This window comes from Limanda limanda, chromosome 7 (genome assembly GCF_963576545.1).
Source record: "Limanda limanda chromosome 7, fLimLim1.1, whole genome shotgun sequence".
NCBI classification, from domain to species: domain Eukaryota; kingdom Metazoa; phylum Chordata; class Actinopteri; order Pleuronectiformes; family Pleuronectidae; genus Limanda; species Limanda limanda.
Genome location: NC_083642.1, coordinates 15,731,755 through 15,850,127, shown reverse-complemented (window position 1 = coordinate 15,850,127; position 118,373 = coordinate 15,731,755). Strand labels below are relative to the sequence as shown.

Sequence of the window (118,373 nt, the reverse complement as noted above, 5' to 3'; positions counted from 1 at the left end):
AAAGTTGATTTTTTTGATAACTTTAATACTCCATATTGTTGTGACGACAGTCATCTAAATTTTAAGGTGATCCGATGAAAGCTCTACGACAAGTATATCAAAGTAAAAACGTGAAATATGGCCAAAATGGCCACTAAATCCAAAATGGCGGACTTCCTGTTGCTTTTTTCATAATGCTCCTTGAGGCTTTTTTGTATGATTAGTAACGATACACCTTTCCCCCGATTTTGGTGAAGATCGGCCATGGGGAAACCTAGGGGCTGCGTTCCAGGTGGCGCTGTTGAGCCACTTTGCCACGCCCATTTCCAAATACTCCAGAATACGTAAATTTCCACCACATTCTAATTTACTGCAAAGTTTTAAACATTTTTGAGCATTGGAAAGCCCTCAAAAAGCCCATTCATTTGGATGAATAAGAATAATAATAATAATCATTTCAATTTCAATAGGGCCTCCCACCGGAGGTGCTCGGGCCCTAATAACACCAGCTTAATAAAAGGTAAAGCTAAATCTCTTTTCCTAAAACATTTTGAGATTCTTTTCTTTTTCCAGAGATCCATGGACAAGAACACTGAATTGCTTTTGTAGTATATCGCTGGTGGTGCAGTGGAGAGAGACGTCCTTGGTGGAGTCACAGAGGCCTAGAGGGGCTTTGCTGCTCTGAACTGCATCATGACACGACCTTTGTTCGAAAAACACGCAGTTCTAAAACTTTATCAGACATTCAGGATTATTCTCCACTGGTGCCTGGGCCTCAGGAGATAGAGAGGGTCGTCCATTAATCACAAGGTCAATGGCCCTACACCGCCACATTCTGAAGTGTCCTCCTTGGGCAAGGTACCAAACCCTAAATTGCTCCTGATGATGTGCTGTGTGAATGTGTGTGTGTGGGTGAATGTGACTTGTAGTGTAAAGCCCTTTTAAAGGGTTGAGAGGACTGGAAAAGTGCTTTAAAAGTCAAGTCCATTTACTGTTAAAGCGTTTTAGATTGCAATACAGTGTTCATGTTTATATGTCCAACCCCCACATATTTATACTAATAAATGCTTGTTAAATATGAATAAATAACCTACTTTTTTGGCATACTATTAAACAAAATCCTAAACTGGTGTTGTCAACGGATTTGATGTTTTAATTATATTTGAAAGGAAAGAAGTCTCAGGCTCAATCTTTGAGAGTAGTGATGGGAATGTTGCTTCTTTGAAGGATCCAGATCTTAAGACTTTGTTCTTCTCTGAGAGATGTTTGTTCTTTTTGCTTTGTGCCTTAAAATGTGAACGTGTGTCCCTGACTAACTAACTGACCGAGAAACGGACTGATGCTGTGGATCAGCCGATTGTTAGAGATTTCTCATTGGCCTCTGTGGTCTAGTTTAGGCAACAAATCCCTTTGCTTAAGGTTTGGGAAAGATCACAAATATAAATAAACATGTTGTGTATGAAGTCACTAAACTCTCTGTGGAACCAGACCCTAACCTGAATGCCTATGAATATAAAAATGTGGTTCTCACTACTGATAGATTTTTTGCTGCAATATTAGTGAAACGTGGGCCCGAAAATTTTATTATTCCATTTGCTTTCAGTGTACTTACCTAAATAAATAATTAACATAATGTCATCAGAAGAACAGAAGATGCAATTCAGCTGGAGTTATATCTCCTGCAGTGAAATGGTTAATACCACATGACACATCTTCATGCAGTGGCACAAGTTCAGTGTTTAGCTGTTGGCTCTATATAACAACCCCCTTGTGAGAGAACGACAACATATTATAAAAAAATATATATGATGAATTCAAAGGATTTCCTATAGCGGCAGTGTGATTTTCTCATAAACCAAAGAGGGCAGTCAGTCAGTTGATGAATGGCTGTATCATCAGGCAGAAACAAGGCCAAGGCCGCCACATCCCTGCACCTTCGTTTGCCGGGTTACACATCATACATCATAAGTCTGCTCTCTGCTAACAAGGATGATATATTAACCTTTTCATCCTGCCCCATCTTTCCATTTCTTGCTCACATCAGCAAACTCCACCGTCACAGTATTAGATGCCGCGTCGATACACACCATAAATATGAGCATTCAGAGCCTCGTCGTGGAAATGTATTTCTTCTCGGTGAGCATCTGCTCGACATGATGGCTCAGCTCAGCCAAGACACATTTACTTACTCAGCCCACCTGTCACTTTCTGCTTTAACCATTTAGATGTTAGGTGGGGTGGGTGTAATTCATATCTTTTACTTTTCATAAAGAGAAAAGGTATTCTTATATCATATTGGATCATTCTTTAAAACTAAAGGTGGCAGTCATACCAGGATTCATTAGTTAATTTTAAAATGTCTAAAAGGCCAAAATAATGTTGTTTGGTGAAATTAAAAGTTTCTATGTCATATCACACTGGCTCACACTACACAACCCATTCTCTGTGGTTTGACAGCTGGTGAAAAGGCATTACTCATTCGAACTGCCCAAATGAACACTGGGTGACAGGAATAGTTATGACATAAATATGTATGAGAACGTCACAAATGCCAGAGGTCTGTTAAAGTGAAACACTGATGCAGAAACCTATCGTTTCTTCAGTGTAGTTTGTTCTCACTTGGATACGTCAGGTTCTGTGTCAGTGGCTCGGGACATAAAGAGCTGATGGTGGCCTGTAAACCAGCTCCGATGAGAGAACTGACATCAGAGTAGCTTTTATGTTCTTACTCTTACTTTATACTTTTTTCCCCCATCTTGCACATCTTCTGTCCTCATTAGAGAGCCGAGTCCTGCAGGCGGGATGGGGAGGAGGCTGGAGGAGGAGGGGATGATGTTGTGAATCTAGACAGATGCTGCTCAGTTAATAATGCAAGCCAGCCGTCAGCATTCAGTGAGGGTGAGAAACTGAAAATCAGCCAGGCAGCCTTCAAGCTAGTCGAGCACTCAGACATGGTGGTTCAACAAACTAAAACACAGTTTGACTTCTGCTACCTCAGCACACGTTCACATATTAATAACCTCTCTCACTCAGGGTCAAACTTTTATATTTACCTGATACAACACAAATAATGGAAACAAGGAACAGTTTTATGTCTGAAAGCATATTTGTCTATAAGCTTCATCGCAGAGAGTCCGATCAATACCACTCTTGTGTCTGTCTTGATATCCGGGAAGTGGTATTGATCTTCTCATCAAACTCTCATGTGCATTCCTCTAAAATGTAGAGTATTCCTTTAGCCCAGTGCAGTTTATTTATGTGAAGAATTCATCAGGAGGCACAGGTTCAATATTTGTAGCCTCTAGTCCATATGATAATAAATATCTCTGCACACACGTTTTCTCCTTACAAACTCTTCCACTTTTCTTTTATTCTGCATAATATAATAAGTCCTTCACAGAAAAGGACAGATAAAGAAGACAATCAAAACCATAATGGAACTCAGTAGGAGGGCCAACCTGTGCCGAAGCCCAACAGTTCCCTTATATCCACTCAAGCTTCACCAGTGCACACACAGTCCCCTGAATATGCCTGATTTTGAAATGAAAATTCCTAGATCTGCATCAAATTGAATGGGTTCTTATCTGGCACATAACGAATCCCCCCACCAAATGTTGTGGTAATCCAATTGTAGTTTTGCGTAACCTTGCTAAACAAACAAACACATGGGCAGGGCTAAAAACACCTGCCGGACGTACTCAAGCAACGTCAAGCTTTTCATTGACTCATTTTATACAACCAGCAAATGTTCCTGCACCTATTATTTGAAAACAGGCCACCAAGCATCATGTATTAATAAAAGGGAAGAAAGTAATTGAGAAAGGTTTTCTTCATGGTTCTGGCTGTAATCCTTCCTTAATATCCTGGAACAAGTGACATGTGTCACCTGTGTAAATACATCTGCTTCCTTATGGCTCTGTTATTGGCCTTTATTGGACTCGATCAATAACATTATCTCTTCTCTGTTAAATGTAGTGACTGAGCTTTGACTTATAAACAGCCTATGGTGTTTTTTAATTGGTCAGTTATATCCCTCAGGGACTGCATGTGTATTCTACTAAATTTTTTTTTTTTTAAAGAACTAAGGAGCTTATGCCAAAGCCTTTCAAATGTGAGTCAAGTGTGGGCACTGATTAGATAATCATTAGAAAGTAATACAGTATTTATGGACTGGAACATAAATACTGTGCATGTGCATGAAGAAGGCAGATTAGACAAAAGGAGAAATGTTGAAATTAAAGGATTTCTATTTCTGACACACTAATGCTTCTTTCTCGCTGTGCACTGTTTGTTCAGGGAGAAGAGTCTTACTTACATTTGATGCTGAGCTCCCAGCTCTGTGACACTGACGGCAGAAACAGGATGGAGTTGTTAAAATTACCCTGTATTAAACCCTGTTTCCCAGAAAATGTCCACACACTAGAGACAGCAGAGGGATGTGATTAACGCAGGCAACAGCAAGACAAGTCGAGCCTTTTAAATCCCTCAAAGCCACGAGGCTGTTCCCAAAGCTGACGATTATTAGAGACTGACACGGCCACCAAACAAATCTGTTTAATTTACAGTAGCGCTCTCCCTCCCGGGAACCGCAGGGCGCCGGGGATTTTTCCCTTGATTGCGATTATTTTTCAGCGTGTAGGACGCCCCCTGGACCCCTTGATAGCCATTTTATGATAGGGAGGACGGGCACCAGATCTAATACCACCAGGGTGAATGAGTCATCCGGTGAATCACAAAACGGAAGAAAACTAAGTTTAATTAGTGAGAAAAGGAATAGGAGAACAGGAAAAGTGTAAAAGAGGATGAAAAGGAACTGACCGTGATGAAATCTGAGATAAAGGAAGCTCTACCACAGTGTGAATATGTTCTGTTCAAGTACAGGTCAAGTAAATGCTGTCCTAATCAATATGTTAATAGTAACAATGAATCTGATGACTACGTGGAAACTCTCAAATCCCTGTGGTAAATCCACAGAGAATAATGACTGTGCCGTTTCTCTCAGCGTTTTGTTGAATTGTAACATTGAATGTGAACCGCTTGCATCGAATAGCACACAGACAAAATAAGCTGCTAGTTGGTGAACATGGTGGAGAACTGAAGAGTTGGTGGAGACTAAAACAGAGCAAAAAGATATGAAATAATGTACTTATGTTCATCAAGTGACCAGATACACTAAATCAATACCGATGCTGATCCATATACGCTGGATACATAAAGAGGCAGCTGTTTTCTAAATGAGCCTGTGTATACTCTGTTCAAACTGCTTGTTGGGTGTTTGGATAGAAACTTCCTCCCTAACCACCTTTTCTATGTTGCCCCGTGGTGGGGGGGGGGGGGGGGGTCAGAGTGCTACTATTTCTGTAACTGTCTGAAACTGAATTTTTTTTGTTTGGTTTGTAAAGATCCATTCGAATGGGTCTTTAGATCAAGGTAATGGATAGATACACCGGTGTAAGTATTAAAATTAATTCCACTTAGCCGATTCAGTTTTCAGAGTCATGGAGGTACTGGGACACTTAATAAAACAGATGCATACTTAACACTGGTGCTGTATTCCGACTGTGGTATATCTTTTGATAAATTTGTCACAACAAAACTTCCTTAATTTGTGGTTGTTTTTGTCCATAGAAACCGTTTCTTCTTCCTGAACCTGAAATGTGATGCACATTCGGAGGTTGTGTCTTGGCACCTTCTCAGTGAAAGTCCAGGCTCAGCTGAAAGATGTGCACGCAGCACCTAAGGGCGAACCCGCACCTGAATAATTGATACACCCTCCAGCACCAAAGACGCAGAGTCATTCACTCCCTTATCTTACACTGCCTTCAGCATCAGCAGCCATTATATAACAACCGCAAAGGACATTTCCAGCTTAACTCAGGGCTGGGTCTGTCTGTCTCATGCACTGGCTTTTGGGGCCGATTCCCACTAGTGCATTGTGGTTCTGAGCAGACCACATGCTGGCAGGAGAGGGCTGAGAATGAGGATTTATTAGATAGGCGGAAGTCTTGAACCTGTTTATAAAATCCACTTATTGGAGTCCCTACAGTGCGTTCCTACGTGAGGCGTGTGTCTTATGCAACCAGGGGCAGGCCGGTTGGTTTTTGCTGGCGCCGTGAAGCCCAGAGTTCAGGGGGCAATGAGAAGAAGCGGCGCCAGAGGGACTTCATCATGGCATCTGATTATATTAAACCAGCTAATGATGGCTCTAATTGAAGAGGTGCACACTCAATCACAGAGGTGAGCGAGCTCTCTGGCAAGTGTACACACACACACACACACACACAAACACACAAGGGGAATCATGGGGAATTGATTTCTCTCGGCTGGCTACATGTGTTTTCTCCTCCTGCAGATGAGGAACCTCCGTGTGTGCGCTCCATTATTCACAGCCCAGAGCTGAATAAATGAAGGCACACAGTGAACACCTCTGATCTAATGATGCAACAGGACACTCGTCTCAGGGAAGCCAAAGGACACTCAGTCCAACCCTTTCTCTCGCTCTGACACCCTCTCATCTCCTTCCAGCCCTGCGTCCCCTCTCCTCTCTTCTCCTCCTTCCTAACAAACACTGCCGTCCATCCTGCTCGTGATCCTTGTTTCAATTTATCAGCACTTTAAGAAAAGGTGCAGCAGATTTATCTTAACAGGCACCCTCAATATCTCTGAGGTATAAATACAAGAACCATACAAGGTACTGTAGCTCTAGCCTTCCTCTGGGGTTAAGAGAACAATACTCCTAAATATTCCTAAATAATATCCATATAAAACCTGGCACCAATATCTCCTGATGTCAAAAGATATACAGGATTGTACCCTGGTATTTCCATCCGTGCTTTTCTCTTTCTCTCTCTCATCACAGTGCTCGGCTCCAAAACACAGATGCAATTTTCTGTCTCCCCTGGAGCACACTCATTGACGTTTGACTGGAGAGCTGTGGAGTGGTCCTCATCATCCTGGCTTGATTTGCCGCTAGTGGCCACCGACACAGGCAGAGAGAAATTAAAAGTGAGGAAAGAGCTCAGCAAACAAGCCCGGCAGGTCAGTGTTCTGACCCCGACCACTTTGGCTTGATGGGCTCTCAGCAAAGATAACAAGAGGGTGTCCAGGTTGTGCAGAGGAACAGGAAGTCCTCTTTGCACAAGTAATGGGCTTTGTGATGACTGATGCTGCCTGGCCGTCTGCACCTCTTAGTTATAGGAGAAGCAGAGTCAAAAAACAACTATGAGGAGAAAACACGGCGGCACATGGTGCTGAGTGCCGACATCATGTCCTGGAGGCCTTAAGTGATGCTGTACTTAGCGTCAGCGCTTCTATCCTCATCACGGTTTTTTTCCTGCCTTCTCCAGGGGACCTCATCTTATTGGCTGAGTGCAGGTGCACAGCTCTTATTGCAAAGACAGAGGATTATTGTTGTTTTCCCACATAATTAATTAGGAGAGAATCATCCGCTTCCTTTGGGAATTGCCAGCATGCATCAACTCCTTTATCTTTTCCCTGAGGAACGGATTAATAGGTATTAGAGATACAGACTGGAAAATGCCTTGTCTTCCAGTGTCAGGCTCTCTCCCTCTCCCCTTCCCTCACTATTAATATCAACAACACACAATTGTATCCCCTTCTGTCGCCTGTGTTCATTGAACATTTGATTGCAGATTTAATATTTCCCAGTTACGGCTTTAAATAGATCTGTGACGGGTCCTCGGCTTGACAGTTTCACCTGACAGAGTTAATTATACCCGTTTATTACAGCAAAGCTTGTAACTCCATTAGTGACAGCTTTAATTAGGGATAGAAAACAATGTGTGCCCTGCCTCCTGATTGCATCCATTGTTAGTGCTTACTGTGGCTGACACCTGCAGCCCTTTCTCCGTGATTTAGAGAAGGGGTCTCTGCCATCACAGTGCACATGGCTGAAGCAAGGCCTGTTGCTAGGCGATGGGAGAATAAGACGTGGTAGGATTACAAAGGGCTTTGCTTTTATCGAAGCATGTGCTCTCCATGAGGGGTTTTCCTTTCTCTCTGAGATTATTATAATGTTGAGTGACCTTGTTTCATCCCTGCACTTCTCATCAAACAGAAAACTGAATTCGTTGCCATGGGAACCCAGTGCAGACCAGACTACACAGATTACAGTTACCTTTTTTTTAAACTCTGTCCTCTTTAGATTTTTCCAACATCCCCATGTTTCAGATTTATCTTGTTATATCCTTTTAGTGTTTTATCATTTCAAGTGTTTTTAGGGCAGGTGCAATATTCAACTCACTTTTATTCTGCATTATTATTCTAGGTCTTGCGTATATGTGTGTACTGTTTTTTGTTTAATATTCTGCAGCTGCTGTAGCACTAAGGCCCAGGATAAATTCCCCTATGGGACCATAAAGAATATTTGATTTGATTTGATTAACCTGCATGATCAACACTTCATTAACACATTTAACTGAGAAAAGAAGCCATGATTTCAGCTGGAAGGATAAAAACAGCTGGAGATTCATTATCATGTACAAGCCATTCAATGTTTTACTTTCCAGTTCCTTTATAGCAGCCATAATCAATGTTTGAGTTAGGGTCATGGTTCAGTCAGACTGATGAACACAGCTCATCGTTTTTTAGCTTCACTTGTTTGGTATGTACAAATGTATGTCCAAGTGTTGGGGTAAGTTTGGTTTTAATTATTTAATGCTATAAAAACAGGATGAAACGTCATGATTGACAGCTGAGGCTGACTCACTGATTGGTCAAGCACATGTTTTAGAGGAACCTCGCTGCTGCACAGACTCTGGATCCAAATATGCAAGATGGCTGTATTTATATGCAGGGTTTTTTGGCTTCATTTGGGGACAGTGGGATGAAGTGGAGACAAGTCGTCAATCTTTATGTTAATAGCTACATAGCAAACATATAAGAACATTTAAATACTAAAGAGACAAATATATCTAAGGAGTCGGCACAGATAAAGCATACTTGAAAGTAGACTTCATGGTGGCTCCTAATGAATGTATGTGTAAATAAGCCAATGTTTGCTGTCACGTTTGCCATATTAACCTAAAATGTGTGTGTTCACAACATCAATTGCCTGAAATTGGCCCAAAGAAATGTTCAGGTTCAAAATAAGCCAATCAGGCAAAAATAAAGCTTGTAAAGTGTCATGCTGGGGACTCAGCTGCAGATCTAATGCGCACCCCCGGGCACGTGGAGTGCAGTTGCATACAGCTGTGTATGTTGTGCAAACCAAATGTTATAGGTGGAGCACAGAAAGAAGCTGCTGTATGTAAACACCACTTACATTGGTGCGATCAGGATTAAGATAACACAAAGAGCTCACTGATTACCCTCACAGAGGCCGAGGGAGGTAAGAGTGTGTTGTTACTCCAAACGTTATCACTTGTTAAAAACAATTTGGTCATCTGAGGAGAAGAAATGGCATCTGTCTTCTTAAGTGCTGCTTACAAGAGCTGTACTCACTGTTTTAATTGACAGATTTTGCATTCTCTGTCACATTTCACACATTCATTATTTAGTCGATGTAAAGATAAAACAAACTTAATCACTGGTGTTTGTCTGTCAGTTTGTGTTTTCATAGAGAATCATCGATCGGACGCCGATCTGTGGTGGAAAGTCTGTCTGAGCAGGTGCACAGAGAAGAGCAAGGGAAAGCAAGGCCACCTCACATTCACCACACAGACAAAACAGTCAAGGAAAGGCCGCAGGCAGTTGCCAGGCAACACTATCCCTATCTCAGCAGGAAGCAGAGTCGAACAGCACATTAATCACTTTCGGCTTCATCTCGCCAGAGTCAACGTGCTGCAATTCTCCGGTCAGACAGAGGTTTCACACTATGCTCAGTCACATGGGCTCATACCTTGTTTTTCTGGTGTATTACTCAAAACTTACTGAGACACAAAATAACTGCAGGTAAACATTTATGGAAATGAATATCATATTAGTCCATTAATGTCCCATTTTATGTGTCAACTTAAGTTTTTTTTTAGGTTTGACTTGTTTCAAACGTTTGATCTTACTTGCTGCTGAATATCATTGCCGTTCTCTTTCCAATCTGTTTGTTGCACCTTCCAAAGCATTAGGCAACACCAGCTCCAAAAGAGTTTATGCAGGTTCATACTGTGCTGTGCTTGTCATGCTCAATGACTCCGAATGGGTGGGATCCAAGTGACATTTAAAGTGCAGTAAGTCATCAAAGGTTAAACTTTTCCCATGGGGTGGACATGGATAACATTGCTCATGGTCAAACAAGTTTAAATTTGGGAATCGACTAGAGAAAAGACAGAGATTCAATTAGAAAAAAAAAGAATTTCAAGGTCCCATTAATATAAAAAAGAATTCCCTTCTCAGGCTGCCACAAAGCTGATCACATCATCCTGATATATCTCGTCCAATCTAATTTATCAAAAAATGTCTGCATCCATTCTTACACCATGTCATACTGAGGTAATTAAAATGATCCATGTCAGGTTCCTTGTTGCTATAATCCTCATTTATTAAAGGATTTATGGTGACACCCTGAGAAGGAGGCTGCATTGGTGTAGCATCTTATTGGCAATGCATAGGCTCTCACAGCGTTACCAGAGCTGCAGCAGATCTGTGAATTAAGGAAAACTTGGAGAAGAAATTCATAAAGCAGCACGTGGGAGGATTCCCTCGAGTTAAAAAAATGACAAGGTTTTCCCCGCTCGGTTGTTTGCACTCACAAAGAGGCGGAATCCAATTCTGCCCAGTGAGCGAGATCGGCGAGCTATGGGGGGAATCACTGCTGGCAGCCAGCAGTTTTGATAGGTCAAAACCTGTAACTATTTGACCTAATATCATTTAAGGAATAGTTTGTCTCTTCACCTTGTGAAAATACACCATGACAGTGTGTCATCGAGATGTTAAAACATTTTTATATTCCATATTAGTCTTAGTCTGAGTTACAAGGTCTAAATACAGAATGCCTCATATAAACTGACAATTCAGCACACGTGTTACTCACTGTATCAACCAAATATTCAAATATTGCCCAGTTTAATAAACAGGGAGCCCACGTGCAGGCTTGGAAAATAAAAATAGTGGCACTCGTCAGAACACCAAGCTACTGTTAACATATTCAGTCGTCATATGGTAAGTGATGAGTATGGGCACATTCGTATGGCCACATTCAGCCGCATGACTTATTTAGCCAGTCCATACCCTCCAGCAACCTGGGAGCACCTCATTATGTCAGATGTAGGCAGCACACATCCATAAATAATAAAACAGGAAAATATAAAAAAAACTTTCACACTCCAGACTGGGCAATACAACAATTTCATCTATAGCGATATAACAAAGGTCCAATATATATTGATAGCTAATGCGCTGATGTTATGTTGCTTTTTCTTGGTAAAACTCCTGATTAACTCTATATTGGGTTGTAATAACCTCTGAACAGAAGGGAAAGAAACCGTATTTAGATTTGCAGCAGGTGCACAGGAGATGTATTTGAGGGGTCAGGATATGAGGATTTATATTTCCCTGCACAGTATAGATGACATTTGAGGAAAGGTCAAAGATAACATCAACAGCTTGTATGGTTTTTTTTTCACTTCTTGGGAGAATGAATGTCCATAACAAAACTTGTATCAGTATATCAGCACCTAAAGTGCCCCTGCCCTATTAGTAATTTATTAACTAGTCCCTTAATGAAATTACTAACAATAAATATGACAATTTATTAGGAATTTAATTAAGAAATAAACTAATGCCATACATGTAGAAGACATCTAAAAAGATGTTTAGATAGCTCTTGGTGATATGGGCTGACTCTGTTTACAGTTTTTGATGTAAACAAAAACACACCTGATCCCTTCAGCGGAATTCACTTGTTACATCCTGCCTCTGTCTGCTACACCATCCCTCATCTGAATCCTCCGGAGATAAGGATGCATTGTTGTGAACACCAATCATGTGTGAAAGGCCTCATCTTTAGAAAGTCCGGACCAAATTCTGCATTCATCCTTAGGGGGTTCATGTCTGAAAAAGGCTTTACAATATCAGCAATCCTGCACAGACGAAGGAAATATAATTGGCCAATTTGTGTCAATGTGGCCCCTCTAGGGCCCCTGATATGTAAAAATCCTACATCCGCCACTGCTTTAATAGAAGATGTTGGAGTGAATAAACCACATGGCCACTGTCATCATGATGATGATGTGAGGCTTCAATTTGGGCTACTTTACCCTGCAGCAGCACATATATTATAAATCTTTTATACTCTCTCCTGGGCTTTTCTGTGGTGCGTCTCCGCAGCGCATCTCCCGGTAAACACGTTGACCAGCTCACTGCAGCAGGGCACGGACACAGCATCCGGCCTGTGAGCAGCAAAATGCAGTCAGCTGCTCATGCTCAATGATCTCCATGACTGCTGCTGCTGCTGCTGCTGCTGAGCAGGACCCGCTCCTAACGCAGTCTGAGACGGACGCGGCGCCACCGTCTGCACACGGAGCCACACGATCCACTGAAACCACACAGAGCTGATTCAGGAGTCAGCAGTACGTAGAGTCGTCTGCTTTTGCGTGATCTTTTTTTTCTCTTGCGTAATTTTGCACCGGGTATTGGATGCTGCGTCCGCGTGGACCGGGATTATTTTGGTTTACTCTCTCTCTCTCTCTCTCTCTCTCTCTCTCTCTCTCTCTCTCTCTCTCTCTCTCTGTCGCCCTCTCCCTCTGTCGCCCTCTCCCTCTGTCGCCCTCTCCCTCTCTTTCTGTAGCGCGCTCTCCTCCACCCTGCATCCAGACACGGACCGAGCCAGACGGGAACCATCTGTGTGCAGCGACACTGTAAACAGACGCGGAGCAGTTTTCATGAAAGACAACATCTCTGCTGCTGCTGCTGCTGCTGCTCGCTGGAGGAAGGTAGGTGGCTCCCAGTCGGTGTCCGTCTCCATCCCTCCATCGGCTCACGTTTCCACGGTGGGCTCGTTTTGTTTTCCTCAGCAGAATGGTGCAATGCAACGTTTTGCATATAGCTCGTCCTTCCACAGATGGATGAGGTTGTGGCAGAATAAGACATTTCATGTTTGCACGTGTTTTTTGGTTCCTTCTGTGTCATTGTGCACAACAGTACGGTGTCTGTGTGTGTGTTTTTGTCTGAGAAAAAAGAGAGTAAGGGAGGGAGAGGAGGAAGACAACAAATGCGTGTTTTCCAGACGTGTGAATGCACATGGGTTAGCGTGAGTAGGGGTTGTGTGCGTGTTATTTGTTTTGTAGGAAGACTCGCGTTGGGCATAGCAGCAGAGGAAAGTTTGTGCAGACCACAGTATATCCCTGAGGAAGCTGAGAGCAAGTCTGAGGCCACTGTGCATGTCACACTATGCACATGGCTGCAGAGGTGGCAAGTAACCAAGGACATTTACTCATATGGAGCAACATTCACAATGAAAATTGTCAGGGGTGTTGTTATTATTTAAAATCGAGAGACGGTAAATAAATATTCAGGTCAATCTCAGTGTAAGGTTATAATGTAATAACGCTGTAATGCCTCTGTTTCTGCCTTCTTCCAGCCTTCACTCAGCGATGCCTGGGAACCCACCAGCTGCTCCTCCATGCTGTTTTCTGAGAATGGAATTGTAGTAGACCTCCCCAGGATTTAGATCAACTGCTAGCATGTGGCAGCCATCCACCAGAGCAGGTGACAGCCTGTTGGAAACGTTACCTCACTGGAGTAAGCGAGCGAAATGGGTCCCCTTCCTCACCCTCTGCATGGCTTTTCTCTGGCCTCCAGGGGCAGAGGGGTCAACCCTAAACTGCCATAAGACGTGCATCTGTGCCTCCAACATAGTCAGCTGCTCCAAGATGAATTTGACCACTGTCCCCATTGTCATACCGCACTACACTGGCGTACTGGATCTCAGCTACAATGAGATCGCACGGCTGCGTTCCGAGTGGACCCCAGTCAAGCTCCCGAAGCTCCACAACCTCCTCCTCAGCCACAATGGCCTCGAATTCTTGTCTTCAGAGGCGTTCGTGAATGTGAAGAACCTGCACTACTTGGACCTGTCCTCCAACCACTTGCGTCAGCTGGAGGAGTTCATCTTTGAGCCCTTGGTCAACCTGGAGGTCCTGCTGCTGTACCATAACCAAATTTCCCAGATTGACCGCACAGCCTTTACTGGCATGATCAACCTTCAGAAGCTCTACCTTAGCCAGAACCAAATCTCCCGCTTCCCCCTGGAGCTAGTGAAGGAGAAGTCCCGCCTGGAGAAGCTTAGCCTCCTGGACGTGTCCTCCAACAAGATCAAGATGTTTCCCATTGATGAGCTCCAGGTGCTGCCTGCTTGGATTAGAAATGGCCTCTATTTCCACAATAACCCTCTGCTGTGTCACTGTGATCTGTACACACTCCTAGCACATTGGTACCTTCGAAAACTCAACTCCGCTGTGGACTTCAAAGATGACTACACGTGTATTCTCCCTGGCCTGCCAAAAACACAAGTAGGTGTTTTTGACCTCAGCGGCGACTATATGAACTGCAGCACATTCAAGGAGGCGGATGAAGAAGGTTTCCTCGAGCAAAAGCTGATCCTGGGATGTGACACCAAACACAGGGACATGATAAAGACCTGGAAAATGCCTGGCAATGTGCCGGTGTCACCTGAAAGCAACCAGACAGCCAAAGTCTTGGAGGATGGACGTCTACAGATTAGTTCGGTGAGGTCTGAGGACTCTGGGACCTACACATGCTTTGCGACGAGCGAGGCCTACAATGAGACGATCTATGTGGTGCTGAAGGTTCACAACTTCACCATGCATGGGGGCGGGGAGTCCATGAACACAGCATATACCACCTTGGTGGGCTGCCTGGCCAGCGTAGTGCTGGTGCTTATGTACCTTTACCTGACGCCGTGTCGCTGCTTCTGCTGCCCCAACAAGGGTAAGACTCGTGGTGAGGACAGCATCCACTCCTCCATGCTCAGTGTGTCACCGTCCCACGAGGACCCAGAACTCAAAGCTGAGCTGAACAGGCACGTGGCGTTCATAGGCTCAAAGGACTTGCAGGGCCAGAACGGGAAGCTGAACCCAAACGGGAAGGAGGAGGACGACGATCTGGATGCAGAGGCTGGTTCTCTAATGAAGGGCAAGAGGAAGAAGTCGGTAGCAGAGTCCATTAGCTCCGTCTTTTCAGACACTCCCATGGTGGTCTGAGACGCAGTGGCGGATTCCACATGACTGGATGTATATGGTACAACATGAGCCATGTTTTAGCTATTGTAAACTGTGACTGACCTTGTGGGAGAAAACAGACCATGGGTGTTATTCTGTGGTTGCTGACAAGTGGAAATGAGGATCTCAAAGGGAGTAAAAAACAAACTGTCCTGTTGTTGACAGTGAGGACAATAAGCGGGACTTTTCCAGCATTTCAATCTGTAGCACTTAATATTCATACTGTGAAGGAACGGCAGTGTGCACGGTAACGTCAACTACTGAAGTCTTATGATAATTGTTTATCAGCACTCAGGAAGTGATACATTAAATTGCTATAGTGAAGGGAATGCATCTGATACATGCACAGATTGAAATTAGCTCACATATCGTATAAATATTGAAACCATGGCTGGCTCATAATCATATTTATTACTAGAATAGATCATCTTACGTAAACATTAGGACATAGGCTCATTTACCCTTTCTGGATCGAACGCAAGGACACAGACTTAGATAGACGGCTGTCACCAGGCTATGAAAGCGTGTTTAATTAACCCTGAGACACCTATAGAGAAACAGCATGCCATACATCTACATTATATGAGACCCAACAAACGTTTATCTTTTACCAAGAAAGCAGTGGCACAATGGTATTATTAGGCCGTCTTAGGTCGTTGTCATCTTAGTTGTATAGTTCATCAGACTGATCTGTATTCATAGTCATATAGTGATAGAGGAGATAACTCTTTTTTCCTTTGCTATACTAAAGAGATTAATTCATAAATATGATGTGCCATACAATTCTTAAATTAATTGTGTATCAAAATAAAAGCCTCTTAGCCACCTGCATTACTACAGTATAACCCAAAATAAACTACTGAAGCCTTACACAGTTGAAATAGATGGAACGCCGCCAGAAGACACACGTTGGGTGCAGGGATGTAGTTAATCTAGACTGATTATCAACATATTGTCTCAACTCTGTACACAGACATGCACCATGGTCCTTACAAGGACACATAGACGTTTTGTTTGTTGTGAAATGAGGTGCCCCTGACTCTACTGCAGAGTTGAACTCCAAGTTGCAGCGTTTGTCTCTCTGTGTCACACTCGCAGGAAGTTACGCTCGTGCTAAAAGCTGCCGGCTCATTTAATTATTTTCTGTATGTTCACCATGCACAAGATAGGGATATAAATTTTAAAGTTACATTCTTCAAAAACAAAAGGCAAACATTGGTGAACTCATTCATTGTGTCATTATGTGAGATGTGAGTTCTTGCTGAGATGGGACGCTCACTCTGATCTAAAATGTAGCTGTTTCGCTCTGTGGTTGGTAGAAAACAATGTGCGTCGTATAAGCAGGCAAACATTAGAGACACATAAAATCAACAGGGTTCCTTTTGAAGAGGGAACAAAGATTTTACTGTTTGTAGCTGCTGACAGTAAACCTCGTTACACAGGGGACTCAGTGGCTTTATCCCTCGGAGGAGTCCCCTCATCTCAACAATGATTGAATCTATTGTGAATTGAATTTAGCAGACACATTGTATGCTATGCATACTTCATTCAAATATAGGGAGACTGTGTCTTGGCATAAAGACGAAAAGAGTGAATTCATGAGTGTTTGGCATTTGTTTCAGGGTAGAACAAGGCAAGCCACCGTGTAGATGCTAATTGCATCTTTTGATGGGATGCAGCTTCCCTCTGCTTTACACGTTTCTGTCTCTGAGCATGAGAGGAAAAGGTGTGTTATTATGAGTCACAGCAGCACAAAGCCATTCTCTGTGGCTCCCTGTGCGCTGACAGCCTCCATTCAGAACAGATAGGTTTTCTCTTTTGTTTGTGCACCCCTCTCATTATGAGGCCGCCCTTACAGAAGTTCAAAAGCAATCATCCAGCCGGGCCATGAATTCGATGCCTTTTAAGTAGTTTGTAGTTTGTTAAACAACTGAATTTTCCGCTTTATACTGTACATGAACGGATAATGAAATAAATAACATACATCGTTTGCATTGGAATATCAATTTAGGTCTCAAAATGTTGGGATGCACACATTTCTTGGAGCAATATTGTTGGAATATTTACATTTGCCGTGTTCACCGCAGCATCTCCTTGTGTGGGTGAGAAAAGGAAGTCACACTCGGAGTGGTGTGTGAATCATTCCACGCTCTCACACATAAGAGTACCAGGTGGAGAATTATAAAGCAGCAAAAATACCACAAGTCAACACACTTTAAAAACACACACACACACACGCAGACTGGCTGCAGTTGCTAAACAAGCTGCCCAATGTTAAGGGATCTTCTCTGTATGTTTTGCCCTCTGGATTTTTATATGTGTGTCGTTCCCTGCTCGTCCATGGTGCAATCACGACTGAGGAGTCCGTCAGTAAGACTGGAATTGCTAAAAGAAAAACTGAACTTACACTCAGATATTTTGGCTGTCGAATAGCAAACATCAAAGTGCCAGACCATGAAGGAATCATGTGTTCGCCCTGCAGTAACCCAGCGCCAGTCCAGTCCAATCTGCCGTGGCTAATGGTTGGTCTTCTGTGGGTTGTCAGTAAAATTACAAGTTGCAGTTTTGTACAGAGAAAAACAAAGTGCTGCTGCTCGTGAAGATCCTAATGTAGAGGAGGAGAGTGGTTTGTTCCCTCCAAAGCAAATCTGCCTTTCCTATATATATCTATATATACAGTATATATACATGTATTAAAACTCACCTCTCTGTGTTCAGTATTGATAAGCTGTGTACTGCTATGTTCTACCAGTGTACTGACTGTATTCTTGTGTAATCCAATGTTGTTGATCATTTTGCATTTTGTCTGCCACTGTGCTACTGTTAGTTGTTTCAGATTTCAAGTCTTGACCTAAATGTTTATTTTTTAAGCAGGGGTGGGGGTTAGTTTTTTATTGAAAGATAATTATTTTACACTGAACTCTGCTGAAGAAAATGGTTAAACTGTAAAAACAAACTGCATAGGAAGCCGGCTGTGAAATCATGATTCAAAGCCATAAGGAGTTTGAGGAGAACGCATGGGGCTTTATAGAAAGGTGACGTAGGGGGTTATAGGTGGGGAAGTGAGTTCTCCGTCAGATACTTCATGACGATTAAAGCAACTACTGTGAGAAAAGTCAAAGAATTTAAAATCAAGCAACAAGTCAGGGATTTTAATTAACATTTCAAATGACAGATCAGAGGGTAAATCAATCTCAGGAATATCCCAGTTTAAAGTTCTAATGTAATATGATGTGAAAACGCCCTTTCAAAGGTTTTCACATTTGCAGCAACACTAAGACAAAATGTTAGATATTTAGAGCAGATCACATGCCCTTTGCTATTTGTAGCAACGGCACTTAAACCGTTCCTTGAAATCATCAGTCCTGAAGAAGGGAGCGGCCTCTCCCTGCCTGACACACTTCTATCTCCATTCATCTCACTATTTAGTAGCAATTACTGTAACATCCTTGAGATGGTGGAGCTGAAAGCTCTCTGCTTCTACAATGTGATACTTTGAGTGTCAGCGGGACTAGAACGGAGCTTTTAACAGCCTTATCAGCCTTTAGAGTTTATTGACCACTGCTTCAAACACAAGCCAGTTGGTCACTGCCATAAAATCTTCATAGGTCTTTGCAGCTAATGGAATGGCTTTGCATGGTAAGAGCGTCTCTGACTGCAGGATAGGTGCAACCTTGTAGGAATTAAAGAATGCTGATATGTCATTTGACTCTAATAAAAGATCAAAAGAGAAACTTTGTGCTGCCTCCATTTTTACTGTTGTCTCATACGTTTACTGGAAATTATCATCTACTGGGAAATGTTAAGGTTAAATATGATGTAATAATATAAGACAAGATACAATATGATAAGGACAACATAAGAACATTTATTAGTGCTACTATGGGTGTATAAAATATACTTAAACAGAATGTAAAAATAGGAAATTGAAATAGCACCAAAAAAAGTATAAAATTTTGATTTGAATTAGTTGAAAACCTGATTGAGATACTGAACATAAGGTGCATGTTGTTTATAGGTTCCTGTAGCTTTCTGCTTCTACAGTTTTTTATGGCTGGTATCTGAAGGTTCCTCTTGAGAGGAAAGTAGTGTCCTCTTTTTTATTTACTATGCTAATATTATTAAATTAAATATATACTTTTTAGAATACCTGAAACAGAATACAGTGGCTAAAGGGCTTTTTTTCCAATACTTTTCCTGCAACATATAATTGTTGATAGTTATGATCAAGATTTTACATTTGATTCCCTGTCACATGACCAGCAGAGAGCAGCATATGCAGTTATATACAATATGTGCTTATGTAACTCGGTGGAAAAGACCAAAGGTTCCTGCTGCTTTTTCTATGGGGAAACATTAATGACCTACCACCATCTAGTGGTGACATGGTGTAGAGCACTACAATTTGTAAACAGATGTTACTTAGTCACCTATGAAGTATTTGTTTTGCATTTAAAAAATTCTATTGGATATCAAATGTACATAGGCGACTAAGCTTGAAAATAGAAAAACCTTATTATAGTTATTTTTATTTTCAAAAAAACCTTTACAGGCCTGAATGCACGTAAACTTGAAAATCATGAATACCTCATTTAAAAGTTGATCCAAAAAAATGAATCAAAAATATTCTATTTCATTATGGGAAATTAATGTAATGAGTAAACTCAACTGACCAATGCTGCAGTTGTACCATTTTCAACACCCTGTCAGTTCATAACCTTACCAAGTCAAATAACAGAAGAAAGGGCTACAAGAATTCAAGTTTTTTTTATTTGTTCACCGTGAAGAAACGTTTCACTTTAGCAGCATCATGAGAATACTGAGGTATTTTTAACCAAAACATTCAAGAAAAAATTATTTTACAAAAAATAAACAGTAATTTGCAGAAAAACACTAATTCCTGACATCTGTGCATAAAAATGTGACAACGTAAATAGATGTGTACACATACACACACTCATGCACTCACATCCAAGACAAATATAACACATACATGTCTTTTGAGGCTTACAGGGCTGGATTTGCATCATCATAAAAACACTACTGGTTTGCAGCCTACTGCATGAAGAGCAGGTGAGTGCACTGACTCTTTAGGAGTTGGAAGTTTTGTCCAGGCCCCAAGCAAGCCCATCCCCGATATTCTCCCGCTTCCAGGCAAGGAGGCTGGAGCGGGAGGGAGAGGACAAGCGTTTACACTTGGAGGCTTTGGATACTGAGGATGGTGGCGACTCATTGCTTCCTTTGCGCTTTTGCCCACGACCATTGCAATCGAAACCCAGCGCCTTCTGCTGAATTCCTGAGGCCCTCCCTCTGCCTCGGGGGGGACGGTCTGATTTTGCAGGTAAGGCTGAACGCTTCTCAGAAGCTGACAAGTGTCTCTCTGAGGGCTGCAGTGGCAGAGGAGGACATGGCTTCTTTCCCTGTGAGAAGTTACCACTGGCTGGTCCTTTGCAGGAAGGGGAGCGTGGCTGAGCCTTCTCATGGAGAGGGGGATCCCTGACATTTCTGGCGGATTTTTCCTTATTGCTCTGTGGCAGCCTGGTAGCTTTCTGTGCTGCGCTCGCATCTTGCATAAGCCCCACCTCCTTCTGCTGAACCTTGCTTTGTTGTCCAACAGGGTTGCTCCATCGGCCGGGCCCAAGGCTCGCGGGGGAGGTGGAAGAAGGCGGTTTGGTACTCTGAGAGTTGTGCTGAGTGGTTTTGTTTTCCAGTTGTCCGATCGAGGTAGAGTCAAGGCTATTGGAGCCCGCGGACTGGAAGGGTTTCCCTGTCGCTCTAACAGCTGGTGGTGTGACACGACAAGACCTGAGACCTGGTGATACTTGAGGCATTTTCCTGTAGGGTAAAGGAAGAGCATGAGGATGATTAGATTCCTGTATTGCATGTAAATCAAATACTGTCCCCGTGAGTTCAGCTCTTTCATCCTGGCCGGCGTGTACATCCCCCCGCAAGCGGACGTGCGCGAGGCACAACGACAACTCGCCGAGCAGGTACTGGGGGTGGAGAGGAGGAAAGAGAACACTTATTCCCCTGTTATTGTCCTCGGGGACCTTAATAAGGGGAACTTATCTCAGGAACTCCCCAAATATAAACAGTTGATCAAATGCCCGACCAGGGGGGAGAACACTCTCGATCACTGTTACAGCACCATCACCAAGGCGTATCATGCAGTTTCCCGCGCTGCTCTGGGCCTGTCCGACCACGCTCTCATTCACCTGATCCCAGCTTACAGGCAGAAACTCAAACTTTCTAAACCTGCTGTGCTGAGATCCAAGAACTGGAGCAACAGAGAAGCTGTGGAGGAGCTGCGTGACTGCCTGGACAACACTGACTGGGACATTTTTAGAAATGCTTCCAACAGCCTTGATGAATACACAGATGCTGTGACGTCATACATCAGCTTCTGTGAAGACAGATGTATTCCAACACGCACCAGGGTGAGCTATAACAACGACAAGCCCTGGTTCACTGCAAAACTCAAACAGCTTCGTTTGGAGAAGGAGGCAGCCTTCAAGAGTGGGGACATGGATAGTTTCAGACTGGCAAAATACTCGTTTGGCAAGGAGATTAAGGAGGCCAAACGCCAGTATTCAAAGAAGCTGGAACAACAGTTTGCAGCCAACGACTCCTCGTCAGTCTGGAAGGGGCTGCGGGTGATCACCGGCTGCAAAACCAAATCCCCCCACTCTGTGGAAGACCTGAAACTTGCAAACGAACTGAATGACTTTTACTGTAGATTTGAAAGACAATGGACCAGTTCTAACCCAGTCTCCCAGCCCCCCCACATAGCTATTACACCTCTTCACCCCAGCCTGGACAAAGACTCAACCCCCCTCCCCCCCATCACACCTCTCTCAATTCAGGAGAGAGATGTAAACAAGCTTCTAAAGAAACTGAACCCCCGCAAGGCACCTGGACCCGACGCTGTCTCCCCCTCCACACTGAGGCACTGTGCAGACCAGCTTTCGCCAGTGTTCACGGACATCTTCAACACCTCACTGGCTGAATGTGTTGTACCCGCCTGCCTCAAAACATCCACCATCATCCCCGTTCCCAAGAAGCAGAGGATTACAGATCTTAATGACTACAGACCTGTCGCCCTGACCTCTGTGGTAATGAAGATCTTTGAGCGCCTCGTGCTGACTCACCTCAAGTCCATAACCAACCACCTCCTCGACCCACTGCAGTTTGCCTACAGAGCCAACAGGTCCGTAGACGACGCAGTCAACATGGGACTCCACTTCATCCTCCAGCACCTCGACTCCCCCAGCACCTACGCCAGGATCCTGTTTGTGGACTTCAGCTCCGCATTCAACACCATCGCCCCAGCTCTTCTCCGTGACAAGCTGACACAGCTGAGCGTGCCTGAGCCCACCTGCAGGTGGATCTCTAACTTCCTGACTGACAGGAAGCAGCGCGTGAGGCTGGGCAAGCTTGTCTCTGAGTCCCGGACCATCAGCACTGGAGCCCCACAAGGTTGTGTGCTCTCCCCTCTTCTCTTCTCCCTCTACACCAACAACTGCACCTCCAGCCATCCCTCTGTCAAACTCCTGAAGTTTGCTGACGACACGACCCTCATCGGATTAATCACCAATGGGGACGAAGCCGTCTACAGAGAGGAAGTAAACAGCCTGGCTTCCTGGTGCAGCCAGAACCACCTGGAGCTGAACGCTTTAAAAACTGTAGAGATGGTAGCAGACTTCAGGAGAAGCCCAGCCCAAACCACCCCCCTCAGCCTGTGCGACTCCCCAGTTAAAACAGTGGAGTCCTTCAGATTCCTGGGGACCATCATTGCACAGGACTTGAGGTGGGCGGAGAACATCACCTCCATCGTCAAAAAGGCCCAGCAGAGGATGTTCTTCCTGCGGCAACTGAGGAAATTCAACATGCCGCGGAAAGTGATGGTTGAGTTTTACACAGCCATCATTGAGTCCATCCTCACCTCATCCATTACCGTCTGGTTCGCTGCCTCCACTGCCAAGGACAAGGGCAGACTGCAGCGGATCATAAGGTCAGCTGAGAAGGTCATCGGCTGTGACCTGCCGGCTCTCCTACATCTGTTCCACTCCAGGACCAGTAAGAGAGCAGGCAAGATCATTGCTGATCCTTCACATCCCGGTCACCACCTGTTCCAGAGACTTCCCTCCGGAAAAAGGTTTCCGGGCTATCAGGACCAAAACGTCTCGCCATCTGAACAGTTTTTTCCCCGTGGCAGTGGGGCTCACAAACAAGCCCCCTGAACCACACTGTCTCTACCCCACCAGCCCCCCCCCCCCCCCCCTGCACATAATTTATAATTTATAACTTATATATTACTGGCACTATCACCAATCTCTGCACCTTCGCACAGCACATGCCCATAACTCTTTTACTCTGTTACTGTATATATGTATATACTTTATTCTACTTTATTCTATTTTATTTTATATTATTCTATTTCTTATATATTGTTGTTTTTTCTTATATTGTTGTTTTTATGTTCAGTGCACCAACGACACCAAGTCAATTTCCTATATGTGCAAACATACCTGGCAAATAAAAGAATTCTGATTCTGATTCTGATTCTAAAATAAGTATTTTGGCTTTTCTTTAAAGTGGTCTGGGTGGATCAGCTGCAGCCACATTCTGTGATGAAATCTGTTATGAAGTGGTTTAAACTCACAAATGTTTGCTAACATCCCTTCAGTCAAGTCTGAATTGTAGAAATATGAATATAAAATGCAGAATTTCCCCTTTTACAATCACTTGAAGTTGGCAGCTACCCAAGTTTTTCTCAAGACAATGTGATATAGTGAAATCTGTTGACTTGGTGATGCCTTTAATCCTTCCATTGTCTTTGTTATATTTCTATAAGGGTATCAGAATTTTGTCCAGTCCTTCATTATATAATTAAAAAGTATAAAATCCAAGAAAGGCAACGCAAGTCAGTAAATCTATCATCTCCATACGTCCAAAGACAGCACCTAGCAAAACAAGAGATATTTATGGCGTCAAACCATTTACCACAGAGTAGGTTCAACCACAAATTAATGCATTTTCTAAGTAATAACTGGAGTGTGACTCTGAATGAAACCAGATTCAGCGGCAGAAAAACAACCTGCATTGAATTCAGTGTCTAGTTCAAAGACAGATACCGGATCATTAGCTGGATGTGTCCAAGCTCACTGAGCAGCTCTTATCTTCACCTTGCTGGAAACAAACAAGCACCATATCTGCTCTGTATGACGTGATGATACTCACTTCCACATGTGTGTGCTGACATGGTGCTCCAGCATGGTGTTGAGGGCAGACCGCAGGTGATGCAAGCGCCGGTCAAAGGTGAGGATGCTGCGACCCAATGTACGGCATCCGAAAGTGCAAAGCTACAGAACAGAGACAGGTTTATGAATACAGACACGCTCCTGTATTTGTTTTTTAAATCTGTACAATGGCAAAGTAAAATACAAACAGTTTTTCAAAGCAATTATACAAATTTTGTTTAAACATTCCTGCATTGGGCTTATGATACAAATTCCTATCCCATCTAATGGCCGCTCTGTGCATCCGTGTGCTTCTCCACTCACTCCGAGAGGTTTGGGGTGACATGGTGAGGCCGGCAGCTCCAGCAGCTCCGTGGCTTCCTCCTGCTCATCGTCTTCACTACCCTCACTTGACAGCAGACTCTGGTTGAGGGCATAGGGAAGCTGCACCTCCTCTTCCACAGTGCGGTCGCCTTCCTCTTCTGGAAAATCTTCTTCTGTATCCTTGGACCTGCAAGAAATAAAAAATAATGGAGAATTTAAAATGATGAACATCTTCTCAAAGAAAAGATTGTGATGCTTACTCAAAAGGTAATTTTAGTTAATCAAATTAACTTTGTTAATATGAAAGTATGTCATACCCGAGAATGTGGCAGTTGCTGCCGAGGTTGTGTCTGCTACCCTGAGTTAGTTTCTCTTCAAAAGCTTCTGAGTGTTGCTCTTTGTCTTTTAATTTGACAAGAAGCGGCTCCATATCTCGACCTGCAGAGGGGATTCTCTCTCTCTGCTCCACAGACAACTGATCAGACGTCTTAGTCCTTCCCTGCGCTTTCTGCTGCGTTGTATTAGCATGTGTGGAAAGAAAAGCATCATCTCATTCTAAACATATGTTAAAATCGTCCATGTTTCACCATCGGTGCTTGGGCCCTATGAAACACTCATATTACACAATAAAACAGATAGTGCTGCCAGCGTTGGGGGAAAGGAAAAGACACTGAGAGCTTACATTGCATATAAGCTCCCGGCTGCTCACCATCTTCCTCTCTGGATCCAGGATCTTGCAGTTTTTATTCAGGTCACGTTCTTTCTCTATGGGAAAAAAGAAAACACAGAGGTCAGTGAGTAACAGCAGGACACAGTCAACAGGATCCATGCAGGCGAAGAGATTACACACCAACATGTGGTCATTTCTCTCCTACAAAATAACACAATAATTCTGAAGACAATCTAATTACACACATACTATATGCCAGACTAATGTGCCAACACTCTCTACACTCTTGAGCCACTGCCTTGTGCACAATGGAGGATTTTAAAATCATAATGACAAATGTAACAAATTCTTAAATCTTTTGCTTGTGAAAACACACACACTTAACGATCCAGTTGGGAACTCGCGGCAACTTAAGTGATCAAACGTGACTTCAGAAGAAAAGAATACATTGATGCGGTTGGCAGGTGTCATCAGCTGCTTGTGCTTGTTTGTGCAATGTTTTGTTTGAACTGATATTGACGGTTTAGAGATGTGACCAAAAAGCAGCAGGGGAAGACAGAAGAGAAGTCGTGTAGAAAGACTTACTGGCTACGTTTTTATAAATCCGGCTGTAGGTTCTCGTTCCTCGCAGAGGAGTGCGAGACTCACTGGTCTGTCCAGCTGTGGACTTCTGCTCAGAGGGCTTCTCTGAGTTCGAAGCGGAGGAGGAAGAGAGGCCCGGGGGCAGGGATCCCGAGTGACATGGAGGAACCCGGGGACGAGGCATGGGCAGGGAGTGTTGTGGGATAGGGAGGTTCTCCCGAGAGGACTTAGCCACTGAAGGCAAACTGAAGAGGAGGATGGAGAGATGAACTTCAGAATGGACTCACGAGATTCAGACTTCAAATTCAAATAAAGAAGGTGACTAAAACATTCTAGATGGCATTAATGGAAACACAATAATTCACAATTCATGTGCTGTTACGATATGAAAGAGAACAATCTTAAACCGTACCTTGCTGCCTCCCTCTGGGCCTTATTGGGCCTGTGCGGGTGGGCGGGTAAAGCTGCTGAGGAGGGGGCGCCATCCTCATGAAGACTGCCGTCCTTCTGCCTTTCTCTAGGGTGGAGCAGATTGGAAGGAGGATGGCCAGGAAGCGGTCGCTGCAGTGGAGACAGAGCCGATGGCTGGCCAAGCATTTTTGTAAGCGCGCCATGGCGCCTCTCACAGTGCTTCTCGAACGCTGCAGGCTTCACCACCTGACCACAGTGACTGCACATCACCAAATAGAAATCATCAGATGCCGGGCAGCGGCCATATATGTGCATGTCTGTAGAAGAAATAGAAAACTGAGTTAGTTTATGTTAAATTCATCGATCTGGGGTGTTGCTGAATACTGTCAGTGTTACTGAGTCGCCACCTTCTTTCCTGAGGGTCATGATGTCAGATGGGTTCCTCCCGCAGTTGCTGTTGTCTTCAGCATTAGACCCGGCTGCAAGCAAAGCAAAAACACACCGTGTGAAATGTGGTGATGGGACATTTGTGCATCAGGTTCACTGATGATGCACGACTGTGGTAAAACCTGTTTCGTGCCAAAAGGCGATTAGTATTCAGTGGAAAACTGATTATTATGGGTTGTGTCGCAGCCATAAATATATATTAAACTGGTAAAAAGGATAATAGCAAAGAGATAAATGCTTTGATATATAAACTAAAATGATATCGGATAATATACAGTTTAATGGATTGCACATGAGCCATTGAATTGTTATTGCTATAACCAGGACCATAAAGTACAGTGTGTGTACAAGCTATGACTCTTTAATAAAACAACATAAACTGGGCGTTTAGGGTCAAGAGGCTGTGTATTCACTTTCTCACACAGGAACAGGTCTTTCACATGAGTCCATGTGTCAGCTCTGAATGTTTTGACCTTTTCTCATAAATCAGAATGAACCCAAACTTAAAGTCTCCCTCTTGGATGCCTCCCCTCCCTGATGTTTCCTGATGCTGCAGCGGGAGCTCCTGTCCGCTGCCCTCTCTGCTCGCAGACTCAAATCCCTGTTAAGTAGTTCTTGTTGTGAGTGAGACAGCGGCGGAGCGTCTCGCAGGGATCTGACCACACATGACACCATCGTGTGTTTATCACTCGACGGTTCATCGCGATCTTGGTGAAAAAAATAACTTAAGGGAGTGTTTAGCTTTGGGAACCCTCCCTGCACTAGGACCCAGCAGGTCTTTTGTTTGGGTCGCGCTTCATGCCGCTCTCCGGTTTAAAAGAGGAAATCAAGCCGCTCCACTGTGTCTGTCCCCTGATGGACACACGTCACCGAGGACAGGGGGACACACTCACCGTCCGGCGGGGACACATCCACCAGGTCCGCCCAGCGGCTCCAGTTTAATCCGACACAGTCGTCGAGGTTGGGATGTCGCCGACTCGAGGCGGCCATTGCTGCTCGAGCGCGGTCACGAGGGTGCGATCGCCGGTTCACGCGCAGCGCAATCCCGCGTCACCGGAGCTCGCGCCCCCGCTGAGGCGGGGAATCCTGATCACATCACACTTAAGCTATTATAGCTCTTTATAGTATTGTTAATCCTACATGTCCCTGATATTGTGATAATGTATCATTGGAATTATTTCCTCCCTAATTGTTTGTAATATATAGTATCTATAAGCCACAATCAATTGTTTTTTACAATAAAATCAAACAATATATTAAACCAATTCCACACTCCCCAAAAAAGGGAAGCAATCAAAACCCTACATGTTCCTAGTATTAGATTTGTGTGAGCGGCTATCAACTTTGTATGTTGTATGTACTGCGTCTGTCCCAACATGTTTTAATGAATTTGTTAATAAAAAGTTTTGGGAAAAAAGCTTATAGCATCCTGAGTCTGTTCTTCTGAGCACAATAGTAAAATGTAACTCCACATCCCTGGATGTTGCTCACTACCTTATTTTCATTATAATCTGGATCAATTTGCATGTATCCCTTTACTTCATTTGACTGCGCCAATGAGGGTGTGTGTGTGTTGGCAGTTGATGATGCCTTGCAGAGGTACAGTGTTTGCCAGCCACTCAGCAAGCCGGATGCCCAATCAGCACAAATTACCTCAACTCCCACATCATCTTTTCAGAGTGTGAGAAACAGAAGGTGTGGAGTGACTGATTACAGGGCACTTTGTGAACTCAGAGTGAGTGAGTGAGAGTGAGTGAGTGAGTGTGGTCAGGTCGGCTTCATCCGTCTGATCTACACATTCTGTACTGTACGTCTGCTAAAAAATAAATATATCAGTTATGCAAAAAAATCAGACACATGACAAATACAGTTCTTAATTTTTAATGATACACTGCATTAAATGTCCACGTGTCCAATCATGGATGTGTTAAGAACTCCCGTCTCTTCAATGTGACATTTTTATCAACACAGTGAAGGCGCACACTTGAACTGTTAAACAAACGAGGCTTTATCAGGGAAAACAGCTTGCCTTGCCTATAACAATGTGGAGGTAGAAGCCAGGCTAAAGCAAGATAGAAACAAAGTAAGCAGTTAGTTAGAAATCACTCAATTTTTTTATAAACTCTGCTAACAGTAACCAGCTAGTTAAGGGTGAAGAACAGTTGTATTCAAATTCTGTAAGACTTTCGGGAACCTCAGTTTTTTTTTTGATTTAAACATGATCAAAAAAAATAAATCAAATCCTGTCAGAAAAACTTTAAATGTAACTTTAAATGTAAATGTAACTTTAAATGTAAATAAACAAACGAAAGAAAGAAAGCAATCATGCTCTTAACAGTTATATGCACCACAAACATGACATTCAGCTGTTTGTCTAATTTCACAACAGTAAAATGACTAGGCCACAAAAGTGTTGAAATAAAACTGTGTGGACACATTATAAATAATCTCAAAATGGCAAATTAATCATAAAAAAAAAAAGGTTTTTAAAGTTTAATCATTGCTTCGACGATTCTTTGATGGCTATTTTAAGTTTGGGGATTAAACAGAAAGTGTGTCTCCAAGATTGTCTCCAGGCTATACTGTGTCAACAAAAAATGCACCTCAACTATTTTATATTTATTTGGTATTTTGTTATTCTGACACTCAAAACCCTGACTTTTTTGGTGTTTGGAAACAAAAATATGGTAGAGAAACCCTGTTGAAAGTTTAGATAATGACAAAGTGATATATATATATGCGTGTATTTATGAGAATAACAATTTTTTCCACTGGCACAACTTCCTGTGTAGCTTTCAGTCCAATAAGTCAAATTCTACTATCCCTTGAAATAACATTACACCGCCGTAAATATAAATGAATAACATGCAAAAAAAAAAGAAGCGGTTGGTTTTAGAAATGTGTATCTTACGTTCTACAGTATTATCCTAGCAATTAGTACCGAAATGACACATTGAATAAAACTACTTGGTAGACAGTTTTGAGATTTGGACGCTGTGCAGTTACGTTGGCCTACCAGCCCCCTCCACGTCTGCAGGCGGGTCGGCCGATTTGTGGAACGGAGTCTCCTTGTAAATGAACCAGCAGTTGCCGCTCCACAGGATGAGGTTAAGAAAACCAAAAATCTGCCGGAGAGTGACACATGAGTCAAATATCCTAGGCTGTGGTAGTGTCCAGAACTTTAAGCACTTTAAAACAAAACAATAACAAGTTGCATACAACTCACCACTGAAGCGTTGAGTCGGCCCATGTGAGGGATCATGCCCGGGGTGCAGGTGGCATTAGTGCAGACTTTGAGAAGAGCTACAATGGTTGAAGGGCTGGTGGCATTCTTGACATCGGTCAAGCCTTTAGCCCAAGCAGACGATGAGGCCAACCACAGGAAAGCAAAGGCCGCAGTCACCAACAGGTCCTAATTTAACATCAAAGAAAAGTTATCATCGGTAAGAAGGCGTAACTTTACTCAAGGAGCTTTCTTGGACACAGATTAGCTAGTGCAGTTTGTTAGCTGCTATGTTACCACACCCTTCTCCCGGTTTCATTTACACAGCTCTGTTAAATGAACTTTCCTTGACCTCCTGCTGGAATCCAGCATGAAGAGGAATCCTCCAAATCCTGCAGCTTGGGTCAGAGATAAAACCTAGATCCAAACATCTAAAAGGTTCATTGAGTAAGCTTTAGGTGGGGATCTATTGGTAGAAATTGAATATAAAATAATGCTAGTTGTGTTTTCACTATTGCGTTTCATCAAAATTGTACAAATTGTTGTTTTCTTTACTGTAAAATGGGCCCTTTAAAAAAAATACCTTATATTTACAATGGGAAAGGCTCCTCTCTATGGAGGCCACCATGTTTTTTACAGTAGCCTTAACTGAACAAACTAAACATCTTTTGAGTTTTTATGACAACTGAAGGCTACCACAGCTTATTTGTCATGTCTGGACGGGGAGGGTGAACTGAGGGTATTTATATGCAACATGCAACTTCACCAATAGATGTCACTATATTCTACACAATGAACCTTTAAGCATCAATTTCCTGTGAGAAATAAAACCTTGTAAATCACACAGTTACCTCTGGATGGGAGACGACCTGGATATACATTGTATGTAAAGTAATATGAACTACATTTCTTTTATGAAAAGGTGTTAGACAAAATACATAGCTTTTATTCTAACAAGTGAGAGACTTCAGACAAACTCACCACGAGGGGACCACGACTAGATTCTCTATACACGTGCTGGTAGCCCAAGTACATGACTAGGGTGGCAGTGCAGTAAAGAAAGGCCAATACTCCAATAGCGACGAAAAACTCTGCGGAGGATGAGTGGTCTCCTGTCAGGTAGTGAGGAGTGGTGGTGGTCGTATTGACTATACAGTCCGGAACATCATAGGGTTGCTGCATCAACCTGTGTACACAAAGATATATAAAAAAACACACACATTCTAGTATTCTAGTAAGGTGTGAGAGGATTTGTCTTTGCTACCACACATACATACACACACACACCTGAACGGGTAGTAAAAGTGCGCTTGTTCTTCAATACTCGCACTCCCTTTGCACGCGACGTTGATGCTGGTTGTGCCACTGTAACCTACAGTCGTAGCGAAGGCAAATATGGAGAACACCTGCAGCCACAGACAAGGACAGAAAGAGGAGAAACGTGTGCATGAGAAGATGTTCAGGACAGAAAACACATGCATACACATATTTCTTTCAAGCTAACTAACCATCCACTAGTTGACTAGCTGAGAGCGATTTGGGTTTTGGTGATTTTTATTCAGTTGCACCTCCGGTTGTGCGTGTTAGAGGCATTTTCACTGGGCATTAACATCCATAGACTTCACACGCATACCCCTTGATAATGAGAATTAAGGGCGTGGGATACGTGGACTAGTGGCGGCAAACATCAGACACAAAACAGGATATTTAACTGAAAAATATCAGAGGTCATTTAGGCTTAAAACGTGGAGTAAATAGATGACACCACATGAGCAGTATGGAGGCGTTTTGTGATTTTAAAGTTGTTCTGCGAAGTCATTACCATTTTTTTTAAGTTGTGTTTGTTTTGGCTACATCCCTGTTTGCACCTGAAACTCCAACTGTGCATATTTGCCTAGATGTTTAATCCTTGGCACACGTCAACCATCAGTCTGAGCCACGTAGAGCTAACTAGTGGTGCACAGCCGGACTTTATCATCGCCCTCTGAACTTCACATCTCTGGTCTGCATAACTCCTCAGGGCGTGCAGCGGATCACAAGACGAGCGACATAATCAATTTGAGAAGGATTTCCGCCGCCACGCATGGACGGCTCGTGTGAACACACCCCGCCGTAGGCCAATATGGTATAAAACAAATATAACCCGTCCTCACAGCGTCTCAGGGGGGGCACTTACCCACTGTAACAAACGGATAAACGCCAGCGGCTCCTTCAGGGGCCCCAAATCGAGAGAGAATCCGGAAGTCAGCACTTTCTGTTGGGAAATAAAAGAAAGTTACAGATTGAGAAAGGAGCCGTCGCACAGCTCGAGTGGCCGCACGCACATCGGTGCTCGCAACAAAGTGTCCGATCGGTCACTCTTCCTCTCCGTTACCTGGGCGACAGCTTCCATTGTTGCTCCGGAAACACAGGCCGTAAGTTTGGAGGAACGTGTGTCCGTCAGACTCTTTTGATCCCCGGATCTTCTGTGTCGACGCTCCTCGGGCTTGTCAAACTTTTGTCAAACTTCAGCAAATCGTAGTAGGAAACACGTGATCACTGACGATAGGGCGCCGACAGAGGGCGCTGATGGGCAATGAGAAAAAGAAAACACACAGCAACAAGACTTCCGGTTTATCATATTTATTTATAGTCTGCTCGTTACTTATGTTCTCTTAACAGATATAATATCATATTAAAGTTATTGGATATTTCTTCATTACGAATAGAAAAGTGGACTGTAAAATGTCCTACTTGTAATATAATTTCAGGGTTGGGAGTTTGACCCATCAAGATTCAAGAGTTTATACAAATGCACAACAATAACATTTAGCAGCGACTGGCAAGAAACGCTTGAGTCACAGGCTCTCTTCTAGCAATGCTCAAAGTAATTATTACAACAAAAAAAACACAATTGAATAAAATACTATAAAATAGTATATAAAATTTTTTAAAATAGAAAATAAAATATATATAGAACATCACCACAACTTAATTTAGTTAAAGTATATGTTATTCAATTGATAATACATGTTACAGAGGCAAAACAAAGTTCAGTAGCAAAACAAAAGAGTCCTTAAATTAAGGCTAAGGTTCCTACAAAACAAAAAAATACAGGAAACTAGAAAAGATTGCAAAAAGGCTAACTGAAAAAACTGAGAAAACACTAGAAAATGAATAAAATATTAAAAAAAAACATTAAATTAAATTAAATGAATCCTGCGCAGTCCACTTCCACGCAGGAGCTGCGCAGTCAACTTCTGCGCAGGAAGTAAATATGTATATTTTTTAAATATTAAATTAAAAACTATAAATTTATAAACACAAAAATAAAAAAATAGGGCCTCACTGTCTGTCAGTGCCTCTCAGTGCACGGTTCTTAATAATATAATATAGTAAAACATGGTGATACATACACATGTTACTTAATTTGCAACAAATGTCACAATGCACCTTTGATAGTCCAGGCAAAGTAGCCCATTTTGGAGCCAAAAATAGAAGTAATTGTAAAATAATTTTTTTCAGCATAGATTATTTATATGAGGTGTCCAGAACAACATACTAAAAGTCCTAAGAAATCCTAGTTGAGGAAATATGTTTAATTCTCATCAATGTGTGCATATAAGGCCCGGCAACAAGACACCCCAAAAAGACTATTTTTTTCCTTTACTCCTATCAAAATGAAACTTTACACAATGAAAGTAGCCATGAAACGTAACATTTTTTGTATTACAAGTTTCTCTGAAAATGAATTTATGTATGTATTTGTAATACATATGAATGGTGTTTGCCTATGCAAATTAGGACATATTCAATAAGTGTGGAGCTCATGTGCTTGTCAAATTCATTTCAAAAGAAACTTGTAATACAAAAAATGTTACGTTTCATGGTTACTTTCATTGTGTAAAGTTTTATTTTGATTGGAGTAAAGGAAAAAAATAGTCTTTTTGGGGTGTATTGTTGCTGGGCCTTATTGGCACACATTGATGAGAATTAAACATATTTCCTCAACTAGGATTTCTTAGGACTTTTAGTATGTTGTTCTGGACACCTCATACAAATGGTCTATGCTGAAAAAAATTCTTTTACAATTAGTCGGTCGTAAAACGTTACTTTGCCTGGCCTATGAATGTTGAGTTTTGTATTGAATTGAATTTGAATTTTTTTTATTAGGCTCTTTCTATATATTATTTTGATTTAACTATTGCACTGCTGAGCTGACCGGTTTCTTCTTGTCCAACACCTTTCATTGTGCTTTGACCCAACTTGCATATGACAAATAAAACTTGAAACTATAATACTAACAACAACTACACTTGTTAAAACAATGATTATTGCTATTATTATTAAAAAATATTAATTTAACTAGAATAACTTGTCTGTATTATTATTTTCTTTATTACTACATAATTTGTTTACATTATCATCACTTGTATCGTCGTAATATATTTATACCTCAAACTAGTGGCACCAATCAAACAACTTGATGTTGTATTTGCTGGTTTGACTAATATGATGTTAAGTTTGGTGGTTTGTTAAACATTCCACCCATGAAACCACATTTAAAGTCATTAGATCCGGGTTTTATATTCAGATCTGCACCAAATTGCACACACTCATAAATATCAGTCCCCTACAATTGTTTTCATCAAGATGCATAATATTTTCTCTGAGAAATTAAGGAAAATACTAAAAGGCGCCCTTCTTGTAATGTTAAATAAAGTGAAATCTGGATCTGCACCATAATCCAATGGGTTCTTCTCTGATCCATAACACATCCTCCAACCAAATGTCATTGTTATCCATCAAGTGGTCTTTGTGAAAGGATTCTTACTAGAAGTCTAGTGAACAAACCAATGCAGATTAATACATAACCTCCTTGGCAGAGGTAAATATCCCACATGCATTTCAGTTTGCCGAGTGGAAGATTTGAGTACAGAGTGAATACACAGCAATGCTATATACTTGTCACTAGAGGTCAGCTTTTCCACATAGACTAATTACTCATCAGGAAACTGATCTTTTACGGTTAAAAAAGGCCATGTGTTCTCTCATGAATCTCATCAGTTGGCTGAACTCATTCACACCCAGGCTGTCAAAGTAGTTGTCTCAGTTTAGTTCAGTGGAAAAGCCCATTTAATGAAAACGCTTGTTTTGGGGCTTAGTACTCAGGGACAGTCAGGGACACGAGGTGCCATCCTTTCATTGGTTTCGTTTTTCTCAGCACATTACACAGGGATTTTGGGTTCCTGTGGCACAGCTATAACAGGGCACATCTCAAAGGAATAAGAGTGTCTTTGTTCTCCACCTTTTAATAGTTGACAGGGCTGCTATGGGGGAGGGGCTGCTACGCCATTGTACAGTCTCTTTGTGAAGGAATGCTGCTGTAGAGATCAGATTGTTTGGGTTTCTCAGTGCATCTGAATCAAGAAATGCCCAAACAAAGAGGTAACACACACACAAATGATACTCCCAATGCTCCAAGGAAGACTGAGAGTGTCGCTAAGCTGTGCGTAATATGGTCTCAAGTACACAGTTTCAGGGTTTTTGAAACCAGTGAAACTTGGTTAACAGCTTTTATTTTAGGCCGTGTTAAGATGACACCTTATTTACTGTTGCACCCTCACAGAACCTGTCAGACAGGTTTTGCCAGAGCAAAAGCTCAACATGAGGACGATGTGATACTGACTCTCTGATCACGTCATATCATGTTTTACCAACAAATTCCCTTGGCCTGCCGGTAATAGGCATCAATGTCTCATCTCACACAGGTGGAGATGTACCCAAGAGATGAACTTGGCCCACAAGTGCGATCTGAAACTACATATTATTCGGATTTAAAGTTAGTTTGAAATGGTTCAGACCGACCAGTGGCAGCTCTGAGTGAAAGATATCTTTTTTTCTGCAATGCATGACCAATAGTCATGTGTTTGTAATGATCCACAGTCCAATCACATGCACAAATTGAATCAAGAATGCAATATGATTCATGGAAGCCAACAAACTTATTAAATATAATTTGAGAATGCAGTAGGTTGTTCAAAAGTATCCACTGTAATTCATTTACACAAGATCATATGATAGAAAGGATAATTTTCCTTGTTTGACCCCTGTCTTTTTGACGATGGTGAATGTGATCATGAGCTTTCAGAGCGGATCCGTCACTTAGCTTATTCAAATCTGTTGAGACCATGCAAGAAGTGAGACTGATGCAACAAGATCCAAATCAAACAGTGTATAAAAAAAACAGAGTTAATGTCAGTAATCAGAGAATTCTTCCATGTTTGCCATTATAAGGGTGTGTGGTATTTCTCTTAAACATCTTGTGATGTTTTTATTGATCCAGATGAACAAACACAACCAACCTTATTTTTGAAATAATTTTGAATTTACATCAACCGAGCATTTTAAATATTGTACGTTTCTCAGGGTTGCAATTCACCGATGCAAAGGATGGGCCACTGGTGGAGAGATTACTAAAATTCAGCTGATTTAATCTCTTGTTTGAGCTTCCCAACATCGCAACAGATCCAGATGTTTAATCCTGAACAAAGAAAAATGCGGGTACGCTAATGAGGGGACAACTGTTTTGTTTATGTTACACATTTTATTATTATGATTATATGTGTTCGTATAATCAGAAGTAGTATTATAGTCAGCATCATGTTTATAAACAACGGCTAGTAAAAACTAACCACTACTTTCAAAGCACACAGATTTGGGATCCTATATGTTGTTTAGTATTTTGACCCTGTGGAAGGTTAATGGTTTTTAAATGTAAATTGTGTTGCATTTCAAATTGAATGTATGTACTGTAATATCATCACATGGAAGGTGAAATCAAATTGTGTTGTGGTATCAAAGCATTTCATCCTTTAGAACTTGGGGAAATGGGGAAATTTTGCATACTTTATTTATTTGTGAAATTATCTAACTATCAGAATTATAAGGTTTAAAGTGACACAGGCTGGTGGCTGAACCCAATAGTAATAAAGTTGTACTAAAACATTAAAGTGATAGTTCACAGAAAAAAATCAAACTCGCTGAATTTAAATTGTTGGGTGAACCATCCGTTTAAGGTGCCATTCCATTGTGTATCAATTGTCAACCTTGAAGGTTATATATTTATATATTTAAATCAGCATGTTTCAGCCAGTCAATGATAATGGATTTGTCCTGCTTTCCATGAGGTTGAAACTGGATGGAGTTAATGATAGTATCACTCAACCTATCCTGACAGCCACTGACAGCTCATTATGCAGGATCCTCTGTTCAGGCACCGCCCTTCCAGAATGCACCCAATCAGAAAAGCGAATAGGTGGACCACGATGGAGGAGCAGCCAATCGCAGCGCCCGGTGGCCGCACCGAGCATCACGGATCTGCTCGGTGGTGACAGTGGATCATGTTGTCTGAGGAGCTGCAGCTCGATTAACTGGCTTCGAAACACCGCGTTTCATCCGCGGCGCTGGAGCTGTAGCGACCTTCACTTTCTCCCGGAAAAATAAACACCCGGTTTCTTGTGTTCTTCTTCTTCTTCGTCTTCTTCTCTTCCATCCCTGCCGTTGCCAACAGCCCGGAGGATGGGACTCCTTCTGCCGCTGCGCTGCGTCCTGCTCCTGTCGGTGTCTCTCCTCGCAGCCGGGTCAGATTTCCTGCCGGGATCCGAGCCCTCCGTACAGCCGCTGTTCGCCCGGCGTCAGGTCGCCGAGGAGGGAGCACCGCGGCAGGTTAAGCGGTCCCTGCCCGCCTGGCTGGCCGCCCGACCGCCTATCAGGAGGCTACGCCGGAGCACCGAGCAGGGCGACTCCTGTGAAGCTCTCCAAGGATACGACGCCAAGTTAGCGGACAACACCCACCGTGTAAGTTCACCCGCGGGTCCGGTTCCACTTCGCACGTCTGACACTTTAATGAGGCGAGAGGAGACGACGCGCAGGTGTCGGACCAGGTACAGGCCTCCAGGATCCTACAGCTACTGGTGATGGGCTGGTTTCCATTCAGCCCAGGAGCTCAGGATGATGGAGGATATTTCACTGTACATTTATGTTTCCCCTTGTAAGCCTGTCATTGTCAAGATCCTTAGCACAAGTCTAACTTCAGATGTTTCCTGACACCTTTCTCCAAAGCCCACTAAAGGACCCTTCTGGTCTTTCTGGTGATTGCCACATCAAGGCTGCCCAGATTCTGGTCTTGAATATTTGGTGCAGTGACACACAACAGAAGACTGTAACAACGCCTGATTCCTTCATACTTTAGGAACCATCGCACCGTAGCGCCACCAAACCCTATCAAGTGGCCATGACCTATATCTCATTGTTGTCAAGCCTGCAGCTCCCACTGTGTGTCTGAGGATCCCACTCTCCTCTGCCTGACTGGAGAGTGAAGCTGTCTGAGCGTTCATAGGAAAATTGGCCCAGGGGGGGAAGGATCCATGTGACTGGCTGTGCGGTGGTTATTTTCTAATTAAAAGCTGTGTTCGTGCGGTAGTGAGGGCAGTTAGCAAGCAGCCAGTCTATTAGGAAACAGAGGGTACAGTATATTTGGCTTTACTCGCACTTGGATCCTGCAGAGATGTCTGAACTTGGTTTCGCCTGATTCCACAGTTTTTAGCAAGGAAAAAGACCTATAGCTGTCCTTAAAGCAAACAGGAGGCCGACAGAGTCCTGTAGTGCACATTTTCCTAGCTCCTCGCAACCATGTGATCAACTTTGCATTGTTGACTTTGTATACTTGGCCTTAGTAATCTAAAGATGACAGAAGTCCTAGAGGCTCAGCCCTGTCATTCCCCCCAGGTTGCTGTTGCAGGTCCCATCGGCACCGGAGCTGCTTTCAGCCCGAGCTGCTGAAAGAGACCTGTCTGAAAACAGTGGGAGAGTTAGAGGCCACTGACTGGAATTTCAGGATTTGTGACTTTTATCTGTGGCAACAGGCCTCAATCTGAAAATGAAAGCATTGCCAAAGTGATAACATGATTCTTGACTTTAAGATTGTGTTCTGTAGTTGTGTTTCAATTTCAAAAAAGCATTTACACTTCCTCATCTATGCTTGTGTGATTAGAGGAAACACAATGTTAGTTTGCAGTTTGGAGGCCAAATACACGAATAGTGTTGTGCTATTTACAATGCTTTTTACACATACTCCTCAACGAGTACAGTGATTGTTGATGTGTGTTTTTAAATATATTATTCATACATGAACATATTTTGTCATTTCTCCCAGTATACCTTCAATGACCTGAGTGGTTCTGTGTCCCTGGCCTGGGTTGGAGATGGCACAGGGGTGAGTATCACACCTAACATGTTCCACTGTGAGATCAGTAGGAAAAACTTTCTTTCACAGATTTCTGAGTGCACCAGTTGAACCTTCTCTCTTTGCAGGTCATCCTGGCATTGACCACTTTTCAGGTGCCCTTCTTCATGATAAGACTCGGGCAGTCCAAACTCTATCGAAGGTAAGTCGCATGACATCACTGGTTTAAAAGAAGTCAATATTTGCATTGGGATTTGCATTTGATTTGACTATTTCCCTACTAGTGAGAACTATGGGAAGTCATTCCAGGATGTCACCCACCTCATCGACAACACCTTCATCAGATCAGAGTTTGGTATCGCTATCGGCCCTGAGAACTCAGGCAAAGTAAGTCATGTGCCGAGTGAGTCTGCAGCATATGAACCACTGTTAAGATTTACATGGGGCCTCATCAGTCTGAAATTCTGGACTCTGAATTACAGGTGATCCTGACAGGCGATGTGTCCGGAGGTCACGGGTCTCGAATCTTTACCTCTGATGACTTTGGGAAAAGTTTCACCCACAGGGACCTGCCATTCGTCCCCCTGATGCAGATCACATACAACCCTGAAAATTCCACCGTGCTGCTCGTCCTCAGCAAGAGCGTAAGTGAATGTTTAAAGATCTGCGTTTTGTTTAGAAGTCAACATGTTTGGATGAGAGAGTAGCGTACGAATAGTCTATATAAATTCCAGGTTTGTATGTGGGGATTTCAGAGTAGCAGTAGATTAGTAATTAGTCCTTAACTTAAAAGGGCAGGTGACCTTTTTAATGGCCTGTTGTAAAACCCGTAAGCGCCATCTCACTCCCTTGAAGCAAAAGGCCTCCCATTGGTCAACCATTCTCCCTGTGTGTTTGCACAAAGTACATTTATTAAAATGGCCATGATGTTTATCTAGAAAACCAAGTTCCTTCTAACCTGTGTAAACATTGGTTTTATTGCGCATGAACTCGAAAACTCTCTTTTTTTTTCATCCTCAGAATGAATTGTGGCTGTCTGAAGATTTTGGCAGCACCTGGAACAAGGTCCACAACACAGTGTGTCTGGTTAAATGGTGAGAGACAACCCAAACAGGTGCACCTTAGTCACCTTAGTGCGAACAAACACTTGTTATTCAATATCCTCAGGAGTCCGTGTCTCAGGGAAATATCTATCCAGTGAGCGTAGGGAGGAGTAGAGGTAGCCCATACAAAGGATTTCCAAAAATGTATATGATACCTAAGTCAGTGGTTTATTGTCTTTAGATTTAATTCCTTCAATAAGCTATAGACGGCTGGCAAATTAAAGATATATCAGCGGTAATTAAGTGTTGTCATAGGGTGTTGCCATGTTGGGCGACTGTATTCAGCTTGTGCCACTTCAGTGCACAGTGGCATTGTTCCTTCAAGTCTCTATGGGGACGTTCCCTCATGTGTTCATAATCTCCCATAGGTGTTGAATTGGGTTGAGATCTGGTGACTATTGATTCATGTGACTCCACTTATGTTTTATGTTTGTTTCAGTTGTCCCCTGTTTTATGATCATTACTGCAGCTTCATATGGACAAAGCAAAGTATATGTTTTGACTCAGTTCTGCTTTACTCTCCTTCCCTAATTTAAATTAATATTCATTTGCCAAAGACATGTTTACAAGGTTATTTCCAAGACTTTTATTCTTGCTACACCCTTGCAAAATATGTAATCATAAAACTGTGCGTGTTTGAAAAGCCAAGCCCTCAAAGCAATATTGTTTATTTTTTATTCTTTTATGCACTTCCTGGTATGTGTTGCCTAGTAACCTTTGGATCTCAAAATAACCTTAATTTCACTTTTAAAGCAGGTTTGAAGCTACCAGTGTATGATAAAACTGTTTGTGTGAAACCGACTTCCTCATACATAACCTTTTAATGCTGCCCCAAAAGAGGCTGAACAGGCTTTACTGTGTCATAATCAAGGCCCGAGTTTTCAGATGTGAAAACACAACACTGCAAAGAAAGAACATAGTAAAGAAGGATGTGTCTGCATGGTGGTTGTATTTGATTAGCCATGTCATGTGGTGCTTACTTGCACGACTTAGCAAAACTAACAACATTATAGGAGTAAACGGAAAATATGTAGAGAATCCTCGTGGCAGGAATGTTTCTCAGCCTGACTTTGTTGTTTATTGAAATGTGTGGACACTGACAACTGTCACATCCTCATCAACAAGGAAATCCACATCTATTTTGCTGTTAAATCCTTGACTCTGTCGACTGAAATTCTCCTTGCTTTCCACTCTGATTCTAGGGGAAGGAAAAACAGCATCTTCTTTACAGCCGGCCTCAACGGATCCTGCAGTAAGTGATTTAGTCTTTAAGCCAGACCTAATAATGACCATGTGACAGTTAAACCCAGGCCTTTTTTTGACTGCATAATTTGTATCTGTAGGTGTAGACCACATGAAATATAATGTATGACAAAATTTCCGAATACAGTTTAAAAGAAAATGTTCTACATGTTTGTATTAGCACCTATTTTTACTTTATTAACTGTGTTTGGATTTAAAGAATTTAAATGACATATGCTATTAATATAATAATTGATTCTAACCAGATAGTACACCAGACATTTACGGAAAATAACCTCCTTGGTAACAAACTACATTTTGTTATTGACAAACTACGTAAAGACATGCCTATATTCATCATTTAGACCGTTAATCCTACATGTAACTTTTGGTTACACTTGTAAGTTTGCATCATACATTCTCATTTTCTTCTGTTTTGTGTCAGTTGATCAGGGAATGCTGGTACTGAGAAGGACGTCAGACTACGGTAAAACCACCAAGACTGTCGCCAGTAAGATCTACTCGTTTGGCCTGGGTGGACGCTTCATCTTTGCCTCCGTGATGACGGGCAAGGTCAGTGTACAGAACATCCAAATCAACACAAACACATGATCAGGCACCCAGAGGCCAAATATTTCATTTGTTTTTAGGAAAAAGCGTCAGTTTCCATTCATGGTTTAAAATAAAGTCATTAATTATCATGTTTGCATGGTTTGCTATTTTAATAGTCACAGATGTCTGGAAATGTGTTGTTTGTGAAATATTGTTTTCTTTGCCTTTTATGTATTAAGTCAAGTTAATTAGGCAATTACATTCTAACCCGTTCATTTTCTGATTGCTGTTCTCCGACTCACTTTTATTTTCTTTACTGTCTCTGCAGGGGACTCTGAGGATGATCTATGTGTCAGTGGACCAGGGCGAAACTTGGAACATGGCCCAGCTGCCCCCTGTTGGCCACGAGCAGTTTTATTCCATCCTGGCAGCGAATGATGAAATGGTCTTCATGCATGTTGACGAGCCAGGAGGTAAGTCTATGCTTCAACTTCACGCTTTTATTGTACATCAAAGCAATAATGATACTTGAAGATGATAGGGCTGATAGGAAACGCCTCAGTTGCATTGTAGATAGCGGCTGATGGAAAGCCGCTGACCCCTCAAGTGAATGAATCTTCAGTATGTTTGATCCTCTTTGTCATTTGAATCTGTTTACAGATACAGGCTTTGGCACCATTTATGTATCAGATGACCGGGGCACTGTTTACTCCAAGTCGCTGGAGCGGCACCTGTATACCACCACAGGGGGGGACACAGACTTCACCAACGTCACCTCCCTGCGCGGAGTCTTCGTCACCAGTGTCCTGGCTGAAGGTAGCTCCACACGTGTGTCCGTGTTTAGATAAAGGATAGCAACACATGCATGTGCTCAGATTCCCTTAGAAACACACACAGATATGACTTCTCCATTACACCCTGGAGCGAGGGTGTTGGGTAAATATTTAATTAGCTGTTCAGTGTTAGATGTGCTGTCTGACTGAAGCGGCTGGCTGACACTTGAGTAGAAATGTCTCACATCACCAGCTAGATCTTAACTCCATCATGTCTGCTGCTGTTATTTCCATTTTGTCTCAAATTCTTTTTGTTTTTAAATCTGCTATTTTTCTCCCTTCTCCACATGAACATTCTGGGGTTAAATTTGTACTGGGTCTGATCCTTGCCTTGCTTACTCTAGCTTACTTGTACAGTGTTTTCCTCAGAATTAGATCAATCTCTGGCTGTAGTTGCACACTCAGGGGGCGGGTGGGTGATGGGTGAATGCACGGGAGCAAACAGTTCACTCCTGTGTGCAACAGAGCCTGTAGGAAAGATACGAATAAAGTCTCCATGCCAGCTGAGGAATTGGAACATGCACACCTACAGCCAAAGTTATGACGAGGGCTGGCTGCCTGTGAGGGTGGTAAATCTTTATAGCTGTTTTCAGACATGACCTCCGGGTACAATCTGAAGAATTGACTACACAGTTTAGCCAGAGTTTGCCTTTCACAAAGCACAGCTGGAGGTTCTCTACCTACAGACATCAACTTCTACAGACTTTATGCTGGGAGGTCAGGCGGATCAAGTCGGTAGTCAGACATTTGCTTTCACACGTGCACCGCCACCGGAGAAAACACTGGGGAACTGCAGAGTCCAGTGCATGTCTGAAATCAGTTTATGAAAGTTTTGACGGCAAACCGACGTGGCAGGATTTCCCTCAGTGCTGCCAATTGAGAGAGAGAAAGGGAGGGAGACAGAGGCAGGAAGGGAGAGAGCAAGACAAAGAGCACTGCACACACTTATACAACAAAACAACACCACAAAACACTAAGTGGGAACATTTTTTATGTTTTAAAGTGTGTAAAAATAATTTTGTTTAATAATTAAACAGTGGCAGGGCTCATTCGACAATGGCGGGCGATCACAGTCTAAGTAACAATGTATTTTTAGGGTGTCTGAAGACTACCTGTAAATGTTACCACTCTTTTCTTGTTGTTCCAGGTGACTCTGTGCAGTCTGTGGTGTCGTTTGATCAAGGAGGGGAGTGGGTTCCCTTGAGGAAACCTGCCAACAGCAAATGTGATGCTACTGCCAAGGACCCAGAGAAGGTAAAGAGAAAAAGAGCAAATGGATTCGTCTTGAGAGAAAACAAAGATAAAACAATTGAACTGATTGTTTGGTGTGATGAATTCAGTTTAGCAGTGAAACAGAAGCCAAATACTACACAGTGTTGGTCCTATAAATATCTTGATACCAAATGCTGAGTGTCTTTATGCCCACAGTGCAGTCTCCACATCCACGCAGCCTACAGCACCGCTATGAGGCTGAGTGTCCCCATGCTGCCTCTGAGTGAACCAAATGCTGTGGGTCTCATCCTAGCTCATGGTAAATCCCAGTTCAACGCTTTCACACACTGAATATGTACGTTTTTTGTGTGAGATAATCTGGAAGTTATTTATCTGGATGAACATTTCTCATCAGGGAGCGTTGGTGATTCCATCTCAGTGATGAAGCCCGATGTGTATGTGTCGGATGATGGAGGGTATACATGGATAAAGGCCCTCAATGGACCTCATCACTACGCCATCCTGGACTCTGGAGGACTCCTGGTGGCTGTGGAGCACAGCCCCACTCAACCTATCAACAACATCAAGTGAGCTACAGTTTTAAGCTGTTTTCAGATATGAACACTGGAAAATATCTAGAGAATTGGGTTTGGAGATTGCCTTTCATATATAAAGACCGCAGCTGTCGGAGGCGAAAATGTCCAGAACATTCAGTCGAGGGTTGGCACCTGGGTAGAGCGTGCAGGAAGCAGAACAGAGCTTATAATTTCCATTAAGAAAATAAATCACATTTCATTTGTCACCAAAAACTCTTGAATATTCTTGTCTTTGATTGACATCTTTAGCTGCATTTTTTACATTTATGGTTCCTTTTTTTTCTTCTGGAAATATTGGCACGTTAGAAATGTCATGAACACAACTACTTGTTTGCTGTGAATACATTTTTCTCTAATAGGCTAACTTTGATATTTTCTTGATATTTTACAAGAGGGCTGGCAGAAAAAGTTATGTCAAATATGCTGAGCAACATCTGAGTTCTCATGTATAACCCCTCAGGAAAGTTTGTGTGACAGTGAGTCAGAATGCAAAAATAACAAGTCCCTTAAACTGAACAAGCAAAATGGTTTTCAACCATTTTCAACTATTATTATTTCAACTCACAGAGCTCCAAAACCCCAATACATAAAGTAAGATCTTAAGCACTGTTACCACAAGGGTTTCACAGATTCCCAGAAGAATAATTCTCTACTCTGGGAAAACAATGGCCGAGTGGCCATCTGAGATCTGGGACTTTTCTCAGTGGGACGCTACACAAATTCAGCTCCTGGCTCAATGAAAAAGAAATAAAACATCAGAGAGAGAGAAAAGTAAATGTGGTTGTGTGGTGGTGATCAGCCCAGGGGAGCAGGCTGCACGGCCCACTGTGGTTCTGAGTAGCTGTCATCTCCCTTACATCTCTCTCTCCCTCGTTTAGTCTGAAATATGCAAATGCTTCAAATAGTTGTGTGTCTAAGCAGCAGAGCGAGTTCAGGTCGGTGAGTCCAGCGCAAAGGTTTAAGCAACAGGAAGCTCGTCTGAGTGGGCAGGACTTGTACAGTGCCGTTCTAAACCTGTTTGTTTAGAATGTGTTGTTTGCTGGGGATGTAGCCATGCTAGTTGCAGCTTTCTTTCTGAAACTGTAAAAGTGAACTGCAGTAATTGAGCTCCAGTGAGTAACAACCGACTGCTGAACGCCACAGAACCCTGAAGCTACAGTTACACCTGTTTTTCAAAATTACGTGAACATCCGTACGCAGAACCCAGAACTAAAGAACCAGTTGTTTTTTATTTTTCATTCTACACCTCCCTCCCATAACAAGACACATGCCAAGTGTGAGGCAATAACATCTGCATTCCCCATACAGACAGACAGAGATTTCTGCAGTTATTATGTACATAGATGAAGTGGTGAACCTTGTGACCTGCATACACTGTAGCCATGAGATTCTCCTTTATGTTTCTTAAGGCTGATGTTTGTACATTTCTGATGTCTTGACAGGTTTTCTACAGATGAAGGACAGTGCTGGGGCGTGCACAACTTCACCGATGACCCCATCTACTTCACTGGACTGGCGTCGGAGCCGGGGGCTCGCTCTATGAATGTCAGCATCTGGGGCTACAGAGACTCCCTCCTCAGCCAGTACTGGATCTCCATCACCATCGACTTCAGGGAGCTTCTCACCAGAGACTGTTAGTGACATGATTTAAAAAAAGAAAATTGTGTAGAATGGGAAATATTTTTTAATATTTTGTGATTTTGTTTAAAGATTATATTTAAACAGATTCCAATATGCTGATGTTTTCAGGTGATGATAAGGACTATGTGCAATGGTTGGCCCACTCTGACGACATCAGTGATCCCAAAGATGGTTGCAACCTGGGCTACAAAGAGAAGTTCCTGCGTCTCAGGAAGGACTCTGTTTGCTGGAATGGCAGAGATTACCAGGTCAACACTCAGCCGACCCCGTGTCCATGCACCCTGGATGACTTCCTATGGTAAGACTCTGACATGCACGCTCAAAATGTCAAACTCAACCACTCTGTTACATCGGATTAGACGTCTCTGGATAATGTTAGAAATTATTTTTTGGTGACTGATAACAACTCTCTTACTGGGTATACAGTATCAAAAAGAATTGTTTTGATATCCTGGAATGAATTTTACCTTTAGGTAAAAAATAATTGTGGCTTAACAAAAAACTCAGAAAGTAGAATTACTAGGTCAAACAACTGGATATTTACAGTAGCAAGTGTAAATGTAGGTTTTTCTACTCGTGTGCTTGTTGCAGTGATTTTGGATACTACCGTGAAGAGAACAGATCAGAGTGTGTGGAGCAGCCAGACCTGAAAGGAAAAGTGCTGGAGTTCTGTCTGCATGGGAGAGAGGAGCAACTGCAGACTAGTGGGTAAGACTCCAGCTTCAGTCTCTGATGTCCAACAGATCTCTGTAGCCTTGTTTCCACTGGTTTAAACACCCACCAACATCTGGCTTTCGTCTTCAATGGGAATAGATACAATCAGCATTCACTCAGCAGATAAAGGCAGTAATGGAAACATGACACCCGGGAGAACACTCATTTCTTCTTCTTCTTCTTCCTCTTTACTATGGCAGTAGATGTGACACTGCACCTTTTCTAAAACTACATTAAGATGAGCATTGAACTTCCGGGCGTCAAAGAGTTAATAGCCATGAGCCTTTACGTACTTATTGTTTTTTAAATCTTAGGAACAACAGCGATCATTTTGGTGTAAAAGATGTCTGTGTGCCACTGACATGTTGGTTTCCTAATTAACATCAAATAACTAAATAATATCAACCCATGAAGGTGATGTCTCTGTGACAACCTGTCAGGTGGTCAAGAATGCCCTGCACATGTCGCATGACTTGCCTGAAATTAATTGTCAAGTGTGCTTGATGATTATCTATTTATTGTCTATTGTCCTCACCAGTCTTACCAGAGTAGTGGTAGTAATAAAAGGTTAATATTAAAAGTGTACAACAGTTCATGACAGGCCACCAACACTGACCTATGTTATGTTACAGAAAGTGACAGAGGGCTGTCCATAGTGTTTGTCTGAGTCAGGGGAGACGAGTGACGAGAATAAGGAAGTATCTGTGGTTTAGAAGTAAGAGGAAGAGGAAGTAAACGGGAGCGAGAATGACTCGCCTGTTTTTACTGTGAAAGCGAGAAGGCTGACTAATATGCAAAGTAAAGTTTTGGTAAACAAACTGTAAATACACACAGCGACGCAAAAGAAAATCAATATTGTTAAACCTGTAGCTGAAGAATCCAGTACAAACAATCATGTACAACAGGCAGGTTGTTGTATTGAGCCATTTTATGAATTACTGAATAAATGAAAACCCAATAATAATAATAAAACAACTGTTTTACACTTATTTAATGTTAGATTTAATTTAAATTATTAAAACATTTATTCGATAAGAGGATAAAACTATTATTATTATTATTATAAGTATTAGTAGAGGTAATGGTACGTAGTGGTATTATCACAATAAGTAAATCATGAAACCATCCAGTAAAGGTCTAATGGTTTTCCTGTTTAAGTGAATGAAAATCTACTTATCAGTCAACGGTCATTCTTCGGACTGGGTGAGAATAATAATAATAATAATAATAAAAATAATAATAATTAAACTTTCATCACTGACTGAATTGCTCTTGGTCCACAGCTATAGGAAGATCCCTGGAGATAAGTGTGAGGGAGGGAAGATGCCTGAGCGTAAAGAGATCGACCTCAGTGTGAGGTGTGTGAGCGACCTCGTCGGCCCACAACTTCTGGTCAGTATCTCTGCTTCTTGAACATGTTATATACATTGATTTAGTCACAGTGTGTGTTTACCTACAGTTTATCAGTACCTGTATTACCCTTTTTCACTTTTATCTGCTGTTTTTTTTTTTAACAGGTCGAAGGGCACACCTCCAAGTCTGTTCCCATTGTGGTAACGGTCGTCATCGTCATGTTACTGAGCATCGCAGGAGGAGTCGTCTTTGTGAAGAAATATGTCTGCGGCGGCAGGTCGGTGCATCTCTCTGCTCATGTTCATAGTCCAGTTCTTAACCAAAACCTTTCTATTGAAGAACATGACCAAGGAAACAATCTGTATCTTGGCTTAATTTTTGTAAAATATTAAGGGTTCATTCTATGGTAATGAAAACAACAATTTGTACATTTCATCACATACTCGTGGAAACATCACTAGGATTATTTTTTCTGTCAATAGATCCCTTTCTACTTAAATCATACAAACTGAACCTTTAAGTGACCTGACAGTGTTGTGAATGTGCCTTCAGGTTCCTGGTTCACAGGTACTCTGTGCTGCAGCAACATGCCGAGGACACTGCTGCTGCTGCGGAGGTTGACGACCCGCTGGAGACCAACCACACAGAGAACGGGAAGATAGTGTTTCACGATGACTCAGATGAGGTACAGTGGATCTATTTAACCTCCTCATATAGAGGCCAAGATATGAACATGGGTTTCTCCTTCAAAGATTAGGCTGAAAACCAACTTTGTTATGGTGTTTCTAAATTACCTGGAAAACCCTGCATCTCTGGCATTGCTCTAATGCAAATTCTTTGGTACTCGTTGGGCCAACTTATTTGCCTGTACCTGTGATATGCTTATAACAGCCAATACAATATGTTGAATGATAAACTGGAGTCAGGAGTGTGGGAGGGAACAGCTTTGTACTCTGTTTGTCCACCATATGTGTTCCAGTCTCAAATGGTGTTATGAACTGTAGCTGGGTTTTCATTATCAGAGGATGACTTTGTGTTTTAATGTTCCACCATTAACCTGAGATGACTTTTAACTAGGTCACCTGAGTAATGGAGTTAGGCGTGTGTGTGTGTGCGCATGCGTGTGTGTGTGTGTGGGGGTGTGTGTGCGCGTGTGTGTGCGTGTGTGTAAACATGGCCTGATTCGCTCACCTGTGTCAGGTTCTGACTTCAATGGTATGCTGTTCTCTTCTCTTTGCACAGGACCTGCTTGAATAGCAGGCGCAACCTGTCACGCAACTCAGGAGCAGGTTTCCAGTCCACCTGGTGGCGAGCTGTTGTTCCTGCATCTCTCTTGTCTCCAGCTACTTCTTCCTTTCACCCTCTAGTCTGAACGTTGGCCTCAGCGAGCAGACGAAGAGTCTGCGGCACTCATCTGTGAAGTATAATGAATGTACAGAGGCGTCTTGGGACTAATGCACGGTTGAGGAGAACTAAGGAGATCTCGTGGTGTTGTGCTTCAGTTCTGATTCGATTGGTTGAGTTTGAATCTGCAATTAAGCAAAGTACTGATGCAGTCATTAGAGCTGCTGACAGCCAGAGCAATGGGTTTTTTGAAACAAAGCTGTTTGTATAAATCCACCTCCATTGCATTACGGGTCCTGCCTCTCCCATCACCTGGGAGTGCTCCTGGAAATTATACTTTTCACTTCTGTTGAAGGTCTTTATCCTTTTTCTCATGCTCTTTTTGGATGTGGTTTCCATTTGGAAGGTGTTAAAAGGATTGCTGTTGGAAGCTGGTAAACCACAATCTCAAACTACTCAAGGCTTTATCCCCACTTTTAATACAGTATTTAAACTGTCTAAACAGCCAATAATAAGTTCATATTAGAGGCTCCTGTCTTGGCACTGATTTGTGAAATCCGTTGGTGTGATCTTTGCGGGGAATATGAACCTCCATTGTTTTGTTGCTCTACAGTACCAAGATCCTTTGTCAAAGTAATAAGATGCAAGTGAAAACTTTAATTTGCATTAGATTTGATAGCAATAATGTGTTTAGACCCAATACATTGTCCAAACACCTTAAATAATCCTCTTGGAATAATATCTCTCAAGGTCTCCAGTTGCTCCATCTGTTGAATGGAGATGTTTTTTTGAAACACATTACGTGTCAGTGTATACGGTGGTAAAGTGTCTGTTTCAAGACAGGATTTATTTAAAAAAAAAAAAAAAAAGTCTGCAGTTCTAACTGCCTAAAGCACAAGGTCCTTTGTATGGTAAGAGTTTGTAGTTTAACATTTTTTCCTAAATGTGACCTAATGGTTAATGTAATAATACTGTAATGATCACTGTAGTGTGTTTATAATCATTCAAGTCATTTTTCTACTAAATTTTGAACTCTCACGGCAAATGAAAAAGAAAATTATTATAGTTTGATAGTAAATGTCAACAAATATTTTTTACGACGCATTCAGAAAACCCAATACATCAGTATAATTTGGTGATAGTAACACAGAAGCAATGTATGTGTGTGCGGAAGACGGTTCAATAATGTAAATGCTGTATAGGAAGATAAACATTGTAGCCTATTGCTTTATGCTGCAACAGCACGTGAGAATTGTTTCTTTTTATATATTTGCATCTGAGGTGAAGCAAATTCTCTAAAATGACAGGGTTATTCAAAGTCTCATATGCGTATATTTTACTGCTAACTACTGTTTTTATCTATTTAATCATCTCGAAACTTCTGTCATTATGAAGCTTAACGTGATTGACCTCGCAACACATCCGTCCGATCATGTCCATGTCTTACAGGTTTTGTTTTTCTCCTGCTTTTTAATATTACTTGCACAATCATTTGTCTGTCTTGTTTTCAATGTGTGGCAGGTTTTTATTTATTTGTGAGGTGCAGGTTCAGAGTGCAGTAAACTTGATGCAGGTATGCAAGTGCCTGGGTGTGAGGGTCTGATGTGAGGCCCTTCTAATGTGAGGCCGGCATCTGTTTACTGATAACTATTTATATCAACTAATGTGTAACCAGTTGCATCCAGTATGTCAGTGACTCCTCTTTGCTGCACTTGAGCAGAAAGAACATATGTTTCATATGGGCTCCTATTGAACTGCATGTTAACACTCAATACTATTTAAATCCACAGAGCTATGTAAAGAATGCGGCAGGTAACCTGGTTGCCATCTCTCTCATTTCTTGGTGTGAGACTATGTTCTGACTGAGTCAACTCAAATAAAGAGTGTGAATACAGGGTCATTACTCATCTGCTGTAGACTGTACACTGGGAGAGACTTGCCGAGCTTTTTAATGAGGTTTTATTGCATCGAGGGAGGGTAACACATTTTTTTCTTGCAGTAGAACTACTGTATAAATAAATAAGGCATAGTAAAGGTTCTGTAAATATACAAGATTACATCTTTGTATCTGCTGTTTCTCTCTTCTGTATATTTGAAATAATTTTATTTGGGTTTGCCAATAAATTCATATGTTCCTCTTCTTTGTTGAATATTATTTCCTACTTATAGCAACAAATAGAATTACACTGTTTACATCCACCGAGGCCCAACAGTCATCTTGTGAAAACACGATTAAATTCACTAGATCTGGATTTTTATTTGACTCTGCACCAAATTGCACACACTCATAAACATCAGTACCTCAGTCAGTCAAAACCCATTGTTTCCTGGGATGCAGGATTTCCCCCAGCTGTGATTCCACTCAGGTTTTTATTTTATGTTCAGATTCAATTTTTGTATTGAGGTGTTTTTCAGCTCTGTATTTCTTCTTTCCACTTGTTTTGGTAACTTCATTTCCCAATAAATGAACAAAAGAAAGAGGCTTTTGAACGGAAAAATAATAATTTATTACTCGCTGAGTTGATTATTTATTATTGAAATATAATATTCCAATGACGACACCCACTTTCAACAGGAAGTCCTCATATTCTATACATAAAGTTTCCCTCTGTATCAAAGAAATCATTCCCAACTTGCACCACAGGAGATGGCTTCTCCATCTCCATAAACTCTTCCAGCTGTTTTTCTGTCAAAACCCAGCCGTCCCAGCTCTCCTCTTCCTCTGTGTCCTCCTCTGTTGGATTAGTGCTGCTGGGCCTGTCCTCCTCTGTTGAGCTTGTCTCTATGGCATCTCTCCTGATGCCAGCTGGGAGCCTGGTGGGCAGAACAGTAACTGGGGCTTGACTCTTGGCCAGGGCTCCAGAGATCATCATCTGGTTAGCTACAGAGATTAAAGCACCTTCTCTGCTTCCAGATGGGAGTAAGGCCGCTGCCTTGTTTCCCGGCAGCCTCAGTCTGTCCTGCCCTGCACCTGAAGGCAGCTGACTCAATGCAGCCATTACTTTAGTGTCTTGCTTGGCTTTTCTTTCAGGCGCAGGAACAAACTTGTTCCTCAGGATCCTCAGGATGACATCCGGTGGGACGGAGAAGCCCTCAGCTAGACGCTCTACTGTCCACTCCTCTGGCTGCTCCTGCTTCAGGTATCTGAAAACATTACATTTTAAGCCTTTATTAAGTGAATGGTTCTTTTTGGTTTAGTGGCTCAACTGATTACAGACAGCTCCTCACCTGATCTGCTCAATAGCCTCCCAGGTCAGCTTCCTCTGTGGAGCTCCTGGTGGAGTCATCTGTCTCCTCAGTATGTGATACTTCACTGTCTTCTGCCTCTTCTTACCTTCACTGAAAAAAACAGGAGATGTGGTTTACATTGCGCACAGAGAGAATTAAGTGCATTAGAGGCATTTTGTTTCGTTGACCATCCATCCGATTCATGTGAAAACAATAGTTCAAGAACGCCTTGAGCTAGTTTCTTTAAGTTTGGTAAAAATATTGACTTGGACTAACAGATGACCAGCTCACTGTGAACTTACAAAATACATGTTTGGTCTTGTGAACGCAACATCTCAGGATCACCTCTTGGGAATGTCTTCAAATTTGGTTCAAATGCTTACCTTGACACAAATGTGAGCTGATTCGATTTTAGTGGTCTAAGGTCAGTGACCTCACAAACCCCCTCTTTTTGCCTTGTGGATGTGTTATCTCAAGAATACCCTGACAAAATCCTTCCAAACATCTCTTTTGCATAACAAAGACCATAAGGCACTTTGAAAATGTATATCTAAATGTGGAGTGGTTATCTAGCTCAGTTGGGGCTGTTTGTGCTTATGTAGGGTTATTCTAGCGCATATTTGTGATAACTTTCTTTCATTCTTCATTTCTTTTTCTCTATTATTGAACTACAGATCATCACACGGTTTTCCAGGCTAGTGAGTGGTTTATGTTTGCCGAGGGAAGGGAGACCACCCGGAACAGTATTATATTCTTTCATAGGGCGCCCCAGCATACAACCACAAGATAATTCTCGTTAACATGAGCGTAATGTGTGATGACTGGCGCTTACTCCATCAAGGTCTGGAGCTTGTCCTCCACGTCCTCCACATCCTCTGGATGTCCTCCACCCTCCTCCTCGGACATGTCCTGGCGGTGTCCTGCAGCTCTGCCCCTGCGCACATGGCTCTGTCCGACCCACGGAGCGACGCCTCTGCTGGAGAACCTGTTGATGGGAGTCAGTGGCCGAGCAGCGAGCCTGGAGAGCAGGGAGAGGACCTGCAGAGGCCGGGCCATGCTCCCGGGCACCGGGTTCTGCTGTCACCGCAGAGGAGGTTCACACAGTCCGGTGTGGGACAGGAAACATCAGAAACTGACCGGGCGACGTATTCTTCTAATGATACTCACTGAGAGGATTTCACTGCATCACCGTTAGTTTAAAACGAGGAGAGACCTTCACCAAAACCAAACAACTCCACACTGGTTACCCTGTGAGACTCGTGCACACACTTCCGCAAACACCAGAAGAAAGTGTGTGCAACACTGCCGACTAGCGGAGTGGAGGTGAAGTAGCACAGATACTATATCGGAGTCTGGTTCAAGCCTCATAAACAACACAGAAAGTATAGCACAAAATACTAGAACATTTTTCTCCAATTTAAATACTCCAGGTTTATTAGACATCACTTAGGTGGCATATATATATATATATGTATCACAAATTCATCTGGAGCACTGTCCGCATGTCTAACAAGGTTCTCACATCTTTCAATCTACAGGAACTGTTATCACAATTAAAACAATAGATGGATATATATTACTAAATGTATTTTCCCTCTTTGATTTAAGGAGGATTTGGATAATCACTTTTTTGTAATTCTCTCCTCTATATGTCTGTGCTCAAGTAGAGGCTATAGCACATGTTTTCAGTTGATTGGGGCCTATTCTGTTGATGAAATGTTCTTAATAATCATACTTGGTCTTATCACAGAAAAGGCTGTTACAGATTTGTCATAAGTGGTCTATATAAGTTTATTATTGTCTTCAAATGATCAAGCAAAGTTGGACACAATTCATTTATCAAAGTTCTCCTCATCAACATGAGGCCTAGAGTGAAGTCAGCTCACAGAAATAATTGAAAAAGAGGTAATCTGTTTCCCTCTGTTGCCGACGTAATATTTTCTGGTGGGAAACTTAGTTTAGCTTTAAAACTTATCAGCTGATTCTGACCATACTCTGCAGTTTTAACTTCTAAAACTACTTGTAACTGTGTTTTGAACATTGAATCATCATCATCATCATCATCATCATCATCATCATCATCATCATCATCATCATCATCATCATCATCATCATCATCATCATCATCATCATCATCATCATCATCATCATCATCATCATCATCATTTTGCTTGTGTGATCATCCTGTGCCACTGCACTTTACTTTATAACATTTCTATACACACTTTTAGTGTCCTTTAGGAAAACTGTATTGCCTGTTGTAAATAATTTATAATCTCTTGTCAACATCATTCTGACCTACCTGCTGCTGTAGAAACTGAATTTCCCCGGTGTGTGGATCAATAAAGTTTTATCTTATCTTATATTGTATTATATTATCATTAAGTACGCCGCTACTGAATAAACTGACTCTAGAGACAGAACAGTAACCTCTTGGACAGTTATGACATTTCTTAGAAATAAAAAAATGAAAACCGTCTTGGGATTTAATAATCACATAACAACGTCAAAACATGTTTAGAAAGGATTTGCTCAAATTATTAAATTATTTTTTTTTTCCATTTTCTCACAGTGCCTGCTTCTTTTTCATTTCACTTCCCAGTATACAAATAACCTTTACATGTTTAGTTACATCCGTGTTATACATTTTGCGTGCTGGTTGTTCCTTGTGCGTCATTTCATAAACTAAAGTCAGAGAAAACATCGATCAAATGAAGAAAGGAAAGAACTGACACGTCGGTTGTGACGCAGCGGCCCCTGCCGGCCAGCCGGGGCCCTGCAGCTGGGTGTGAGGGACACGCAGCACCTCCTCCCGCGGCGCCGTTGTCTCATTTGCGCCATTTTGTCCGCTCACTTTGTTGATTGGGCTTTAGCGAGCTGTACTGGAGCCAATCAGAGGGGAACCGGACAGCGGAGACACGGTAAGGGAGACCCGATTGAAGGCATTGGTAGTTGTCAGCACGGATTGGTTTGTCACGGACCAACCAAATTACTAACCCGGTTAAATGCAGGAGGCAAAAAAACACAAGGAGCGTAATGGCAGCTCGTTTTCTGCCGCCTCGACTCGGGCCGATCAGGCTGCACAAGCCTCCTGGTTCCCGGGGTCTGGTCCTGAGAGGGAACATGTTGTGTGGTGCTCCGCCAGCCGCGGCTAACGCTAGCTAGTTAGCTTAGATATCGACTATCAAACAAAGGGGGTGTTATGAAATAGCCGCGTCCAACCCACCGGTTTAGCCTCGTTCCATAAACTATAACAAAGCCCAGCACACCCCACTCCTCTAGTTAGCACTTTGCCTATGTCCCTCGCTTTACTGTGTCTCAAACATCGTTTATCTGGCTAGCCTAGCTTGCTACCTGACGCTAGCAGTGTTAGCTCTCATACGATCATGCCCTGTTAATAAAAATAACACCTAGACGTAACCCTCTCTTTAATCCTAGTGCATGTTTATTATATTCATACACGTTTCTAAATTACAGTCACAACACGTGGTACAGTGGGATACAGGTTCGCTTGATTTGAATAACGGAGGCCGCTTATGTGTCCTTATTCAAATAATGTCCAATGATAATGAGTTGCTATCAGGTCATGGGAAACGAATAAGCTATGTGTGGATGGTCACTGGGGCTGTGGTTGTATAAAATGTATTATTAATTGATGAATCTTACTGTAATAATCTAATACTGTGCACATGTGTATTTCTTTTGTCTTAAGAGAAAAGGGCTGTGACAATAACAAGCCATGGAGCAGTACACCACTGCCACCACCACCACTGGGGAGCAGATAGTTGTGCAGACCAGCAATGGGCAGATCCAGCAGCAGGTGAGCTCAGACCCTACTCCCAATAAATGTGGGTTATGATAAAGAACCGTATTCACATCCAACAGCACGGGTCACAGGTATCAGAGTCCCAGCGGTCCAGCGGATTCCTGGTCCGATCCATTGTCGTGATAACTGCCTGTGTGAGATTGTAACTGTCCTGCCTTGTCTGCAGACACAGGGCACAGTGACGGCTGTGCAGCTGCAGACAGAGGCGCCGGTGGTGACGGCCTCAGGCCAGCAGGTGCAGACACTCCAGGTAGTGGTGTCACCGCCGCCCTGTGTCAGTGCCATCACAGTGTTGCCAGTTTGCATGCCACAACCAAGGCTGTTTTTTTTTTTTACATTAATTTTTTATTCATGCTCCATCTCTATGCTGTTTGGTCCGTCCTCCCCCTGCCCCAGCATGCCTTGCAGCTGCCTGAACTGCATGTTCCTCAGAACAGTGTGTTGTGTGCCAGACTCCGGTTTTCGCCCACTCCCTCATTCCTAAAAGAAAAATGAACAACAAAAATCGACTGTAGGTCTGAATAGTGTTCGTCTTTCATTTGTAAAAGCTAGTTTCACGAATAATCTTCCTGATGAGTATGAACGGCCGACAGGGGATGCAGGGCTGAACTACACGGATCCATATTCATCACTGGCTGTCACTTCTCATCATCTGGTTATATTTGTCTTAATAAAAGGACCAGGGAGTCCTTCCCTCTGGCATTTCCTGTGGTTCATCCACTGCCACAGGCTTTCAGCTGTCCATTTTTGTCACTCACTTAGATGTTGTTGTTGGTTGGACCATCAGTACTTGTTAAGTTGTACATTCGATTGCAAATTGATTTGAAGGAAGCATCTCCTCTCATCTAATCATCTGTTTTTAAGCAAGTCTAGATCCTCTCTGGAGGTTTCATGTTAGTATATCCTAAAACAGAGCGAATGATAACAAATCATCCAATTCTTTTTATCCATGACATGGTTTCCTGGGTGTTCTAGATTTCACGTTGCCTGCTTGCAGTCCTGTAAGTCAACCGTGAGTAACTCTGTGGTACCAAACACTGCCAGTTCTCCTATAACATATCTTCTGTGTCTCCCTGTAGGTCCAGGGGCAGCCTCTCATGGTCCAGGTGAGCGGCGGTCAGCTCATCACATCATCAGGACAACCCATCATGGTGCAGGCCATGTCAGGGGGTCAGGGGCAAACCATAATGCAGGTCCCTGTGTCTGGAGCTCAGGGACTTCAGCAGGTAAGGGATAAGGCCTAGTTACTAGATTGTGATGTGTATTAAAGATTTACCCCATTATCCTCGATGAGGACAGTGATATATGTTGAATAATACTGGTAGATACATGGATAGGACCAATGTTTGTGTGTTACTGTGTCTGTGTGTAGATCCAGCTGGTGCAGCCGGGTCAGATCCAGCTGCAGAATGGTCAGACTATCCAGATCGGGGGTCAGCAGGGTCAGCCTCAGCAGATCATCATCCAGCAGCCCCAGCAAGCCCTCACAGCTGGACAGAACCAGGTATTCAACTCTGACTGGGTGAATTTTTTTTTTTTTTTTTTTACACATATTTTTATTGTTTTTTTTCGTTCACATACAGCAATAAATCAAACATACAGTGTAGTGTTTACAAAAATTCTTAGAGGTAGAAAATAGCGGTAGGATATCTTACACGATGTATGCTGATAACAACGATGTGCTTTCACTGAGCCAGAACGGCTTCTATGAACCACAATTAACCCTTGACCCTTCCCACCCACCGACAAGAAAAAAGTAAAAAAAAAATTGCATAATTAAACCATTACAAACTTTACACTACATAAAAAGTAAATAAACATAAAATAAAATTTGACCGGGTGAATTTTAAATCCATTGCATGAAAGCATTATCAATACGACAACTGAATCTCCTCACGTGTGGCTCCATAGGGGCAGCAGATCAGCCTCCAGGGCCAGCAGCTGGCACAGACAGCCGACGGGCAGACCATCGTCTACCAGCCCGTCAATGCAGATGGCACTGTCCTGCAGCAGGGTAAGCCCGGTTCTCTCCTGCCTCTCGTGTTTGTTTTGTGCTTTTGTAGACTTTATAAACAGGTGCAGTGCTGACTTGTGATTTTCCTGCAATAACTGTGATGAGAATCTCTTTACAGGAATGATCACAATTCCAGCATCCAGCTTGGCTGGTGCCCAGATTGTTCAGGCGGGGGGTGCCAACACCAACACCACGAACAGCGGCCAAGGCACTGTGACCGTCACCCTGCCCGTTTCTGGCAACATGGTCAATTCAGGTGGAATGGTCATGGTAAGACCCTCTGCAGAGGTATCCAGCATCTTATTACCTTTTCTTTTTTTCTTTTTTTTGGGTAGACTCACAAAAGGGTGTGTGGTGTGGTAAAGGTCACAGAGTTTAAAAAAAAAGTACTGTCTGTACAAATGTTGCTGCCAATGTCTGCACAATATAACAATTTGGATTTTTTTTGCAATGGAATTTATTATCTTTTAATGAAATCATATTGCAATGATTTGTGAATTAATTATTTGGTGATAAATCATTAATTAAAACGCCCTAACAACACACCACAACCCCTGTTATGCACCCACGTGTCGTCCTCTTTACCAGCAGAAACTCGTTGATGTTTCGTTGACCTTATGCTATTCTCAACGTGACGTCAACCAGTGTCTGCTGGTAAAAAAGACGATATAGCCAGAATGACTGATAACACATAAGTAGTTGATTTTGCAGATATTCATTTTACCATTTGTACTGTAACTGCTTGTTTGTCTCCATGTGTTATATTATATATTTCCACTCTAGAGGGTTTAATTGCTGTGGGCCTGTTTTCTTCCATCAGATGGTCCCTGGAGGTGGTGGAGTTTCCACAATGCAGCGTATCCCCCTGCCAGGGGCGGAGATGCTGGAGGAGGAGCCTCTCTACGTCAATGCCAAACAGTACCATCGAATCCTGAAGCGACGACAGGCCCGGGCCAAGCTGGAGGCGGAGGGCAAGATCCCCAAAGAAAGGAGGGTATGTGTGATGGTCGTTGTCGTACCATACACAAACATGTACACATTTTAAAGCTGTCACCCTCACTACCAACTTTATGCAAATAATTGTATTTAGCCTTTGTCCATCTCTTCATTAGATCCTTTTTTATTTTGAATGGGCTTTTTCTGTACATCATATTGTGTTTTGGGAGTAACAGACCAAGATTTCATGGTGGGGTGGATGATGAGAGACAAACAAAGAGCTGAAAGCTGCATAAAGGTTGAGACTTGGGTGTTAGTTGTCAATGGGATTGGTAGTACAACCCTGATGCTTTACAAGGAGTCATTTAATTTATTAGAAGTATTCCTGATATTACTTTGAATGTAGCTGTATGGCTAGATACATTGAGACGAAAGTGAAAAATATAATATTTGGGGATGCGTGAAATGACCTTTGACCTAATGTTTAATTGACCATGATCCTAAACACCTGCTTTGTCTCTGACAGAAATACCTGCACGAGTCTCGCCACCGTCACGCTATGCAGCGCAAGCGAGGGGATGGAGGACGATTCTTCTCCCCCAAGGAAAAGGAGGAAATGGCGTTGGCCCTAGCACAGGTGGGACAAGAAGCTGCACGTAGCACAACACAAACTATACATAATTTTCCCGTAATACAGAAAAAAAATAAAGACTAAATTGTCAACCCGGCACTTAAAGACAGATTTTTTAATTTGTCATTTTGATTGAATTAGTTTACCATTTATTGGAAAACTGGATGTCTCCTTTAGGAATGAAACTCTTCATAATTGTGACCTCATTGCCTTTCTTCTCCCATGCAGCAGCAGCAGCAGCAAGAGGCAGCCCAGGCGGCGGCAGATGAGACGGTGGCTCAGATGATCCGGGTCTCTTAGCAAACATCTTCTGCCTGAGAACTTTACCCTGCCTGAGACTCTTCATCCCAGCCAAACCATCTGCCACACCTTCTCCTCTCATTTTTCTCCCCCATCGGCCCCATCGTACTACAACAGCTCTGCAGCTCCGTTACTGGGTTTCTTCTGTTCTCTCTCTACTTCTACACTGGTCTTCCAGGAAGCTGGCCATGTGGCTGCTGAGCCCCTGAACTGGTCTTCTTTTCTGAAACAGAGGAGGATTTCATGCTCAGCTTTACTGGTCAAGCACTTAGGACCAGCTTTTTCACGAGGATTTGTCGGACAGTAATGAAAAATAGTTTGGGGTAACCAGTGTTCGGTCACACAGATGAAAAGGAAAGCTGTGAAGCCATACTCTGTCAGACCCTGGTCTGGTAAAAAATATGAGAATTTGTAACTTGTGGATTCTTGTTGCTTTAAATATTTTTTTGTAAATGGTACAGATTTTTTTTTCAGAGACACTAGTTGAGCCTCGATGCTGCTCTCGTGTCCATTATTATGTGATGCCCCGTTTTTTTGACATTTCAATTTTTTTCAACCCCTGTGCTGTGGGGGGTGGACTCAGCATCTCAAGAACAACCTGCATCTGATGCGCAAGAAACAGAAATGTTTAACTAATGTGAAGATGTTGTACAGAAATTATTTTCTTCCCCAGTGTGTGCTTTGGATGTACTCACTAATATGCCCAATTCTGTGGATGCATTTTATACGATTTGTGGTCAGACTTTTTGTGTTTGTTGGAAAAAAAATGTCTATGTTGCATCACATTACGTATTCTATCAATATGGTTACTTCATTGTGCAGTCCACCTAAGTGTTTGTTTTTTTCATTGTAGATAATAGATTTTTTTACCCAGCAGATGCAGTTGTGCGATGTTATTTTTTTTTTTATGATGAAAAAAGGTTGGACATTGAATTCATGAAACCTGTCAATTAAATTTTATTAAGTGACTCATGGTTATTTGTGGTTATTTTTAATTTGGAGTTTTATTCAGGTCAGATTTTCGTCATAATACCATATATTGAAATTGCAGGAGGAGTTTCCATTAATTTTAGTTACAAACACAGAGGGCATATAGAACGACACTCAAAACACAGTTAAATAGTGCTTTACAAGTAAAACATTTTTAATTGAGGGCAAAAAATAGCAATCTAAAGATTACACAGCATTAGAGAACAAATACCACATTTAGTTGTTACAGATGAAAAAAAGGTAGAAGGAAGATTTAAAAAAGAAGATTAGAGAGTGTTAACTTTGAGGAGACCTCCCAGGTTAAACACTCCCCCCGAACAGGCTCTGCCAATCAGAAGCTTGAGAAGCTGACGTTCGTATAACCAGCCAATCACAGCGGCGGAGGCGGGCCTTGCCCTCAGCCTCCTCGAGATGCTGCATCTCTGTGGAGACACGCGTTACTTTACCAGACGAAATAAAGAGTAACGGTAACGTAATTACTCTATACGAGGAACGAATAACGAGGCTCACTCGTTTTGCTCACCTCCGGCGCTGACTGGATGCTCACCGCCCCCTCCCCTCCCCGGCCCACTTGTTCAGGTGACAGCGCCAGACAGCCCGACCCCTCCCCCCCCGGAGAAGCATCAGTGTGTGGATGACAGAAGAGCCGGAGGACCGAAGCGAGCGGTGAGTTTACCCGCTGTGTGACCGAGTGACGACGACACGGAGCGGCTCCATCTTTCTCTCTGTGCTGCGAGCGGAAGTGCCTCAGCGTCACCGTCACGACGACACCGGGGAGAAGCAAACGTCAGTCCCGGAGCTCCGCGGTTTATCCTTTAGCTTTCATCCCCGGTAACGACAGCACCTGGAGGAGGCCATGACCGAGTCGGTGGTGGACAGCAAGGCGGAGGTGAAGCAAGCCACCAAGTATGTCAAGGAGACCGAGAACGTGGCGGAGAAATACTCCGCGCTGACAGTGAGCAAGAACAGCAGCGACGTGAACATGAACGTGGGGGAGATGCCGTCCGCCGCGTTCACCGCAGTGCCCACCCTGAAGTCAGTCAAGAAGGTAAGAGACGTGTGTGTTTGTGTGTGTGTGCGTGTGTGTGTCAGGGTGGGGGGGAGAGCAGTGGCACGCACATGTGATGAGGATCATAAATCCACGCACGGTACGCGTTGTGCCGCAGTGAAGCACAGGTTGTGCAGAGTCTGTTTTTGTTCATCACACATTCATCATGAGGAGTCGTGTGTTTGTGTCCAATCCAAACTTGAGCAGGTCAGCGGTGCTTGTTGGATGTGATGCTGCAGTGTCACACGTAACAGCTCATCCCCCCCAGGGCATCTCTCCATCATCCCAACCCGAGCTGCTGGAAGTGGAAATAGAAGCAGTAGTGGGATTCAGATAATGACCCTGAGAAGTGAGGCCACAAAGAAAGAACATTGGTATTTGTCAAATCACATCCACTGAGGTAGAAACCCATCATTTCCAGGAGCTGGATTATTCTTAAAACCTGCCTCCACACTGCGCCTCCTGTTTATTTATATCCCACACACTATAACATCCTGCAGGCAAGTCACAACCAAAAGCCAAGTTGAGCTTTTAAACCTCGGGATCTGCAAAGTGTAGAAATGCACGGGCTAACATATCTGAGCTCAGGAAGCGGGCCGGCTCAGTAAGTAGGAGGCTTTTAATGAGGAGCCTTCTCAAGGATTTCAGTCCGGTGTGAATTTGCAGTCCTCAAAGGTATCAGGGTGGGGGAAATTGAATCTGCAATAATGAATCACGTCTATGCCAATTCAAATCTTCCTTGTGCTCATGATATCTCTCTTGAATCTGCCCAGCGGCGTGTGTGTGTGTGGGCATCATCATGGTTAGTAAGATGAACAGTATGATGAAGAATGTTTTGTCAGCTTGAGGTGCACCTAGGAGAAAAGGCCTCACATTTATATTCTGTTACACAACAGCACAGAACAATCATCAAAACTAAAGACTCCCCAGAGATGACTGCTCGTATCATGACAGATTCACCGTGGCAACACACAGGCATTCATACTGGACAGATGGTGAAGGCTTCTTTTTATTGTCTCTCAGAACTAACATGCTCGGAACTCGGGCTCAACACGTCTCTGACCTTCAGTGCTCTGGTTCAGTGATCCTTCCACTGATTACACCGGTTGCGTGAAGCTCATGGTGATAAAAGCTTTTGCCAAAATGTGCAGGACTTTTCAAGGCCATGGATTGATTAAATTTAGCATTACAGTTGTGTGACATTTTTCCATCCCTCAAGGTGACCTTTATCTTGTGGCATTTGTGCTTTCTACAGGTGTTCTCTGACTAATACATAAAGTCAGTTGGTGATTTGTAGGGAGATTAGGGAGGTGTGTGTGTGTGTGTGGGGGGGGCATCCTTTTAAACCAAAATGACCTTAAAAAACACCCGCCTTAATAACCTGTTAATTCTACTATCCCCTCTCATCCATCCCCCCCATCCCCTTTGAGTGAGAGTGCAGTGTAGATCAAGAACTTGTGTGTGCAGGTGAGCTTCCTATAGTTAATGCTGCTAGCTAAGGTGCAGGATCTGCAGTAAAAAAATGTAAGTTGAAACTAAATGGCATTGAAAGGAGCATAAGGACAACTGTCTTCACCTCGCTTTTCCTCTCCCTCCCACACAAACTGACACACAGACTGGAACTGTCGGACGGACCATCAGCAGCACCGAGTGATTTCCTACCAGCGCCAGTTTCCGCTAAAACGGCCATAAAGTTTAACCATCTTCTGCTGGCAGACAGTGTCTTGGTTAAGCTCTGTATAAAGCGCTTGTGCTCATTCACACAATAAGCACACAGATCTTTGCTGGAGTGGTGTCGTCCGCCAATGACCATCCTAACAAATGCCCCACTGCATTTAGTCATAACTAGAAGTGTTATATATATAGTGTGCCCTGATATATTGGTTTGATATCAACTTTACAACATTAAATATTGTTTTTAAATTAGGAGGCTTACTTAGCTTTAGTAAGAACCTCGTGTTTGCTATACATTTGTTGCGCTGCTCGTCCTTTTATATTTATTGCAGCAATGTTTTTCATTTTTTCATTTCATTTTCAATTTCTTTTACAAAAGAATGTCTACTAGAGCTCTACAAAATATTGAGGATAATAAAAGTATCTATTTTCCCAGCAGCAGGGCTCACAGACCCAGAACATAAGCTCAGACCCCCTGTCTGCTAAGGCAATACTGTGTGACCCCGTGAGCCGCTTCAGGGAGCCTGATTCAAAACATATTGGATGCTAGGACTGTGCACTGTGCTTGTGAAAACTTAGAGCTATGTTATGAATAAATGTGAGAGCTCAGTGTCAAACTGAGCCACCTGTTTGCATGAAGAAGATTAACTAGTAAAACAAATACTTGCAAATAATTGGGGAAAAATCTAATAAAAATTCCTAGATATTACCACTCGGGAAAATGAAGAGTTGGACGTCTGTCGAATTAATAGATTGCCACATAATCAGCTGAAAGAGGCGATGAGCAAAAGCAATCAATGCTACAAATTGAAAATGAACATTTAATGTGTGGGTGGGTGGGTGAGTCAAAGAACGCCACTGTTATGCCTCCTCTCACTTTGAATCCGTCCAGCAGTTACACAACACGCCCCCCTGGGAATGAGACTCTCATCACGAATGTGTTCATGCATCATCATTTTTTACTAAACAGAATCTCAAACGTATTCAGACCTTCTGTTCATCTTTATCTCCTTTTGTTGCTCTGACCACATTATGGTGGAGTAGCATGGAGGTCTTTTTTCTTTTCACTCTTGGCAATTTTAAATTAAGGTGTGGAAAAACACACAGTACTCCAACTGATAATTAAATCTCTTTGCCTAAGCCTCAGACCCTGAGAGAGATTAAAATGTCAAACTTAAAGCCCCCAAAGTATGTGTCGTATTTGGAATTGTGTGACTTTGGTGACTCCTAAAGGTTGGACTGGACCTGGAGACATGAGAATGATTGGGTTGAATTTTAAAGCCTCACATAGACTTCACTAATGTTCACCAAGATTTCTAGACTTTTGACGAAAGACTAATATATAGGTGAATGAAAATGTATACATAACACAAAACCAAGATTTACAAAATATACATGACATACTCCTCTCTTTGGAGCTTTAGGTTCAACCAGCTATGTTTAGAAACAACACTGACACCAGTTTCTTTATGTTTATTAAAACTCTGAGTCTGCTATCGTCCACACAAGTGAAGCTCTGTGTTTTCCCCAACCGAGCGACCCATATAAACTTCGGGGGTAAAGTCACCATAGACTGAGAAATATAACACATCCATACTGACTAGTTTCATCATTCTTCAGCTGTGTCTGTGGTGTTTTAAAAGCATGGCTGTATTTAATGACAGTGTTTGTTTCTTCTCTCTTCATATTTACCCTCCAAGTGATATTGACAATATACTAACTGTGTGAAATTGAGTAGAAATGATCATTTCTGCTAAAGGTCACAGTAGTTCTGAAGGTGTGTTTTCTTTCACAACACTTTAAGCTGTCATGCTCATGTTGATCTGTGAAGGTGCCTTTGCAGACCAACAAAAGTACAATCATTATAGAGCTAGACCCATTTGACAAATTCACTTCTTGACTAGAGCATTACTTTACTGGACTTGTACTCAGTTTTATTTTAAAAAACTATTTCAAATAAAATCTCCCAAAAAATGCAATGTTATCAAAAGTGATCAAAAAAGAACCTGGATCAGCCCCCTGATTTGGATCCGCACCAGAGTTTAGTGGGTTCTTCACTCACCTCATCCTTCTACCAAGTTTCATCGTAATCTCTCCAGACGTTTTTGCGTAATCTTGCTTACAAAAAACAAACATACAAAACAATAACAAACAAATGGGGGAGGCTGCAAGCATAACCTCCTTGGGGGAAGTCTTTGACTGCTGTGAGTAGTCAATATACAAAGATCTGGTAATTGGATTAGACTGTGTGTGTTCTCTCAGTTGGGTGGCGCTGTTGAGCACTAGTGGTGTCTGGCTGAGGTGTTAGTGATGCCTTATGACATGCCCACATTGAACCCTTTACACCGCCGGCTGACCGCCACACCCCGGCTTAAGTCTGTGACCTGGCCTGCTATCCAAGAGAGAAAGGATATTTTTAGCTGCAAGATGGGACCGGATGGGCCGCTTATTGATGCAGCTGAAGGCAAATGGACACACGGTTTAATTCCCCCTGTCACTGCCTTTTTAGTTAGTAATCCAAATCAGGAAGCCTGGAAGTAGAAACTGGAGAAAAGTGTGTGTGTATCTGATTTTTTTTTCTGTACTTATTTCTGGTTTGTTGATCAGATTTTTTTTTGAGTCTCTGCAAGTTGTTCCTGTATTTGTTCTCTCAGCGCTTAAATAAATCTACCATCAAATACATCCAGTCTTTAGCAGCTGGTTGTCAAGGGCAGTATCGGAGAGTGAAAGAGAGAGAGAAAGAAAAAGGCTCTCTCACTCGCTCTCTATCTCCAGGTCCGGCCATTAGAAATCACGATAATAGGTGGGAACCTCCCCCCGGCTGTGCCTGGGAGTGTTCTGGGATAATAGCATCAGGGACACCTAGTACCATCACACACAGAGGACACAGGCACAGAGAAGTAGGCTGGGAAACTGGAGAGAGCAGGCAGCCATGGCACACAAACATGGGCACGCGAGAGAGAGGGTGAGTCGCCACTAATGCATCACTGGGAACATATGCAGCACACTTTATTCTTAAAGATAGCTTAGCTGCATACCTGACACACAGATGTGCTGCAGTTACTTTAGGCATGTTGCACATTTTGTCTTCTTTTTTGCAGTCATGACAAGCAGTGTGTTTTTCTTTGACTTCTATATATATAAAAAAAACAGCTGAAATCAGGTAGATGCACACTCTCCTCACATGTTAGAGTTTGTTCACACAGCTCTTCTGATTGTGAGAGTTTGCTGTCTAAGACCAGCAGGATCTTATATTACACTGAGCAATTCATAAACAACTACATTCATCTTTTGTTTACCTCAAGAGGCTTTTCTAGGTTTCAATGTCGTTGAATTGAGGTGAAAGATGCAGGAATTCAAAGGGCTGTGCAAAACTTCTGCTGAATCCTCAGGAGTCCAAACTGATGCAAAGCCAACATAAAAGTCCTATTTTGCAAGTGCATGAGATGGAGCACACTGCAAATTGTGAAAACAGAGACATGCAGAGATCTTGTCAGTTCACACCGTCTCACAAGCTTCTTGAGTTTCTTTTTACTGACACAGTAGATTGTTGAAACCCAGGTGTCACTGCCCATGGAAAGAGGGAATGTGGTGGAAACACTGGTGAGCAAAGTTAGCAAGAGTTTCTGTGCTGTTAAAATGAATGGAAGTGATAGCTGTAGCTATGAATATTGTCAAGAGGTAGAAGTACTTTTGTTCAAATATTTCCGTCAGGGTCAGCCGTAGGGACGCCTTTCAACCTCTGCTAACGTTTGTGTGAGGAATACAAGTAACTATGGACAACCTGTTTCACCCATATGAGCTTACACCCAGAACACTATCCATTCAGCGTGTGTGACAGTCCAAATAATATCTTACATTGTTTTGTTTTTTATATTACCACAGGGATTTAGGCCGATATCTGTATGCACAGTGCGCATCACTTTCACTGTTGTTAGTCTGGCATTTGTGTGTCCCTCGGATTTATCGTCTGTGTGTTGTGTCAACTCTGCTGACCTGCACATGAGTTATTACTCCAAACACATCCTATGGACATCTAAAATAAGAGAACAAGGAAATCCAGGGGCAAAGTCACAATAAAACATGAAAAGGATGTCCACCATCAACCATCAACCACCAACCCATAGCAACCACATCTAGAAATGAGAGATAACAGTGAAAGGCTCCACACTGCTGAGAAATGTTCTTAACCTGGCATTATAACACATTTCTTACAAGTCAATTCACCTTCATGAAGTAATCTGCAATAATTTAATTCGCTTTAAAAAATATCCTTCCCATAAAAGGACTTTTGAGCTCAATGTTCTGAATTAATGTCAGTTAATAGCCATGATGAGGAGTGAAGATGTTAGGAAACATGGGAAAAAATCAAGTAAAACTAGAATGGCACATAGTTCAGCGTATACATCTGTGAAGGCTGAACAATCCTACACACAACTGTCTAGTTCTTATACAAAAGATTTAAATGGAAAAATGAAGTTGTATGATAAACCTAAATTAAACATTTTTCATAAAAGATAGATGAAGAAAATGATAACACGTTTGTCATTAAGCAACAGAGGCAGACTGGTAGATTATCCTCTTCTCCCCTCAACAAGGTATCTTTGGTATTAGCATTTATTCTATAAAACCCCACAGTAGAATATCTGCTCCCAACATCAGTCAGAAAGATATACAGATCAGTTGAATTCATGGGGCAAACAGACCGGTTTTCAGAACAAAAAAACCCTCCTGCAAACATCCTATTACAGTAAAATGCTGAGTAATATGACTACTCATGACATTGAATAAACAGGACTGTAAGAAATCTACTGTTTCTAGACAAAGGGCCAAGTGACCTCCAAATAGGAAGTGCAGCTTAATCTTCCCGGACTTCTATATATGTGAAGTTACTGTGAATCATTTCTGCGTTCAGAGTGGGATTATTTCTGGCCTTGTGACATTTGTGACATGAATGGCACTCATTTGAGTTTATACTTCTGCTGACAGTCCACTTAAATTAAAACAAGCCTATTAGCTGGTGGTAGTTACAGGTTTCTTTTTACCTGGATCTGCAGCAAAATATAATGTTTTTTTTTCCTGACCCATGCCACATCCTTCCACCAGGTTTTTCGGTAATCTGTCTTTTTTTGCATAATCCTGCTAACAGACAAACAAAACAAACCTGCAGATTTGGCAGAGGTCATCATTGTCAGGATCAGTGTAGATGGACTGCTCTGCTGACTTTTACCAAGTGAATCCTCACTGTCCTAACTTACCCAGTTTAATAAAGAACCTGAAGGTTAGGTCTTCCTCCTGTTTCTAATGTTGACAGCTGAGTGCTGTTTACTGCTGCTGCCTGCAGCCTGATTGTGATCATTACAGGTTGTTGAATTAACACAGTGTATTTGTCAGTTTTTTTTATCAGATTTGAGTCTTTCCAAGCCCTAAAAAGAGCCAAAGTCATACTAGACGCTGGCTGTTATTTAGTATCTGAATGAAATGACCCAGATCAATGTATGTTGTAACATCAGTCACTGGACAGTTAAGACTGAACTTTTTTTGAGGGGGGGGGGGGGGGATAAAGGCTTATCCAGTGAATATCCAAGATAGCTGTGTGCTGATCCACGATATGTGTTTCCAGGTGTTTGATCTTGGGCCCTTTGAAGGGTCAGATTGACACGATACACACCACAACAACAGCCGAAGCCTGTGGTTTTGAACAAAGCACAAATCACAGAACAGCAAGGAGCATCTAAAAATAGGCAACAGCTCTGTTTTTCCCTGAGCCACCTGTGATTTGCTGTTACATGCTCAGGCAATTTACCTTTGATTTTATACTTCTATACAATGAGCTAAATTGTTAACTTGTAAACACATTACTGCAAATAACAGAGGATGTTTCACTGTTAATATGTGTTGATGATGATGGTATTTTTTGCTCCTCACTCTCCTGATTTCATAATGTCACGACGTTGACCCTTTGAACTCTGCAATATAAATAGTCCACCTAATAGTCTTCATAAGCAATAAATAATATAAACTTATATCAATATAATGTTTAATTAAAAAATCCTACTCAAATGTTGCTAAATAAATCATTGATCCAAAAGATCGCTAAATATCTATACGTGTACAAGATATTTCTGTACTTTCAATTTTTTTTAGATCTGACAATTTTTTCCTGCTCCTCTAGAGAAGTTTCTGGCACCACTACGCATAATAATAAACAAATTTTTCAACACACGTAATGGAACATAACAATGTCATCTTGAGTGTACAAAGAGATGATAGAAGCCTTGCATTTCTGTTGGAAGAAGAATGAATGCTGTGGCTATTATTTTAATTATTTTAGATAAATTTAAACTGGATCATTAAAACGACAATCTACCATGGCCAGTAAGGGGCCACCTGCAGGAGATACGTTTACTGAGTTAAGAGGTAGTTAGCAAATAGAGAGAGGGAAAAAAGCCCTAATTTGTGTTCAGATCTGTCCACATATGCTGCTCACATTCTGTAACACTTTGCCCTGTTTTCTTTTTCATCAGATCCAGTTTGCAAACACAGAGGACAAACAGGAATTCAGTAAGTATCCCACCAAGGCCGGCCGCCGCTCCCTCTCCCGGTCCATCTCGCAGTCCTCCACAGACAGCTACAGCTCAGGTAATGGACACCTGAAAGTTTCACTCCACGACTTGATTTGTCAATTAGATAGAACTAACTGATGAATTTTCTCTATGATTATTGACCTATGTGCTGTCCATAAATGCAGCACATTTATACACACACGTTTGCAATAAACACAAAACAGACACAAGCATACAGGAAAAACAACACACACACACAAGCTCCAACTTTCTTACAATGGATTTGAAGTATAAATTTCGTAATTGGCTCTTTTGTATAGTGACCTTTTGTGTTCTCAATTTCCCAGCTGCATCCTACACCGACAGCTCCGATGATGAAACCTCCCCCCGGGACAAAGCCCAGGTCAACACCCACGGCAGCAGCGACTTCTGTGTGAAGAACATCAAGCAGGCGGAATTTGGCCGCCGAGAAATAGAGATCGCAGAACAAGGTATAGCTAAAAAAGAAACTATCAATGATTTTCCATTTTAAATAGAAAATATTTTATAACATAATCATGGGACCTTTTATCACAATGGGTTTGAGTTTTGTCTCCTCTGCAATTGTAGGGAGACACTAATGTACTTAGTGTATCAGCCATCAATACAAAGAGAGCTTTGACCTTCCAGTGGTGAGAAGTGATGCGAGTGCTTGTCAAGAGTTCTTCAGACTTAAAGCTTGAACGGCAACAGGTGTTGCTGACACTGTTGTTCAATCATTTTCAATTTTACAGTCAAGCCACTGCACATTGTTCTTCTCTCTCCCAAAAAACAAATGCTGAGCTCTTTGTTCTGTTCCTCCCCAGACATGTCTGCCCTGATCTCCTTGAGGAAGAGAGCCCAGGGGGAGAAGCCACTGGCTGGGGCGAAGATAGTGGGCTGCACCCATATCACTGCTCAGACAGCAGTACGTCCACTCATACTGTTCACTGCAGAATGCTGTGATTGTCACGTCCTTCTCCTCTTTATCACTGCAACCTTTTCATGTAACTGTATATCCTGTGGTTTCCTCTCAGGTCCTGATTGAAACCCTGGTCGCCCTCGGGGCCCAGTGTCGCTGGACTGCCTGTAACATCTACTCCACTCAGAATGAGGTGGCTGCTGCTCTTGCTGAAACAGGTGAGATCCTCTTCTCTGTAATGTCTAATGCTTCTCACCATAGGTCTTTATTGACTTGAAAAGCTAATTTGATCTGTAAGGCATATAAAGTGTTACTGTGTGTAGTTTTGATTTAAAAACTTGTTGTGACAGTAAAGTTGCATGAACCCAAATATAACCTTAAACCAAACAGCATCTAATCTGCACATGTGCCTTCACTGTGTGATGCTGTTCTAATGGATCTGTTGCATGTGCAGTTTCCAGTCCTCTGCTCTGCTCTCCGTCGCAGCCATTAAGTGTGTGTGTTTTGTTTCTTGCAGGAGTACCTGTGTTTGCATGGAAGGGTGAGTCAGAGGATGACTTCTGGTGGTGCATCGATCGCTGTGTCAACACAGAGGGCTGGCAGGCCAATATGGTACAAGTCTGACAATCCCATCATATACCAGTCTTAGTCTGTTCTCTATCTCTTCTATCCCCAGGCTCTGCTATGGTGTCACAGACGTTTTATTGTGAAGGTCATCTTTCTTGTTGTAAACTGATGCTGATTAGTTTCCCTTAGATCCTGGACGATGGCGGAGATTTAACCCACTGGGTGTACAAGAAGTATCCCAGTGTCTTCAAGAAAGTCCGGGGCATCGTAGAGGAGAGTGTCACTGGGGTGCACAGGTGAGATGGGAAGAAATAGTGTCTATAGAAAAATCACTGTCTCTTTTTGTATTTTATGCCACCATCTTCTGTCTGGTAAAATTGAATCTGATGCTTTGTTTATTGGTACGCAGGAACTGTATTTGTATAGTGTGGATGGTTGCCAAAACAATGACTGTTGGCAAGAAATGTCCTCGTTTTACTTTTGCTTAACACAGCGAATAACGGGACAATACATAATAAAGACTGATGCTGTATTTCTTGGTTTATTGGTAATCAGTTTCTCCAGAGGGGGGTGTGTGTCTGTGAATGCAAATGTTCCAGTGAGATCCTCTGGAGTTTCTGCAGACTTTCTCCACCTTGCTTCCTCAGTATAAAGTCTGAAGAGACTCCAGAGGAGCCGATGTGTGGACACAGCAGGAAATCCTCTGCAGGATTCACCACAAGGGAGTGAGGGAGTTAATGATGCTTGATGAAAGATGATTGTGATTGTGGTGGTGTTGATGGTGCGCTAAATAAAAAATATGCGATCTCTACAGCAGAATTAATGCGTTACATCTCACCTCAGCCTGCTGTTGTGAACACGTCCGAGCAGAGAATCCCCCGCTGAGATGTGCATGTTTGAAAGGAAACCTCTGGAGAACGTCTGGACCCAATTCTCTGGACTTCCTCCAGAAGAAAAGCCAGAAAATGGCTTTAATGAGTGAGGATATAAGATTAAGAAACTCACCATCATTGCAGATAAAGGTGGAATGGGTTTGTACCTGTTTACATACGTCCTGCCTCGTGAGTGCTGAATTAGCAGCTTTGTGACTGATGCACATAGCTAATAAAAGCTACTAAATAAAAATTCACCCTATTAAACCCCATGTTTGTAGCACTGTATTTAACTGAGTTAAGCTGCTTTAAAAATCCCTTTGAGGTGTTTATATTTTCTCCTCTAGCTGGAGACCAAGCTCCCAACGGAGGCAGTTTCTGATGATTTACAAAAACTGTGTCAGCACAGTATCAAAGACAGTTGTGTAAACCCTATTCGTATTAATACACAGTGACTCTATAGATCGAAAAGGTCACTGGCCTGATTTGTCTGGAGCCTATTTGAGAAACATGATAGAGCTGGACTACAGCTCACAGCAGCTGCACATGTACTGTACAACTCTCAGTGGAATCAATTATCCAGGCCTTCCGGAAAGTGTAAGGTCACACAGGATCGACGCTCAGTTTGTGTTTGGAAATGTTGTGCGTCTGTTGCGTGTGTGTGTCCATATCTGCCTGAACATGTTTTCTCATGTGTCCTCTCAGATTGTACCAGTTGTCCAAGGCTGGCAAGCTGTGTGTCCCTGCCATGAACGTGAACGACTCAGTCACCAAGCAGAAATTCGACAACCTCTACTGCTGCCGGGAATCTATCCTGGATGGGTGAGGAGAATAAATCATCCAGAGAACTTGTCATTGTTTATGATCCCGCTGCTGTTGCTTTTTTTATAGACTTATTGTTTTTATTTATTGTGTTTGGAAGACTTATTGTATTTGAAGTACGACGATGCATTCAAGTGTTTTATTTTGCTTGTATCTGCCAGCTTGAAGAGAACCACAGATATCATGTTTGGAGGCAAACAGGTCGTGGTGTGTGGTTATGGAGAGGTGAATCATTCTTTTATTTTTATTTTAAATGTTAACATATGCAGAACTTTTTACACATTATATATTTATGTTTACAAGCATTGTCATAACCCAGTGTCGACACGATTGTATTGTATTGGTCTGTAGGTGGGGAAAGGCTGCTGCACTGCCCTTAAAGCCCTTGGAGCTATTGTGTGCATCACTGAGATTGACCCCATCTGTGCCCTGCAGGGATGGTGAGTCACTAACCATTACCAGACAGCACCGCTCCATCAGTGAACGTTCACCCTTAGTTGAACTGTGTCCATGTTGTGCATCACATTAGCTGTGATGCTAAAAGAACAATATTTAATGATCTGTTGTTTTACGCTTCTGTCAGTGTGTTTGTGCTGCTCGGACTAAAACATATCTGTATATGATTCCACACAGCATGGACGGTTTCAGAGTGGTTAAGCTGAGCGAAGTCATTCGACAGATGGACGTGGTGATAACTTGCACTGGTACGCTGCACCATGCAGTGACATCGATTACTTCTGCTTTGATAATCACAGTGTTTCCAGCACACTATGTGCATCTAATTTAAATATCCCATTTTAGCTCTCAGGGCAAACAGACTTTTTAAATCTGATAGCCAAAAGGCTTTTTGTCTCTGTGGTTAAGTCAAGTGAGAGGAAACACAATTATAATTTACATTTTTTTGTAAGTCATTTTAATTACATTTTCATTCTCTGCAAACACAAATCACTCCTACTTAATCGATTTGCTTTTTTTCTGAAAATATAGGCAACAAGAATGTGGTCACCAGAGAACAGCTGGACCGAATGAAGAACGGCTGCATTGTCTGCAACATGGGACATTCCAATACTGAGATCGATGTGGTAATAAGTCTATGTAACTGTGTGTGTACTAGTGTGTTGGATATGCAGTATGTGTGCCAGGAACATTTCTAGTTGAATTTCCAGGTATGCACACATGTGTGGGTTGCAGACCAGTGGCTTCAATAATAGTCTCATGAAAGTAGGTCATCACAGAGCTTTTCTATTTACATATGAAACCCCTGGAAATTCCCTTACCAACTTTAAAAAAAAATGATATGAAATATGATGGAGTGGACTTTTCTTGTCCAATTGCTCATTTAGTTTTCTCTGGCTTTAAAGGCCCAGTTTAGAAATCCAAGACGCAGCTTCTCTAAATCGCCTCTCTTTTACCAAACCTGTCTATTCAATCCTTTTATATTCAAGAGAAGAGACTGGATGATTAACATCATCAATTAAAGTAAAACTATGTGGAAAATTGTATTTGAAGTGTTGGCCCTTGTCCCATCTGCGAACATGGAAGGGATGGGTTTATGACCTATAATGCAACCAGCCACCAGGGGGAGATCCAGATGTTTGGTTTCCTCTTTGTCATGTCGTCCATCTTTATGTAGACTTATATGATTGTTTTCTATATTGATATGTTAATAATTAAGTCACTCAACTCAACTCATTCTACTTTTACCAGATTTTTTAATTGGTCGTGCAGCTGTGTAAAAGACTGTCTTCTATGTCTCCAGGCGAGTCTGCGCAGCCCTGAGCTGACCTGGGAGAGGGTTCGCTCTCAGGTGGATCACATCATCTGGCCGGATGGGAAGAGGGTTGTCCTTCTGGCAGAGGTAATGTCAAACGCCAGGCCTACATCCCTCCAAATCTTAAATCAGTTTTATTACAGATAATGGCTTTTAACAGCACCTTTTAAATTGCACGATGCATTAACCCCGCCTAAGAAGTCTTTTACTATTGTGAAATATTGCAGTGTTAGAATATTCATGATCACATATACCTTACTCTCTATACTGTTGTTGTGCTGTGCAGTTCATACTCAATCTGCATTTTTTTCTCAGGGTCGCCTTTTAAATCTGAGCTGCTCCACTGTGCCTACGTTTGTGTTGTCCATCACTGCTACAACTCAGGTTTGTCATTTCTCCCTTTGCTGATAATTAAGTTTTCCTTGTCACCGCATCACCCTGCTGTTCTGTAGTAACATGTCCTTTCCTGTCATCCTTCACGTCTGTTTTTCTGTAGGCTCTGGCCCTGATTGAGTTATTCAACGCTCCAGAGGGACGTTACAAACAGGATGTGTATCTCCTGCCAAAGAAAATGGGTAAAGACTGGCTCCACTGCCACAGAAACTTATCTTAAATTTCAGTACATGAGTAATGATATATATCAGTTAGTTAAAATGTGCTGTTTTAGGTTATATACAAAGTTTGTACTACCTCACCTGCATTTTACTCATTGCTGCCACCCTGTGACTCAACCTTAGAATTACATGATCCATCAGCGCACATTTCTATTTGAAATATATCCCCCTATCTGTCCCCCTCCTCCAGATGAGTATGTGGCGAGTCTGCACCTACCAAACTTTGACGCCCACCTAACGGAGCTGTCTGACGAGCAGGCCAAGTACATGGGCCTCAACAAGAACGGCCCCTTCAAACCAAACTATTACAGGTAGGTCTCACACTGCTGTACTTCTTTTATCATCTACTATTACCTACCTATTTTTTTTAACCACAATCTGTTTGCATAATCAAGCCAAATATGTACAATAACACTATGTTTCGTTCACAGGTATTAATGAAAGTGTCCGATGGTACGATCTTCAATACACAGTTGCCCTGGGATAAACAGAGATATCTATTTTATTTTCTAAATTGCTACAAAAACGGAGGAATTATTTTACTTATTCTGAATGTAACTTATTACTAGCACTTCAGACATAGCATTAAATATGAAGAGTAACATATGTAGGAAACATAATATATTTAACCAACTAACATTTTACATGACTTGTCACGTGTGTGAAAAACCAAGCCTGCTTGCATGCTTTCATGTGTATGTACTTAGTTGCTACTGCCTATGTTACTAGATCACAGAGTTGTTGATTTGTCCGGTAATCCTATTAACGCACAGTGCCAAATCAGGGCCGTAAGAATGGAACATGACGTTTATGTTTGTCTGTCAATGGCATTAAGATTTTATCAGTACATTTAAGGGGCCAGAGTTTAATAATAACTCTGTATTACACTGTACATTCTTTAAGAAATGTTTTGTTTTATCTGTTTTTAAATGATCTCATTGGATGGTATCTGCATACATGCTCTAAAAAGTTATATCCAGACATTCCTTTTATTAAAGCAAATCACAGTGATGAATTACAGTATAACATGTTATGTAAACAACACAATCCAGTGATGTTTATTCTAAGAAATTACAAGAGCCTGTGAATGGCTGGATTCCAGTTTAAAGTCATGACTCATGCTGTTGACATGTAATGCTCCTGTTAGAATGATCTAGTAACACCCAGAGATTTTTCTTGTGCTAATAACAGATCATATTACATAAGAAGTTGAGGAGAAGGTTGCCAGTGAAACATTTCTATAACTTTCCTCATTACCTACCGAGCTTTCATTTGCTCACTCAAATCCCAGCAGAGTGGTGTCTCGCTGAAGACTGTTTCTACTGCATTTTATCTTTCAGGCCATGCTAGGAATGTGCCTTTTTAAATCATTCCCAGCAATTCAATTTCCAAAATGACCTTAAATAAATGAACATTCCTCGCTTACATTTACCCACCAGTGCTACATTTAATGTCTTCCTTCCTCTTCTACTGCTGTTAAGTGTAACTCTACTGTAAGAACTATTATCTTTATGTTTGCCACATTCCTGTCACTGTCTTAATTTGATCCGGTGGGGTCGCCTAAACAAATATTTCATGTGATCAAAATGCACAAGTGTCTACTAAGTATGTAAAAGAATGCATTCAATCAGCAATAAAGCCAGTCCTTTAACAGTTACATGTGTGAAACTGTTCATTCTGAGACAAATGAGAGAGAGTGAATGGTTAAGGTAGAAAAGTTCCACACTTGAAGGAGCCTTGCAAACACATTCTCCACATTGGGATCCTGTGACAGTCTGCCCCGCTGGCTGAACGTCAAACTTCTGTCCCATTCTGGAATATTCCCCGTCTCTCTCGCACCAGCCAGCTGTAGGAGTCACACAGCTCGGGGGAGGAGCTTGGGGAGGAGCTTGGAGTGTTCTGGAAGCCCGGATGTAACAATATAAGCAGTGGCCTGAGTGAGAGCAGGCATGAGTTTGAGACACTGAACAAGAAGCCGACATAGAACAGAGTCTGCTGAGAACCTTCAACATCTCTGAGCGATACAGAACTTATCTCTGAAGTAAGTAGCAACTTATTATTACTTTTTAGATTTAGATTGTTTCAGGATTTAAATGGTGGCATTAGTGCAGACTAATGTTACAATCTATCCATGATGGTGAAACTTAAAGTAAAAATGCATAATTTTTGCAATTGTATCTCATTAATCGTGACCTCAGGCGAATTTCAGTCTATTAGAGAGACACTGAAATTTGAGAATGAGTTTTATTTGATTACAGAAAAATTATGAATGGTGTTTGTAATAGTTTTTTAAATGTTTCCTTCTGCAAATTTAACATAGGTTTATATCTCTGATAAATAGATGGACAAAAATAATAGCAACACAAACATTTTAATTGTGATAACTGACATCAGTAATTAAGCAATGTTTTTATGATTTTAAGTTGCAGTGGTTGGTGCTTTTGTGAGTAGCATAAAACATTGTAAATTTAATTTATTCCCAATTTTTTTAGGAACCTTAAAGGAGCAAGCAGGATGTCTTCAGCAAAGGGAATATCCATTGGCATTGATTTGGGAACCACCTATTCTTGCGTTGCGGTTTTCCAACATGGCAAAGTGGAGATCATCGCTAACGACCAGGGCAACAGGACAACTCCCAGCTATGTGGCCTTTAGCGACACAGAGAGGCTCATTGGAGATGCTGCCAAGAACCAGGTCGCCATGAACCCCACCAATACAGTATTTGACGCCAAGCGACTAATAGGAAGAAAGTTTAATGACGCTATCGTCCAGTCGGACATGAAACTTTGGCCTTTCAGTGTGATCGATGATAACGGAAAGCCCAAAGTTCAGGTGGAGTATAAAGGCGAAACCAAAGCCTTCTACCCTGAGGAAATCTCGTCAATGGTCTTGGTTAAAATGAAGGAGATAGCCGAGGCCTACCTGGGACAGAAGGTTTCAAATGCAGTCATCACAGTGCCAGCTTATTTCAATGATTCTCAGAGGCAAGCCACTAAGGATGCTGGAGTGATCTCTGGTCTGAATGTTCTGAGGATCATCAACGAGCCCACAGCAGCAGCGATTGCCTACGGCTTGGATAAAGGTAAAAGAGGAGAGCGCAACGTGCTCATCTTTGATCTCGGTGGAGGCACCTTCGACGTGTCCATCCTGACTATTGAAGATGGCATCTTTGAGGTAAAAGCCACTGCAGGAGACACACACCTTGGAGGAGAGGACTTTGACAATCGGATGGTCAGTCACTTCCTCGAGGAATTTAAAAGAAAGTACAAGAAAGACATCAGCCAAAATAAGAGAGCAGTTAGGAGACTGCGCACCGCTTGTGAGAGAGCGAAGAGGACCCTGTCCTCAAGCACCCAGGCCAGCATTGAAATTGACTCTCTGTTTGAGGGCATCGACTTCTACACCTCCATCACGAGGGCACGCTTTGAGGAGCTCAACTCAGAGCTCTTCAGGGGAACACTGGAGCCAGTGGAGAAAGCCCTACAAGATTCCAAGATGGATAAGTCCAAGATCCATGAAATCGTCCTGGTTGGTGGCTCCACAAGAATTCCCAAAATCCAGAAGTTCTTGCAAGATTTCTTTAATGGCAGAGAACTGAACAAGAGTATCAACCCAGATGAAGCAGTGGCTTATGGTGCAGCAGTCCAGGCTGCCATCCTCATGGGTGACACTTCGGAGAACGTGCAAGATCTGCTGCTGCTGGACGTGGCTCCCCTATCTCTGGGTATTGAGACTGTTGGTGGGGTCATGACGCCGCTAATCAAACGCAACACCACTATCCCCAGCAAGCAAACCCAGATCTTCTCCACCTACTCTGATAACCAGCCTGGTGTGCTAATTCAGGTGTATGAGGGGGAGAGAGCCATGACCAAGGACAACAACCTCCTGGGCAAGTTTGAGCTCGCTGGCATCCCTCCTGCTCCCCGAGGTGTACCACAGGTGGAGGTAACTTTCGACATTGATGCCAACGGCATTCTGAACGTATCCGCCGTTGACAAAAGCACCGGCAAAGAAAACAAAATCACCATCACCAATGACAAGGGCCGCCTCAGCAAACAGGAGATTGAGCAGATGGTACAGGACGCTGATAAGTACAAGGCTGATGACGACCTGAAGAGGGACACGATTACATCAAGAAACTCACTGGAGTCTTACGTCTACAACATGAAGAGCAGTGTCGAGGATGACAGTATGAAAGGAAAGATTCAGGAGGAGGATAAAAAAGTTGTCATTGACAAGTGCAAACAGACCATTTCCTGGCTGGAGAACAACCAGCTGGCAGAGAAGGACGAGTATGAGCACCAGCAGAAAGAACTAGAGAAGGTGTGCAAGCCCATTGTGACAAAGCTGTACCAGGGAGCGGCACCACCACCAGGAGGCAGCAGCGGCCATGCAGGAGGCAACGCTCAGGGTCCCACTATTGAGGAAGTGGACTAATATCATGAATGTCAGCATTTTGTGTGCAGGAATATGTTAACCTAGTCACAGTTGTTTGTTTGCACAACTATTGTTATTTCATTGTTATTATTATTTGCTACTATGATACAAATATTTTACATGGCTGTGATGTTTGAACATTAAATTGGCAGTTTTCCTCCAAGTCAGCAAGCAGGTGTAGCTAAAATTGACTTCACCATTATTATCCCTCAATCAAATGGAACTCATAGATTGTTATTCTGCTTTGTTCACTTTTCCCTCTTGTGTCCTCTCACAGCACATTTTAAATAAAGTTTTATCAAAACCTCCAAATATTTGATATGTATTTTCTAAAACATTTTTATAAATTTGCACCTAGAATTGAAGACAAATACCCTGCAGTCAGGGATGTAATGGTCCTGTTTTCTCAGAGCAGAGACAGGACTGAAACTTCAATGAAAGAAAAAGTATCTCCTATATTTTAAATACAGAATACATGTATTGTATTTTGTTAGATTTTCTGGCACCAGTATTTTGTATTTTATTTTAATACATTTATTTGAGGGGTATCAAATGTATCTTGTATCAAAATACATTTTGATGTATTTTTGCCCATCTCTAGATACAATACATACACCACTTAATGCTGCACAGTTAGCAGGTTTTTACATGAGGCCAAGTTCATGTCAGCGTAGTTTACGGACAGTATTGACTGTGAAACACAACCTTTTCCCAGCGCAAAAGTACATTGAGCCGGCGCTGATGTCAGCGGTCTGTGGTCACACTCTTCCCCCAGAAAGGCATCCACATGTGTATCATGACCAGACAAACAAAAAAGTATATCGCTGCATTTTGAAAAACGCAACAGGAAGCCTGCTTTTTTGCATTTAGTGGCCATTTTGGCCATATTCCACATGTATACTTTGAGGTACTTGTACCAGGACTTACATCAGATCAACTTCAAATTGAGATGAGTGTCATCACAACAAGATGGAGATACAAACTAACTCAAAGATCGATTTTTCGTCACACGGTGTGACCGTGGCGTGGTGTCAAAGTTTGATTACACGCCTACATGCCATTAAAACACGATGTTCGTGGACATACATGGACCATGAATCCTTTGATGCTGAGCTGTAAACAAACAACTCCACTCCTGCATTGAGAGTGAGCGAAAACCAAGTTGAAATGTTTAATCAAATGGTCTTTGTATAATTCAATAATTTCTAGATTTGTGAAGGTAGCTTGCAATAAAATGTTCGAATACAACTCAATACACTGTAATTTCTATGGCAGTAAACCAACTAGCACCACTGATGTATGCCTCAAGCGTTCACACTATATATAGATAGATAGATGGCGTATGTTGCACACTGTAAGTCAAAAGGCAGACTTGGTCATTTCTTTCATGGGCTGATGAAAAGAGAGGATGGGATCAATAGAAAAGTAAACGGGAGGGAAAGGCCAAAGGACAGAAACCTCCTCAACAGGATTTAACCATCCCTAACCCTCAACATTACAAATCAATGTTCCCTTATGCAATGTCACAGCTGAAGATCTGATAGTTCAGCCTCTGAATCAGTTATTTGACTCTGTATCCTGATGTCCTTCTCTCACCACTAACCTGAAATTAAACTTATTTGGAACCAATGAGTTCATATATTCATAAAATAACATCTGACCTCTTTTAAGCCGTGCTTTTCTGACCTCTTGTGGTCCAAGTCGGCACTTTCTGAGAGACTGTTCACTCTACACAAAGAAGGGAGTCCAGTCAGGAATAATTAAACAAAGATAATTATCTTATAACACAACTACACAGGGCCATTGCAACAGGGGACCCGAGAGAATGGCTGATCCACTGCAACAGCAATTGTGGATCCTTCGAAACATCCCCGATATGCGTATAATATATGACTGTAAAATGTATGAACAGATACACACAGATCTACAATAACAAGTACCTGGAGTGAAAACTCAGTTTAATTGTGACATAACAATCCTCTTGATTTTTTTAATTTGTTCTCTGTTCAAGAAGCTTGTTGTTCACAAAAATATCCTCTAGGTGGCAATATCAAACCGTGTCAGCAACATCACTAGTTCTCTGACACATAGGAGGAAGGTCTAAGAGCTACCTGTTGGATCCATAGACTGTATGTAAAGATCACACTTATAGTTGCATCATATTATAATGTTGATGATGTTCTGCCAGTCCAGGAAATGATCTCAGAGCAGAAATTGTATGATTTGTTTGTGTCGTTGTTTGTTGTGTGAGACATCAATAAATGTAATTGTTTGTGTGCATTTGTTGGCTTGTTTAATGGTAACACTCCATCAGTCAGGTTGTTCAAGCCCAGTGTGCCCCTTACACTTTCACATGCAGCAGCAGACGTCATAAACACCTGTACAACCTATTGACTTTCGGTGCTGTATGTACTTTTTGTTACTGGGTTTCAATATCGTCCATTCAATTTGTATTTTGTTTATATGTCCGCCTGTTGCCGCGAGGATCCACACATGAGAATGCAATATATTTACAGTGTGGAGGGGGAGGGGGGGCGGTGATAAAGCTGATGAAAACAACCGGCACACACTTACACACACACTTACACACACACCTCATCAGCCCATCCTCTCGGTCTAATTAGAGGGAGTGGTTCAATAATGCGCCAACCGCCGCCAGCAGCCAAAGAGTTAACCCGTCGACGCTGTCGCTGAAACCAAACGCACCATCCAACCGGGCTGTGTCGCGGAGGGAAGACAGGCTGCATGTGGAAGAGCAACAGATCCCCAGCTGGAACACAACAGCACATCTGGCACACAGAGCAGGACGAGCCGCGGGGACATCTCCACGCACTGCATGGGTCTAATGCGTCCTCCTCACGCGTCTTCTGTGCAAAGGAGAAAAGTTGTCAGGGACACTTGTGCGTTTTTTGTGCGCTTGACATTTTAGAGAAGTGTCGCGTTCCTCCAGGATCCGCGCTTCATGCTACACAGGCCCGCGCTATACCTGCGTAATGCGTGCGTAATTCAGCCTAAATTCCTCCTTTTTATCGGCGGCATCCTTGCGTTCTTGGAGGAGAATTGAGTGCCACATCTGGAGGAACCTGTGGGAATCTCAGTGAGCTTTATTCCACGACACGTATCTCTGTGTTTTGTCTGAGTTTGGTAACAGGTGGTTTTCCATTGAGCTTCTCCCTGGGAGCGTGTGGACCACCAGGTGGATGCATGCGCCTCACAGGCCACCACACGCACCGGGCTCTGGGATGAGGACCCGCTTTGCGTGGATTTTTTGATTTTCTATTTGTATTTATACAAGTGGACAACAGCTAGAGGAGTGGGGGGGGCGACCGGCCGGAGGGTCTCTGCTTTTCGATGATCAGCTCCGTGTGCGTCTCCTCTTACCGGGGGCGCAAGGCGGGCAACAAGCCGCCGTCGAAAACATGTCTGAAGGAGGAGATGACCAGGGGGGAAGACTCGGACAAGATCACCATCAACGTGGGCGGCACTCGGCATGAGACCTACAAGAGCACCCTGAGGACGCTGCCCGGAACCCGCCTGGCGTGGCTGGCCGACCCGGAGACCCAGCCCGGGTCCGACCCCCCGGCCGCTGCGCCCCCGGCCTCCAGCGAGCTCTTCTTCGACAGACACCCGGGCATCTTCGCCTACGTGCTCAACTACTACCGGACCGGCAAGCTGCACTGCCCGGCGGACGTGTGCGGGCCCCTGTTCGAGGAGGAGCTCGCCTTCTGGGGGATCGACGAGACGGACGTGGAGCCGTGCTGCTGGATGACCTACCGCCAGCACCGTGACGCGGAGGAAGCCCTGGAGATCTTCGAGCCGCCGGACCCCGAGGACACCGAGGACGACAGGGAGGTGTCGAGGCGGTTCGGCATCGAGGACTGTCCCGACAGGTCCAGGAGCTGCTGCCAAGTTTGGATGCCGAAGGTCTGGGCCCTGTTTGACGACCCCTACTCGTCCAGAGCAGCCAGGGTGAGTCCTGCAGCTGTTTGCTCCTTCAGTGTCCACATGTCGGTGTCAAAACAGTACAATCCTGCAGGTGGTTTTCAATGTAGGGGAAAAGCGCACATGTGTTTATCAACAGGTGTCCGTGCCTGGGTCAGCCAATCGGCGTGCAGCGCAGCCACAGAGACAGAGGTCTGAACTATCAACATTTACCTCAAACAATCAGGATTTAACACTAGATCATCTAGTCTGATCTGTATCAGGTCCAAAGAGTTGAGAACAGGACACAGTAAATCAACAATAAGACAGTTAGACATATCGAATAATCAAAACAACCTGTTGGTTGTTAAGTGAAATCCAGTTTTCAGTTGAATCCATCTGATTATTTTAATCAGTGGCAAAATCTCTTGGTGTTTGAAACAAGTCTGTGAAGTTTGTGGTGAGTTGAGTTGATGCCTGATGTGAATGAACTCCTCTCCATCTCGGTCACATATCTTCATAGAGCCCATGGTAAATGCTCTGTATGTTTCCAGTCCTTTTCTTTTCTCGTCTTGATGATAACTCAAAGTTCATCACAGTACAATTTTGCCATTCACACACATTCTTACAGAGCATGTCAAACAGACACAACAACCATCCACACTCACTTCACATTCACATAGAGGATCAATTTAGAGTCTCCAATTAACTTAACCCTGATCTGCATGTCTTTGGATTGTGGTGGAGCTGGAGTACCCAGAGACAACCTGTGTAAATACACTCATGCTTGAGCTGTTTGGTCACTTTGGAGACTGTAGTCTGTGGTGCTGTGGATCTGTAGGTTATAATAAGAAGTGTTTCAATGTACCCTCTTTACTGTAAACCTGCTGAACAAAAGGTGGCGCCTTCTCAACTCCGGTAGCATTTGTTTCGCCATGTGATATTAAAAATAGTTTTAATTATTCTGGTTTTTCCATCAATCAATTGAAGGGCCCTCTAACACATTTGTTTTGTTTATAAGAATGACAAAACATGACATTTTCTTTTCCACGCGTAAAGCAAACTTTTACGTACAATGCCCTCAACTCCAGAGAACTGTCAGAGAGCAGCTATTCAGTTCTTAGTTAAATATATGAAAATACTGAAATAGACTAAATGCTGTTTCATGACAGAAATACAGAGCTGGTAAAGTGTTCCCACGCGCCCAAGCTTTGTTCTCCAATGTCCTTAAAACTCAAGTGTTTGAAAGGAGTGAACATCCATAAATCAAACTGTATGTTAATGAGAAGGAAAGGATCCAAATGCAAATACAGGCAAGAGAAAAAGTTGAATTATTGACCTGTGATTGTATTCCTGCCAACTAGTGAAGTAACAGTCGACATACATGCTTTTCTGGACTCATCTGAGGTCACCATGACCTTTGACCTTTGATTACTGAATCTACTCCGAAAATATGTTTTGTTGACGGAACTAAACCAAAGTGAACCCAACTGAACTAATCTGCTCATCTTTGAGTCCAAATGACAACTGGTCAACACTTGAAGAGGTGTAGAGATTTCATGTTCCAGAGGCAAAAAACATGATTTGTGAGGTCGCAGTGACCTTGACCTTTGACCTCCAAAAACCTTCAGTCCATGAGAGTCTTTGTGTCAGATGGGTGTTTCCGGGATGTAGCCTGTCACGTTTACAATCACATGAGATCACCATGACCTAGCAAATTTTAAAAAATTCCCTTATGGGTGATCCTGAAATAGGGTTTTCACAAAACCAAAAATGGAATTTGTAATGTCTCTTGTAAGGTGAATTTGACTTATAAACTCTAATAAAATATAAAATATATCTAGTTCATCTCGAACGTTTGTAAGAAATTTGAAGTAATTCTTTCTCTGTGTTCTTGAGGCATCGTGTTCACAAGAAATGGATGGAGAACCTGAAAAGAAGTGCTTCTGGCCACCGGCTGTCACATGGAATCATAATAAACCAATCAATTCCTAACAAAGCTAAAATATATGTCACCCACGAAGCAGTTTTGAGTGAAACTCGCCTGCTTCCCCTTATTTTTCAAGATCCTATACAAAGATCTACATCATATCCCAGCTTAGGTGTTTTGTTAAGTATTAAACATGATACTCTTGTGTTTGTTATATGGATAAAATACATATTGTTGTGTTGTAAAATAAAATCTATTTACTCTTATCGCTTCTATGGGAGACATCAACCTGCTGTAAGCTCGGAGACAAAGGCAGAGGACTTAGTGAAGTAAACGTGCAAGCAAGCGCTGAGCGTCCCTATGGCGGCGCTGTCAGGACCAGGAGCTTCATCAGGCTCCACCTCAAACACATTGAGTTCACAGAGAGAGAGGCTGATTGTCTCTGGAGTTTCTGTTTGCCTGCTGGTGAAGTTAAAAGCTCTATTCAGAGACGCTCGCTGTGTTGTGCATGTATAATGTTCTCGCTGCATGCCAGTAGCGCTGCAACTAGTGTTTATTTTAGCTCCCTGTCCAGGTGGCATTTGCAGCCTGTCACAGTGGAACAGCTGACATCTCTGAGTCACAGCTGCCGCGGCGATGCTGCCATCTGAAGATGACCCGCAACGTTCCTGCCAGTTAATCACGTCTGCCTCCAACTGTACTGAACATTCCTAAATGGTTTGTTTCAGATCTGCAAGGTTCTACAAAACAACCCCAGCAAAGCAGATCTCTCTGAGAGTCTGTGGTGTGAGAATAAGTGAGGGCGGCTCCGTATTGACTCAGTCCTAATGCTCTCTGTCCATTTCCTCTCCCTCCATTCATGTACGTATACGCATGTTTGTTCCGTGTGCGTTCTGAGAGCATTTGGCGGGACTCATGTTACCTTGATGGCCTCTGTCTTTCAAAAGAGCCTCTGAGCTCCTCTTAGGTAATGTGATGAAAGCTGGAGGGAAGTTAATCTGTTCATCAGTTAGGCCACATCCTCCTCTCGCCGAGGCCGAGGCTGGAGGTGTGTGGCTCGGATCACAAATCCCAGACAGGAGGGAATCATCTTATAACACACGCTGCTGTCAGAGGAGGAACGGCTCTGTACTCCGTCATGCTGGAGATAGTACGATGATCATATTAACACCATGAATGTTGAGATTTTATTAATAATTCTAGCTGCCAGCTGCAGTGTCAGTTGATCCAGACTGAAATACACTAGCGAGTCGTCCTCAGAGGATGGATCTCATTTTTCTCACATGTGACAATCAGACCTGGTTGTAACATTCCGCTCGGAGCAGACATCTCTGTTCAGTCTTCCCTTATGCAATATTTCATTAATTGCACATCCCTGATGCCTGTAATTAATCACCGCTGTGGTAATGGGCTGCAGCTTGTTATCAGTGGTGAACAATTAAAGCTGCCGTTCCCACAGAACAGAGAAACGGATCTTCTCCCACGTAGAGGGAAAAAAATCAATTTGTCTTTGTTATGAGATCCAGACATTGACTGGTAAGTCTTATCTGGAGTATTAACCAATCTCTTGATCAGTTTAGCTCTTTGTTTTCATATACATTCTTTATTAATTGATCTTTACAGTCTTAATGCATGGCTTTTGAATAGACCACAGACAATTATGTCTTGTTTAATATTGATTGGAGCCCAATCGATTTCTCGTATATGTTTTTTACGTTAAGTTGTAAATATTTGGGTGTATTTGGGTTTTCTTATTTATTGATGGTTATTTATGATAAAGTTCAGGGTTAAACTCTATAAATATCAAACCTCAATGACATTTCACAATTTAGAAATCAGTGACAACTTTGAAGAAGTAGATTTATTGGCTGATATTTGACAAATCCTCCCCCCCCCCCAAACATCCATATCAAGAAGGCTCTATTATTTATAGAGATTTTATTCTTATCGTATGAGTCATGGTTTTAGGGATATTAATATATTTATTAAATATTAATATTGGGAGGAGACTCTTACCATAATAACTCAACATCTCACCTTTTGCCAGCAGATAATGATAGAAATATGCTCACCTTTGAATTATTGATCTAGCCGCCACATCTTCATCCAAACCTCACTTTTGTTTCTAAAACTGAGATGTTCAACAATTAACATTCACTTGAATATGAAAATACTGATCATTGTCTTACAGTGAGATCATTGGATTATTACTGCCGAGGACAGACATTCTCACACCTCAAATTTAGTGTCAGTGCGAGCTGATAAATAATAAAGCTGAAGCCGTTATTCCTGTGGGCTCATCTCTCACAGCCCTGACACCTCTCCCTGCTTCTCTGCGAATGGAACACAGGATTTGATTTTTCACACATCATCAGAGCAGCGTGGCCTCGCTAAGGAGACTTTTATAACTGACCTCTCTGTAAGAGACGAATCCTGAGTGACTCCGCCGGCTGTTTACTCTCCTCTCTCCTAAGACGTTCACTGATAATAGAAACGCCGTGTTGCTGCATCACAAAGTCTGAAAGGAGCCTCAGACTCTGTTCTGCAGGCAAAAATAATCAATAAATAAATACAAATTAGATAAAATATCATCTTTCTTCCACACATACCAATCAGCATTCTCAGTGATGTGGACGTTTGCTATTTGAGCTCCAACTTAACTGACATTTATCAATGTGTGTTAAAAGCTCTGCAGAGCTCAGATGTTTCATTTAATTTGAATAGAACTACTGAACTACAGTGTATTTATGGAGATTAGTGAAGCAGATTAAATGGGTTTTTGTCAAGCTTACACCTTGTTAGGATTGCAGTATATTTTTCTTCAGGCAGAGCAGAAGAAAAGAGGCTCAGTGTTTCGCTCTTTGAATATGACACATTCTTACCTGTCACTTTCATGGCACTCAGTATTTTTTTACTGGTCACTGGTTTTGAAGAGTTTGATTGATGAACTATGTTGAGTAATCAATAACTTGAAGTTCTGCTTCAGCTCTGTGGCCTTCGTTTGGAGACCAAATTTTCGAATGAATGTCAAAGTACTTCACCAACTTCATCAGACACAGACGCACGTACAGTGTGATGCTGCTTTAAATCTCAGGTTGGGGTTCAGTGATTAAACTCTGCCAAAGAGGTAAAAAACTTTTTTTTCTCGGCAGGATTATTTACAGAACAGATTCCCAGGAAACTTGGTGGAAGGATGGGACAATGACAGAATCTGGTCAAAGGAGTGGATCCAGGATTCTTTTCCACTTTCTTTGACATTGCGAGACAGGGCGTTTCTGAAATCGTCACTCATTTCTCAGGGATTAATTATTGGATGTTAATAAAACAAATCAGGCACATTTATGGAATTGATATCTATGAGTGTGTGTAATTTGATGCAGCCTGATTGAATCTAAGATGACTGTTGGGGGTTGGAGAAGGTATAGTGCCTCTCTATCTGTTTACAGATGGCTGTTTTTCATTTTGTCTCTGGACCAGAGAACCTACATGCTTTCTTAAGGGTTCACCTGCAGACATCATAAAATCCATGTGGAAAACATGTTTGTGTTTCTGCTATTTGCAAACTTGCTCTTAGATGGTGGTGTGGTCGTCGCCCTTCTGTGGCATTGACAATACACTGTAGCTACAATGCTAGTTTGTTTACCCTTTCTCTCATCCTCTTGCTCAGCCTGCTAACCAAACACATGCATTTTTATTAAACAGTGTTTTTAATAGAAATTTGAGCAAAAATCAATACTACAAGTTGCCCCTAAAGTTAAAGTGTATCAGGTCCCATATGGTCTAGCGGTTAGGATTCCTGGTTTTCACCCAGGTGGCCCGGGTTCAACTCCCGGTATGGGAATTTGTTAGGCAACTCATATCTTTCTGAAAAATGTATTCTTTATACATTAAAACAGTAAAGTGAATGGAATTTCTATAATAGTTCATTCCTTCTCAGTCCACAATCAATCAACATTGTCCATCCTGGTCTTAAAGGGATAGTTCACAGTAATAAAAAAAAAAAAATCACTCATTATCTACTCACCATCGATTCTGAGGGAGGGGTGGGTGAAGTGTTTGAGTTGGAGTTTCAGGGGTAAACAGCGTGGCAGCTGAAGTCCAATACAATGAAGTGAATGGCGACTTTTCTTCAAATGTTAAAAAGCAACAGAACAATAACAGAAAATGCCTCCATATTGCTCCTGTGGTGTCATCCAAGTCATTTAAACCATGGTTGTCATGCTGTTAGACCATACAACTCCAAAAGCTTTTTTTGGACTGAAACACGCTTAACTCTCCCCTCCATCGGCATAGTGGTGAGTAGATAGTAAGTGAATTTTAATTTTTCGGGAAACTATCCCTTTAAGGATTCTATTTATCATCCTCTATCTGACAATCCCGCCTTTTTCATGAGGCGTTGCTCTGTGGAGGAGGGTCTTCACCTCATCTTTATGTTGTAAGTGGTGGTTTTTGGATTCACCAGTATCCAGGTGATGCTGTAATTCATTGATCAATATCCCTCAATAACAGAGAGATAAAAGTCAGAAACTGTGTGTGAGACTATTGTGCAGATGTTACTGGTTCCCAGGAGAAGAGCAGCTAAGAGGCGGAGTAGTGGACACTATTTCTCCTGTGACGGTTTCTTGTTTTCTACCCTGCGTGGACCGTCTGTGTTAGTAACAGGGTGTGATTCTGAGTTGCTGAAGGTGATAGCTGTGATGGGACTCCGCAGCTGCTGCACTCCGACGCACAGCCTGCTGCTCGTCGACTGTCGTGTTATACTCCCCTCCCCCCCCCCCGCCCCGCCCTTATTTTCCCATCTGGGACCAGGCAATTGTCCCCCCGGGGACTTCTGAGTCTCTCCACTCCCTCCAGACAACCTTGAATTGGCATCTTTGTGGCACCACTGAAATGATCATCTCCACAGCTGTAGGAACAGCACTCAGAGAGTTTTTTAATAATCTGTATCAAGTATTGAGGTTGTAAGTGTTATTGGATCTTTTTATTTAATTAAAAAACATCTGGCCAAGGGTTAAGAGGCTTAAATCAGAAGTCCATATATTTACAGATCAAATGACTGCACAGTATGGTGAAGTCAAGTCGAAGGCTTCAGTCTTCCTGCAGCGGCAGCAGGTGGTTTGGTTCTGACCTGGCTCTTTGGTGCAGTTCTTCCTCATTTTCTCTCCTCATATCACACTTCAACTACCCAATAATTAAATTGTTGATATATATTTTGTTAGTTTTAAAGTTTGAATCTTAAACTGCCGGTTTAAGTAGAATTCCATATTTACAGAAAATATCTTTATGTCTCTATTTATGCATCTACAAACATGTCTATACTGAATGTTTTATATGTAAAATCTTTAAAAAATCTTCCATGCGACTTGGAAGTGGCCTGAATACAATCATCTTTATCAGAAATAGTTTTAAATATAACAAGGCTCAGAACTTTGGCCAATCAATCTTATATAGTCAAGTAAAAGCAAAAATATTTGTCTCTGACCTTTGCAACCGTGCAAATTCCACAAAAGTGCGATAAATGTACAGTGAGAAGTGTAGCTAAAACTTAAATGAGAATCTACCATTACAGGCGCACAGACACAGATTGTTGGACAAATAATGAACGAGTTGTATAAATAATATTATATAGTCTTTCTATCAAACCCTCAGCAAGAAGACCATGAATTGCAAAGTAAAACGCTCTGCATTAACAGTTATTTGGCCTCCTAATGATTCTAGCTTGTGTTATATCAGCGGGCTCAGCCGAGCAACATGGAAAACACTCTGTGGTGCAAAGAGACATTATGGTAATTACTCCGACAGCGTTTAGAGTTACCCCTGTACCTCTCTTTACGTCAGGCCTTAAACAAACTGCACAGACTTAAATGCTGCACGATTTACTAAGTGAGACAACGACTTGCCGACACGAACGCGAAACAAAAGAAAGACTCAGCACGAGAGGTGGCAGCAACATCCAGACGCACGCATGCAGGTGTGAGGTCCGGCTGATTCATGTTATTATTAGACTTTTCCCCATGAGCCTTTTATGAGCAGAGCAGATAGTCTTCGTGTGTTCGAGCACCTCCAGCTCCCTTCCTGCAGAGGTGGCCACGGCTGCAGATCCCCGGCTCTGTTTAGGTCTGGGATAAACCTTTTGGCATTTGAGTAAACTGAACGCTGTCAGAGCCCGTTAGGCTGATCAGAGGTATCCGGGCAGCAGCAGGACTCACAGGTTGTATCTGGTGGCAGCTGGTTTGTTGGTTGTGTCGTAGCAGAGCTCAGCACAGGAGACTTCTTTGTGTCTTTTTGTCCATGTTTATTTATGCAAAATGATTAAAGTCACCTTGAATTAATACATCATGAAAAGACCAATACAGATGAATGATGAATCCAAGATGAAATAGAATCATGGCCCTGCAGTTGTATGGCTCCTTTAACCAGTGCTATTTCAGGCTCCATACTTTCCACTCATAAAAGGTGACTATGACCTTTGACCTTTGACCACTGAAATCTGATCAGTTTATCTTTTACTTCAAGTGAATGTTTGACCTGAAGTCGCAGAAGTTCCCTCAAGGTTTTCCTCAGATGTTGCGTTCAAGAGTGTGTTTAGTGATGTCACAGTGACCTTTGACCTTTGATCGCCAAAATCGAATCAGGTCTAATCGGCTTCATCTTCCAGTTCCACCCCAAAAATAACACTTGATTTTGTTGATGCTTATGAATCATAAGGTACATAATAACAATTTTACATGTCACAATCATCACTTGCTAATCCAGCCATTTTCTGTATTCCTGCTGTTTGTCTTGTTGTGATTCACCTCGTGATTCCTTCTGTAGCACACACACACACTTGTGCACGGCTGGCCCTGCTGATGCTCAGGGAATCCGTGTCCACGCAACAGGGGGATCTCTGATCTCCTCCTGGGAGAGAGTCCAGGCTTCACGGCCTTCCCTTTTGTTTTGCAGCGCTGGCTTCGTATTCTCAGGGGATCGTTGCTGCGAGCTTCCCAGAGCTCTGCAGGGACACTGTGGAAAGCAGTACATGATCCGTGTGCAAAATATATACACCAACATACAGAGCGTGTTTGTTTACATGTGCAGTATCTCAGTTTTTGCTGTTTTAAACTGCCAAGTTATTTTTCTTTCAACTCAATAAACTCCATAAACTATCCAGTTCTTATTTAGATTGCTTGTTCCGATGTGTCCTCATCAGACTTTAGGTCCAAACACTAAAAAGCTGACTGATATGTGAGAGGCCCTGCAGGCGGAAAAAAGCCTAAGTGCATGCAGGGCAGACGTACATGTTTATCCAGCTGCAAGATTAGAAAGGTTTGTGGAGGCATTACAATTTGTCCCGGCTTTAGTAAACAATAAAGACAGATCAGGTATGAGTGAGCACACAATGTTAACACAAACACGGAGCCCATTGTGCTGGATCAGGTGTGTGCCGCGCAGCCACATTATTCACTTTACCTACCGGGAATTGTAAAAGTGGTTGGATTTAGTTCTCTATGTGCTTTGGATTCGTATTTCCAAGGTATTTGTATTACATTAGATGTTTTAATCCCACTCTCAGACATGTCTGATAAAACCTGAATATGTGAATATACTGTGAGTCCTGTCCAGTGTCTCTGCCTCTCAGTGCCTGCAGGCTCTGCTCCTCTTCTCACTCATCCTTTGTGCTCAGATTGCAAATGAAGAATCTTTATATGATGTAATCTGCAGTACCAAATTGATTTATATCTCATATTTCATAAACCAGGACAATCATTAAAATAATAACAATAAAATAAAAAAAATATATATACATATACATTGTCGCCTTTTTTTAATTTGCAATATATTTAGATTGTATTTATATTGTTGAATGTGTGTCATTTATACTTTATAGACACTGTGATGGCAATGTCAAGTTTCCCTCGAGGACATCAAATTATATCTTCTCTTATCTAATCTTAAAAAGGAACATTTATATTATGTATATAAGTAACATCAAAAGAGAATATAACATCACCTGCATTAAACACAGTAGTATTTAACAAGTAGTATGCAATATTATGACATACATACATTTGACAGACAGGTGTAATGTTAGCTCCAAGACTGCTTTACTGAGTCAGTTTACGCAGTGAGCGCCCCCTGCTGTCTGTGACCAGCAGGACTCATATTAATTGAATCAGCTTTCCTCTCGGCATCATCCAGTCTCTTTGTACAAAGGAGTAATTGGTTTTGAATTGGTCTGTGTCCTGGCTCTCTCCTGTGGACGCGGTGTTTCTTTTAGTCTCTAATCTTCAAACTGCAGTGGTAGTGGACAATCACAACAGGGAGCTGTTTCTTAAAGGAAATAGGTGTTTACGAGGAGGCAGGACAAAAATGACATAATGTAATGGATTAGGACAAAATGATGATATAAATTGCGGTGATTGTAATTATTTGCACTGGTTTCACTGTGGAGTATTTTTGCTCCTTTATTTCTTAGTTTATCAAATCCACATATCTACTCATATTGTCTCTTAATCGTAAAATGTCAACTTATCTTTGGGTTTAGGATATTTCAGACACACAGTCTCCTATAGAAAATGCCCTATTGTGTATATACAGACTTAATAGATTTTTTGTACTTTCACTTACTGTAGATCAGCTGGATCTCATTGCCTCGGCTGGAAAATAATCCCTCTAAACATGTTTCTTTAGGCACTTGATTTACACATGATTATAATTAAATATGGTGCAGGGATTGAAAATGGTTTCCATGATGCACACGTACTGCAGAAGAGGATGTTAATGGGAGCTCTTGCACCACACAAACAACATTGTCATTGCATATATTAATTGAGGGAAGACATCATATTGTGCTGTTTCTCGATGACTAACTTTGTTCTCTCGTCTCGTTCAGGGAGTTGCATTTGCCTCTCTCTTCTTCATCCTGGTGTCCATCACCACTTTCTGCCTGGAGACACACGAGGCCTTCAATGAACTGCAAAACCGCACAGAGCAGGTTGTCGTGGGCAACGTCACACGCAACGTGGAGAGGAGGGAGATGGTGACCAAGCCCATCCTCACCGTGGTGGAGGGCGTCTGTGTGGTCTGGTTCACGTTTGAATTCCTGGTGCGTATCATCTGCTGCCCAGGCAAGGTGGTCTTCATCAGGAACTCACTCAACATCATCGACTTTGTGGCCATTCTGCCCTTCTACCTGGAGATGGGCCTGAGTGGTCTGTCATCCAAAGCTGCCAGTGACGTGCTGGGCTTCCTCCGAGTGGTGCGGTTTGTTCGGATCCTTCGGATCTTCAAACTGACGCGACACTTTGTCGGCCTGCGCGTGCTGGGACACACACTGAGGGCCAGTGTCAATGAATTCCTCCTCCTCATCATCTTCTTGGCACTGGGTGTTCTCATCTTCGCCACCATGATTTACTACGCTGAGCGCATCGGGGCCCAGCCCGACGACCCCACAGGCTCCAACCACACACACTTCAAGAACATCCCCATCAGTTTCTGGTGGGCAGTGGTTACCATGACGACACTGGGCTACGGAGACATGTACCCACAGACGTGGTTGGGCATGATGGTGGGGGCCCTGTGCGCACTGGCTGGGGTCCTGACCATTGCCATGCCGGTCCCCGTCATCGTCAATAACTTTGGGATGTACTACTCGCTGGCTATGGCCAAACAGAAACTGCCGAAGAAGAAGAAGAAGCACAATCCGAACCCAGACGCTCCGACTGACTCAGCCTCGTTTGGGAAGTCGGAAACAAACTCACACAGAGACAGCACGCAGAGTGACACGTGTCCGCTGGCGGCTGAGGAGAGTGTCAGCAGGAATCGTTCAGGTCAGACTATGATGATAAAGGACCACTTCTCTCAAACAATAGGAACACATTATCTCACTCCCCTTTTGTGGTGTGAAACCAAGCTGATATTTTTAGTCTAATATACTAAAAAAGATTTGTCACCTTGTTGCAAAATTACTCTTTAATTTAAATATTGATTCATCCGCATATTTGGTAGAAAGAGATGTTTCATTTTTTATTTATTCACCTTTTTTATTTATTCACCTCCATTTTAATGATTAATTTAATGACATTTTTTCTTTTATTAGAGTGAACTCCACCTTTAAGATGAGGTTACAGTTTTTGGTTTTCACTCATAAGTGAAAGCTTTTAATTTAGATGAATTCTACACCATTCATTAAATTGGATAGTTCATCTTTCAGAAACCCCATGATATATATCAGAGTGTCTGATAGTAACATCCACTGTGTCTTACAGCTCCTGAGGCTTTTCAGAGTTTTCCTAACAGACGAAACCCACTTAGTCACAAAGAGAGTAACACCGGGATCAAATTACTCCTCATGAGTTCTCAGTCAAATTGGATTTTATCACAGAAAAATTCAGATTTTATGCAATATACCGCTGCCTTTGTCTGGGCCCCGGCTCGGTAAAAGCTTTGGCATTTACGGCGCTGTGTGTTTTTGTCGTCCTGTCAGGTTCAAAACAGAACGGTGATGCAAATGTGGCCCTTTCAGAGGAGGAGGGCTGCAGCCTGACCCAGCCGCTGTCCCCCAGTGAGAAGTGGTCCCTGCGGTGCACCCGAGGGCGAGACAAGAATAAGAAAGAGGCCACCTGCTTCCTCCTGACATCAGGAGACCCACCTGTCCGTACTGGTAGGTTACATACTTGTCCGTATGACCAGCTACTTTTACAGTGTTGCATGTTGTACTGCAGTCTCGCTGCACTGTGGGTTTTAATTGACTCGCCTGAGAAAATTCAAAGGCGTTGCTGCAGGTCAGTGGTGTTTTCTTAACTGTTGCGTTCAGGGACTGAAATAATGTTTTTTTAGTTAAAACCAGGATTTAGCCACATGGAACTAGTTCCAAACTTAGCTCATATTTATTGTTATTAGCTTTATTTGTACCATTTCTGAACGCTCACTTTAAAACAATAGCCAGGAGGCCTTAGCTTTGCATGAGACTGTCTGTCCAAAGGCAACAAAATATGACCTATCAGTAACTTTCTCAACTTCATGGAGTCCCTACTGTTTACCTAGAAAAGTCAGCATTCCTGCCCAATAAATGCTCAAAACCAGATAAAGAGCACATTTCCAAACGTTTTGTACCAATAAAATTAAAAAAAAGATATAAAAATGGAATTATATGTTATTCATTTTGTTGTCTAACTCTCAGACAGAAAGCAAAGAAGTGCAATAATCCTAAAAATAAAAGGTTTCACTAGAATAGAGACCTATAGCCAGGCTTGGAACACCAGAAAACACAGCTGATGGATGGATAGATGAAACTATAAGATTTGGCCTCAGGGTGTTGGAGACAAAGGACCATGTTATTATAATGGTTTGAATGAAGGTGGTAGCTAAATGTTCCTGTGTTTTACTGTAATACATATTTAAGGGTACGATACATAATATAATATACGATATAGATGAAGAGATAAGATACGATTCAATACAATACAGTCAATATTGAACGATCTAAATATTCTTGGCTTCACTTAAAATTGATTTTCAACCAAAATTTTCAACCTGTGTGGATGTTGGTATAATAACCACTATATTTTTTAGTTATAGGACAAATGCAAAATGAAGAGAAATAGAGCTATTTTGGTGATCACCTGACAGACAGTGTCCTCCCTGTTGCTCTGGGGCACTATGGCTAAAGCAAGGTGTAAATGTCTATAGACTCACCACAACAAGCTTTGTTTGTTTTTCAACCTGCTGAGAAGGTTGAAAGAAAACTCCAGGGTATGTAGCCTCTTCCTTCCTTAACTTCAATCTTCTCTTACAACCTCCCACTGACTTAAGGCAGATTTAGTCATTATTCAGCCGACAGATCCAAAGGAAATCAATGGGAGAGCTTTGTAATACTAATTGCATCATCCATCTGTCTGTGTGTCTCAAGGAGCTGCACTAGCTTCGGGTAAGCAGCATAAGGTACCAATCAACCTGTTGTGTGTAAATATGTAAGAAGAAGTCCCATACACACAAGAAAAAAGGTTCAGTTAAGGAATTACCACAAAATAGTTTTGCTGTTAGATTTGTCAGAAAAGGTCCTGCAGTTTTAGGGAGCGCTCAATGAATCCAAGCAGCCATGTGGACTGTTCTCCCTCACACGTGAATCTGAATCTAACAGCAGTAGGTAGAGGTCGGACGATGGAGGGAGCTGCGTAACTGCGTAGGAGTATGTGCCAATCATTTTGAAGCATGCGGCAAACAGTCAGAGAATATCAGCCAATGCAAGTGAAGAACTAACACCCTGCTTCATTTCAGGGTTCAAGTGCAAACTTTTGTCTCATAAGTTTGATTCACGCACTCATCGTGTGGTTGTTCACAGACTGCCTCAATGATGACTAACCTTAGCAACACAACGATACACTACTAATATTCATCCTGTGCACATGTCTGTACGTACATGCAAAATGTCTTATTAACATAAGAGTTGATATTTACCAAACTTAGGGTTTCTTCAGGGACCTATAGGAGCTGATTAATCGAAAGTCAAAGGTCAAGGTAAAAAAAAAAAAAGGTCCACAATCACATTATCAACGACATATAACAGAGAGACAAACTAAAGCCCATAACGAATGGAAAATGAATCCCCATCTCATGCTATCATATGACATCATGAAGAAGTCACGAAGAAGCCGGAAAAAGATGAATGAAACTAAAGATTTGTTCACTATATCTGAGCAATTATGTCACAATGAAGTCAGTAAATGACCTAATATACTGTCACATCCTAACGGCTTCACTTAGCGCTGGCAGCTTATAATTGCAGTCTGTCTGTCTGTGTGTGTTAGCCTTGTCTTGAGAAGCGTTCATTTCATCATCAACATGAGTGGTGTTGCATATCACAACAGCAGCATGTTCAAGATGGGCGTGTTTACGACAATGGTTCTGATTCTCCTGTTCGGGGTTCTGTGGACTGAGTCCTGCAGTCGGTCGTTACTGGCTGCGGCTCAATTACTGCAGGTCAACCACAGAGAAAGCAAACAGTCCATTCCAAACAGGCAGGTTTACATCGGGCACTGAACTAGTCATTATAATATACAAAACATGAGCATTGCCTGATTGGGGTAGATACAGTGTTCACGGGATATCAACCCTCCGATGCTTTGTATTGGTGACTATTTAAACAGTCATCTGACAGAGGTAACACAATAAAGGAGATGACTTTCTTGCAATCATCTCAATTGGCATCCGCTGTAGCCTGCTATCTCTCTCCTGGATCTCACATCTGAGCTTCCCAAAGTACCCAAAAGCCACTTGTGAGAAGAGGCCCTATATTTGGCAGCCATGGATTCATTCCTGACATCCTGAGCACACACATCCCACCCAGTCAACATCCTGACTCTCGTCTGCAAACAGCCCGGCGACAGTAAAGGTGTTTTCCTGCGAAACTGCACTTTACGGTGGTGCATTTTTCTCCCGACGCTCATTAGCACATCACTGTTGAGGAAAAAACAGCACATAAATGGGGCACTTACTGTATAGCTTGGCTCCTTTGAGATGTATACAATCTCGTTTCCCCCCCACGACCCTAACCCATTACAAGGAAATTGTGTCCGAATGTTTTTCCTGAAAGCCCTGTCAATCCCTGCATGAGTGTTGTAGACTGGTGTAGGCTAATGGCAATGTGGTTTTTTCACATGCAAAAAAACCCACAAAATTGCTTCTATCTGTCAGATAGAAGGGAAGTTTGTGGACATCTAATTCTGCTCAGGGGAGGAAATCAATATAAATGTTACAGCCCCACAGTCACAGTGGGAAAGACAAACACAAAGCGTCCACAGCCTGTGTTCACGCTGAGTTCCCTGCATTTAGGCTAAATGATCTGGTCAGCTTATGAGCTCACCATCCCAGCTCGCTCCTGATCACAAAGACAAAATCCGTGGAGAGCTGAGCAAAGCCAGAACACCTCAAAATGAATCTTAGACGAGAGGGGGCAGGGGGGGGGGGGGGGGGGTGATTCAATCTGGAGCTCTGTGTCTGGTGAGTACGTGGACAATGACATCCCAGTCTATTACAGAAGAAGATCACACATACACAACACACGTAGCGCTCATTACATTAAAGAATAGTGCAAGTAGAATCCCAATATTTTCTGAAGAATCTGTTATGGCAGAATTCAAAGTTTCAATGTCTATGTGTGTTTGCAGCCATTTTGAGTTAGATGGAGATAGACAAAGGTACCTGCTGTTCAGAGCTATGCCCACAGGGAACGGTGTTTGGCTAATTGCTGGGTTAGGGGGTATAAGGTATGGATAATATTTTACCAGAGCAGTATGGCTGGAAACAGGAAGAGGGCCAGCAGGTCTGAAGATGCTCCGATGGTTATCGGCGTCAGGAAATGGTCGCCCACCCTGCAGTTAGAAGCAAAACGTTGGTGGATTTGAGGTCATTAAGTCAGTCACAGGGATTGCGTGACCTGGCTGAAAGCACGTTGACCCTGCGATGTCACAACTGCCAGTTTCCTTATGATGAGTGCTGCTAAGAGGAGGCAGCAGGTGGACATTCAGACAAGCAGAGAAAAGGCTGCTGAGCGTAGATGAACCCCCTCCTCTGGATGATTGCTACCAATAGGTTTCCATTAACAACATGGGTGGTGAAAGTGATGCTCAGCTGGGGTTTAGATCAGTAGAAGTTCTCTGTTGCTGCTTTCACATGGCTTGAAGGGAAACGTCCATGTCAGTTCCACAGGAAATTTTCTCGGACTTCTCCTTCCTGTGTCTAGTAAAATATCCAGAAAAGGTCAGAGCGAGCCCATGTGAGAATGTAGCAAGACAATGTCTGGAAGATTCATAAAAAAGCAAGTGGGTGTTTTAATGATGTTTTTAATATGCAACAGATGCAGAACCAAACAAATGAAAGGAAAAGAAATATCTCTTTTGGTGATATGAGCTGCCACAGTCACAACATCCTTTTGTTGTGACTGTGTCCTGTCCTGTCTGAAAACGGCTTCTCTGTGCTGGAGAGCATAAACATTCAACAGGAAATTATCATACACAGTTCAAACAGAAACTTTAGAAGTCTCAAACCGAAGATCTTTTTCTCTATTGTCTTTCCTGCTCATACCATAAGTCAGTGTGTTGCTGTCTTTTGTCTCTCCTAACAGACCTCTGTAAAGACATGCTCGCTGCCACTGGAAACTACGCTCAACCCGAGGTCACCACTCTGACCTGATGCTGACTGGCCACCAGGAGGAAGAAGAGTGTGAACCCGCGATGGAGTCCAAGCCGTGCAGAGATTCATCCTGATTTCTTTTCTGTCCTGAACTGCAGACCTGATTCTTTTCATGTCAGGACAAAGTCTTGTTGTGTTCATTAGTTTCGGTCATACATCCTGGACCTTGTGGTGCTGCAAAGCAGATTTGCCATAGGTGCACTCATTTACATGTTACAGAGCATTTTGCATGCATGATCTATTATTGTAAAATGTACTGTACCATTAATTCACTGTTAATACACTTAACAGTCACTGGTTGTCGTAAAGACCCCGAGAGTGTATTTTTTTTTCTTGACCGGTGAAGTTTCTGCCAGAGTTGGAAGAGTTTCACGCGAGGGATTTTGTTTCTCTGTTTTTATCTGAATTCTTCTCACTGGTATGATGAGAAATGTGACATATTCCCATCCAGCAAACAGGATTTAGCAACATTTGAATCTGCATCAGTATTTGGTCACTGTTAATCAAATCTCATCAAACCACAGAGTCCTGACGGATCTTATTAGCAGAGTTTTAGGTCTTTAGACTTTAAATATATATTTTTCCCACTTCAGCTTATTTACTCATGAATGTTTCATGTTATAGAGGACAGGTTGAGATATTTCAGGGGCTGTAATCATGAGGCTGTCGCTTTTAATTACTTGGCAGCCTTTTACGCTCATGAGATTTGGCGTTTGTTTTGTGTGTTTGTCTGTTCATGTTTGTAGTCCTATGTACAGAAACAGTCTCTTTGAGCTCTTTTTGAAACTCAAAACACTGCCTTGTCGTTTTGGATTCATGTCTTATATCCATAAATGTCATCAACTGTCAAGTAAGAACATCAAGACACTTGGGAATATGAGTCTGTACAGCTAAACTGTAACTGTGAACTAGGATTAGATGAAAACTTGAAATCATTTGTTTGATCCTCGACCGAACAGACCCCGAGTTCTTTGTTGATCATCCGGCTCTGCCTTCTGTCGTTACCACTGCTTCTTAACACTGACCAGAGGGACACAGCGTAGATATCCTGTCGAGGGGACACAGCCGTGGTTATGAATGCTGCTCAGGCAACACATTGTTTCTAAATCCTTGTACAATAAGAGAAAAAAAGGAGCAGTATTGCCTGTCTTTTACATTAGCCGCATACAGTTGATGCATCATTACGGTTGAGTCAGGACCAAAGACTCCAGTAGATCACATGGTAGATTTTCAGTACCATTGTCAATAAAACACACACTCAGTGCAATGCCATCAGTTCCACTTGTGCCTCATGTTGAGTGATGGAGCTTAGATATGTGCAGTAACCTCCTTAGATTTGGTTGGATTTGTAGAAACCCTCTGAAGTAGCAGAAGGAATGTTTCTTTCACTCGTGACTTATATAATATGTTCCTTGTGGTCGACCATAGTGGCCTTATGTTTAATGAACAAAGAGAAACTTCATTTCATCTTCATTAGACTCTGTTTCTCTGCTGACCCACAGCTCTGTAATTATGTAAAAGCACAGTTTCACGTATGTAGCACAGGACAATATTCTGGATCATTCCTTTGACTGTGTTCTCCTCCTCTCTGTGTGACGTGTGTACTAACCATGAAATAGCAGATTATCATTTTGATTATTCCCATTTTTAGCCTCATTTCCTCTTTTGCTCTGTTGTATATATACTCGAATGTGATGGGGAAGCGCACAGCACGTCAATTTCATTTCTCCCTATTATGGATTGTATAGGTGACTGTTATGGTGTCAGATGTGTGCGTGTGAGGGAGTGTGTGCGAGTGTGTGTGTGTTGTATAATGTAGGCATCTGTTTCTTTGCAGAAATACAAATAAAATCCATTTCCCCTCCTTGTGTTGAATTTGAAATCTCATGCACATGCTCTCTCGTTTTTATTTCCATTCACAGCTTGCTCTGAGGAATCTGCATTTGTGCTATTAACTGCACAGTGTGCGTCAGTACAGTGCAGCTGTTATACTGTACAACTATTTATCCCAGTGACACGCAAGTGCATTCTGGTTGATCTTGTGCTTGGGTTAAAGTGGTGTAATGTAACAGTCATGGCCGTGCCTCCTGCTCTCCTGTCCCTCTGTGATGATGTAGTGAAGGTGGAGATGGCTCACAGAGCTCATCTCCATGGAGATTTGGGATGACAGGCACCGCTATTTATTGCTTGGATGCCCCCCGTCCCTCTTTCTTTCACATGCAAAGAAACACCATTCATTCACATACACACACACACACACACACACACACACACACACACACACACACACACACACACACACACACACACACACATGTTTGTACAGCTGTCTTAGTGAGGACACTCATTGGCATAATGCATTCCCTGGCTCCTTACCCTAACCCTAACCATCCAAACTAAATATCTAACCCTTAACCTAACCTAAACCTAATGCTAACCCTAACATTAAAACACAGTATTAACCCCCAAACAGTCCATAAAAAGGTCCTCACTTTCCCAAAATGTCCTCCTTCGGTTGTTGGTCCTCACAAAGATAGATGTGCAAGAGCACACACACACACAAATCTTGTACTTGCATCTTTTTATGACAAACAAAAAAGTCTCTTGGATAGATATGCTACACCAAACAGGAAGCCCGTCATTTTGGCTTTGGTGACCATTTTCTACAATTTTACTCTGATGAACTTGTCCTTGGGCTTTCATCAGATCAACTTCAACTTGAACCCTGATGTCCTGAATGTGCGCGGCCCGTAACGTCTCGTGTTGTGTGGAGCGGGAGACTGCGTGCACATGGTGTTTAAACATGTGTTTCATGAACTCAAACAAACACGTAAACGTCAGTCCTGTACGTATCCTAATAACTTGTGATCAGTGCTGGTGTTTATTGTTAAAGTGTAAAGGGAGCGCAGGTCAGAGGGGAAGTGAGGCGGAAACAGACTCCGACACATACAGGTCGACCGGACATATAATGAGCGTCTGTTCTGATCCTGGAGCAGTGCTGGTTATAATTATGCAGCGGCAGCACATCGCTAAGACAATGAAGGCCACTGCCGAGACTCAACTATAATGATATAGTAGACAGTTGCATTAATAAATAGGCCTCACTGTGCAAGTACTTTTACTTCAATACTTACAGTGTATTTAAAAGCAAGCAATTTCCTTATTTTACTCAATAGAAAAGTTTAATTTCTGGTACTTTGATTTTGACTAAAGTACATTTTTGTTTATTTATGTTCCTATACTTCCTAAACTACTGCCTAAACCTAGTTCAAACGCAAAAAGAGAAATGCACAAATCTTTGTACATCTATCTTAGTGAGGACACTCTTGACATAATGCATTCACTAGCCCCTAACCTTAACCATCAAACCAAAGGGCCTAACACTAAATCAGACACACACATCCTCACAGACACACACTCACTCAACCTCAGCCCAGTGGCATCCTCATTACTGTTGTTGCCCACAAGGAACATTTTGATGTTCAGGGGATGCATTGTGGTTGATAAAAGAAGGGCTGGGGGGGGGGGGTTATACACCGTATGGTCATTGAAAAGACATATGTTTTACCAAAGCTACATGTGGACGGAGAGACTGTCAGAGAGAAGAAGAGCGATGAGATGATGAGAAGATCTGTGACTCTTAAACACAGTATTTGGCTTCACTGATGTTATATGAAATGTTAGCTTGAGGACGACAGATACACAGGTTCAGAGTTCTCTTTCTTACCTCTGGTATCTCATGCTGACATTCAGGTTTGCCTCTCCAGGCTTTAAAACATCTTTCTGCTTTCACCCCAACAAGGACAAGGTAGAAATGAAATATAAGGGGTCAACAGAATTAAAAAGTTAAATGTGAGCAAGCACTAATCTCTTTTTCCTCATGAAGAATAATCATTACAAAGAATTTTCACAGAAAATGATTCATTGCAGCTATTTCTACAATACAAAATATTTTCTTATGAACGCGGTTTATTAACAGTGTTGCTCTTTTGTGTCCCTCTTGGTACCGCTTACATGAACACACATCCTGAATAGTGTCATTGTGTTGTTGTAATGTTGTTCGCTGCTTGGTGCTATGCACACTGATATTGTTGCTTTTGTTGTCATTCTGGTGTCTCATTTTCATTGAAGTGAGTCCAAAGAACTGCAGCTGATTGAGAGCAGGCAAACTATCAATGGCACATTTGCGATCGATTCATGAGCATCATCCTAATAAATAGACATAAAATTAAAAGACAATTGTCTGTAGTGTGGGCACCACAAATATAATGACAGTCACATCCATCATATTTGGGTGGAAGTAGAAATCGAATCTGTTTTTAAAACTTCAAAAATAAAACAAAAAACATCTTAAGAAAAAATCTCTCAGTAAAAAAATTCCTGTGTGACTGCTTAGCTGTTGATATAAGTGAGGAAGTGCACACAGTGGCCATTTTATTAGGAATGAATTAAGATTAGGATTGACTGGTTCTGTCAGAGACAAAGTATTAATGACATATAGATTTATTATTGAGTTTTTCTAATATTTTGTCCACTTTATTTCACAAGCATAAGGAGGGTAAGATGGCAGAAATACATTCAGTACCATTAACTGTGATCTCAACAATAACAAAATGGAAAGTCAAGAAAGTTAACATCACAATCTATTACATTTTAATTTAGTTTTGTCCCTAATAAAGTGATTTCTGTCCATAACTTGCCATTTCTATCTTTTAAATTAAGATGTCGAGGATCTCACCGAAGGGAAATGCCACCTTAGCAGGCGTCTTTAAGTCACTGTGCTCAGAGGTGATAATTGCCCGGCTGGATCCTGTGATTTGGTTAAATGTCATATGTTGATGACTCTATCAACACAAAGCAGCTATCGTATTACTAGCTGATAGTTTTTCACACCTGAATTATTTCATTACTAAATCCGCTCTGGCCGCTCAGGGGGCCCAGGGAAGAAGCCGATAGACGGATTGGAGAGGCTGTGATTCAAGAGACAAGATGAGCCGGAGCAGAGGAGAAGGAGTCGGGGTTGAGAGAGAGAATCTGTCAGGGCTTGTCCTGTCATCCTACATTATTCCCTTTCATTGTTTCCCTCGTTCCATGTTTTATTTTTTTCCCCCTCCTCTGTTGAAGGTTGTCATGACAATATTGAACACTGTTTCCATGGAGAGAGGCTGAGCCCCAGCCATTACACCCTTTCATTCATTCGTGCCAAACTGTGGAAAAGAGAACATCTTGACTTCTAATCTTGCCAGTGCGATAACAAAATTTCTCTCATTTATGCATATTATTTATGAGGGTGTAATTTAGAGGGTGGCTTTAATAGTGAATGTATTTAATATCCATCTTTTAACTTTTGTGCAACAATAATACTACTGCTACTACTACTACTACTACTACTACTACTACTACTACCACCACTACTACTACTACTACTACTACTACTACTACTACTACTACTACTACTACTACTACTACTACTAATAATAATAATAATGATAATTTTGGATCAGTTCATTAAACCCCACATTTAAGATTATTCATATATCTGTTTCTATCTGTACAGTTTGCACAATTTCTATCTAATCATGTGACTATCGGTGCCAAGATTCAGGGAATTTTCCATTTGAAGACCGACTGCGTCTCTACAGCACGACTCGGCTTTGACAGCTTCTTCAAATGCAACCGGAGAAAGCATAATTTCATCCCCAAGGACTGAAGGACTCCAAGGATTCCAAGGACTCCAAAACATCAGATGCTTACGTTTTAATGCATCAAGACTCGAGTCAACCGAACATCTAACAACACATTTGTTGAAAAAAACGAAGGGACATGTTGAAGTCCAGTGTTTTACTGAACCATCCATCCACCTCGACCTCCTCCTAATGGGGACTTTGTTGCTCTACGTCACCTGACATAAAAACAACAGCCACTAGAGGGCTTTGCCATTGGAACGTACCCATGTAGTTTGCTTAAAATGATAAAATAAAAGATCACAACGTAGGCTCTTAATAAACAGTTGAAAGTCTTGTTTACAACTGGAATGTCACCAGGGCACCAAAACTCTACATTTGTCTCAGCAGCTGACGACCGTTCGGCTTCAGCGCTTTGTGATCCTTCCTGTCCTGAAGAGAACGGCCCACAGACCTGTAACTGGGGATGGAGACGTAGTGATCTGTAGTGAGCAGGAGAATTATTTCTCAGTCAACTATCCTAAAGGGACATTCCCCCCGCCGCAGAAGCATTATGTGCTCAGCAGAAGGCCAATCTCCTGTGGGCCACTAATGGACAGTGCTCCCTTTTCTCCTGTGCCCCTATTTGTGTGTGTGAGAGAGAGGGAGAGAGAGAGAGAGAGTAAAAAGTGGGAAACACAATGTCCCAGAGTGAAAGAACGTTGATATTTGCCCTTTGAATCTTTGTCTCCATCAGCGTTGACCCTGGTGGAGCATACATTTCACCACTCCCGACACTCCTACCACCACTCTCTTCTTCTGCAGCCCTCATGTGATGATCACACCATCAACAACACACCGGCCGAACAACCAGCAACTGTGTGATCAAAAACCTTATTCCATTTTATTCGAATGGAACATAAATCCTTATTTTCTGGACTGGTTAAGGATCACTACTATGACCACTACTGACACTCTACAGATGAAGTTTGTACATGAGATATACGGGAGACAGCTGAGTCAGTCACAGACAGCTTGTGACTCAAATAACACAAGAAAGGTTTGATCAGTGACGTTTTTATTCTTGCTGAATATGCTTCCCCACAGAGCACGGAAATAATGACACGTGAAAACCAAGTAAATTACCTAATGAGTTGTTTTTAGGATGAGATAAGAATGAATATTGATATCAGAATAGGATAGGATTAGAATATATAAGAATATATATTAGATATTGATGGTTTAATTCAAATTGATAGTTAGATTTTAGGCCTGATGATAAATGCCTGTGGTTGTGAATAACTGGCTGTTTTCAGTTCTGGTTCAGATGACTCAGATGTTGTGTCTTCATTTAAATGAGAGACTGGAGGTGTGTGGGTTGCGAGCCTGTGGAGAGGCCAGCCAGCAGGGCCACTTCATTCGGAGCTCATTTGGCCTCGACCGAGGGAGGAAAATATGAGAAAGTGGTGTCTGGATTTGTGATTAAGAATTCATTCATATACAGCTGTGTTTCTGAGCGGTGGAGTCCTGGAACACGGCTCAGTGGACTGATGAAAAAATAAACCTCTATCAAATATAAGGAAGAGGAAAGTGGGGAGAAAACAAGGAACAGCTCATGACCCACCTCAGCTGTCAGACATGGTGGTGGTTCTACAGGGCTGAAACTGGCACACTGACACTTATTGATGATTTCACTGCTGATGGAAGCGACGGAATGAATGCAGAGGTTCAGGAGCATCCAAAATGATGAGATGACATTTCAGGGTTCACTCCACAACGATCCTAAGCAAAAGCAACCAGAGAACATTTCTGGGGTAAAGTACTATGAAACGTTGAACGCTGAATATCCTCGTGTGAGTGACAGTGGTCCACCTGCTGAAGAGGAGAGACAGACACAACAACAAGCAACAGCTGGAGCAGGCTGTGGAGCGTCACTACTGCGGATGTCTATGGGTCCAAGATGTCAGACGATATATGATGATGAGGTTTTGTAATGTAATTTGGGCCAAATGTGCTTGGCCCAAATTACATCTATGATTGAGGGAGATCTGTCCCTCCATACAAGATATCCATGGTTAAAGGTTATAGTAAGACATTGTTATATAATTTAAACAAGCTTTAATAATAATAATAATAATAATATTAATAATAATAACTTAAATAATCAAAACTTTTAAAAATATTATTGCGCATTTTCAAATGACCATGAACAGTGTCCAACACAACTGACAGATATTTCCACATTTTAAGAACAGGGACTTAATCATTTTGCTTATTTTGGAAACAAGAATCGATATAAATAAATAAATAAATTTTAAATAATAAAAAGGAACAGGAAAAGCACGCATTTGTATTTCAAACAACACAGAGTGTGAACTCTACACAATCTGAGCCGTGTGTGCTCAACCTTTTACCTCTCGAGCTTCCTGCTCTGGGAGAGAACAATAACACTCAGTAATCAACCTTCACCGAGTGGCCTGCCTGATTGGATATGTGCCAATAAACGAAAAAATAAATAAATAAAACTCTGCTTTTTCTCAGAAGTCAAACTTTCACACGGAGCTCCCAGGTGGACTGTGCCTGGAAACTGTTTGACAATCACAGGGAGTTTTTCCAAGAAATATTTATTCACCCTGAAAAAACTCACAAATTATACCATTCATAAAGCTGACATGTAACTGATATGTGCCCTGTGTCTGTACGACTTGGAATCTGCAGGAGAGCATATGCAACTTTGAGTGTTGTCTGTACAGGCTCTTCACAACCATTTAATAAATTTGTATTGATGGGGATGAGATTCTTCCCCTCAAGTGGGAGGGATGTCTCTTATAAGAGCTTGGCCATTATGTCTAAAGACAGGCGGGAAATAACAGCCATTAGTATGTGCATTTGCCTCTTTATCGTACCCTCTCAAGACTCGGAAACAAAGGGTCCATTTAGATACGTCCACATGCCGTCACTTCCTGACACTTTGAAAGGGAAAAAAAAGAAATGGATGATAGAAGTGGACAGTCGGGGCTCATGAATATTTAGCGCTACTATGGCTTCCCTCAAATCCTCGTCTTCACATACTGTAAAGGCCTCGGTGAAAACCCACCAACAGGCTCTATCTCTTCTCTTTACAGTAACACCCCACTACAGATCTTACAGTGCGTGATCACTAATGCACAAGGAAGTCTTTGCTTCCTTCTGAGATCAATGATGAGTTAGAGAGCGAGAACACGGGCATTTTTCCTTCTTTTCTCAGCGGTGGTCTAATCAGTGCCCACTGCTCTTCAACCGTCATTACGGCGTTTCAGAGCTGCACTCCAGCAGAACGCTTGAATGGCTGCAATCATCTCTTCTGACCGGGCCAGCACACACTAAATGGCTAATGCATTAGTGATGAGGCATCCCCACGATAGGAGGGGAATCATTATGGCGCCGATGTTATTCATCAAGCGATTATTGTGTTTTATGTTACGACGCGATGTTGTTAAATATTTCATATTGCTTTTTGTGCTTTAATTGCAGCCACGTCAAGTAACTCGTGGTAGATTATCTGACTTGAAGCTGGGTTGGAGGCGACTCTGTGACTTGAGCATGAGTCAATCTGACATCAAAAGGGTCTGATCAAACAACAACATGAGGAACAAGACAGAGAAGGTAGTATTCGCTCAGATCCTGTTCAGATATCTGTATTCTCATCCCTCCGGAGTGGTCCGATCACATGTGGGCAAGAGGACGCAGCTGCGAGCCGCTGAGGACCTATTTGAGGTCTGATCACTCAGACCACATTTGGAGGTGGTCAGGGATGGATCTGCCCACATTCTTTTAGCAGCGCTATAACACAAATGCATCCTGGGCCACACTGAAGACCGCTTCTCTACAGTTTCATAATTTTTACAGTCATTGATTTATTGATATTGATTTATTTGTGGCGGCCTGCAAACGTTGACCGACATTAATCAACACTTGACTTCCTAAGTTATTTTCATTGTTAAAATTTGGTAGACTATTTGTAGAAACCTGTGCAGACAGAGCCCATGTAAAATATTATATGTACTGATGACAGTTCATTGACCGGCTGTGGATTAATTTTTTAGATTTATCCAGTGTTTTCAACACTATGTAACTATTACTGCTGAGAAATAAAATGGAAAGGATGGGGGTGGATCAGTATCTTATGACAAACAGACTACAGACCATAAGATCAGTGGACTGTGTGTGATGAGCAGCACAGGAGCTCATCAAGGAACAGTGTTGGCTCCATTTGGTTTCACATTGTGCATGGCAGACTTCTCTGTTGGCTGTATCAGTAAATGTGGAGAGTACGTGCAAGGGCGTCATCGGTGACTTTGGAGAGTGTTGCCAGTGAAATTGTCTCCAGCTCAATGCCAATGAGACTAAGGGGATGGTTCGTGGTGCAGACCTTTCATCAGAAAGCCCAGTGAGCATCAAGTCAGTGGAGATGGAGGCCGTTCAGTCCCACAGATACTTGGGTATCTGTCTCATCAAGATGGGCCGTCACCCTACAATCTGCTTTCACTCCTGGGTCAAATGAGTCTGCAGTAGACACAGGTTTTTATCTGCTCCAGGCTCTGACCAGCAGTGATGGAAAATAACATCCATCAGTTTTAGGTGTGTTAACGACAAGGGGAGAAACACAGAAAGGCAAACATATCTACTGCCAATGGGAAAGGAGACAATTGCCTCATTTTAGCGGTTTCACCCAAGTTTAAAAATCTGAGTACTAGTCATTTCTGTGTAAAAGAAGTAAGAGATGTGGATTCTTTGCAGTTGTCTACTGAAATAGGGGGTTTAAAGTTTAAATAAACTGATCAGCAGGAGGGAAGGTGTCTAATAGGGTACCCCTGTGTATGTTGTAGGTAGTGAGTGAGAGAAGCATAATGGGCAAATCCTGGTTTCATCACGGGTAATTTGAACCCTTTAGAACAAAACTAATTTTGTTCAAATTTGCAGTAATTACTCGATAATGGTAGATTGAATTTCCCTTCATTTCCTCGTCTCTCTCGGGACACCCAATTTAAAGACCTAATCATTAGGAAACCTGACAGAGAGCGAGTGCAACTGTTTGCACCAAAACATGAACGTACAGTGTGTTTCCTGCTCGTTTTAGTGATAAAATCATGTACATGTTCACGTGTGATGTGTTCAAACAGTGTGTCAGCGCGTACAGGAGCCTTAAAACAATCGAACTGACACAGTCATGTCTGTTTCGTTACAATATCAAAATGAAGCAGATGAACTTTAGATATTAGCCCAAAAGTTATTGATCACACCAGACCAAGGAAGGCTAGAACACCAAACCCATACGGATGTGGGCCAAGTCAGGTAATGCTGCAGCACTTCAGGCCGTCTTGCGGCCGGGACATAATGGATGTGAGTCTAAAGTGGCCCATCTGTCAAACATCAGACGTGGCCCAATATCCCAAAACATGCAGTGCTCTAGAGAAGGCGTAAATTGGATGTGAACCTAAAGTGGCCCATGTGGTAAATTATGAATAAGGCCCTAACAGCACAAAACAAATTTGGACTACCTTTGGCTCCTTTGGTTGACATGTGGTATTACTGTGGCTCACTTCTGGCCCAGATGTGGCAAAAAGGATTGAAAGCCAAAGAGCCATCATTCAATGCGGTGTGTTGTTTGGATGACAAACAAGTGTTTTCAATGAAGTCATATTTCATATCTTTGATTAAGTTGACTCGAACCTAACTTGATATGAGATAAGTAAAAGTGTATATTGTGACCTGGTAAATATCAGCAGTGACACATCTTGAATTTCTGACTATTAGACCAATGCACATAAAACCATTTAGTCCCAACTATAAAAAAGGAAACAGCTGAATCTGCAGAGACATGTTTACCTGCAACGACTTCTCTGTAAATACGTCATCACCATCTGGGTCAATTTGTTATAGGCGGTGTTTTCCCGCCCTTCGTTCACACCCCCCCTGTCTGGCGAGAGCAAAAGCTGCTGCGAGGCTGCGTCAACAGACAAATATAGCGTAGACCCGAAACCATAGCAACCAACGAGGATCTCTATAGGAGCAGCCTCAATCAATGTAGGGATCAATGCAACAAATCACCCTTCTGAAGAAAGTTAAACCACTCCCCCCCTCTCCCCCTGTGGGACAGCTGCAAAAGTAAATTAAATATGAATGTTCAAATCTGTACATACCTGAAAGACAAATGATTATTCAGCCACAGTTCTATCAGTGATTTGCACGGGAGCCACAAACCCATTTCTACCAGTATATTGCGGGTTTTCACATTTTCTGAAGGGGTTCCCTGCAGGAAATCAGAGGTAGAAATCACTCATGTGGGAAATACCGAATGTCCGCCTTTGAAATTGGTGTGAGCCATCACTGTCATATGTCCTCGGATGTCATATTTCGTCTTATGATGCCAGATTAAGTGAGATCAATATCACATTCCTGACTGACAAGATTTCGGCCAAGTGCTGCACTCTCTCAGAATATTTCCAGAGATCTTGCTGCTTGCTGGCAGATTTCTCCCTGTGAGCCAACCCCAGGACACACGTCGATATTTCCATCAGTTCACTTTGAGTGTTTTTTTTTTTTTGGTTGTATATTTATTTGTGTTAAAAACCTTCATTCTAAATTTGTAAGATTTCTACTTGCAACAGTTTACTGAAAGGTTATTATTGTTGTGTTATTGTAGCTAGTAATGTTTTGTGGGAGTATTTCTAAAATCAGTAAATTACTCTGACTTCAATTCTTCATTAAAATAAAAAAAGACTACATTTTATATTATATTATATGATTTATTGACTCATCTACAAACAACATTTACGCTTTAAAACAAAGTGCAGTGAGTTTATACAAAAAGTCAGATTTCGTCTTAAATCCCAAATGTCAGAAATCTATGTATCTGAGAAATGATGCAGTCAGATGTGTTTGTCTTTGGACCTGGCTGGTTATACTGTTTCACTTCTGAAGGATCCTGTGATCTCTGTGCTTCCCCTCTCTCTTCCTGGCGGTTTTCAAAAGTCTTCCTGTTTACCTCGGCCAGCTTTTACGTATATGAAGATGAATGGACCTACTTTGTGTGCGCAAACATTATCTCTATAAAAAGAAAAAGGACGGCTAAACCTTTTTTTCTGTAATTTATCGTTGTTTTGTTTTAACTTCCCATGTTCACTTACTGTCAAGTAAAGAGATTTTCCTATCCATGTCCATCAACGGCTGCTTTTACCGGCCAATCAGCTTGGCTTCGGGTAAAAACACAGCAGTCTGTCTTTATCGCCCGTCCTGAGATATTTCTGGCACAGCGTGAATACGACACAAGTGAAACAGGAAATGTTCTCCTCTGAACAGTTGTTAAAAGTCGTAGCTGGTTTTCAGCGGGTGTCTGGGGCTGCAGTCGACTCAGCCATGTAATTGGGATCCAGGAAGACAGGGTGCATTGTGGTCCAGCAGTGCTTGAGTGTGGAGATAAATGCAGCAGTCCATGTTCCTCACATCTTATGCGGGACAATTATTTACTTGATAATTATATTTAACATTACTTCATACTCTAATGTAAAGTTATCAGTGTTTTTCCTCAGCTCCCGCATGTCTTATTAGATGTATTTACAAGATAAATTTGGATGTTTCTCAGATTTGTCTCTTTGCTTCCTGCTTCCCTTCGCTCTGCGTCAGATGATTGACCTCTCCAGCTCTCGCTGCACTGCACTAATCCTCGTGTTCAACTTGTTGCTCATCCGACAGGAAAAAACAAACAGAGCGGAAACAGCCGCCTCTCGTGACCTGCCCTACCTGTTTCTCTGAGTCCCAGCTGATTATGAATTTTGCTCACATCGTCGTCACTCTACCTTCCCACTATTCAACAGGGTGTGAGGACATTGTTGACAGTATTTCAACATCAGTTCTCAGCCTGGTTGCAAAGAAATTGTTGAACATTTGTCAAGGTTAATAACAGTCTAACCCAGAGACACCAGACCTGTGACTGTTGGGCTATTTATTCTCTGACATGCAAGTCCAGGATCAATGAGGATCAATGTCTCTATTCCTGTTTCAAAATACTATACATTTTAATTTACATTTTAGTAAAAAAAAAGGCTGAAAGTCTAAGAATGAAATAAACAAGAGGTGTGGAACTAATGAAAAATTCTTTTCAATTAAATTCAATTGATATTTGTATAGCACCAAATCACAACATGTATTATCTCAAGCAACTTTACATAATAAGGATGAGGCCTTACAATATTATAAGTTTATTTAATTAATCAAAATTTATTTCATTATTCTTTATTTTATTATGAGTTAAGTTTATTATAAATATAGAAATAAGTGCATCAGACCGTTGTGCCCCTGTACTTTAACTCACCTGCGGCTCAGACAGAATCGTCAGTGATCAAGCTGCATTGTGGGTAATGTAGACACCAGGATTTCAACAGGAAGAAGAATGCATGTAATTAAAATGATAATACCTGCAGTTTTTTTTTTTTTAAGGTTGAAGGCTAACCCATTTAAATACAGTATAAGTGCAATCCGGTATTACATTGTATATGTTATGTTTACATTATGTATGTATCCTGTTTACATTGTGTATATTACACATTTTTCTTATATTTCCTTGTGTTTATATTGGGTGTTTACTTATTTATTGATTTTTACTGATGTTTTTCATCTGTTACTGTCCACTTTTCAGCTGCAAAACAGTAGATTCAACCTGTAGGGAAATTAAACATGATTTTCTTTTCTCTTTATTTTATCAAATTGTTCCTCATGAGTAAATTGGTGGAGTTGAATTGCTCAAAACAGGATCTGTCTGGTGGCACAAATTTCTGGATGTGCTCAGTGTTTCCTTAATTCTGCCAAACTGCCTGCTGTACCTGTTATCTGTATGTGATGAAGTTGATTTGACAAGTTTAAAGATAGTGCTGATAGACAAAACGAGATACAGTGTGAACAAATGATTTCACATGTGAAGAAATGAAAAGCAGGTAGCTAAAACCATAATAAAAACCAGATATGAATCAAAAAACAAATGGGAACAAAGGAAAATTTTATTGAATATTTGTTTTTAATAATTAGTATTTGACACTAGCTTAGTAAAATAAGAAGGATTACTGGTTGTATCCTGGGGAGGTTTTGTTTTAATGCTTTACATTGACGTTATGACACCTTCACACAACAATCTTTGCAGTCGTGCAGTTTTTATCACTGGGCAGACGATCCAAGCATTCACACCTGTACCCTTTCTGTTCAAAACATGTTTTTATCCATTCTTACCACTTTAAACCTGAAAAAATGGAGTCAGATAAAACATCCATTTCCAAAGCATGAAATCGCTGTCTGTCCCTCTAACGTGTGGCATGTGGCCCCCTTCACTGACAGTGCTATTGAATTGAGCCTTACACAGGACCATCTGGCCTCGGCTGTGCGAGCTGACAGCAGCTGAAAGAGTCATGTGAGAAAATGACTGATGGATCGACGCCCGCGCACTCTCAACCTGCCAGGAAAGTGCCGCTCAAAGTGTGAAAAAAATCCATGGACGGCCTTTTCCTGGACCAGGTGGTGGGGCAGTGGGAAAATGGGAAGTGGCCTCTTGGCTTCTTGTGCTGTTTTTAGATAATCATCTGTAAAGGAAGCTGCAGGTGGGATTCCCATTAATATGCCTGCATATGCACTGTGAGTGTGTGTGTGTGTGTGTGTGTGTGTGTGTGTACTATCAAGTCACCACAGCCTATTTGTGTCTCGTGTGCTGTGGTGGGGTGGGAAATGGTTTGTTTACAGGATACAGAATAGTTTGACGTTCTTCAAAGTTCTTCAAAGTGCACCGGACAGCTGACTCAAGAGGGGAAGTGTGACGCAACCAGGGGAGACAAATAGCTTGATATTTACACAACCTGTGTGGCCAAAACCAACATAGAAGAAGCAGCAGCACATCAGCAGCAGTAGCAGCAGAAGCAGCAGCAGTCCCTACTTTATTGGACTTCTAAGTGCATCACTCTATAGACTCCAAGATGGCCCGTGGGAGTGGAGAAACATTTTATTAAATCCACTACTCAGCAGAATTAGACTGGAAGACTCTTCTCAGTCATTTCTCAAAGTCGAGTTCATTAAAAATCCACGAGCCACATGTTTACAAATTGCAACAAGAACATTTTCACACCATTGCGAGTCCTGATGTTCTGCATCTGAACGCCACCGCGAGCAGCCGCGTGGAGCCAGAAGGGGCTGGAGCTTGCAGCCCTGCACACGACCACAGTGGAGCTCATGGTGCTGTTGTAGGTTTAGCTGGAGATTGTGGAAAACTCTGAGGGCGACCAGACCAAACTGCAGCTTCCATTTCTGACCCAGTGTCTGTCACAGCGGGACACAAACCCAATCTAGTTGGGAGAAGAGGGTTTTAAAAAGGAGCCACAGGGGTAAGGTCGTCCACAGAGAGAAAATTAGCTGTGGTGAGTGATGAGGGAGGAATAAATAAAAATGTCCTCTTTGGTTATTAAATAGAATTATACTACAATTGATTATCACTTCATCATCAGGAACGGGCTAATAAACAGATAGGAATGAGATCATCTAATGACTG

General features: G+C 42.2%; 9 protein-coding genes and 1 non-coding gene across 17 annotated transcripts; 7 read left to right on the top strand and 3 right to left on the bottom strand.

Moving 5' to 3' along the window:
- Positions 1-13,616: 13,616 nt before the first annotated feature.
- Positions 13,617-15,155, top strand: amigo1 (adhesion molecule with Ig-like domain 1). Its single transcript, XM_061075561.1, has one exon. It carries the CDS (start codon positions 13,617-13,619, stop codon positions 15,153-15,155), a length of 1,539 nt encoding a protein of 512 aa, XP_060931544.1.
- A 5,108-nt stretch (positions 15,156-20,263) lies between these two features.
- On the bottom strand, positions 20,264-27,836 carry atxn7l2b (ataxin 7-like 2b). The gene is made up of 9 exons (XM_061074619.1): positions 27,710-27,836; positions 26,807-26,878; positions 26,401-26,716; positions 25,992-26,233; positions 25,406-25,501; positions 25,054-25,285; positions 24,737-24,923; positions 24,414-24,535; positions 20,264-21,008 (listed from the first exon to the last, which is right to left on the bottom strand). The coding sequence occupies exons 1-9, from the start codon at positions 27,834-27,836 to the stop codon at positions 20,264-20,266; spliced, it is 2,139 nt and encodes a 712-aa protein (XP_060930602.1).
- An 875-nt stretch (positions 27,837-28,711) lies between these two features.
- Positions 28,712-32,612, bottom strand: sypl2b (synaptophysin-like 2b). The gene is made up of 6 exons (XM_061074089.1): positions 32,444-32,612; positions 32,246-32,323; positions 31,357-31,475; positions 31,051-31,255; positions 30,073-30,258; positions 28,712-29,971 (listed from the first exon to the last, which is right to left on the bottom strand). Exons 1-6 carry the CDS (start codon positions 32,459-32,461, stop codon positions 29,849-29,851), a joined length of 729 nt encoding a protein of 242 aa, XP_060930072.1. The 5' UTR covers positions 32,462-32,612; the 3' UTR covers positions 28,712-29,848.
- A 4,846-nt stretch (positions 32,613-37,458) lies between these two features.
- Positions 37,459-52,026, top strand: sort1b (sortilin 1b). Its single transcript, XM_061074088.1, has 20 exons — positions 37,459-37,908; positions 39,266-39,325; positions 39,424-39,497; positions 39,580-39,682; positions 39,778-39,939; positions 40,316-40,389; positions 41,601-41,650; positions 42,086-42,213; positions 42,521-42,665; positions 42,853-43,008; positions 44,173-44,279; positions 44,454-44,556; positions 44,653-44,824; positions 46,276-46,466; positions 46,583-46,772; positions 47,066-47,182; positions 48,472-48,580; positions 48,706-48,818; positions 49,094-49,226; positions 49,784-52,026. Exons 1-20 carry the CDS (start codon positions 37,630-37,632, stop codon positions 49,796-49,798), a joined length of 2,481 nt encoding a protein of 826 aa, XP_060930071.1. The 5' UTR covers positions 37,459-37,629; the 3' UTR covers positions 49,799-52,026.
- A 342-nt stretch (positions 52,027-52,368) lies between these two features.
- ngrn (neugrin, neurite outgrowth associated) lies at positions 52,369-54,370 on the bottom strand. Its single transcript, XM_061075222.1, has 3 exons — positions 53,946-54,370; positions 53,114-53,224; positions 52,369-53,029 (listed from the first exon to the last, which is right to left on the bottom strand). Exons 1-3 carry the CDS (start codon positions 54,167-54,169, stop codon positions 52,468-52,470), a joined length of 897 nt encoding a protein of 298 aa, XP_060931205.1. The 5' UTR covers positions 54,170-54,370; the 3' UTR covers positions 52,369-52,467.
- A 1,596-nt stretch (positions 54,371-55,966) lies between these two features.
- On the top strand, positions 55,967-61,788 carry nfyal (nuclear transcription factor Y, alpha, like). Of its 6 annotated transcripts, none has more exons than XM_061074394.1 (10): positions 55,967-56,034; positions 56,826-56,933; positions 57,106-57,189; positions 58,019-58,165; positions 58,312-58,443; positions 58,851-58,953; positions 59,072-59,223; positions 59,774-59,947; positions 60,416-60,526; positions 60,749-61,788. In XM_061074394.1, exons 2-10 carry the CDS (start codon positions 56,853-56,855, stop codon positions 60,818-60,820), a joined length of 1,056 nt encoding a protein of 351 aa, XP_060930377.1. In that variant the 5' UTR covers positions 55,967-56,034; positions 56,826-56,852; the 3' UTR covers positions 60,821-61,788. The 6 variants fall into 6 exon arrangements, with proteins under 6 accessions (XP_060930377.1, XP_060930375.1, XP_060930376.1 ...); XM_061074392.1 differs by having other exon boundaries at positions 59,072-59,241; XM_061074393.1 differs by having other exon boundaries at positions 57,106-57,192.
- Positions 61,789-62,666: 878 nt separating this feature from the next.
- On the top strand, positions 62,667-76,999 carry ahcyl1 (adenosylhomocysteinase-like 1). 3 transcript variants are annotated; one of them, XM_061075154.1, is made up of 17 exons: positions 62,667-62,858; positions 63,063-63,065; positions 71,060-71,174; positions 71,446-71,589; positions 71,944-72,044; positions 72,154-72,256; positions 72,556-72,650; positions 72,795-72,901; positions 74,183-74,299; positions 74,461-74,524; positions 74,651-74,739; positions 74,933-75,003; positions 75,287-75,381; positions 76,059-76,157; positions 76,386-76,454; positions 76,567-76,645; positions 76,875-76,999. In XM_061075154.1, exons 1-17 carry the CDS (start codon positions 62,667-62,669, stop codon positions 76,997-76,999), a joined length of 1,668 nt encoding a protein of 555 aa, XP_060931137.1. The 3 variants fall into 3 exon arrangements, with proteins under 3 accessions (XP_060931137.1, XP_060931136.1, XP_060931138.1); XM_061075153.1 differs by lacking the exon at positions 63,063-63,065; XM_061075155.1 differs by lacking the exon at positions 63,063-63,065 and having other exon boundaries at positions 62,667-62,867; positions 71,114-71,174.
- Positions 77,000-78,622: 1,623 nt separating this feature from the next.
- On the top strand, positions 78,623-81,433 carry hspa1b (heat shock protein family A (Hsp70) member 1B). Its single transcript, XM_061073963.1, has 2 exons — positions 78,623-78,725; positions 79,177-81,433. Exon 2 carries the CDS (start codon positions 79,199-79,201, stop codon positions 81,119-81,121), a length of 1,923 nt encoding a protein of 640 aa, XP_060929946.1. The 5' UTR covers positions 78,623-78,725; positions 79,177-79,198; the 3' UTR covers positions 81,122-81,433.
- A 3,039-nt stretch (positions 81,434-84,472) lies between these two features.
- On the top strand, positions 84,473-103,960 carry kcnc4 (potassium voltage-gated channel, Shaw-related subfamily, member 4). The gene is made up of 4 exons (XM_061075055.1): positions 84,473-85,090; positions 95,848-96,784; positions 97,441-97,617; positions 102,079-103,960. Exons 1-4 carry the CDS (start codon positions 84,473-84,475, stop codon positions 102,144-102,146), a joined length of 1,800 nt encoding a protein of 599 aa, XP_060931038.1. The 3' UTR covers positions 102,147-103,960.
- Positions 90,742-90,813, top strand: trnae-uuc (transfer RNA glutamic acid (anticodon UUC)). The gene has a single exon. It is a non-coding gene; the product is annotated as a tRNA-Glu (tRNA).
- Positions 103,961-118,373: the final 14,413 nt, after the last annotated feature.

Coding starts and splice junctions, on each gene's coding strand:
- kcnc4 (XM_061075055.1), top strand. CDS start 84,473: ATGATCAGCTCCGTGTGCGTCTCCTCTTACCGGGGGCGCAAGGCGGGC. Junction 96,785..97,440: donor TGTCAGCAGGAATCGTTCAG/GTCAGACTATGA, acceptor TCGTCCTGTCAG/GTTCAAAACAGAACGGTGAT. Junction 97,618..102,078: donor AGACCCACCTGTCCGTACTG/GTAGGTTACATA, acceptor CTCTCCTAACAG/ACCTCTGTAAAGACATGCTC.
- hspa1b (XM_061073963.1), top strand. CDS start 79,199: ATGTCTTCAGCAAAGGGAATATCCATTGGCATTGATTTGGGAACCACC.
- nfyal (XM_061074391.1), top strand. CDS start 56,853: ATGGAGCAGTACACCACTGCCACCACCACCACTGGGGAGCAGATAGTT. Junction 58,954..59,071: donor TGGCACTGTCCTGCAGCAGG/GTAAGCCCGGTT, acceptor ATCTCTTTACAG/GAATGATCACAATTCCAGCA. Junction 59,948..60,415: donor AGATCCCCAAAGAAAGGAGG/GTATGTGTGATG, acceptor TGTCTCTGACAG/AAATACCTGCACGAGTCTCG.
- ahcyl1 (XM_061075154.1), top strand. CDS start 62,667: ATGACCGAGTCGGTGGTGGACAGCAAGGCGGAGGTGAAGCAAGCCACC. Junction 71,590..71,943: donor AATAGAGATCGCAGAACAAG/GTATAGCTAAAA, acceptor GTTCCTCCCCAG/ACATGTCTGCCCTGATCTCC. Junction 75,382..76,058: donor CCAATACTGAGATCGATGTG/GTAATAAGTCTA, acceptor CTATGTCTCCAG/GCGAGTCTGCGCAGCCCTGA.
- amigo1 (XM_061075561.1), top strand. CDS start 13,617: ATGTGGCAGCCATCCACCAGAGCAGGTGACAGCCTGTTGGAAACGTTA.
- ngrn (XM_061075222.1), bottom strand. CDS start 54,169: ATGGCCCGGCCTCTGCAGGTCCTCTCCCTGCTCTCCAGGCTCGCTGCT. Junction 53,225..53,945: donor AAGCTCCAGACCTTGATGGA/GTAAGCGCCAGT, acceptor TGTTTTTTTCAG/TGAAGGTAAGAAGAGGCAGA. Junction 53,030..53,113: donor GAGGCTATTGAGCAGATCAG/GTGAGGAGCTGT, acceptor TAATGTTTTCAG/ATACCTGAAGCAGGAGCAGC.
- sypl2b (XM_061074089.1), bottom strand. Junction 31,476..32,245: donor TTATCCGTTTGTTACAGTGG/GTAAGTGCCCCC, acceptor CTGTGGCTGCAG/GTGTTCTCCATATTTGCCTT. Junction 30,259..31,050: donor CTAGTCGTGGTCCCCTCGTG/GTGAGTTTGTCT, acceptor ATGTTAAATTAG/GACCTGTTGGTGACTGCGGC.
- sort1b (XM_061074088.1), top strand. CDS start 37,630: ATGGGACTCCTTCTGCCGCTGCGCTGCGTCCTGCTCCTGTCGGTGTCT. Junction 39,498..39,579: donor CAGTCCAAACTCTATCGAAG/GTAAGTCGCATG, acceptor TTTCCCTACTAG/TGAGAACTATGGGAAGTCAT. Junction 46,773..47,065: donor ACCCTGGATGACTTCCTATG/GTAAGACTCTGA, acceptor TGCTTGTTGCAG/TGATTTTGGATACTACCGTG.
- atxn7l2b (XM_061074619.1), bottom strand. CDS start 27,836: ATGGCCGCCTCGAGTCGGCGACATCCCAACCTCGACGACTGTGTCGGA. Junction 25,502..25,991: donor GATTTATAAAAACGTAGCCA/GTAAGTCTTTCT, acceptor TTTTTCCCATAG/AGAAAGAACGTGACCTGAAT. Junction 25,286..25,405: donor ATGCAATGTAAGCTCTCAGT/GTCTTTTCCTTT, acceptor GTTTAGAATGAG/ATGATGCTTTTCTTTCCACA.